The following is a 144,179-nucleotide window of genomic DNA, read 5'->3' on the forward strand; positions in this document are numbered from 1 at the left end:
TTGTGTTTATTCACAACATTTTTTAATAATACCTCTTAAAGAGTTTCTACACACTATGCATGTAATATTTACATCAAATAAGTGTACCCCACATAAACCCAACTTATAAAACCACTGACATTCCCCACATCATATTAATAATGACGCTCACACATTCCCAACCATTCATACCTTAATGCATGCACTCATACATATCCCACCATCCCATGTAAAATCATACAAAATAAGGAGAAAATTCACCACTAAAACAAATTTCAAAAAAACATTTCCTCACTAGAAAATAATCCTCAACCATACAAAGTAATGGGTTTAAATTCCAAATGCCAATAACTGAGTGTTCTTAGATACCACAGAGCATCAATTAACTCAACACCCGCTTTAAATTCCAAATACCAATTGCTAAATAGTTTCAAAACATCACAAAACACCAATTGGCTCAACTCCCGACGAGGACCCTCGTTTCACCCTCAACAGGCTCCTTCACGGGAGCATTTTCAAGGCAGATATCAGCAAATGTCTTCAAGAAATGCCATCATTTTCTTCTGTGTTACGACGTCTGTAACTCCGAAAGCCTTCCCACACTGCTTCCCACGCCGTTCAAGGTTTCTCTATACGACTTCAACAGATCTACGTAACATAAAATGCAAAAACCTGTCTACGACACAAACTATGAGAAAAACAATTGCTCAAAAGCTTATTTGATGTCAATATACATGCCTGCCTCCACCCATAAGGTTTCTAACATCACGAAATTCAAATTCACAAAATCCAATGTTGTACCAGCGGTCACAACAACGTAATCGGAGCACATACAGTTAGAAAACATCAACCTGGGCCAGCTCCAGACTGCAAGGGAAAGGGACTGGCTGGAGGCTGTGATGCTCATCCAGGATTACAGAAGGGAGCAGCAAGGAAAAGCGGAGGAGAAGTAGTGCAGTACAGCCTGGAATTTGGACGTTAAAAGGTACAACCTGTGCTGTACTGAGGCAGGACCTTTACTGGACCAGGAAGCTAAATTGTGCCAGAGGGAACTTGTTTTGGGGCTCGGAGGATCCTGAGGCTGCACCAGACAGATTTTTCCTTGAGCCGAGCAGGGCATTCTTGGGAGTAACTGTTTGATAACTGTGGAAATCAAAGAACGGACCAGAAGACTAGGTTGTGCAGAAGATTGACCAGACAGAGAGAGAAGAAACAAAGTAACCAGAGAGACTCTGTGTCGATGTACGAAGAAATTGTTACTTAGGGAGAGGAGTTGTAAGGAGATGAGTTAAGGATTTTCTGAAACTGTAATTCTGTTTACTCTCTGCATCTACCTGAGTCGTCATTATTACGTTTGATTCAGAAGATTCTTCAGTAAACTATTTATTTTTTGGAGCACAAAGCGGGTCTGGACAGTGGTTTGTGTGGAGTGTTCTCAGCCTGCAGGTTATCCTGCCCCCGCCCCCCAGCTCACGGCCCCGGAGATCTAACAACTTTTTTAAATCAGTAGTAACAAATCAACTGGAAGGGTGTCCAAACTTTTGCACGTGCCATATTTACTGTTTTGTAATGTTCAATCAGCAAATGTTTAGTAATTCTGCATTAAAAATTGATAGATCTTGGTTTTAACTTTGTACCATGTAGAGATTGTATCATCTTCTGTTCACTTAGGCTGCCTAAACCTTTGCATGTAACTCTATTGCAATTATGCAATACACAAATCGACAGTATCCTGCAGGGAGTGGATTTGTACTATTTTGGCTGTGCATCTTTCTTTTTTTTTTTTTTATTTCTTTATTCAAAAGACATAAAAAAAAGAGAATACAATAACCAAAGAAGAACAGATTACAAACAAAACAATGAACAATGCTGTAGAAATAAACACTCCAAATTCTCAGTCGCCTAGCTTGATGGGCTCTCTACCTGGGTAACATCAAGCTAGGTCGAGAGAACATTGTACAAATCTCATCTTTGGGTGAGTTTCCTCACTCCGAAGGACAACAAATCTTCACAAGAGAGCACTGTTCTGTTCATACGTCTCAATGCATGTAAAAGCGGCCCCTAACCCCTACCTAAACCTCACCATATATAGGTGGGCATCCTATAGTAGCATAAATAGCTGCTTACTATGATGCTACCCCAGAGGCACTCTCTCTCTCCCCCTCCCACTGCCCTCTCATCTCAGGCCCTTCTCCCACTCTCCTCCCACATCTCAGGCCCTTCCCCAGTCTAAAAATGTCCAAAACAGAATTTGCAAAAAATTGCATTATGGGCATAATGCATGATATCGCACAGCTTAACGCAATTGAAAAAGGTGTAGTTATTTTTGGTGTTAAAGCTGTGCAATATCATGCGTTATGGCTTCACAACGCAAGCCCACTTTTCCAGAAATCCCACCCCAACTCCTCCCCTTTTAAAAATTAGCATCGCACCATGTGTTATGATGTTTAACGCATACGAAAACACCATAATGTGAGTTGATAAATGACCAGGTAAATTTATAACAAATAGACTGCGTAGCTGCCCACTGCACTAAATAGTCCTGGGGGAATTCTGCACTACTGTGGAATGCAGAATTTGCACAGAATTCCCCCCTGCACAGAATTGCCAAATTCTGCACAAAAAATGGCAGCAGAGACCCCGGCATGCTGCGAACGGAGCACGTGCCGTTCACGGAGAAGATGAAGGCCCTAGCATGCCACGAATGGAGCATGCACTGTTCACATTGAAGATGAAGGCTCCGGCATGCCATGGGATGGAGACTGCTCACGGCAAAGATGAAGGCCCCGGTGACAGTGAGTGTAGAGAGGTGTGTGTGAGAGGGGAGGGAGGGGGTATGAGAGAGGGGAGGGGAGGAGAAGGTGAGGGAGAGAGAGCAAGGGGGTGAGCAGGAGGGTGTGAAAGACAGCAGGGGAGATGAGAGAGCAAGGGGGTGCGAGAGAGACCAGGGAGGGTAAGCGGGGGGGGGGGGGGGGGGAGGTGAGAGAGCGAGCAGGAGAGGTGCTTGAGTGTGAGTGCCAGAGAGAGGCAGCCTATATGAGGAGATTGTGAAGGAGTGTGTAAGTGTGTAAGAGATTTGGAGCTGGTGTGTATGAAAAAGGGATCGTGTGTATGTGAGGGTGCAAGCCTGTGTGGAGGGATTGTGTATGTGTGAGAGAAAGCCTGTGTGAGATAGAAACATAGGTAGCCTGTGTGAGGATGTATGTGTGAGAGAGAAAGGGAGCTTGTGTGGGTGTATATGCAAGAGAGAGGGACCCTGCATGAGGGGATGTGTGTGTGCGAGAGAGTGATGGAGCCTGTATGATTGTGTGTGTATGTGTACTAGAGAGAGGGAGCATGTGTGTGAGAGAGGGAGGGACAGAGGGAGCCTGTGTGAGGATGTATGTGTGAGAGAGAAAGGGAGCTTGTGTGGGTGTGTATGCAGGAGAGAGGGCCCTGCATGAGGGGATGTGTGTGTGTGTGTGAGAGAGTGAGGGAGCCTGTATGAGGGTGTGTGTATGTGTACTAGAGAGAGGGAGCATGTGTGTGAGCGAGGGAGGGACAGCGGGAGCCTGTGTGAGGGGCAGTACTGAGAACGGGGTCAAACTCTGGTGCTAGCAATAGAGTGGAAGGGGTTGAGCCTAGAGGTGGAGGGGAGAGATACCGACAGGTGGAGGAGTTGGGGCCTGAGAGGGCAAAGTGGCGAGGGGAGTAGGGAGAGCGAGTGGAAGGGACACTCTCTTACAGTGAATTTCTAGGGAAATTCTGCTCAAAATATTTAAAATTCTGCATCTTTAAGTAATAACTTTTTTCTGTATTAATTTAAAATGTAATTACTTAAAGGCTGCCAAGTAAATTGTATTTTGAACATTATAATTTGCAGAATTTTAAGTTTTTGTGCACAGAATTTAACATTTTTTGTGCAGAATTCCCCCAGGAGGATCTAAAAGACAGAATAAGTGCTTTCTGGCCTCCTGTAACTTCACCTTGTCTGAAGCATGCAGAGACCACGGGTGCTGTTTCTTCACCTTAGAAATATTTCGAGTCAGTTTCATCCTTTTCCTCTTCTTTCCCCCCACATAAGCAATGATCTGCCATGGCAGGACATCTTTACCAGCCTTCCAAAAAAAATCACATTACTTATCCCAGAATCAATATCTTCCCTATAATATTGCGACCAGGACAGTGACAGCTGCGCCTTAAATTCAGCAACACGAAAGAGAATGGGATTCATCTGCCAAGGACGGGGTGCACCACTTTCTCCACATCTGAAAGGTAAGGAAACAGAGGGGATCCGAGGGGATCCGAGGGGAACATTATCCTGGTTGTGCATCTTGACAGCAGTCGCCGAAAGTACTCCCACCAAGCAGCCTGATTCTCAAGAGGCTTAAAAAACCTAAACTCTACTTTGAACTCTGCGAGGTGGCCATCTGAAGATACGAGTACTGACGTCCAGGCCACCGGTAGGCTTTCAGATGCTAATGATTTTTGGAGACGAGCAGCCCGAACCTGACTCAAATCATTAACAGACACTGCAACCCTGCTGCCGCATTTCTGCAGTTTGGGACCTATAATCTGCCCGAAATTTGAATGTAAGAGGTGGAATCCCTCGCAGCTTAGACGGAACATTGCTAGTCACCCTAGCGCAGTGTTCCCCAACTCTGTCCTGGGGACCCACCAGCTAGTCGGGTCTTCAGGATATCCATAAGGAATATGCATGAGAGAAAATTTGCATGCACCATAACATGCAAAATTTTCTCTCATGCATATTCCTTGTGGATATCCTGAAAACCCGACTGACTGGTGGGCTCCCGGGACAGGGTTGGGGAACACTGCCCTAGTGGAGCACTGCGTTTTTATTTTAACGTTCTAAACCATAGTACACTCTGGAACCCTACAGGCTAGTGGTTGGAAATAAAGAAAAGAGTGCATGGGGGTAACTTGCTGGTGTGGCAGTTGCTACCCTTAACAAATAAGCCTTCCTACTGTTAATGCAACTCCATCATTGCTCTCTGCTTTCACGTTAAGGGTTAAGGGAAACTGAATTCAAGCAGCATCCGAGGGCCCTGACTTTTAGGGTCTGGGAAACTGATAAGCATGGGGGTAACCTGCACAGTGCAGCAGATACTGGATAAGCTTGCTGGGCAGATTGGGTGGATCATTCGGTCCTTTTCTGCCGTCATTTCTGTGTTTCTATGTACATACATGAGTTCTCTTCGGGATTTACTCACCATTCCAAACCCATGCTCAGAGCAAGCTGGAATTCAGGTTGTAAGTCCCTGTCCCAGCAAAGGTCTCCAATCTGACAGGCCAGTGCAGAAAAGGGCAAACCCTTCCTGCAAAGGAACTTCAATGCGCATTTTCTGTGGCCAAAACTTGCTGCCAATGCAGCAAGGAAACAGGAGTACTGTTTAGTACCCTTGCATGGAAATCCCATGTAAATGAGGACATTAAGCATTTCCCACCGATGCAGAGAGACATAGGTAACATGTGTGAGGAAACTTAACCCCTGGTTAGAACTAGAGTTGAGTTTACAGCGCTACAAAAAAAAATTTAAAAATTTTACATTTTTTAAAACTCTGGGTAAGTGCCAGCAGCCACTGCCACTTACCAGAATAATAACTGGCTTATCCAGGTACGTGGTGACGGCGGCCGGCACTTACCCGGATAAATACTGATTTATCCCTCTATCTGGCAGAGAGAAGCAGCGGCCCCATAGCTGCGTGTCAGTACTTATCCGGCTATCTGACATAGGGGGTCATTTTCTAAAGCTAGCGCACGCGTGCGATAGCTAGCTCGGGGCGGAGTCGGCCCCGGAAGAGGAGGAGTCGGGGCGGCACCAGGGGCTGACGCCGCGAAGACTGCGCCGGCAGTGAAAGGTACGCACCTTTGTCGCTGCGAGTTTTGCGCCGAATAACTACACCTTTTATGGTGTAGTTATTTGGCGCGACGCCGGCAGCGAACGCACGGCGGAGGTGCGATCGCTGCCGGCTATCGCAGGACCCCCCCCCCCCTCCACCCCCCGTTACCGCCGAATTCACTATGCCTTGCGGCATTAGTGAATGCAGCCCATAGTTTGCTGCTACTTAGACGAATAAAGTACTTATCTGGAGACCCGCAGCAGATAGCCATAAAGCTACTAATTTGTGCATCCACCTAGTGGCTGCTTCCTGCTGCCAGATAGAAGGATAAATCAGAATTTATCCAGGTAGGTAGAGGTGGTGGCTGCTGCCGCTTAGCCGGATAGCCGGTCAGGGATGCTTCCACCCCTTCCCTGGACAACATGTGCGTTAAACCTGTGCCAAAAGCACATTTTACAGTCTTTATGCATTTTTTTAACACCTGATGAATTAGCATGTCATTAGCTTACTGCATCAGGAGTTTAAAAAAAATCTTGGCATTAAAAATGTGCATTGAAAACCAGCGCATATTTTATTAGCGCCAAGATTTTTGCATCGGCCTGTAAGTTGGTACCCAGGGCAAAAGAGAGCAATGGGATTTGCGCTCTGCTTGCCCAGTTTTTAGGCTGCTGCGCTGACCACTAGGGCACTCCACTTTGCTTCACCTCCTATCCTCTAATGATACACTTACTGTACATCTTGCTTAAGTGGTCTTTGACATATTGCATTCTGTTCCAATTCTTGTACTGTCAAGAATACATTTTCCCAAAAGTGTTTTCCAATGAAATATGGTTTTGTGTATATAAGCACAGGCCAGATGGAAACTCAGAACATTATAATTAGATCTGTGCATTTTAGTGAGATGCCTGCTTTGGCCTCCGGCTACAGTTAGCAGAAAAAGATAACTCTTTTCCTCCCCTACTCACGTTCATTTCCTGAGTGTTATTGAATTTAGATATTGTTAGTGATATGAATAGGATTTGTGTGTTTGTAGCATCTTGGGCCCACTGTTTGGCTGGATGCAAGATCTTAACCTTTAGCCTCTATAGGCTTGCCATACTGGGTCAGACCAAAGGTCCATCAAGCCCAGTATCCTGTTTCTAACAGGGGCCAATCCAGGTCACAAGTACCTGGCAGGACCCCAAGGGGTAGATAGAGTTCAAGATGCTTATCCCGAGGATAAGTAGTGGATTTCTGCAACTCCATCTTGATAATGGTTAGTGGGCTTTTCCTGCAGGAACTTGTCCAAACCTTTTTTAAACGCAGCTACACTAATATTTCTGCTTTTCAGACACTTCAAAATGAATTACATTCAGATAATTCCCTATCTCCAGAGGGCTTACAATCTTAGGTTTTTGTACCTGAGGCAATGGAGGGTAAAATATCACAAGGAGCAGCAGTGAGGTCTTGGCGTCTCATTTATTCATTCATATATTTTTGCTGCGGTTAAATTGCAGCTCCCAAAGTTTTTTGAAACACGGCTCGTGTTGAGCACTAAGCACTAAATATTGTTGACATCGCGGAGATGCACTCCTCCTACAAAAGCTGAAGATAAGTCACATGCGTTTTTAATTGCATTTATGGGATATGGCTGGCAAAGAAATAGACTCTCCTATATGAGTGGGGCCATGATCATGATGTATATGTTCACTAAACAAGTTCAAAGCTCATGAGCATGCTATGAGATAATCCCTTACTCATATATATAATTTTTTCCCTTCTTTATTTGCCTCTAGTAGGCGTCGGGTATATATTTCACTCCTGGTGTTTGTTGTTTCCACATCTTATTATTCTCTACCAGGGATAGCAATGGCTTCCTCTAGTCTCCTTGGCTAATAATGTTTTATCGACTCTTCCTCCAGGAACAAGCCCAAACCTCTTTTAAACCCGGCTGTGCTAATCATCTTGACCACGTCCTCTGGCAACAGATGCCAAAGGTTGATGGTTCGTTGAATGAAAAAGTACTTCCTAGGGCTTGTTTTAAATCTACTGGTTGCTAGTTTCATGGAGTGTCCCCTTGCTTTAGTACTGTGCTCCACTGAAGGTGAAAATGGAAGGCCCCCATGTGCCGTGTACGGTGCGCCCGGGCCTTCATCTTCGCCGCGAACAGAGCACATCCCGCGGCACATGGGGGCCTTCCCTTTTCGCTGCGGATGGCATGCTGGGCCTTCATCTTCACCGCGAACAGAGCGCATCCCATGTGCCGCGGGACGAGCTCCATTTGCGGCATGCCGGTGAGAGAGAATGTGTGTCAGGGAGGGGAGGGTGAGAGAGAGCAGGAGGTGTGAGAGAGAGCTTGGGGGGGGGATACCGATGAGAGAGAATGTGTGTGTGAGAGAGGGGAGGGGGTGTAGGGGAGGGGAGGGTGAGAGACAACTTGGTTGGTAAGAGGGGGAGTGGGGGGGATGCTTGAGTGTGGGTTTCAGAGAAAGAGCTTTTATGAGGGGAGGGGTGTGGGGGAGGGTGAGAGAGAGCAGGAGGGTATGAGAGAGAGCATGGGAGGTAAGCGAGGGGGCTGGGGGATGCTTGAGTGTGGGTTTCAGAGAGAGGGAGCCTATATGAGGAGATTGTGAAGGAGTGTGTATGTGTGTGAGAGATTGGGAGCTCGTGTATATGAAAAAGGGGTCGTGTGTATGTGAGGGTGCAAGCCTGTGTAAAGGGATTGCGTATGTGTGAGACAGAGCCTGTGTGAAGGGCTGCGTGAGAGAGAGACATAGGTAACCTGTGTGAGGATGTATGTGTGAGAGAAAGGGAGCTTGTGTGGGTGTGTATGCAAGAGAGAGGGCCCTGTATGTGTGTGCGAGAGAGTGAGGGAACCTGTATTAGGCTGTGTGTATGTGTACTAGAGAGAGGGAGCCTGTGTGTGAAAGATAGAGGGACAGAGGGAGCCTATGTGAGGGGCAGTACTGAGAACGGGGTCAAACTCTGGGACTGGCAATAGAGTGGAAGGGGAGAGATACCGGCAGGTGGAGGAGTTGGGGCCTGAGAGGGCAAAGTGGCCAGGGAAGTAGAGAGAGTGAGTGGAAGGGACACTCTTACAGTGAATTTCTAGGGAAATTCTGCTCAAAATATTTAAAATTCTGCAACTTTAAGTAAAAACTTTTTTCTGTATTAATTTAAAATGTAATTACTTAAAGACTGTCATGTAAATTGTGTTATTTTGACCAATATAAAGTTTGCAGAATTTTGCAGAATTTTCAGTTTTTGTGCACAGAATTCCCCCAGGAGTACCTGCCCGAATATAGCAGGAGGCCGGTGGTAGTAGGAGAGGCCAACTGATCTTCCTGTTGGGGGGAGGAAGCGGAACCGGAAAATGTGCGTAGGCTTGTGTGGATGATAATGGATGTGTGGGAATGAGAATGAGAGCTTGAATATGTGTATGAGTGGGTGAGAATAGAAGCCTGAGTTTGTGTGTGGGTGAGAATGGGAGCTTGAATGTGTGTATATATGGGTGAGAATGGGAGCCTGGGTTTGTGTGTGGGTGAGAATGGAAGCTTGAATATGTGGGTAAGAATAGATGCTTAAATGTGTGTATGTGTGGGTGAAAATGGGAGCCTGGGTATGTGGGGGGGTGAGATGGGAGCTTGAATGTGTGTGTATATATGGGTGAGAATAGAAGCCTGGGTTTGTTTGTGTGCGAGAATGGAAGCTTTAATATGTGGGTGAGAATGGGTGCTTGAATGTGTGTATGTATGGGTGAGAATGGGACCTTAAATGTGTGTATGTGTGGGTGAGAATGGAAGCTTGAATATGTGGGTGAGAATGGGAGCTTGATTGTGTGTATGTGTGGCTGAGAATAGAAGCCTGGGTTTGTTTGTGGGTGTGAATGGGTGCTTGAATGTGTGTATGTGTGGGTGAGAATAGGAGCATTGGTTTGTGGGTGAAAATGGGAGCATGGGTTTGTGGGTGAGAATGGGAGTCTGGGTTTGTGTGTGTGGGTGAAAATGGGAGCCTGGGTATGTGTGGGGGTGAGTTGGGAGCTTGAATGTGTGTATGTGTGGGTGAGAATAGAAGCCTGTGTTTGTTTGTGGGTGAGAATGGAAGCTTGAATATGTGGGTGAGAATGTATATATGTGTGGGTGAGGATGGGAGCATGGGTTTGTGGGTGAGAATGGGAGTCTGGGTTTGTGGGTGAGAATGGGAGTCTGGGTTTGTGTGTGTGGGTGAGAATGGGTACCTGGATGTGTCTGTGTGTGCATAAGAATGTAAGCCTGGGGAAGGGTGAGAAAGTGAGAGCTTGTATGTGTGTCTACAGAGAATGTGAGCTTGTGTGTGGGGGGGAGAGCATATGAGCGTGAGAGCTTGAGTGTGTGAGGGTGTCTGTGAGAGAAAGCATGTGTGTGTGTGTGTGTGTGTGTGTGTGGAAGGGAAGAAGACAGTAGTAGAAGAAAAACACTGAAAAGGAATTAGGAAATGAGCAACAAGGGAAAAATTAGGAAAAAGAAACCAGGACCAACTGATTAGAAAAATACAAAGATCAGACAACAAAGGTAAAAAAAATATATATATATATTGAGATGTTAGCAATTTAAATATTTCTATTCTTAGGTCTATTCTCTCCTCACAATGTATTACTATACTCAATATACAACGCAAATGAGGACTATCAAGACTTTTCTGAACTAAAAAAAAAGTGTTTTCAAAACTCAGGGAATTAGTATCAGAATATTAGTGCTCAATCATCTAGGCTCTTGCCCTTACAGGGCTACAACCATATTCGTGGCAACAACAGCACTTGAGGTTTCAAGTGCTGTTGTTACCATGAATATGTAAGGGCAAGAGCCTAGATGATTGAGCACTAATATTCTGATACTAATTCCCTGAGTTTTGAAAAAACTTTTTTTTTAGTTCAGAAAATTCTTGATAGTCCTCATTTGCGTTGTATATTGAGTATAGCAATTTAAATATGTCATCTTTAGGAATGTGCATTTCTTATATTTTTTTATTTTGCTCTTTCTTAAGTATTCCACTGTTCAGAAACTTTAGTTTCTCAGGCTATTTTGGTTTTATGTTTCTAGTAATTTGTAGTCTCTTATTTCTATATTAGATAAAGCTCGGTCTCTGTTTTGCCTCTGTGTGTGTGTGACTGAAGTGCAGTATTTCTGCTAGCATATAGTTTCTCTGTAGTAGTAGTCCAGCTTGTTCCATTATTCCAGTAGGTGATGTATTAATGTTCTAGGGCCTGGTGTAGTATTTGCATTGCTGCTTTTTCATAAGGTTGCTGTTATTTGAGTCCTGAGAGTCAGTGCTGTGACTGTATGGCAAGGTAGATGCCTCTTTGCAGGAGTTTGTGTTACTTCACAAAATAGCAGTGGAGGGATATTTTTTGCTGAAGTGACACCAGAATCTGAATTTTTTTTTTCCTGTTAGTTGTAATGTGAATTGCCCTAGCTCTGCGCTGCACCTGTTCTGATGATTAATTATATTTTATTGTATTTATGTTGATTTCTGGTTTTCTGCAAAGATGGTTCATGAAAGAATACATTAATTTTTGTTTTATTACATGATTGGATCTGATTGTTTTCTATACTTGTGCATTTATAAACTGCAATAAATATAAAATAAATTCTGATTAATAAGGAATTTTTCATGCTGGTAAGTGCTTGAAATAATTGAGGTAAATTATTTTAAAGTTTCATACATGATGCATAATGGCTGTTGCAAATTACTTAGAAAGCCATTCCAGGGTGCAGTATATGACATTATTTATCAATAAGAAAACAACTAGTAGACCTGCATGCCTACAGCCCATCCATATTAACCTTGTGCCCACCCAAAAAATCAATTCTGGCTACGCTACTGTCTACAGATAGCCTGGATCTCACCAGACTGATGGAGGAATCATCCGATGAAGAGACAGATGGAGTTATACTCCTAGTAACGTTTGTGTTAACCGAAGACAGAGACAGAGCACAACATAAGAGTATAAGCTGGCTACACTCACTGAGGAACGAGTGTAGCCGGCTGTCCTGATTTAAAATTGGCTCCCTTTACTCCAGTCTTAGGACTCCTCCTTGGAATCCCAAGCTCAACTTCTTTTTTTTTTTTCCACTAAACTGCTTACTTCCTCTAACAGGGACAGCTTCAGATGCTGCAGTGTGCTCTCTGCGGGGCCGATGCAAAAAGCTGGGCATTAAAACTGTAGGCTGAAACTCAACACACGGTTTCCTAACGCACAAGCTCTTTTTTTTTTTTTAAACTCTCGATGCTGTAAGCTAATGGTATGCCAGTCCATCGGGAGTTTGAAAATGCACAGAAACCTGCACACAGAAAGATACGTTTATGTGCAGAAAACCTGGTTTAGATGCACAAATCAGTTTAGCTTGTGTGAAGCTTCACGCAAGCTAGGTAGAGAGTGCATTGTACAAATCAACGCGTCTTGTACCTTTCATCGATTCAAACAGCAGAAAATCTTCAGTTGATGTCAACTTTGCTGTTTGTACCTCCTACTTTGTAGGTAAAACCACCCCCCAAACTGAGAGAAGGCTCTCATATAAGTAAACTATACCACTGTAAGAGGGGCAACTAGTAACTTGGAGTGAGGTTTTGTTAGTGGGCTAGGTTCTGGGGGGGGGGAGGGGGGCAGTTTCACATGCACAGACAGCAGCACGGACAGCACAATAGACATCAGTGAGGATTTGATGTGATTTGGAGTGATGACAGGTACACAAAGATGAGATTTGTACACTGTACTCTCATCCTAGCTTGTTAGCAGCTAAGTAGAGAGTGCATCAAGCTAGGTCGAGAGTACAGTGTACTCAGCTCATCTTTTTATAACTTTCAACAATCGAAATCACATAAAATCTTTACTGATGGTAACTGTGCTATTTGTACCTGTGACTGTGCATGTAAAACTGCCCCCCAAAACCTGCCCACCACTAAAATCTTACCTCGAGTTCAGAATGCCCCATCTGACAGTGGTATAAAAAGTTGACTAATATGTGTGCTTCCCTAGAGGCTCTCTCTCTTCCTCCCATCTTCTCTCTCTCTCTCTCTCTCCCCCTCTCCCTCTCCCTGCCTGAAACGGGATTTGCAATAAATCCCATAACACACAGCTATCACAGGCATAACAGTGGGAAAAACAGTGTAGTTATTTCCAGTGTTAAATCCCATAATAGCATGAATTATGTTATCACTTTACTACACCCAAACTCCCCCCACTTGACTAAATTTTTCAAATTTGCATACACATCTCGCGATGCATTATTTATTGCATGTATTACGACGTTATCACTGGCGTTAGGGCCCTAATGTGATTTGATAAATGACCCCCTTTGTAAGCTGAACATACTCCTTCTCTCTAGAGTTTCTGTACTGCCTTTTGGCAGAAACCAGTCATGAGGCACTGAAGGGGATTGAAGAGGTAGTGCAACGTTACCTCTGTTGGAAAAGCAACAGGGTCTTCCAGAAGGAAGGAAATCTAATCTAATGCACATTCCTGATGAAGCTCCTGGAGATCAGACTGGTTAAATGTGCCTCCAGGACTGGGGTGGGAGACACTGACGTAATGCATGTGTTATTAAACCTTTCCATAACCGGGAAATGATCCGACACTGGGTAAAGTTTCTTGTAACTTGTTCAGACTTCTGATTTTTTTTTCCCCAGAGACCTTCAGGTTCTTGAATTATTTCCTTCAGATTTTCATTGGGCTTTCCCATTAGGAAATTCTGCTCATCCTGCTTTCCAAATCCAGAGGACTGTTAGTTAATTGGTCAATTTATTGACTCAATGAATCATATTTTATATAATAAATCAATGTGATTTACAATAAAATAATACAGAGAAAATAATAAAACACATACAATAAAAATTAAAACATAACATTCAACCAATTAAAAAGAGGAAATTACATCAGATTTAAAAAAAACTGCCTCTCTCTGGTAGGGTAAGCAGAAACTAGAATCAAAATGAGCCTTAGCCATAATGGGATGATAATGATGAGGACTCAAACAAACTCAAGGACCGAGAAAGAGAGAGAGATTTCCTGGCTTTCAAGAAACAGCTGTATTATCGTTTCTGAGAGGACGCACAAAAGGAAATAAATACATCTTTTCCAATGTGACTGCAGAGTTGCCATCCAATAGATCCATGCTCCATATAGCCCAGGCCACCAGTTTCATCGCTGAGCAAACAATAAAGCCCTACCAATTTATATCTTAATGCACACGAGGTGGGATTAGAACATAAGAGGAATGTTCTTCCTTGTACATTGTCTCAAGTGCATGCCAGAATAATCACAGCTGCTGCACTGGCAAGTCTGTCTCTGCCCTTCTATTGTTTTTTTGCTCCTGACGTTACAAGTACTGGAAGGCCTGTCTTAAAAAAAAAGTATGTAGTATTGTTCATTTTATCTGAATTTATTTTGGAGGTTAAAAACTCAGTTAACAACTGCGCATAAAGTGACCAGGTCTGGCTGCATGTTATAAAGTTCACTGGAGTCAGGACAAAGTTTTATGATAGCCACGCCGGTAGATTTAGAAAGTGTCAGTTGTATTGGCATGAAGTCAGATCAAGGGCACTGTACGGAAGGGATCTATGCAGTTAGGCATCTAGGCTTGTGGGTTTGGCCCCCACTGAGTGGGTATATTTAGCTGCTTTTAAAATAGGTGTTTCTGGGGAGGCACATATAACACTGGGGAACAATTTTGAACATAATTCCTGTTGACTTCGATTTTTCAGCTGTTTTAGACTTAAATAGGCATGCTGATTTCAAAACTGCAGTTAGTTTTCTTCTATCACGTCAAGTTTTTTCTCTACAGCCTATCTTAGGCCTGGATTTATCAAAATGCACTAAATATCACATGCGATAGGAAAAGGGGCGTGTTTTATGGTAATAGGCTGTTTATCGCAACCTGACCTCAAACCTGGTGATCCATTCTATATGAGCCACTTGTTGACAGAAAGAACATTATATTCCCATCTCTGCCCATAAAACTGGGTCTCTTGAAGCAATTTGCTAAAGCTTTGCCAACTGATGGAGACTGTTTCAAGTATCTCATTTTGGCATTTCCTAGCCTGTCGTTTGAAAAGATAAAGGCCGGTGTGTTTGACGGTCCACAGATTCGGCAGCTCATTAAAGATGAACATTTCATCGCGACAATGTCAGAACTCCAAAAGAATGCTTGCTTGTCATTCAAAAACCTTGTCAAGGACTTTCTTGGAAATATACGAGAACAGAATTACACCACCGAAATTGTCCAGAAACTCTTGGAGAGCTTCAAAATGCTTCGTTGCAACATGAGCATCAAGGTGCATTTTCTGCATAGCCATCATGCTGACTTCCCGAAAAACCTTGGTGCAGTCAGTGATGAGCAAGGTGAACAATTCCACCAAGATTTGAAGGTCATGGAGGTGCACGGTATCAGGGTAGATGGGATGTACATATGATGGCTGACTATTGTTGGAGCATTAGGCGAGATTGTCCACAGATTGAACACTGCCGGAAAAGCTATAAGGGTAAATGTTTACCTTAATATGTATGTTTGTAGCAGAACTTTACTACTTGTACACAATTTGACTTACAGTAACAATATATAGCTTTTATATGAATAAAATAACTCTAAATAAACAGTATATTCAGCTAATTTTGTCTTTTATTTCCTTTGTATGTACATTTTGTATGATTTTTGGGACAAAGGGAGGGTATCCTGTACCTTAAAAAGTTGACGTGATAGAGAAAGACCGGGGTCATTTTTGGACTCAGATGTCAAAAGTTAGTCAAAAACAAGTGACAGATTTAACTCAACGAAAATTGTGTTCCCCAGTGTAATTGAACTTTCAAGGAAGCAATCATCACACTCTCACATTGGTGCAAACGCTGCAGGCAGGTTATACCGAATCTGCGATTTGCACCAGTAATCAAAGCAAAACCAAGCATGTAGTTTTGCTTTGATTGTTGCATCAGGAAAAAGCATCCGCCAGAGATCTGATTTTTCTAGGCAAAGCAACATATGTAGTTTTGGAAATCTAAAACTACACATGTTGTATCCTCCCCAACCCAACTGTGCCCTCACCCCTCATCACCCCCGAGTGGGCCTCTGGGATACATGTATGTTATTGAACAAGATGCAAACCTACATATAATGATTAAAAAGACCAGCTTCCTTGGCTAAAACGCTGTTTTCCCTGCTGAAAGGGCTTTGACTCTTGACTTCAGTTCCTAGTTTCTCCCCCATTATCCCAGTCACACAAATAGCAAGAGACAAATGAATTTCCAAAGACAAACCTCCCAATTAGCTTCTCTTTGAAAATTTGCCAAAAGTGAATTGGTACAAAATTGCCCACGTACTGAAATGCAGGACTTGTGGGCCAGTTGTGGGGCGGTAAAAGGTGGGTACCCTTGGCTGAGCTTCAATTGCCCCTATGGTCGTAGCCCAGCCTCCAGGGCACTCTATGTAAGGATGAAAGAGGCCATTCAAAAGCTAGAGCACTCCGCCTTTGACCGAGCCTTAATGGACGAAGACCTCTCCGGAAAGATAGTCAGGGTATTTTACAGGGCTCTAGAAACCCAGGGGATAAGCTCTCGTGCCGTAAGCTTGCAGACAAATGGAACTGATTTGGGCATAGACCTAGACGAGATGGCGTGGAAAGCAATTCGGAGACGATATCCATCCGCAGTCACAGAGTAGAGCCGATGTACAAACTGCTCCACAGGGCACACGGGTACCCGGTGTTCCTCACCACTTTTTCTCCATCTGCATCGCGCCTATGATGGGGGGGGGGGAGGGGCTGTGGACCAATGGGCACTTATGTACATGTGTGGCGGTCCCATATATACCTGGGGGTATTCTGGAAAGAGGTGCGGGCAGAAATTTCTTAAGTTCCTGGCTGCAAAGATCTAGCTCACAACAGCTGGTATATTTCTTGGGGGAATTGGGCGAAGAAAACACTGAAAAGGAGCAGCCAACGCTTTGCGTTCAGATGGTACGCGCAGCCTGCTTTACTATTGCAACTTTGGGGGAAAGCGATCCCTTTCCTTACCTATGGGCGATAACAGCGCAAAGAAATCGCGTTAACTGAAAAGCTCACTTATTCACTACCACAGCATAAATCTTCATTTTGTGATAGAACGTGGGGCCTTGCTGGGCTTCCAAGCCATCCTAGGGATCTCTCTGCTTTTAGGTATCCCTGTTGGCACCGTACTTAGGGGTATTATTCACAACAGTAATATTAGGTGTATTTCAAGTACTTGTTATCGTGTTTGCACTTGGAAAAAAAATAAAAAAATAAATTACCCAAGTACTTTGTCGCCAAGTTGGGAAGTGAAAAATGCCCCATTGTATATAATAAGGACGTGCAGTCATTCGAAATGGAAAATTTAAACAGAATTTCTCATTTTGTTTCATTTCGTTTTTAAAATGAAATGAAAGAAAAATAAACATAAGGTCATTCATTGTTTTGTAAAAAAAAAAAAAAAAAAGGTTTTCACTGCCACCAACAGAAATCAATATCCCTCGGGTTGGGAGGCCTCCTCCAGTCCCCAGTTGCTCCTTTTCCCACTGTTACGCTTAGAAATGGCGCTGGCAGGCCGAGGCTGGCGCCATTACTACTTTATTCCATACGAAACGATGCCGCCTAGGCCCAGACCAGGCCATCACCATTTAGTAGGGAAGGAATTAAGAACGGCGCCAGCCTGTGTCTGCCGGCATCGTTTCTGAATCTACCACCGGCAGCTCAGGAGCAACTGAGGGAAAAAATACAAATAAGGTCAGAGGGTTTGAGAAGCTGGAGGGGAGGCCTCGGAAGGGGGGTTTTCCCCCTTCTCGTTTTTGTGATGCCAATATGGAGTACGGCACCGCTCTGAAATGGCACCGGTGGGGGGCAAGAGAGACTGAGGGTTTGCTCCTGTCCCCGTTTTCACTGAGCAAGCAAGGATGGGAGAAGCCAGGCAGCCCAGGGGGTGCAGGGTATATAAATTAGAGATGTGAATCGGAACCGGAATCTGATCGGTTCCGGTTCCGATCCAAATCTTAAAATTTTTATCGCCTGGCCCGATTGGATTTTTGATTATCGGCTGCGCCCGATCCGATAATCAAAAAACCCTCCCCCACCCTCCCGAACCCCCAAAAAAGGTTTTAAAATTACCTGGTGGTCCAGTGGGGGGGCAGGGAGCGATCTCCTGCTCTTGGGCCATCGGCTGCGTTAATAAAAATGGCGCTGATGGCCCTTTGCCCTTACCATGTGACAGGATATCCGTGCCATTGGCCGGCCCCTGTCACATGGTAGGAGCACTGGATGGCCCGCGCCATCTTTAAAGATGGCGCGGGCCATCCCTAATATAAATTGCTGCTTTGAGTCGAATTGTCCTTTAGTGCTCAGTTCAAATTGGATCTGTGCTCTATACAGACTGGTGTGGACAGGTGCCTGGCATTCGGATTATTCAGCATTGCAGGAAGATCAACATTGCTTCATTTTCAACAGGTAAGACATATTTGCTTTGTCCTTGTTTGTTTTTCCTAAGTGAAAAACCTGCACATTGTGTTTATTTTATATTACCTATGTTTCTTGCATTTATAAATTGTTCACATTTCAATTGCCTTCTCTTCCACAATATGGACTGATGGCTGTGGGTGAACGAACGCCCAAGCCCTGGATGCTGACGAAGGGAGTCGGAGTTGGGCGCCCGTTCTGGGCCTGTCCTCGGATACCCAAGCCCTGGATGCCACCGAAAGGACTTGGGCGCCCACAATGAGCATCGCCAGGGGCCCGTACATGGAAGCACAGATTATGGACGTCCTTCCATAAAATGTTGTTTTTCCCATTTGTTCATGCTATGAATGTGGCCTGTGCCTTTGGACTTCCATTAACTGCATGTTTTCCTATGGGTTCATTCAGGGGCGGATTCCCGATGACGACCGGCCCTGGGATTCGCCACCCAGGCCGGCCCAGGAGATACCACGTGGTCTGCTGAGCGCAGCTCTGTCACGGCCGTGCTCGGCAGACCACGTGACTAGCGCGACCGGCCCACCGGGGGATGCCCGATCCCCCAATAGTCCAATCCGCCCCTGGGTTCATTATTTCCATGTGGCCTGTGCCTTTGGACTTCCATTAACTCATTTTTGTCTGTCTGTCAGAACTATCCATGTGGCCTATTCCTTTGGCCTTCCATTAATTGCATGTTTTCCTATCTGTCCATGCTATGCCTGTGTCAGGTTAGTCTGAATCATTGGTTGGAAGTTATATTAACATCGATTAGTGGATAGTAAATATTCCTACATGTTATCTTGAACTGCAATGTTGTTTTGCAAATACCTTTCTTATAGGTACGCTATGTTTTTATTTGCATTCACGGTTCCGACGAGCAGAGACTGTCATTGTCATGGCCAATGTTGGAGACAATGGAAATAGCGCTGGGAAAGAACTGAAGAAGAGGGCAGCAGAAAAGCGAAAGTTGGCTCAGCTGGAGAGAGAGGCTGGAGGGCAGGAAGAGCAGGCAGGCCCCAGCGGTAGCCAAGCACCACCAAAGCGAGCACGTGATGTGTGCTTCTCGGATGCAGAGAAGGAACTACAAAGTGCTCTTCAGATCTAAGGCTTCCTTGGCCACAAAGAAAAGAATTTGGTAAAGGATCGCAATCAATGTCAGCTCCCTGGTGGTCAAGACAAGAGATGTGAAACAAATCCAGCACCGCTGGCATGACACACACAGGGAGATTAAAGAGAGGGCCGCCAAAATCGAGGTGTCATGCCACCGGACTGGGGGTGGTCCAGCATGCACTCTTGCTTTGACCCCCATAGAGGAGCTCACCATGTGCACTCTACGCCCTGAAGTTGTGTATGAGGTACAAACACCATACGGGGTGACACAGGCCAGAGAGAAGGTATGGATTTTGAAAAGGCTACCATGTTTGCATTTGATGTTTCTCTTTTGGGCGCTTGGGTGGTTAACAGTTGATAATTAAATAATGACTTGCAATTTGGTTTCTCTATCCTTTTCTGTAGATCAAGTAGTCAACAACGTACACTTACAAGTAAGAGCTGACATGGAAGGACAGACAGACTCCTCCCACTCCAAAATTCAGTTTTCCGATGCCAACTCAAGAATTGCCCTACCCAGAAACCCTGTTTGTAGAGGAGAGGCAGCTAGAGTACCCATTAACACTGACACTGGAGGAGGTAATACCAGAAACTCATGTATTGGATACAACAGACCTATCTTACCTATCTTACTGGCCTATCTTCTTTCCAGCTTGTTGCAAGCTTCCAAGTTCTCTCCCCCTGTTGATTGTAACTTTGACTTATTCCTACTTATTGTTATCTTTCGTTTACGTGAATTTGTTACTCTAGTTTTTTCCCTTTTTTTCCCTTTGTTAAATTGTAAACCGATCCGATATGGTAATTTACTATGAAGGTCGGTATAAAAAACTGTTAAATAAATAAATAAACAAACAAACAAACAAACAGCAGCCCCAGAGGAAGTGGAAGAGGAGATGGATGGCATGCCATTCATCTTTGCCTTTGATGGGCTGGGCACAGACTTGGTGGTCGACCTGCTGTCATGCCAGCAGTGGTACAACGAGTCTGTTGCCCAGGGTTGGAGTTCCGTACACTCGGTACGACTAGAAATGCATCGGGAGAACGCAGAAGCAGTGTCTACTATGGCCGGCTTGAAAGGCCAACTTGTCAGTGCTATCCGGGATGTAGCCAGTGCCTTGAGGTCAGAGAACCATGCATGAGTTTCATCAATTTGCCTAATAAAATTTTTGGTTGTGTATAAGGAATGATTTATGTCTCTTATTTATGGGCTCTGGTTTAGACCAAGGCCAAGACGTCAGTCATGTGTAGACTAAGAGCGAGGTTGTGGCAATGCATCACATCCTGCCCTGGGCCTCCGCAAGGTCAAGTCTTTGGCTTGGATCTAGGCCTCGCAAGTGGATACCCACTGGACTGGGTAAGTGGGGACCAAGGGGGAACCATGGCCATGGCATGTTTCAGGGTGGGAGGGATGGGTGATGGCTAAAGGAGGCCTTCTGAAGCTCCAGTTGATTTTTTTGGTTCCTTTTTGGTCTTTATTTTTAAGTTATTTGATTTTTCACACTATTGAAAATGAGCAAAACATTCCACAAACTAACATTCTTGGGAAAAAAATGCACTGCAGAAAATGAATCAAAAAAAGAAAATCACCCTTTTAAGCCCTGTATACATAACAGTCACATCCCTCTATCAGCAGGCTTTCTTATAAAGCTGACCTTTACTTCTTTTAGCTTATGTTTTCTTGCCGTAACATCTTTTTTATATATCAAGTAATGTCTTTACATTTGTCAGTTTTATCCTTATTATGAAATGATTGTACGTCACCTCTACCCTCTCAGGTCTGTGATGCACTGGTTCAGCAAGCTTTTTCGTTTCGTGGCCCTCCTGGAACAGGGGCCACTTCATTGGGGTACGCACCCCACTTCACTATCATCACTTTCACCTCCCTTTTCTTTCCTCTCCATCCACCCCTTGGCATCATTACCTTTTCCCTTCTGTCTTCACCCGGCACCAAAATCAGGCTTCTCCCATGTTATCATTATCTCCTTCCCTTCCCTATCCTCGCCTGCCCCGGCATCATCTCCTTCCCTCTCCTTCCCTCTCCCTTGTATTATTGCCCCGCACATAGAAGTACCTCGAGCAATGAGAGGGGCAGCGATGTCCATCAGAGTCCAGGTTTCAACACGACAAATACCAACTAATTAACCAATAATAAAAATATTTACAGTCAAACAAAAATATTTTTGTTGATAAAGAACAAAATAAACTCCGATTTTAATTTTAAAAAATTGAAAATTGTAATAAAACAATATTTACATGGAAGGAGGGGTTGGGATGGAGGGTGGGACAGGGGTTGTGTCCCTGGGGGACGAGCATCACCGCTGGAGGGATGGAGGCCAGACATAGCTGAGAGCAGCTCAGTCACCTGCCCCTGGCCATGCACCATTTCTGCCGAGTTGGCTGCCATATGCCCCACTAGCCCTTTCACCGAGTCCATACTGTGGCTCAGTCGCACCAGCAGAGCAGGCGGAGCATCCAAGTGGGCCCCAGTGGAAGCAAGCATTCCTTCAGTGAAGGGCACTTCTTCATCGTCAATGACGACGACCTCCTCGGCCTCCAGGGACACAGGGGGTGGGGGGGGGGGGGAAATGGGTGAGGGATTGGGGGCAAGGGGGGATCAGGCAATGCTGCTGGTGGCAGAGATGGTGGTGGCAGCGGTGATATTTCACCGCCCACCCCCTGTGGTTCCCTTGTGGGTGGAGGTGGTCATGTCGGTGGTGGGGGTGCTTGACCGTCCCTGTGTTCCCCCTCCTCCTCTTCATCAGAACTGGATGTGTCTGAAATGAGAAATCCCAAAGCATTAATAACGTTCCCTGGGGGGGGCAGGGATAGCAGAGTGAGGGCTCAAGGGAGATAGCTTTCCAGGTTTGGCAATTGTACACAACAGATAGACACAAACCAAATTTGTTGTAAAAAACGATCATCGCCGCGCTGTAGTGCTGCTCCCTCCCTCACCCACCCACACTTTACAATTTTTAATCAGAAACCAGCGACGAACAGTCTGCTCATTTCCTGCATTCTGGTCTTCATGACCATCTGCTTTGGGTCATCATTCCTGCCACGGTAAAGATTTTTTGACCACAGCTACACTCACCATCCTGCTGTCCATGCCAGGCGCGGAGGGCCTGGAGCCATTCCCTCTCTTCTCCCTCAGCTTCCAGGCCCTCGTCTTCAATGCCTGCACCTGGCGGGTACAATAAAAAGAAAAAACAAGTTCCTAAGCAAACAAATGATGCTTGGTGTGCAGCTCCCACCACCCTGTCCCTTGACATTAAAATGTCCTGCACGTTTTCAAATCCAGGCAAATTTGCATAATTTACCTGTTTGTATCTGGAGTGAAAAGAATTGTACAAAGACCTAACTATTGTCTAACAATGATCCCCTCAACTTACCTCCCACAGAAAGGAGGCCTGGGCATTAAATGTCGCCCTGAGCTCTGGCCAAGCACCATCGATCTGGTCTTGGTTCTGCCAGCATCCAGGGCAAAAAAAATGAGTTGACGCTCATCCTGAATGATTCAATTTGCAAGTAGATAGATGTCTGCAACACTGAAATTGGGCATCCACCCATGTGGCATGTTGCCGACGAATGAGTCCCCGCACAAAATGGACATCTGGACGTGGCTGCGCAGGACGGACATGCAAGATCATACGCACAAAGGAACACCCAACTCTCAGCTATTTGGACATCCATATGATGTGCTTCAGGGACTAAATAGATACCCAATATTTGTGCGTCTGTCACAAGAGTCTTGACTGGATGCGGGGCCTGGGCATCCATTGTGTGCCTCAGAAGGACCCTTAACGGACGCACAGCTCTGGGATGTCTTTGAAAGGCACTAGACTTGGGCATCTGTTAGTGGAGGCATCACAAGGACCCTAAATGAATGCACAGCTCTGGGACATCTTTGAAAGGCGCCGCAGTTGGGTGTCCATTAGTGGGGCGTCACAAGGGCCCTTAATAGATGCACAATTCCGGGACATCTTTGAAAGGCGATGGACTTGGGCATCTGTTGGATGTGTCACAAGGCCCTTTAACAGACATACAATACCGGGATGTTTATCAAAGGCATCCTACCCAAGGCACACCTGCAATGGGAGTTGAGAGGGCGAGGGGCAAGGGGGTGCAGGCCAGCTATGGAAGTTGGTGAGAGGGCGAGGGGATGCATGCCTGTGATGGGAGTTGAAGGGGCGCATGCCAGCGAGGATGTTAAGGACATAGGGATCATAGAAACATTAATGCACAGGACAGACTCTGGTAAAGAACTAAAAATATTTTATCAATAAAACAGGAAAATAAGGCAAGAAAACAAAAAAAAATGTTGGGGTGCCTGGTCCATCCCTCCATCGATGGGCAATTGAAACTCCTGAAATAAAATAGAAAACAATTAGATGTTTACACAATAGCGGTTTGTTTATTCCAGACAACATCAATATCTGCCAGAAAAAAATAGGAGTTTTTGGTATCATTATTAATAACTTACCTGAGAAATAATCAGCAATGACTCTTCAGCAAACCTCGGAGTCCCGGACTGGGGTATCCAACTCTACGGCTGGTTGTAGTCGTGGATCTGATGGCAAGATCCACTGCTACAACCAAAAAGTAGGATAAAGTGTAAGCATTGGCAAGTTAAATGTAAGACATTGATAAGGCAGGCTAAGAGAGAATTTGAAAAGAAGTTGGCCATAGAGGCAAAAACTCACAATAAAAACTTTAAAAAATATATCTGAAATAGAAAGCCTGCAAGGGAGTTGGTTGGACCGTTGGATGACCTGGGAGTTAAAGGGGCACTTAGAGAAGATAAGGCCATTGTGGAAAGATTAAACGAATAAATTATTTATTTGTTTTGGTGTTTACTGAAAAGGATGTTGAAGAGATACCTGTTCCGAAGAAGATTTTCATGGGTGATGATACAGATCAACTGAACCAAATCACGGTGAACCTGGAAGATGTGATAAATCACCTGGACCAGATGGTATATACCCCAGAGTTCTGAAAAATCTAAACAATGAAATTTCAGCCCTATTTTAATTAATTTGTAACCTATCATTAAAATCATCTGATGTACCTGAAGATTGGAAGTTGGCCAGTGTAACCCCTATATTTAAAAAGGGATCCAGGGTGATCCGAGAAACTATAGACTGGTGAGCCTGACTTCAGTGCTCAGAAAAATCATGGAAAATGTTATAAAGAATAAAATCACAAAACATTTAGATAGACATGGTTTGATGGGACACAGCCAGCATGGATTTACCCAAGGGAAGTCTTGCCTCACAAATCTCCTACATTCTTTTTGAAGGGGTGAAGAAAGATGGTCAAAGGTGAACCAGTAGATGTGGTATTTTTGGATTTTCTGAAGGTGTTCAACAAAGTCCCACATGAGAGGCTTCTAAGAAAACTAAAAAGTCATGGGATAGGAGGTGATATCCTTTTATAAATTGCAAGCTGGTTAAAAGGCAGGAAACAGAAAGTAAGATTAAATGGTCAGTTTTCACAGTAGAAAAAGGTAAACAGTGGAGTGCCTCAGGGATCTGTACTTGGACCGGTGCTTTTTAATATATTTATAAATGATCTGGAATGGGGTACGATGACGAGGTGATCAGATTTGCGGATGACACAAAATTATGCAGAGTAGTTAAATCTCAAGCGGATTGTGATAAATTGCAGGAGGACCTTGCAAGGCTGGAATTTTGGGCTTCCAAATGGCAGATGAAATTTAACGTGAACAAGTCCAAAGTGATGCATATAGGGAAAAATAACTCTTGCTATAGTTATACAATGTAAGGTTCAATGTTAGGAATTATTAGGAAGGGAATGGCAAATATAAAGGAGAATGTCATAATGCCTCTGTATTGCTCCATGGTGAGACCACACCTTCAATATTGTGTACAATTCTGGTCACTGCATCTCAAAAAGGATATAGCTGCACTGGAGAAAGTGCAGAGAAGGGCAACCAAAATGATAAGGGGCATTGAATGGCTGCCCTATGAGGAAAGGCTAAAGAAGTTAGGGCTGTTGAGTTTGGAGAAGAGATGACTAAGGGGGTCTACAAAAGCATAAAAAGACTTGAACAAGTTAATGTAAATGTGCTACATGCTAACTTCATGGCATGCTCAGGGAGCATGCCATGAAGTTAGCATGTAGCACATTTAAAACAAATCGAAGAAAATTCTTTCTCACTCAGCGCATAGTTAAGCTCTGGAATTCATTGCCAGAGGATGCGGTTACAGCAGTTAGTGTAACTGGATTTAAAAAAGGTTTGGATAAGTTCCTAGAGGAAAAATCCATAAACTATTCCGGTAATTAATAAGCCCTAGTAGCTTGTGATTTATCTAATATTTGGGTACTTGCCAGATACTTGTGACTTGGATTGGTCACTGTTGGAAACAGGATACTGGGCTTGATGGAGCCTTGGTCTGACCCAGTATGGCATATCTTATGTTCTTATCTAAGTCATCGGCTACCTCCTCTTCCAACCGAATTGCAATGCAATGTTATGTAGCATGCAGCAGGCCATAACAATGCATGTGACCTTTTTGGCACTGTACTTCAGGGCACCACCAGACCAGTCCAAGCATCTAAACTGGCTATTCAGCATGCCGAATATCCACTCGAAGACAGACCTCGTCCTGGTATGTGCCTCATTGTATCGTCTTTTGGCTGCAATCCATGGGGCCAGGAGTGGAGTAAGCAACTATGGCTTACAGCCATATCCTTTGTCACCTATAAAAGGAGCAGGGCCGGTGGAAGCACTAGCCGAGCTAGGCTTGGGCCTAAGGCGCCGACCATAAGGGGGTGCAAGCAAAGAGGAATGTGTCGACCATTAGGGGGCGCAAGCAAAGAGGAATCTGGATTTGAATCTTCACTCCTCTCTGTCACCATTGCTAGCAAGAGGCAGGAGTTGGGGCTGCGACCGAGGGGTGTGTGTGTGTGTGCAAACAGGGGTGTCTGTGTGACCGGGGTGTGGGGGGGTGTGGGGGGTAGCACAAGGCAGAAGGTGCCTAGAGTGCCTAATTCCCTTGCACCGGCCCTGAAAAGAGGAAACAATATTGCATAAAAAACAATGACACAGCACCAGCAAACTCATACACTACTCCAATTGCCTAATACATATACATATCCGGCTGATTTAAAACCCTTCTACCATACCAATACAGTATGACCGAAAAACTTTCAGAAATCAACAGTGTGCAACAACATACATTACGTTGGTGAGACAATGATCTTGTACTGGGTCCCACATCCTTCCAACCCAGCAGGCTGTCTATAACCCCACCCTATAGCCACATTTCTGGCCCACAGCAACTGTTACTTTCCGAGAAGCCAGACATCACCATATTTCCGTCGAGGAAATCAGTTCCAAGCGATGAACGGGCAAGAACGAAGGAATCATGGCAGCGCCCAGGAATGCATGATACCACGTGCAGTATTCGAAGATGTGCATCTCACACACAACCTGCACATTCATGGAACAGAAGTGCTTGTGGAATGCACTCTCCTGCTCCGACTTCAGGGTCAGTGCGATATGGGTGCAGTCTGTTGCGCCCAACACATTGGGCATCCTGGCGATTTTGCAGAACCCTCGCCGGATCTTCTGGATTTGCGCTGGGCCCTGTGGATAGCAGATATACTGCCTCATGCATCGCCCCTCAAGACTAGTCCCAAGTCGAGAAGGAGGACTGAAAGATCCCTCTGAGTCCAATCATATTTTGGAAACTTCCTGATGCAAAAAAAAAAAAAATGCAAAGCGCACAGAAGTTTCACCAACTCAGGGCGCGGCACGGTTGCAAGAGGCAAAGAGGTCGATGTCATTTCGCAGGCCTTCATAAAGGGCTAAAACTGCCTGAGAGCTGAGATGGTATCTTCGTAGCACTTCAGTCTTAGGCAATCCAAGGAAATTTATGTGAGGCCGAATGATACAGTGCCTGCAGGGTCTCCAGATGGTTCTGGGCTGTACATAAGGAACATAAGGACAGAATAACACAAGACATGGCACACGGCCATCTTAAAACAGTGGCCTCTCCAAATCACAAGCACCTGGCAAATATACTAGCACTGAATAGATCACAAGCTAATATTTCATTTTGATTAATAGCAGTTTTATGGACTTCTCCTCTAGGAACGTATGCGAACCTTTGATGAACCCTGTTACACTAAACACTTATGCTCTGGGAATGAATTCCAGAGGTCAGTTATGCACTGAGTGAAAAAAATATATTTCTACCAATTTGTTTTGCTAACCTGTGCCTGTGCAGCCAGATGCTCACCAGGGCGCTCTCTTGTCTTCCGTCGCCATTGTTTCCACGAACAATCGCCCTCCGTTGTCTGGCAGTCCTTAATCCGGCTTGCACGCGCAAGAGAGAAGTCAGCAAGACAAAGAAGCGCAGGGAGTCCGCGGTTTAAATGGCAGCGAAGCCTTCACGAACCGTCGGCTACCGCTAGCTCTTGTGCAGTAACGCCGAGGACAGGGCGGCTGCAAAACTTCAAACCTAAAACACTCCTTATGGACGCCCAAGTTTTGGACGCATGTTACTGCATGGGGGAGTAATAGCTAATGAAGTCATTTAAATGGAATTTACATACAATTGGCGCTATTTGGGGCGCGCTGGTTTGCACACGCGTTATTGGACGCACTAATACCTTTATTGCATGGGGCCCGGCTGACGCTATTTTCCAGAACGATGTTGACCTGACATTGCCCCAATCATGAGATGGGGCAAATTCCGGGGACCAGAGCTGGGCAAAGTCCGTGGCCACACAATTTTCACGTGTAAATGTTTTCTTCTTTTGGGGTCCGCGCTGTCTCGGTAGGTGGTGGGGAAGTAGATGGGGACCTTAATAGACCCCGGGCGAGGGGGGGGGGGGAGTTGTGAGGTTTTTTGGGGAGGGGTGATTTTAGGGCCTCGAGCCCTTTAATACAAAGCCGGCCCCAGTCGAGGTGGGGGCTGCCATTGCATGTGAAGGCTCCATTCCTCCCACCATAAAAAAATCATGCAGTACAAATGCTGCAATATTTTGTCGGTGGTGCAAAGGCTGCCAAGACTATGTTGCACCTCCTGAGATAAAAACATCACGGTTTGTAAATGACCCTGTAAGTTTCTGCCTGAGGCAATGGAGGGTGCAGTGACTTACCGGAGGCCACGAGGAGCAGGATCTGAGTCTCCTCTCTAATCAATGGTTACTCCTGCATTAAATTTAATTGACATTTTTATTTTGCATTTTTTTTTAGTAATCCCAAAAACAGACCACAATGAGGAAAATCACAAATCATATCAAATGGTACAACCCATAACAATATATATCAGCAGTTGTATGGTAATTACGCAAGTTTAGCTGAAGATTTTGTGAAACTTTCTGCTATGGAATAAAAAAATAATGCAGAAAGCAAAACCCAGAAGCAGACAGACAGTGAGAAAGTGATTCATTCCCGGAGGGGATGTCAGGCTGGCATTAGCATCCAGCCCAAGAAGGAGACCAGCCAGTGGTGGTGACTCCTTCCCTGCAGTGAGCCAACTCTTTCGCTTAATAGCCCTGGCAAAGAGAAGTAAAGTCTCCAAGCAAGCTCTCAAGGCAAAGCCCTGGGGAATATTTTCAACTCTGCTGAAAGAAAAGAAAGATCTCGTGCAAGCTAGTGCCAGCTTTCTGCCATCCAACCCTTTTCCCTTCAGATCAACGAGGGGCAATCATGCGCTTTGTGTAATTATGCATTTTGCAATATATATCTATGAATGTGTGTGTGTGTGTGTGTGTGTGCGTGTGTGTTGTCTGCCCCATCTGATAATGAGACTCATGCAAGGAAGGCGGATTTCACGTTGAAGATTGTTGCCAGCCCTCTTTCTTGGAAGGGAAAGCACAAAAAAAAAAAAAAAGGTTTGGGGGGGGGGGGAGGGGAGTCTGATGACATCAAGAGCCGAGTGAGCTGCTTTTCCTGACAGCTCAGCCCAAACCCTGCAGCCAGACACTGACACCTCCTTCGCTGGATCGCCAGACTGGAGGCCGGGAACCCCCATGTACAAGGTAGGGGGGGGGGGTCTGCTTTTTCTGTTCAGTCTGGGTGACAAAATCTAAGCTTCACCTAGAAACGTGGTCCTCATTCTGCAACCTGCGCCCGGAGCTACACCGGGAAATGTGACTTTAGTTTCTTGCACTTTCCTTGTCAAAACTTTTTGCATGCTGTACTGGTCTACTTTGTCTTCCTCACTAGGAAAGCCCTTAGCCTCATGGTAAGCAATGCCAGGTTAGAGTTAAAAGGATCGGACAGAACGAAATCTTAGTTTTAAACAGCTGTGGGGATAGAATCTGGATTTTGTTTTTAAATCCCACCTTCGGTTGGGAGCACAGGACGGCAGAGAGTTACATAATTTCAGTTTGTGTAGACACAGCTCGGGTTATGCAAGGGCATGGAGACAGATGCACTGGGAAGACGTTTCAGCCTTCCAGCAGGCATCGCAGTCCTGCATTTTCCCCACTTAAAATTTAGAATCAGCCTCAAAACTCGACCTCTGAACAACCCATTACTGCCCTATTATGCCGTGCCCGGATCCAGGGTCACCAATAAGACCCCAGCCTTTTAGCCAACTTCGGTTTAAATGCAACAAAGCTCCTGGACTTTTCAAAGCACTTTTTTTTGTAGATTTTTAGCTTAAATCTAGCAATGAGTAAAAACGCAGTTAATTTTCTCTACCCTGACCTAGTGAGATTTACTTCTAGGTAAGACTTTGTTAGAGTGTTTAATATCATCTCTGACCTTTTCCTGATCTGGATCGCCTTAATTAATTGATTTGTGTTTGTAACAGTCTACATTACTTTTTTTTCCTGCAAGGTTTCTGTGTGGTGTGTAAGGTGATGTCTGTCTTAGTTGGTTGCTTTTTGTGCTGTACTGTCATGCTTTATTTTTCTGTAGTACAGAGCATGCTCAAATAAAATATTTAGAAATTTCAAGAATAAAAAGTTTAAAAACCAGTGAGTATTGCTTCAAGCTGTGACTTGGACTTACTCCAGCCGCAGAGCCTCAGGGAGATCCCTTTCTGGTGTCCCTGGAGCAGAGGGTGGCTCTAGAGCCGGTGGTGCCCCGTGCCAGCTGGAGGAGCAGCTCCTTCCACGGCAGGGAGAAGCCCCCTCCCCCACCCTCCTGGAGCGCTGTGAGTGGCGGTGCCCACTGAAAGCTGCTAGGGCGCCCCCGCAGCAGGGGCGCTCTGCTCTCCATGGCCGTGGGGGTCCCCCTCCCCCCTCCCCTCTATACTCTGTAAGAAGTGATGTCCCCCCTCCCCTTTTAAAGCCCCTGCGGCCAAGAGTAAAGGCTCTCCCCAGAGTGCTCTGGTGTCCCCTCTCCCCCTTTTAAAGCCACCACAGTTACCTTTGAAGGGGAGGCGCCCTGGGGTCCTTGCTGAGAGCTCTCGTTTCACTGGGCTTCCGTCACGTACCAGAGTGCCAGCAGCACGTCCTTTTATCCTAACCCTTTATTTAAGATCAATCAAAAATCAGTGGTGATTTTGTGCCGGGGGTCATGCCAGGTCACCGACCCGGTGACCTTTTGTCTCCGACCTGGAACTTGCTTCCTTTCCCCCCAGTGCAGCTGGAGTGGAAGGTGGAGGCAGCTGCTGGCCCCCACCTTGTACTTTTTTTTTAAGCAAATTACCACTGATCAAAATAAATATCACTTGGTGTAGGCTTTATATCGTTTGATTTCTGAACGTGGAAGCTGAGGTCTGACTGTCATACCTGTAACAAATCAGCAAATCCAGAATTCTGACTGTGTAGAATATTAAAAGAAGAGAGGGTTTTTTTGTTTTTTTTAATGTATATCTTCTTCCATACTTACAAAAAATAGTGCACTTATGTGATAGGGATGTGCATTCATTGAAAACAAATGCACATCTCGTAATGGAAAGGTAGATTTTCAGTTCATTCTGAATGGAACAAACCAAAAATTGAGTTATCCCAAAGTATCCAAACATTTTTGGTTTGTTTGATAAAATAACAGGGCCCCTCCTGCCCCATAGCTAAAATGGGGCCCTCACTGACTCCCATTTATCCCTTCCACAGGGTCTTTAGTGTAGAAATGGGTAGAAGCGACCCCCTGTTGCTCCTGTCCCAGTGCTTCTGCTGCACAGCGGTGCTTGCCGGCCCCGAGACCAGCAGCATTTTGTTTTCTAGCCGTATGCTTTATGGCCTTGAAACATTAAGTGCTGGTCACAGGGCCGGCCAGCACCATTCTACGGTGGAACCTAATGGGCAGGAGTGACCGGGGACTGCTCTTATCACTTTCTATATTGAAGGCCCTAAGGCAGGGGAGAGTAAGAGCCTGGGGAGGCCACTGCTCTGTTTTATGGGTGGGGTTTTGGGGTTTTTTTTTTACAAGTTTAATGTTTATTTTGGTTCTGCAAACAAGACAACAAATTAGCTTCATCACAGGCTAAAATATTGCAGCATGCTCTATTTGCAAAATTTAGTGAAGAAAATAAAATAAAATTTAGAGAAGTGTGTTGTAAATATGTTGTACGTGCCAGTCACTAAATTTTGTAAAATGTGTGCATTATAAAAATATAACAAGAGCTAAAACTAAAACAAATGAAAGTAACAAGATACATAGGGCAATAAACTGATATAAACATCATCAAACAAAAAAAATAAAATAAAATTCCCCAAAGAATTGTGAAGAATTATCTTCTACCCCACTCTGGATACATTAGTGCCTGAACTAAACCTGTCTTTTCATAAACGTCTGGGTTATTTGAGCATCTCTTGCAGTTAGCATAGCACTGTCTTGGGCTAAAGTCTAGACTAGAGCTTTGAATGGTTGGAAAGAAATGCACCAACTGTCCCTAGGCTTGTACTCATCGAGCCAAGGGACTTGGAGGCACCAGAGTTCAATAGAGGCAAGCACCTACTTGAAGCTAGCAAATAATTAGCTATCCTTTCATAATAGATCACGTTGTTAAGAAACAGTCAAGTTGCATTGAACTATGCTTGATTTATAGTTGGGAGCAAGGTACTTTACTTATTCTGTAGTACTGAGAATGAATGTTTGCGTGTCATTTGCTACCAGTGCCTCACTTGAAATCCCGCTCAACGAAGCTACGTCAAGATGCATCCACTGTGTTTAATGCCTGTGGTATCCAGAGAAAGAGAAGAGCAGAAAAGTTGCTTCTTTATTATATCATCTATTCTTTGCACTCATTATGTAGTCATTACACCGTTATATTTTTAAGGAGGTTTCGCAACAGGAGACGTGGCGGACATTGGGAACCGCCAGCTGTGGAGAGACTTCGAGACAGTGAGAACAGTCTAGGGGGCATTGCTTCTAACCCACTGTCAATGCTTCGGGGTGCAATCTCTGCAGCTTCGTGTTGCCAAAATGTGCCCAGTGAGTGGAGAGTTATTTTGAAGCTCCCCTGTGGCTTTTCTTTCTTGGCACAAATCCTTGAGCTTTTCCTGCTAATGTTCAAGGAATGGGAGACGTTACTGAGTGGGTGCATGAACATATACATCAAAAGCAAATCAAAATCCAAGGGGTCCTACCATGTTCTTATTTATAAATAGAAACATGATGGCAGAAAAAGACCGTACGGCCATCCAGTCTGCCCATCCGTCCAATTAATTTAGCATTATAATGCTCATCACTTCCTTAGAGATCCCTGTATTTAACCCATGCTTTCTTGAATTCAGATACTGATTATTCCTGAGTTTTTCTCCTTTCACCCTCATCTAATGACCCCTTGTCCTAGAGCCTCCTGTTCTGTGGAAGGAGGCCAGACTCCTGTGCATGGAAATCTGTGAGATTTTTAAATGTCTCTATCATATATCCATTATCTCCACCTTTCCTCTAGGGTGGACATGTTTAGATCTTTAAGTCTCTCCCCATATACTTTAGAACAAAGACCACCGACCATTTTAGTAGCCACCCTCTGGACCGACTCCATCCTGTTTATATCCTATTGAAGGTGCGGTCTCCAGAATCATATATAGTATTCCAAGTGAGGTCTTTCCATGGACCTATATATCACCTCCGCTTTTCTGCTCACCATTCCTCTCCCTCTGCAGCCAAGCATCTTTCTAGCTTTTGCCATCACTTTATCCACCTGTCTGGCCACCTTAAGATGATCAGTTACAATCACCCCCAGATCCCACTCTTCCTTTGTGCTTAGAAAAATGTCACCTCCAATACTCTACCTTTCCCTTGGGTTTTTGCACCCTAAATGCATTACTCTGCATTTTTTAGCATTAAATCTTAGCTGCCAGTTTCTAGACCATTCCTCAAGCTTCACTAGATCTCTCCTCATATTTTCCACATCTTCCTCGCTGTCCACCCTATTGTAGATTTTGGTATCATTGGTAAAAAGACAAATCTTTCTGACAATCCTTCCACTATGTTACTCAAGAAAATGTTGAAAAGAACTGGTCCCAGGACTGATCCCTGAGGCGCACCACTAATAACAACCCCCTCCTCAGAGAAAACTCCATTTACCACTGCCCTTTGTCGCCTCCCACTCTGCCGGTTTCTAACCCAGTCAGTCGCTCTAGGATCCGCACCAAGGGTGCACAATTTATTTATAAGCTTTCTGTGCAGAACCGTGTCAAAATCCTTGCTGAAATCCAAGTACACTACGTCTAGCGCTCTCCCTTGATCCAACTCTCTGGTCGCCCAATCAAAGAAATTGATTAGATTAATTTGACAAGCTTTACCTCTAATAAAACCCTGCTGCCTTGGATCATGCAATCCATTGGATTCCAGAAACTGCACTATCCTGGGTTTTAGCAGCAATTCCTTTAATTTGCTCACCACAAAAGTTCTATAGTCCCTGGCCTCCTCCTTAATTCCACTTTTATGAATAGAAACTACATCTGCCCCCTCTAGGCCTCCAGAGCTAAAATCCCAACTCTAAAGAAGCATTGAAAAGGTCAGCCAGAGGAGCTGCCATGACTGCTCTGTTCCCTCAATACCTTTGGATATGTCCCATCCAACCCCACAGCCTTATCTACTTTCAGTTTACGTAGCTCCTCATGAACATACTGTTCTGAAAATAGATTGAGGTTCACCTCACTGCCAATCTTATTTGTGTTTCTTTTATGTGGTCCTGCTCCAGGCCCTTCCACAGTGATCACCAAACAGAAATATTTGTTTAGCAATTTTGCTTTTTCCTCATCAGCCTCTACATATTACATTTGGAAGTTGTGGAATAGAAATATTTTTAAATTAAATTAAAAAAAATATTCCTCCCCTTCACCTCTGAGTCTCTCTGTGCCACTTGTGCACTTCCTTCTATCACTAACATATCTAAAAATAAAAAAAGGTCTTGTTCCCCCTCTTTACTGTGTTTGATGATTTTTCTTCCATTAGAATTTTTGCATTCTGACTACTTTCCCACCTTCTCTTAGCTTTTCCAGATACTCTCGCCTGTCTTCCAGTTTCTATGATCTCTTGTAGTTTCTGAATGCTAACCTTTTCTCCCTTACCTTTTCAGCTGCCTCTTTAGAAAACCACAGCGGCCTCTTTTTTCCTTTATTTACTTTCCTAATAAAAAGGTTACTTGCCCTGTTAATGTCTCCTTTTAGTTTGCTCACTCCTTTTCTACTTTCCCTAGAATTTCCCATTCACCTAACGATTCCTTGAGGTTCTCCCCCATTTTAACAAAAATTCATTTTCCTGAAGTCTAGGATCCTTGCCTCTGAATGTCCCTTCATCTCTTCTGCTCTAATACTGAACCACCCCATCCGGTGATCACTGGATCCCAGAAGTTCATCAACTACAACATCAGAAATACTGTGTCCATTGGTAAGCACCAGAACAAGTATCGCCCCCTCCCATTTGGGTTTCTTTACCAGTTGACAGGACAAATCTCCTTGCAGAGAATCCAGAAGACACTGATTCTGGGATGTCCCAATCAACATCCGGTAGATTGAAATCCCCTCACAACAGCACCTCCCCTTTCATAGCAGTTTTGTAAATATCCTCCATTAAATCTCTATCCATCTCCTCTGTCTGTGATGAACGTCTGTATATTGCACCAATATAAATGGATATTACATTCCCTCTTTCCAAATTAACCCACAGTAAACCCTGCAATTCTGTTGCTTTAATTTCTGTTCCTTCCTATCCAGTCCTTCCTGAATAGACTGTAGCCCAATATAACTATATCCTAGTCATGGTTTTCTGTGTACCTTGTCTCCGTGATAGCCACTGCATCTAAATCAGCTTCTTCCCTGACTGCCTCTAGATCCAGGACTTTATTTCCTATACTACCAGCTTTAAATCTTAAGTGTATCAATGCACTATCGCCTCAGTCTGTGCTAATTCCACATTTAACATTAATGCAGACTAGTGCACAATTGCATTAACGCTAACGCATTAACGCACGTTAACACTGCGTTAGCCTTCAGTCTGTTGGTTCCGTTATCTTGCATACGATTTGTAGAATGGACTTTTCTTCTCCAAAGGTTTACTAAAAAGCAGTTTTACTTTTAGCTAAAAGCTACAGAGCATAACTGGCACTTTCTTATGTTAAATTCAAGAACAGAAGTAATATATTAAATTGCAAACGTGAACGCTTTTGCGTTAAAATTCAAAAACAGGCCATTCTGCTGAAATCTCTCTAGACTTGCTGTAAATGGGACAGGATCCTAACCACACGTTTGGTGTGATCGCTAATCCTGATTACACCTGCAGTCAGGCCGAACAGTATAACATATAATTAATCAATAGTGATTACAATTCATTAAAACACTAAAGCAGGAAAAACAGTCAATAAATAAGACCAAAGTAGAAAGAAGGGCACAGCATTACCAAAATAAGCCTCCGAATAACAGCTCCCAGCGTAATTACGTGAAAAAAATTAGCACCTTTTGAAATGGTGCACGTGTTAAGTAACCTGTGTTGCCAGCTGTCTAATTGATCTTTTAGTGCTACAAGAATTTCATTCACTCCGGCAGGAGTCGTGCTGCACTGGAACAAGGAATCGGGACCACGGCAAATATCACTACAGCCCAGCACAAATGCACTCCATCTCACCGAAACAGAAACCCATCAACATAGCAAAGCAAACGCCATCTGTCTGAACCAAGGTGGAATGTGCTTAATAAGGGGATGCATCTGTTACTGGGGGCTGTGCACCGGTTGTTGGTTTCCAGTGGCACCAGTTTCACCTCTAATCTAGTCCGAGGCAGAGGTTTACTCTGAAACTAACAGCTTCAGCCTTCATTCACTACAGTCACCCTCCAGTCACACTCCAGGCATCTCCGTCCAGCTCATCTTTTGTTTCACAGCAGGCCCCTTCTTCCACTTGATGTAAAAACGAGAGCTGCGGGCTACCAGTTTGTGCCCTGTGACTCCCATCCACTCAGCCTGCTGGATTTAAAAAAAATCCTCTCTTTTTTTTTACAGTTTTCCCTTTGTGCACACACAGTAAAAATTGAACCTGCATGGAAAGGAGCACCCAGCGGTGTGAAGGAGTCATCCTAAATGTTGGTTCTGCAGTGATGACTTTTATCACTAGGAGAAGGAAGCCGTGCTAGCACAGTTCCCACCCACACATCCATATACAAGACCTTCAGAGCTCGGCCACATTGAATGTCTGCTCCTGCAACGTTTCTATCCTAGAAAGCGCAAAACGTATTTTTTTATTTGTATAAATTTTGTTTTCATAGGGGGCAATTTTCCAAGGGATTTCCACAGTGTTTACCTGCAGAAAAAAAAAACCCCTTATGCTGGGAGGGTGAGGTTAAGGCAGCGCAGAAAAGTACATGCAGGGATTTCACTGTGAAATCCTGGTGCCTGCTTTAGCTGCATCCTTTGCACCTGCCCATGGCTCCGGCATGCTGCAGGAGTTTTAAAGGAACCACCACGGGGAGCATGAAGATTGCATTAAGACATACAAGAAAGCATCTGTGGCTCAGTTACTGGGTCTTCAATGAAAGCTATAAAAGGGTCAGCTCAGTAGCAGTGTTGCACGCTGCACTACAGAAGGCTGGCGTTTTCTTCCTAGGCCCAGTTTCTGCTCCCTGGGCTGGCCAGGGCAGGGGATACTATAATAATAGCACTCACAGCCTCCTGGGGGACAGAGGGGGGGGGGGGGGTGTGAGTGTGAGCATGTGTGTGTGTGTGTGTGTGTGTGTGTAACATTATCCATCATTAAACAGTGACACCTACTGGCCAGACTCAGGGTGCATGTGTACGAGGCTCCTGCGAGAGCCATGGCCTGTGCCTCCAGGCTGAGGTCTTTCACTGAATAGCTGAGCTAGGCTAGATTTAAAAAAATAAGGAAAACCCCTGGATAGTTGCAAATGAAGGCCCATGGAGCCATGGCTCAATAGAGGCCTTTTCCAATTTAGACCATATGAACAGGAAGAAATTTCCAGGCCAAAAATATGTTAAAAAAAAACCAAACAGGCTAAAATCTCTCTTTATTGTTTAGCATGGTGCATGGATTTGATGTCCATCAGGAAATTGTTCCAAATATTTGGCCATTATAGCTCAAGAAGTTTGCAGTACTAAGGCGAGATAACGAAGGAAGTGGAATTTCACCCAGTACGCTGGTTTCACTGTCTACTGTCTGCAGCAGAGCGATAGCAAAAGATGTGTTTCACGGGGCGGCTGAAGGCAATCTGCTGCCTGAGGCGAGGGATGAGATGGCGCCCGCCCGCCCCAAAGGCACAGCCCATGGGGGGGGTAGAAAGGGTCCCCTTGTAGTCTGGCCCTTCCGGTGATTGGAAATGCTACAGAAGGGGGAAGGAATGGGTCAGATTTCCCAAAGAGATGGCAGACAGTGCATCACTGAGGATATTTCTTGGAAGCTGGCGACCCTGCTACACTCCCAGGAACCCTACAACCTGCCTCCCACATTTCTACAGCATTTGCCTCCTAGAGAAGTGGGAAATGGGTGAATAGTGGGGGGGGTCGGTGTGTGGCCCACTCTCTCCAGATCAGTGCAAGGGTGTCAGGCGAACTGGGCATACTTTACACACGAGCCCTCACCACACACAATTAAAACTGTGCATTCATAATAACAGATTGTACATGAAAAAAGATATTCATAGTCTTCCAAGGTAAAATTATCACAGCGACTTGTCTATTATTTTTACATGCACTGCATTGGTGCCAACTAGAAAACTGCAAAAAAGACATTTGCTATTAGGCCTATTGTAAAATACATTTGATGTGGGCTTGGCCCTCAGAAAGCCAACAGTGGTAATATAGTAAACCTATTATGATGTATTTCATATTTACATTGTAATCTGCTTAGTACAATATGTTTGCTATATGGGGCCTAGAAATATTTTAAATAAATAAACTTCCTATACTAAAACAGCATTTTGTCCAAGCCTTCCCTCAAACATAACATCGCAACAGAGCTTTCATCTAGCTCAATAGACTAAATGTCCAACCCAGTAATTGCATATCCATTCATGTTTATTCTCCAGTTTTTTCTGTTCTTTATTTCCTGGCTATTCTAGCCTCCAAGTTCATTCCCCCTGTTATTTGTACCTGTGCTTCGGACTTCTTGTTATATGGTTTTTTGTTAAGTTAACCCCCAAGTTCGATGTAAACCGGTCTGATATGAAGCTTGTCATGAAGTTCGGTATAGAAAAATGTTAAATAAAATAAAATAAATAAATAAATAAATAAATAAATGCCAGCACTCAAGCAGTAACAACTCTACCTTTGAAAAGACAACACTACAAATATGACACCAGGTTCTAAAACACCAATACACTTCCTATTAGGAACACAAAATAAGTCAGGCTGCTATATCCCTACACAGAAACTATATGCCAGCAGAATATGTCCCTTCGATCCCACATGTAGAACACAGACGGATCGACACCAAATATAGAATAAAATATAAACAGAAATGTACAGACAAAAACTGAACTGGAAACTGCATGAAGCCAGACCTGTATGCAGTGCAACAATGGAAAAATAGAAACACCATAATTCCTCATAAAACATTAATAAAATCAAGAAATATAACACTAATCATAATAGTAAAACTATAGTAATAGAAAGAATAAATATTTCAAAATGGCTGATGAACAGGATATCAACATTTTTTAATGTTCTTAAAAAACAATAAAATATTTCAAAACAACAGAGACATCAATAATATTCATCAGATAAATCTAATAAGAATAAAAAAAAATTCCCCACTCTCCATACCTGATATCTTTTGATTTCCAGTCACCCTAAAATTGTTATGGATTGGAGGAGGGGGACCGCACAAATATACACACACCCTCTCACATACATAGGCTTTCAATCCCTCCTCTCACATACACAGGCTCTCACGCACACCATGGCCACACATGCACACAAGCTGTCTCACACACCACATCACACACATTCACACATGCTCGCAGGCTGTCAGGCTCACCACCATGTACACATGCATACAGGCTCTCTCTCACACACCCACATAAACAGTCTCTCTTACACACATGCTCACAGGCTGCTTTGTTCACACACACACATGCACACACTCTCTCATACACACATACACAAGTACACAGGGTCTCATTCTCCAGCACACACAAGCACACAGGCTCACTCTCTCGCACACACACTCTCAGGGCATCCCTGTCTCTTCAGGCCACATCAGGATGGGCCCCACCTGGTGGGGCCCATCCTGATGTGGCCTGAAGAGACAGGGATGCCCTGAGAGTGTGTGTGCGAGAGAGTGAGCCTGTGTGCTTGTGTGTGCTGGAGAATGAGACCCTGTGTACTTGTGTATGTGTGTATGAGAGAGTGTGTGCATGTGTGTGTGTGAACAAAGCAGCCTGTGAGCATGTGTGTAAGAGAGACTGTTTATGTGGGTGTGTGAGAGAGAGCCTGTATGCATGGATGGCCGTACGGTCTTTTTCTGCCGTCATGTTTCTATTTATAAATAAGAACATGGTAGGACCCCTTGGATTTTGATTTGCTTTTGATGTATATGTTCATGCACCCACTCAGTAACTTCTCCCATTCCTTGAACATTAGCAGGAAAAGCTCAAGGATTTGTGCCAAGAAAGAAAAGCCACAGGGGAGCTTCAAAATAACTCTCCACTCACTGGGCACATTTTGGCAACATGAAGCTGCAGAGATTGTACCCCGAAGCATTGACAATGGGTTAGAAGCACTAATCATAATAGGGTCACGAAGCATTGACAATGAAGCTGCAGAGATTGTACCCCGAAGCATTGACAATGGGTTAGAAGCACTAATCATCATAGGGTCACGACAAGATAGTTCATGCTGGTGGTGCCCAGGGTGGCCACCAGCACATTCTATCCAAAGGCTATCACTGCTCACTCTCCATTTTCTCGCACAGTTATTGTCACCTCTCTCCCCAGACCAGTCTTTGTCTTGCAACTGTCATCCCTCCCCCAGACCACTCTCTTTCATCAATTCACCCCTCCCCTAGACCTGTCTCTCTCATCACTATCGACTCTCCCCCAGACCAGCATCTCTCTTGTCACTGTCACCCCCCGAGCAATCTCTGTCTCTCTCATGAGTCACTGTCACCCCCAGAGCAGTCTCTGTCTCTCTCCAGTCACTGTCACCCCCCTTCCCCTAAAGCAGTCTCGCTCTCAGCAGTCACTATGACCTCCCCCCACAACTGGTGTCTTTCATTTACTGTCTTACCCCACCCACCCCAAGACCTGTGACTCTCTCTCTCTCTCTCTCTTTCCAGGAGGGGGAGGAGCCGCTGCATATTCAGTAGGTTCCAGCAGGAGTCTCACTGCAGGCAGTGCTGCCACTGGAATGGGGCCTGGAGCCTGCCTACTCAATGTCTTCTAGGTCTTCTGCTCTGCTCCTCACCCCAGCAGCCGCCCTGCCCTGTCCCATAGTGTGTGCAAGCTGCCAGCCTGCTGCTCCTGCCGCCTTAAAATCGTCTCTGCTGCAGGCTGCAGCTGTCCTGTTCTACCTTGCGGCCCTCTCACGTCCATCACGGACTCTCAGCAGGCTCAGCTTTTCCCCATGGCACGAGTCCCCTCCCGTGGGCCACTGAGACGAGTGGCCAAGCAGGCAGCAGCCAAGGGGACACAGGTACAGGAATCGAGGCTCAGTACTGCTTGCTGGCATTGCTGCCGTTTTTTTTTTCCTTTTTACATACTTTATTTTGGAGGCAGGCGTCAAGACAAGCGGGAATGAAACGCCGCAAAAAGCAGCTGAGCTGTGCATAAGCACTGCCGACGAGTAGGACCTTGCTCAAGCAAGCACCAAAGCACAAGAGAGGCAGCAGAAAATGCTGAGCCTGCACCACGAGACGTGGGACGCTGCACCTTTCTTCTTTCGTTTATAGATCACTCGATGTGTGCCAGTTTGTGAACACAGAGGGCAGCTGAGTGTGAGGCAGTCGACAGCCGCAGGGGCAAGCAGCAATGTTCCCTCTAAGGATTGGGTTGCTGTGTGCAAAATGTTTGGTCTCATTGCCCTGTGAGCACTACTTGTATGATGCAAAAAGCCTATCAATTTTATGCTCACAGCAACCCAGTCCTTAGAGAGAATATTGGAACAGCAAGCACACGAACCTTCTTACATACATGCACTCGCATATTCACTCTCATGCCTCTTATTCACTCCCCAGACTTTTAAGCGCACTGGCTCAATTCTCCTCCTCTTCCACACACACACTCATCTCAGTAACTGCAATCCCTTCACTGCCAAACACTTTGAGAAGTAACACAAACCCCTGCAAAAAAAAAAGACACCTAGATCCTTGCCATATGATACCATACCAGCACTATCTCAGGACTCAGCCTTATCTATGACACGGCAGCAATGCAAAGATAACACCATGCCCTAGAACACTAATACACCACCTACTGCTCCAAAGCCCCACAGAAAACCTACAGCTATATTGCACCTCAGCCACACATGCAGAACACAGATAGAACCTTACCCAATACAGAATAAGGGGACTACAAATTAGAAACAGAGCAGGCAGACAAAAATAACATGGGAAGCCCGAGAGACCAACCTGAACAGTGGAACACTGAAGAAAGAACAAAATTCAAACATGCAATGCACATTCCCAAAGATAACATAGCACTAAAAATTCAAAATAAAGATTTTTTTTTTTTTTTTTTTACCTTTCTTGTTTGATTTTATTTCTCTAATCGGTTGGTCCCAGGCTTTTTTTTTTTTCCACGTTCCCTTTCTGGGTCTTTTCCCAATTCCTTTACAGGATCTCTTTTTTTTCTCTCTGTTTCTTCTCTCTCCACCTGTCTTCTTCCCTTCCTCCTTCAAACACACACTCAGGCGCTCATTCTCACATGCTGTGTCTCTCTCTCAAATGCTCTCTCACACATACAGACTCCCACTCTCACATGCTGTGGCTTACACACGGCTCTCAATTTCACATGCCATCTCGCTCTCATACATACACACCGGTTCTCTCACATGCTGTCTCATTCTCTCACACACAGGCTCTCACTCTCACATGCTGTCTCACACAAACACACATGCACTCACTCTCACTGGCTCCCTCATACACACACACACACACACACACACACACACACACATCCTGGCAAGCTCCCATTCATTCTCTCACACATACACCCAGACAAGCACCCATTCATTCTCACACACACAAACATAGATTGAGAGACCTGCAGGCAGGGGCTCATTTTCACACAGACCCCCAGGCAGGCACCCATTCATCTCTCTCTCTCTCACACACACACACACACACACACACACACACAATGATTCATTCTGACACTCACCCAGGCAAGCTCCCATTCATATACATACACATACTTAAGGAAGGCCCTGTCTTTCTTTTGCCAGGAGCCTCTCTCCCTCTGCTGCCACTGTCACTGCGCTGCATATCTGTTGGTGAGGAGCCAATCGCTTCTACTGGCACTGAAGCCTGCTGTGCTGCCTCCTCTGTGCAGGCCCCGCAATATTAAACATTTGCAGGGCTAGCACTTCCTTCATGCTGATCTCATGCATCACGAGATCAGCATAGAGAAAGTGCTACTCTAGCAAGTTTTTAATAGTGCGGGGCACCCGAAGCTTTGGGGATCTCGTCTGTGCTTCGGGCCGAGGTGGGTTGAGCTCCACCATGGCCCTGCTGGTCTTACTGCACGGGGGTAGAAAGGTTGTGCGTGCCTACACGCAGCTTGGAGAGAACATTGGCAGGCAGTGTGAGGCGGACGCCACAGCGGCGTTCTGAGAGAGGCATTTTTTGCCGCCTCAAAATTCTGCCACCTGAAGCGGCCGCCTCCCCCTGCCTCATTATAGAACCGCCCCTGGTATTTAACTTGTGAGGCGAATGGACGTGGACCCTAAAGACGTGACCAATGTGGTCTTGAGAACTAATGTTCTTCAGTAATTTTTGGAAATTCTTATGTTGGCCAATAAAAGAATCACAGCCAGCAAACGTTTCAGGACTACCGAATACTCTGCTTAGAGTGACCGTATGGCTCCATGTCGAAAGGGAGAGACTGATTTTACTCCTGTTGCATGCATGGAAATGTAGTTCTGATTGAAAATCAGGCTGGTGTCTCCATGCATGCAACGGGAGTAAAACCAGGGCTAAGTCAGCCTGGCCTTGACATGGAGCTATATGGTCACCTATTACCATTACTTCTCTGGCTAAGCTGACAAGGTCATCCCTTGTGATCTCTACCTTTACTCTCAAGAGCCCCCTTATAACCTAAAGACTCAGTGCAAAGTCTGGGGGTTCATCTCCTTTATGAATCTACGCCAGATTTGCCAACTCCACAACTACTTGGATAAGCACAGCCTTGCTCTCATGATGCGTGCATTAATCACCAAACAGACGGACTCTTGTGATTTCCCATTTAAAGGCATCTCACAATATAATCTTAAAAGCCTCCAACTATTACAAAATATGGCTGCTAGAATTTTGGTAGGGGCCAAAGCAATGGACTGCATAAAGCCAATTTGACACCAGCTGTACTGGCTCCCCCTTGAAAGCAGGATAAAATTCAAAACTCTTTGCTTTGTCTTCAAGTGCATGAACGAACGTGCCCATGAGTATCTCTCCCAGCGACTTTTCTCCTGCACTCTCACAAGAGAACTCTGATCTTCCCAAATGGCCCTCTTCCCTTCCCTCCCCTGGCTTCTGCCAGATTGACTTGTTCAAGACTTTGTGCATTCGGCTGCTATGCCTCAAAAACTTGGAAGAAGGCACCACTACCCCTGTGCCTCGAGATGACGTTTCAGGCTTGGTTGGTCATCCCAGCCTTCCTCTAGTCTTTGGCAGAAACCTTCCCTGACTAGTCTGGAGCCTTTAATCAAAGACCACCGCTCCCCTTTCTTACTCCTGGTTCATACTTCGTCTTTACTAGGTGCCTGCCTCATTATAAAAGCATTTCTACCCTTGTCCCTGTCTTTATTCTTGCTCCCCACAAACCAAATAGATTCTTGACTGTCTACTATATGTGTACTGCCACTATCTAGACAACTACTCACAAGCTACCTCAGTTCCTTAACTCTTTGTACTACTGCAGCCTAGAATGCCACTCACTATCTACTTCACCCCTCAACCTCATCTGTAAATATAGATGCACCCTACCTTCGTGGTCATTGTTCTTTCTTCCAATTGTAAATAGTGAGTTTCTGTAACATTTAATACTGTTAACTGTAAATTTGGCTTAATTTTGATTGTAATCCTCCTTGAGACTATTTTAGGAAATGCAGCATATCAAATGTTTATAAATAAAGAAATACTACTACTTATTTCTGTAGCACTGCCAGAAGTACACAGCACCCTAACTCTGCAACCCCGAGCAGCCTCCAAGAGGAAAGGCTAACGTGCTCAGTGCGAAACTGCCCTCGGGTTTCATGAGTGCTCATTTCACAAGCTCATTGAAGCTCTGGTATTTGTTATTTTTAAATTCCCACATCTGCATGACTTTTGTTTATTGGGTTGCTCATTGCCTGACATTATGTAGTTTAGTCTTTCCTGATTGTTTTTGTCTGTGTGTAATGTTTATCCTGCCTCACAGCTGCCAAGATGCTTTGCTGACCCTGACTCACAGTGGTCATGAAATGCTGCTTCCTCTGATTTGTATGTGTTACTGAAGTAGGGCTCCTTTCCCTTAGAAACTGATCCCGTTCACCCCCTGCAGAGAGGCTGGAAGGGTTTCAGTCCAGTAGGGGACCTCCTAGGATCCCAGAGAGGTATCGAGAGATTTCTTCTGGAGAGCTGTAGGAGTTACCAAGGATACGGAGTGAGGGATCGGGAAGGTGTTCAGGGATCCCCTCGTCTTTCCGGCAGAACCCTCAAATGGGCACTGTAAGTGGCAGGTGTCTGAGCCTTGGCATCCTTGCACAAGGGGGACAAGCCAAGAGTGGTGGCCTGGTGGCTAGACAGTAGCCCATTTCAGGGTCTATCCCCGTGGGCTGGGCACAGACGCAGTCTTCTCTACCCCTAAACAAAAGGATATCTCCGGTGTCCTTGAAGGCTCAATGTAAAACATAATAGATCAGTACCTTAGCTCTGAGGGCTTCAGAGAGAGGAGACATCGATGCAGCCAGAACAGAAACAGTGACTACTGATAAACTGCATCTTTTATGAAAATCTGTTCTACCTCAACAAGAAATGCAAGTCCCTGGGAACGCTGGCCCGGGATGTGACCTGCCTTTGTACAGCGACTCTCACGCTGTGCTCCCCGTAGCCAGGACAGGGGATGGCTGGACAGAATATGCTTTAAACCCTTGTTCCTGGGTTTTTCTGATTTCACTCGGTTTCCATAAAAGCTAAACTTGCTTTTGACTTTGGCTGCTGGAAGAACCAATTGTGAATCAACACTTGTGAGACCTGTGCAGAGCTGAATCCATCTTTGTGTTTCTTAGGGGCCCCTTTTTACAGGGGGCCACCCCACTTATTAGGAATGTGCACAGAAAAAAAATGGTTTCACATTTGTTTGTTTAGTTTTTTCATTCATGTTTTGCTTGTTTATTTTGTGAGAAGGAATAACACAAAAGAAATGGCCTTCCTCCCCCTGGAAACCTTCCAGCAGCACTGCCATTTCCAGACTGAACACCCCGGGACTTCCCCTCCTTGGAGCCCTCTTACCCCTTCCATCCATCTCAGAGTCGCAGTGGGTCAGGAGCGATCCCCAGTTGCTCCTCTCTCGCTGGATCCCATTTTCAAAATGGCGCCGGCAGTACTGAAAGGATGGCCAGTGCCCTTTTTTGTATGGCTGCATGCTGGAAGCAGAGCCCATTCTCAGCACTGACCAAGACAGGATTTGCAAGGGCCACAGTGTATGTGGTCAAGTTCTGGCACGTTTCACCTACATTGAAAATAGCTTTCAGAAGAACTGAAAGACAGGTGTAATGCTGCTGGACCTCACAGCTGACTGCGATGCAGTACCGGACACTGGCCTGCTTCTGATGCTTCAAAGCTGGGCAGTTACAGTTGTTGGACCACTTCTGAGCAACAGACGGTTAAGAGTCCACCTTGGGCAAGGGAAAAACGCATGGAGGAGACAGAACAATCAACTTCCACGGGGCTCAGAACTGGCCCCAACTTTGTTGGACTTTTATACACGACTCATCAACACCTACATTTCACAAGCTCATTTATGCTGATGACATTTGAGGGGGGCCACTTCAGCTTCATCTTTTTGCTCCAGACATTGAATGAAGATGAGAAAAGGCTGACAGGCTACTGCACCCCATGGCGGTCCTATGCCAAGCCCTGCCAACACTATATCCAGTGCATTCCACCTTCACAATGTCAAAAGCAAAACAGAACTTAACATCTACATGGGTCACCAGAGCCTAAAGCATGGTCCCTGCCCAAAATACTTGGAAGTGTCTTTAGACAGAGCCCTGATCTTCTGGGAACACTTAAAGGAGCAGCAGCAAAGGTCAAATCCTGAAACAACCTGCTAGCCAGGCTTGAGGACCAATGTAGGAAGCTGTAACTACAGCTCTTCAGATTTGAGCTGTTACTCTATTGTGCTCAGCAGCAAAGTACCGCCCACCTGGCTGGCAAATGTCATCACAGATATATCTTATTCACTCCCATGGAACCATCTGTGCAACTCAATGGAATGCTTCTTGGCAGAAGGAAAGCAATTTTTCTCTTGCTGGTAGTGGTGCCAAACCCAAAATGGAGTTGCTGACCCACATGCCAAAGCACATGCCCCTTCCTACTGGCAAAGATTGTGCTGACTTTTTTTGTGTGTAGTTAATATGGTGCAGGACTGGTTGTGTTAGGGCCCAGAGGCCCATTTTTGTCTTGATGATTAGAGAGGTGTAGTGGGTGTGTGTTAGGACCCAAAGACCCTTTTGTGCTTTAGGTTGGGGATATTAGGGCTCAGAAGGCCAATTATGTATTGGGATGTGAGAGCATGGTGGGTATGGGCTGAAAGGCCCTTCTGTGTCTTTTGGGGAGGAAGAGGTTCCTGTGATAACCAGCCCTTTTGCTTTGGGCTGGTAAGTCCAGGGAAATGTGAGCTGCCCAACACTGCTGGGGTACCTTGGCCATGCTGCCTTTGACACGGCCATGTTAACCCCTTTCCGGTCCACCCGAATATATTCGTCAGTGAGCCTATTTTATTGTGTTTTCTCATCCTGAAAGGGGTTAAAGTTCCTTACAGTGCAGCTCATGACTACATTAGGAAGTCTGCACTGAGTGCACCAGTTGAACAATGAGAGAGAACCAGATTAATAAAGCAGAGGGAAAGATGAACCAAACAAGGGAGAAGGAAAATACAACAATTATGTTATCTGGAATACCAATGAAAAAAAGCAAAGCACTAGTTAGTGCCTTCAAATATAACAGTACAAATGTGGCACCCCTATGTATTGGCCACTAGATGTCACTCGCTCACTGTAGAGATCTTTACTATCATGAGTCTTCCATCCCTCATTAGCCCCTCCCACCTGGAGAGCTGTGGTTGGATGCCTCAACCCTATTTCGCCCAGCCATTTTAGAGCTCAGTGAGATCAGAATTAATAAGCCTTGTAACACTGAGGATGTTTAAGTTTTACACTCAGGTGAGGTCTCCCAGCTTCACCCTGGAGTTTCAGTTGGAATTGTTACCCCGTTGTGCACTCCCTGCCAAAGGGCCCTTCTCCTACTAATTTACAGAGAGATAGATTTTGGGGTGAAAGGGTTCTCATCCAGAGGACCGAAGACCTTTGAGTCCACTCTAAACCCTAGTTGGGCAAGCACCAATGATGGATCCTGCTGCAAGAGACAGTGATGGCTGAAGATGTATCCAGCTTTACAATTAGAAGTATTTTTTGTACATTTGCTGTGTGAGGAAATTTTTTCTGATCCGCCCCTCCCCACAGGAATGCAGTGTTGGCATAGCCTGACCCCTTCTGACTTTTCCCCAAGAGAAGTCCTCAGTAACTACAAGTAAGGATGCAAGAGGAAGACCGGGAGACCCCAATCAGATCTCTACACTCATGGGACCAGGACGGGCTGGGTGTCCAGGAAGGAGATGGGGTCAGGTAGGACTGTTTTGCTGTGAAGTTGGGGACCCCTACAATGGGATTCTCAGTTAGTCGTTGGGTGAGCTTTGCATAAGTAAAATCATGGGAGCTCTATCCAGATGCCTGAAGTAAAAGGACACCTACCTACAGAGAAATACCCACATATACCTACAGTCAGATGGAACTTCAACATTGTGGACTAATGGACTTTAATTGAATTATTATCAATCATTAGACTTTATTTTAATACCCAGAAACTGGTCCTGTCTGATTTGTCCCAGCATCTCACCCCACGGGAGGCACCTACTATCTGCACACACTGAAAGCAAGACACCAAGGTCCGGGCCATAAAACGAATCCCCCCAGGATGAAGAGTTAAAATTGGGAGTAAACTGCTGTCTGGAGTATCCCCGAAGAAAATAAATATGTTTGTGTGCCTTCGGAGCTTAAACCCCAAGTAAGGGTTACTCAAATATCATAGTGAAAAATATCTGTCCTGCCTAAAATTACAAACTATTTTTTTTTTGCAGAACAGTCCGAGTCATCAGCAGGAGATGTGTGATAGAAATATCAGAATGTGTCAGATGCAGAAACGGGCTTGTCTTGTCTGGAATGTTTGCCGTACACTGGAGCAGGGATAAGTTGCTTCTGGTTGTGTCCTTTTTTTTTTTTTTTTTGATTCCAGTCTCATGAATTATCTGAAGTTAGGGATTTTCCACTTCTTGTTGTGCAACCGCAGTATAAACCTGAGTCAACTGTGAGGCTGAGGGTCAAGTGCTAGGGGTCAGGAGAAGGGAAGATACAACAGAGACATTCAAATACCTCAGTGATATCAGTAATACTCAAGAGGCAAGCATTCTGATGTGGAAATGACCTTCTGGACGAAGGAGTTATGAAATGGCCGGGGAGTGATGCAGTTGGGTGTTATGAGAGGAGGAGCTTCTTTGCCGAATGTGTGCTGGATACATGGAACAAGCTTGTGCACACTTGCTAGTAAAAGGGGAGAGGATGAGGCAAAATTAGTACCAGAATTCAAGAAGACATGGAAGAAGCACAAAGGATCCTAAATATCGGTAAAGCTTCAGATCAGGTAGGGTATTGAGGAAGGTAGGAAAAATGGGTAGACTAGACGATCCAGCTGCTGTTCCAGTCTGTTTGTAGACCTCCCCACTGTTTGAGGAAGCCTCTCCTCTCATCAGCATCCCCTCTGCGAGAGCCAGAGGGAAGGGAGCAGACCAGCAGCGGCCTGGTGTCACCTTGGAACGGGGAGGAAGGCCAGGACATCAGAAAGACAGAGAAGAAAGAAGCTAAATTAGCAAGGAGTGGAATAATTGGAAAGGAGATTGGAGATATAAGGTGAGAGGTACCGAGGATAAGGTTAATAGAAAGAAGAGACAGTGAACAAGGGGATGGGGGTTCCCATTCTATGTGTAGGGCACAAAATCTTTTATAAATAGGTCGTGTGTAGTTTGGTCCGTCCTGTACTTACTTTATATCTTTCCTTTTTGTCCACACATTAAAAAAAAACAAACACGATGAGCTGTTTTTGAGGTAAGCAGTGAGGAATGCCAGGGACACACGGTGCACACGTGTGGCTGTCTCTTTAATCTTTTGCTCGCGCTCCTCATATTTATCTCCGAGCTGCTGTGCGTTAATTTTTCCAGATGTGCTGCATGCGGCCTGCCCAGCTATATCCAGACCAGATGTCCTTTCTCTAGAGCCACGCTACATATTTGGCACAAATGCAATATGGCTTGTGAATGGCTCCCTTGCTAGTTTTTAATATCCTTTGGGGGAAAAAAGTCAAAAAAGCAAACAGAATGTTGGGAATTATTAGAAAGGGAATGGTGAATAAAACGGAAAATGTCATAATGCCTCTGTATCGCTTCATGGTGAGACCGCACCTTGAATACTGTGTACAATTCTGGTTGCCGCATCTCAAAAAAGATATAATTGCGATGGAGAAGGTACAGAGAATGGCGACCAAAATGTTAAGGGGAATGGAACAGCTCCCCTATGAGGAAAGACTAAAGAGGCTAGGACTTTTCAGCTTGGAGAAGAGATGACTGAGGGGGGATATGATAGAGGTGTTTAAAATCATGAGAGGTCTAGAAAGAGTAGATGTGAATCGGTTATTTACTCTTTCGGATAATAGACTAGGGGGCACTCCATGAAGTTAGCATGTGGCACATTTAAAACTAATCGGAGAAAGTTCTTTTTCATTCAACGCACAATTAAACTCTGGAATTTGTTGCCAGAGGATGTGGTTAGTGCAGTTAGTATAGCTGTGTTTAAAAAAGGATTGGATAAGTTCTTGGAGGAGAAGTCCATTACCTGCTATTAATTAAGTTGACTTAGAAAATAGCCACTGCTATTACTGGCATCAGTAGCATGGGTTAGACTTAGTTTTTAGGTACTTGCCAGGTTCTTGTGTCCTGGATTGGCCACTGTTGGAAACAGGATGCTGGGCTTGATGGACCCTTGGTCTGACCCAGTATGGCATGTTCTTATGTTCTTAAAGCAGCTGAAATAATAACTCACCATGCAGGAAGAAAAGTTGAATTGATCTGGAACCCTCTGGGAAGGATTCCATAGATAAAAGGAAACAGGGATTTTAAAATGAGCATGCATGTGCCCGTACACACACATATCAGCGCGCGAGTGAGGCTATGCTAGTAGTTTTAATCGTGCGCACTTAGCGCTTATGTTTTAAAATACGCCAACCGCACATAAATGTGCGCCTAATTTTAAGAAGTTAGTTGAGCACAGCCAGCGTGCGCATTTCTTCCATAGGACTTTGTTGGCTTTTATGCGTGCATGTCAGCAAATTTTAAAACCTGCTTGCTCGAGGCACAATCCCAGATTTCCAATTAGTCCACCAGTATGTCCAGTTAATAACGAGGTCTTTCAGACCCCTCTGGTTCTTCATCCTGCACGCTGCCCGGTCGACCCGGACCCCTCACCCTGTCCTATAAGCTCTAAAACTTGAAATCTGCAGACTTGCTGCTCATCAGGAGCAGCAGTAAAGTTACAGAGCTATGTGGTGTGCAGGTTTCGTTTTTGAAATTCAGAGTAAGTCTTAGCCCCGCCCCAGAATGCCCATTCCCCGCCCCTTTTCCGCCCCCATACTCCTCACGTGCGCACGGGTATATCCGCACGTATTTTACGGCATTTTAAAATCCGCGTTCCTCGCACGTGGCCCAATATATGCACGCACTTGGGAATTTTTACGCAAGCAACGCTTTTAAAGTCGACCCGAAAGTGCGCTGTAACGTAGTTGATGAAGTATTTGTACAGGGTCTGCTCCTCCTCCTTTGCTCCGTACTGCATTCACTCACACACACTGAGACGCCCTTGCAATGCTTTCAGAGGGCGATTTGAAAAAGTAATTTACTCCTGTAAATGGCTACTTACTTGGCTAAAGGGGCTTTTGAAAACTGCTCGCCCTGTATGTGGGTGAAAACACACACCCTTTTAGCCACATTTTTGTGGTGGCGTTCCCGGGTCAGGGGAAGACAATAACGCGCATAATTTTGCATTTCCAAAACCACACAATTTTCACAGAAAAAAAATACCTGCGGAAAACGTAAGTGCGATGCACGTGGGTACCTTTTCCTGGTCAGTTCTCAAAGGAAAAAAGTCTGCTTGCATTTTCTCTTGGAAAACTGGTTCAAAATCGGCAGGGAATTAGCAGCCTCTGGCTTTCCACGTGGGGGCAGGAGCTGTGAGTGCAGGTTTAGCCCCACTTTAAGGATCCGTGCTGGAGCTGAGGTCCAGGGGCGCTGTGTATATCTTGGAGGTATGCCAGGAGGAAGGAGAGCAGTTTGGCACTCTTCGTTGTAAAGTTGCCCTGCTCGTCCCACAACCTTTCAATAAAAGTCCTTCATCTGCTTAATCTCACTAAATTCGCCAGAAGCTTACCTGCTTCATTACTGTCTCTGAAGAACCTATGAGCCTCGTAGTGTATAGTCCTTTGCGCTTTTTGATGTAAAGTAGCATTTAAGACTTGAAGTGCAGCCCTGAAAGCCTCTCTAAATTGTTCAGTATTATTTTGTGCTGAATTTTGCTTTGCCACCTGTAACTTTGCTTCTCATTCAATTATAGTTCTGTGGAAGGCCTTAGAATGAGAAATAACAAACAAGGCAATCTCACCTCTCATAACCGCCTTACTGGTTTCCCAATATAAAGCTGCATTATCTTTACGAGTGGCATTATACATTTCAAATCCCTCCCACTTGGACTGTAAATATGTTTTAAATTCTTTATCTTCTGACAAATAACTAGCCCCTTTACTGCCTCCTAACATTTGGAAGTCGGTTCAGATCATTGTGTGATTGGAGATTTCTGTGGGTCCAATTTCCACCCTCAAAACGTTTGGAAAAAAGAAACCTGAAACTAAGACATAGTCTATGCAAGACATGGAGAAATGAGCCCAAGAAGCATGCGTGTATCCTCGGGGAGTGGGATTTAACGTTCACCAGACATCCAAGAGATTCAGTTCCTCACATAGAAAAGATAGACCCTTTCCCCTAGGTGCTGAAGTAGACTGGGAGCCACTAGATCTATCCAAAAGAGGATCATGAGCACAATTAAAATCTCCCAATAGAATTAAAGGTCCTCTCATGAGCGATATTAAACTGGCAGACACTCCTATGAAAAAATTATGATTATAATTATTGGAGCCATAAAGATTACAGATAGTAACTTCTTGGCCTTGACTTTTACCAACTAAGATTAAATATCGCCCACCAGGATCAGTAACCTGGTGACTTAAGTGGAAAGTGAGGTTTCTATGAATTAGCACTGCTACTCCTGCTTTTCTCACAACAGCTGGTGCAAAAAAACATTGACTCACCCAACTCCTTTTAAGTTTTTTACTTTCTGCATCAGTTAACGTGTTTCTTGAATTGCCACAATAAGCCCTTTGTGTCTTTGGAGGGCAGCCAAAACTTTTTTCTGTTTGATAGGGGAACCTAACCCATCAACATTACAGGATACACATCAGATATCACCCCTCACCAACAAGTGTCATGATGTCACCTGTAGCTTTCCAAAAGGGTACAACCCAGACCCTCCCAGCCTGGACCCTCAGTCCACAAGACGTTTGATCCCCCATTGATCCCGCTAAAATTCTAAACAATTCTAAAACTCACAAGCCCTTCAGTTCCATACCTGCTACAATAGTACCGGCTCCCATCAGGCATAATGCAAGTACCATTCCCTTTTCCACCCCCCACCCCACTGAATGCTGCTTTTTTCCCATAACAACCTAATTCCTACACCCCTCCATAGGGTATCCAGATCTGTGAATTTGTGCGATCAGGCACCACCCCACTATTTATCTATCAAACTCAACCAAGGACCAGTAACAATAAAAGAGAAATACCATTAGTACTATTAGTGAATAACACCATTCTTTCCCCAGAATAAAGTCTGTATTTATTTATTTATTTCAAATTTTTATATACCGGCATTCGAGACAGCAGTCACATCATGCTGGTTCACATAAAACAGGGGTGCATAGTAAACATAACTATAACAAAGGTGCTGAAAAGGCAGTTACATATAACAGGGTGATAAGATTGTGTTCCAGCACAATCCTTTGGTTCCAGCACTTAAGTAATCAACTGAAAGTAGAAGGTGCAAGCTCGTCTCCACATTACAGAGAACGGAATTTAGTAAACATCCTGTAAATGAGAGTTTAAGCTTGTGTTAAGTCTCAGAAACAAATCAACATAGTTTCGCAATAAAGGTCTAAATCGTAGCTGCATCGCAGAAACCGTTAAATAGTCTGGGACCTCAGTACATTCGATCACGCCTCGATTAAATATTTGGGCGGTCACCTGTCCCACACAAAATGAGGAATGTCCATCAGATTGATATGTACGACGAAAGAAAGTGGAAATAGCTCCAAATTAACACCAACGAAATGCTTGCATTCCATAGCGACACTCTTAAACGAACTGCCGCCATTTTCAACTTGTTTCCCACGGCTGTCCAAGTTCCAGGCGGTAATTTAAGGGAGGGGAATTTCTTTGATTTTTTCCAGAGAGTCCAAAATATAGATTTCCCCCTCCTTTCAGACCTTCAATTTCGCTGGAAACAGCATTGCAAATTTTATATTCTTATTGATCAGGTCACCACATATCATCGAGAAGGCCCTCCTCTGCACCAAAACCTGGGCCGAAAAATCTTGAAAAATTTAAGATATTCTGATCTTTATATTTAAGATCCCTGAATTTCTTCTATGCTGTATACATTTGAGCTTTCTGTGCCGAATTCAGAAACCTTGCGACTACTATTCTCGGACGGGACCTCTCCAGTGATTTAGGCCCGAATCTCTGTGCTCTTTCAATAATCAGAGCTCCCTCTAAATCCGATATTGTCATCTCTTTTGTTAATCAGGCCTCTAGTAAAGACAGCAATTCCTCCTCTAGTATACTTTCAGGGATGCCAAGAAATTGTAAGTTATTCCTTCGGGAACAATTTTCAAGATCTAGTTTAGTTTCACTCGCCGCCAGTGCTTTTTCCAGCATGAATACCTTTCTCGTGAGGGCAAGTGTGCCATCCTCAACTGAAGTAATCCTCCTTTCAACCACTTCCACACGCTGTCTGAATTCACCCATGGTGTCTTTCTGCTCCGATGACATTGAACTGATGACTTCAAGCTTAGGGGTAGATTTTAAATACTTGCGCGATCGCGTACTTTTGTTCGCGCACCAGGCGCGAACAAAAGTACACTGGATTTTATAAGATATGCACGTAGCCGCGCGTATCTTATAAAATCCGGGGTTGGCGCGCGCAAGGAGGTGCACATTTGTGCAACCTGCGCGCGTTGAGCCCAGCGCGCGCTGCCTGTTCCCTCCGAGGCCGCTTCGATTTCGGAGCGGCCTCGGAGGGAACTTTCCTTTGCCCTCCCCCCACCTTCCCCTACCTAACCCCCCCCCTACCTTTGTCGGCAAAGTTACGCCTGCTTTCAGCAGGCGTAACTTTGCGCACGTCGCCGGCAGCCCTGCTCCGGTCCCGGGGGCTGGTCCGGAGGCCTCGACCACGCCCCCGGGCCGGCGCCACGCCCCCGAAACGCCACGTCATTTCGGGAACACCCCCGGACACACCCCCTCCTGCCTCTTTTCGAAAGCCCCGGGACTTAGGCGCATCCCGGGGCTTTACGCGTGCCGGCGACCTATGCAAAATAGGCGCGCCGGCGCGCGCGGGCCTTTTAAAATCCGCCCCTTAGTTTCTAGTGCAGCAACCACCGCTTGTGTCAGTTTGCAAACCATTTGATCATCCAGCTTGGCCGCGCCAAAGGAAATTTTCCTGTCGGCCATCTTGATCTCGCCACTTTACCTTTTTTTCTTTCTCTTTGAGCTGCAGCTTGACGGACAACTCCCCTGCTCAGCTTAGCTGCCCCCGGTAGGCCGCCTTTGTTTAAATTAAAGACGGCACGCAAGAATCGGCAGAATTCAGAATCTAAATGTAATATTTACTCAAAAACTGAGGGATGGCACCCAGAGCTCTGGTAATCCTGACCTACCAGGCTCACCGCATCACGTGATCCCATTCTCCAGTTCAGTTTTCATTTGAATGCTTATCCGTACACTTTATGATCTCTTTGTTCGTTATTTGATGAGGATCTGTCAGTGTTCTGCATGTGTGAACAAGGTGAGGTTCTGCTAGCATGTAGTTTTGTGAAGGTCTATGGTAGCTTGGCTTGTTCTATTTTACTAATAGCAGGCGTATTGGTGTTTTAGGGGCTGGTGTAATATTTACATTGTTGCCTTTTCATAGGTAGGATCCCTACTGTTTGAGTGCTGGCATGTAGTCCTGTTTTGTCCTGGGAGGTTTACTATATTGTAATTCAGTTTACTCATGGCGTTCTGAGGGCCAAGCCTATACCTAACATGCGTTACTATAGGCCTAATACCATATGGGTTTCAAATGCCTTTTTTTCTTTTACATTTTTTTGCAGGGTTTTCTGCATGCAAATATAATATAAATGTTGTTGTATGTGATTTTTTTTTACCTCAGAATGTCTTTTTTCATGTAAAATCTGGTATTATGAATGCCTAAATTTTATTTGTGTGTGGGGAAGGCATAACCGGGAGGGGCCTGAGACATTGTGGGTGGACTGGGAGCCCATGATTCTGAACAGAGCCCTGGTGCATGCAGTGACTGGAGTAAACAAGTTGGGAGATGATATAAAATAAGGGGAAGAAAGATCCTTAGCAAGTGTGTGAATGAAGGCTCATGGTGCCAGGTTCTGTGTATTGGTAATAACTGAGCTGGAAGCCCAAAGGAGCAGGAGGAAAGTGCTGGGTGAAAATAAAACTCAAAGCTCCCCATATTTAGCAGAGGCTCCCCGCTTGTGGTCTCCTATGTTGGGTTCAGGGTGAGGGCGCACTGTTTTACTTGGCCATAGCTGCCAAATGGCCTGGCTACGGCTCTGCCTGAAAATAAAAATTATAAATTTTCTGCTTGGAATCTCTGCACTCGTTAATGAATGTTTGGATTGATTTATAAAGGTTTATGTCCCTTTTTTTTTTTTTTTGTATCTGTGGGGAAAAAGGAAATGTTTACTAAAGAAGAAGAGACACAGCACCGGCCTGCTCAGTAAGAGTTTGCATGCACTACCAAGTTGTTATGCCTCATTCTTGGTCCGCAGGATAAGCTTAGTCTCTCCGTAAACTCTGCATTTCTTGACTCTTCTGCTCCAACTACCAATCTGATTGCAGAAATGGTGGACTGGAAACTATGTCCTAGTTGTGATGGATGCTATTGTAATGTGGGCATGTGTCAACCGGTCCAGGTTACCGAACAACCACATTGTGACACCAGGTAACTACGATCCTTGTAAAAATTCTGTCACCGTAGAGGTGAGAGCTCCGTGCCAGTGTGCAAGGCCCTCAGCTCTCAGCCTACCCAACCTTAGCAATTTTGACACGGGAATTCACTTTTGATGTATGTATTCTTGTGAATTACATTCCTGATGCAACCAAAGCAAATCATCTTTTATTGAAGGCCAAGGAATTCCGAAAATACGTGTACTGCACATCAGCATACAAGGGAAAGAAATGTAAAAGCTTTGAGCCTAAAGGATACATAATAATACTTTTTTAAATGTTATGTTCTGCCTTTCATGACACTTCAAAGTGCATTGCATTCAGGTACTGCGGGTATAAATGTAGGTGTTTCTTAACTTTTTTAGTTATTATTATTATTATTTGATGAACCACTAATCAAAGCAGTTTACAAAAATTGAACAAAAATAAAATCTGCATCAACAATATATTCACAAAATAGAAAAATAAATCTGATAAGGACAGGGACTCAATAGTGGCCAGGCAGAGGAGCAAGATGTTTCTGCAAGCTTAACGTAAAGGACAGACAGCAGAGGGAATATATAGAGATAGCGCACTCATAGCAAACCTGAGAACTCTGAGTTGTGGTCCCCCTGAGATTTCTATTGATTAGCAGGTGGCGGGGTGGGAAGGAATGGAATAATATGTACCATCTTTCTCTCTTCCACTCCCCCCCCCCCCCCCGCCCCGCCCAGCTTTGTCTCTTCCACTCTCTTCCCCCCTCCTCCCCAGCTTTGTCTCTTCCACTCTCTCCCCCCACCAGCTTTGTCTCTTCCACTCTCTCCCCACCCCCACCCAGCTTTGTCTCTTCCATCCCCCACAGTTTCTCTCTTCCTCCTCCCAACCCCCCTCCTGAGATGACCCGGCATACTTCTCCTTCCTCTCTCCCTGACCCCAGCACTCTCTTTGCTCCCACCCCCTATAAGTCACAGCTCCATGACTTGTGCATCCTCACTCCGCCCTTAGCTGAGTGATTCCCAAGTCCTGGAATCGCAGCTGCAGACTGAGTTTTGTGTGGGTTGCAGCCTCTCTCCAGTTTCTCCCCACATGCTGCTCGCAGTGTCTGCTCCAGGCTCACCCCCACTTCTCCGGTTCTCTGCAGGTTTACTGAGGAAGGGGAGTGGCTGAGCTGTATTCAAAGAGGCCCTGAGCTCTCTGACTTGTTCTCTTTCCCAGCAGGGGAGTATTGGTGCTCTAGGGCTTGGTGCAGTATTTGCAGTACTGCCTTTCCCTACATAGGATTCTTGTTGTTTGAGTCCTGTGCTATTATAGTGTGGAAGATTTACTTTGTAAATTCTAAGTGCTTTTTTTTTTGGTAGGGTTTTGTTTTACTGCTGGGGAGTTTATGTTGCTTTTACAGAGGTGATGCCAGAATTTACCTTTTCTTTTTTTTCTAGAGTGAATTGCAAGGGAAAAGCTCCTACTTCTGCACCCATTGTTGCAAGAGGCAGATGCGGTGGGTGTTTATAGAACTCAAAGTGCAGGATGTGTATTGGGATTCTGTGCTATGGTGTGTAGACCCCCAGACTTCATTGGGGTTGTCTGGTTTTCTATAGGTAGGGGTGGGAGCGTGATGGCACCATCAGTGCCTAAGGGTGGTAAAAATACTAAATTTGTCACTGGGGGGGGAGGGGGGGAGGTGGCAGGAGAAGGCAGGGATCCTGCTGACTGGAGCATGGAAGGAGAGGTCCCTGGTGGTGGTTCACGTGAAGCAGTGCTTTTCCGGGGTGGGGGGAGGCACAATTTCATAGCTTAAAGCCGGCCCCGGGTACACTGCAAGTAAGTAATTTGAGGGTAAATAGAAGATGAGGATGCGCAAACACAATCTTTAAATTAAACATGAACCTAATTTTTAATACCTTGTAAAATATATTTTTGCGAGATGATTGAGTTGCTTTCTGTGGAATACTCCTGTGGGATCATTTATCAGAACAATAAGATAAGTATGAGAAAAATAAGAGTGAAAGCTTGCTGGGCAGACTGGATGGGCCGTTTGGTCTTCTTCTTCTGCCTTCATTTCTATGTTTCTATGTCAACAAACACAAGAGAATTAAAGGCTGTGGGGTAATACAGTGAACTGGTTTTAGTACAGTGGATCCTGCTTGGAGGAAGTGGAAATAAACTTAAGTAACCTCTCCAGGTCCTTTCCAGATCTGTCTTTCTATGATCCTGTGGATCACACAACTAGTTTGGACCTGACTTATTTTACTTCTTCTAAATCAAGGGAGATCTAGATCTTGACTCAAGGGAGGACTTGGACTTCCAGGGCATTTTTGGTGGAATTAAACTGTTGACAAATGCTCGGGAACCTCTATTCAAAAAACAGCCTGTTCTGGTAAGAGTTTGCAACAGACGTAAATTAACTTTGTAGCAAACGTCTGCAACAGTATTAGTCGCAGAGAAACTGATAGGGAAGGCAATTGCACCTCTGATTGTAGTGTAGCCCTTTTTTTTGGGCGGAAACTGGCCCGTGAAGCTCTTTTCGCACGCCAGTTTTCACCGAATTGAGAATAACGAGCAGCTCCTGCACAATCCGGCTTTGCAGCTGCTCATTCATTTTGAATGTAAATACAATTGTGTGCCCAGCGGTCTACGCTTCAGACGTTATCACTGGGTAGCCAGCAATTTGCAATGAAATGTGAAAAAAAATCTCAGAATTTCAGGGTTTCCCGGCACGTTTGCACGTGAAGCCCTGCTTGCAGTTTGTTTCGCATTTTAACACGTCAGCATGATAGTGGGTTCCCAGCGCCATTTGGCGGTATAATAAAATGCTCCGATTTGTTGTATGTTTCAAAATGAAGCAAAAAAAGGAAACTCAATGAAATTCATTGGCTTTTCCTTTTCTAATGCACCCCCCCCCCACACACACACACACACCCCTCAGCACCAACGCAATATAAATGTATCTCCCCTGAGCCCACCCCATCCCCCCGCCCTCTCTGTACCCTACCCGTGGGGGGATTTTGATTAATATTCCATTGTTTGCTCTGAATTAGGCTGAACAATAAAGCTCTGCAGCCAGAATTCACTGTAGTTAAAAAAAGAGTTGCTCTTTTTGTTATCAGCACGGAGTACATACTGGAAGACTGGCCAGCAACGTCAGGTGGCAGCCTTACGTGCACAGTAATAATTCATGCGTTTATTCTCCCTTCTGCTGTCTGCCAAACAAGGACAGGTACAGAGATTAAACCAAACCAATCAGATATCACTGACTACACGGTATCATAACATATCCCATTGTTTCCTGAAAATGCAGCAATGCATCAAAAGCCTGATCAGTTCAAAATAGGGAGCTGCGGTACTTTTATTCATGGGGCTAATGATTATTAATTAGTCATGGGTGTTATGCAGTCTAACGGGTCTTTTAGACGTAAACAAGTATTAAGCGTATCTGGTTATATTCGTATTAATATGTAGTTGCTTGCTTTTAGCCTACTTTGTCACCTATCCAGCCTTAAGTAGTTTCTGCCTTGTATAGATTAGATATATGAGGAAGTTTCTTTATCTAACTGCATATTCATGGCCTTGCCAGCCTTAATGCATCAGTTTAGGTTGGACTCTACAAGAGAATCCCTCCAGATTCAACAAAGTAAAAAAATGGGGCAGGGATGATCCCCAGTAATTTCTATCTCGCCAAGTTCTATTTTCAAAATGGCGTCATCAAGCAAAATGAAAACGAATTTAAAAAAGCAAATGAAAACATTTTCTTGTGCACTTTCCTAGTGCTGTTTACTAGCTCCAAATATTACTGTTCAATTTGATGGAAACTTAAGATGCACAGCCAACTTGCATTTCTTTTACACACATGAAAAGGTGAAAAGAAGACACATTTTTTACTCCTATATAAACATCACTAACACAGTCCTTCATTTGTTGGAATTTCATTGTGGCCAGCTACTATAGAATAAAGAAAAGTGGTAACAGCCAACCCATCCAAAATAAGTCTGATAAAGGAAAACCAGCAAAGCAATTGGTTAGAGATCAGTATTTAGCCTGCAGGAGTAACTCAGGTCATAGCCCTCACACTTTAAAATGACCACTAAACCTAAAGAAAATGCAGCTGAAAACTACTGCGTTTTACCCACCCAAATTATCCTCTTTTGAAACAGTCAGCACTTTGTCTATGGATTGACTTCCTTCTCCTTTCCCCCCAGCCTAAACTCAATACCTGCTACTGCACTCCCTCTCTGCTGATTTCTGGACTCGGTGCTTAACTGACTTAATCCTGCTAATTCTATGTTTACATATATAAAATAAGGACTATGTTAGCCCCGCCCTTTCCCAGTCTCTATCTAACGGCTCCCCCCATTAGCTATAATTGTAATTGCTCTCACCTGTACTGTAACTAGACCCCAGCCATGAATGTATAATGTTACCCCGCCTGCAGGTGGCACCTCTGAGCTAACCTTTCCTCTGGCTGATATCAGGGCCGGTGCAAGGGGATTTGGCGCCCTAGGCGAGCCTTCTTCCTTGCGCCCCCCCCCCCCCGGTCTCGGCCCCGACTCCTACCTCATTCTCAATCACGCCCGCTGACTGGGGTTTTCTGGGTCGCGAGCAGATTGGGCACTGCTTGCGGCCCGCCAAATCTCCACTCCTCTTTGCCACCACTTGCGGCCCCATATGGCTCGCACCCAGTGGCGCACCAAGGGTCTCCAGTGCCCTGGGGCCAATGCATTTGTGTGCCACAGAAAATCAGTGGCATCTCTAGACAGAAGAATTTGTTTTGGGTGGGGGGGGGGGGAGCCAAAATGACATTTCTTCATCACACCCACCTCTATAGCATGGATCCTGCTTTAAAATTGGTTATAAAAAAAAGTGTTGTTAAAAAAAGTCCAAAGGGTCCTCTGCATTATTTTAAAAAGCTGGCCAGTTTCACACTTCTAGTAAAACTACTATAAAATTATTTGATAGCCTCATTCAACTAATTCTATATGATTATGAGAATGAAGTCTGGAATATATAGGAAGGGACAGAATGTCAATACAAATCCTGCACCTCCAGTTCTGTATCTCTGTGCATCCACTGAAATTCCCCCAAACAATGGAGCTTGGATGTTTCCCTTACAGCTCATCATACTAAAAGATATTTTCAAATTCTGGTGTCACCTCACAGTAACAGCAGCACAAACACCTTCCACTGCCAGACACATTGTGAACTAACATAAAGCACCGCAAAAGAGACACCCAAAATCTATACTGCAATCCCATCATAACATAACAGTAATAACACCAAGGATTCAAACAATAATAACCCTACCTGTGAAAAAGCAAGGGTAAATATTACACTGGGTCCTAGAATACCAATACACCACCTACTGAGGAAACAAAACAAACCCGATTGCTATAGATCCCTATACAGACACTACATGCTAGCAGAATCTCTCATCGTGGTCACACACACAGAGCAGAGACAGACCCTCACCAAATACAGAATACAAAATAAAGGAGCACAAATTAGACAAAAACTGGAATGGAAACCCCAAGAAGCCAGACTCTGTGTATTAATAATGGAAAAACAGAACCACCATTCCTCATAAAACAAATAAAATCAAGAAACAAAGCATCAGTTATAATAGTAAAACCATACTAATAAAATATTTTAAAACTACTGATAAATAGAATTTCTATTAATTAAAATCATATACATTTTTTACAATTTCCCAAACACCAATAAAATATTTCAAAACAGTACATATATCAAATAACACACAATAATTAAAATTAATAAGGATTTTAAAAAGCCCCTGCTGTCCATACATGGGAGCTCTTGATTTCCAGTCACCCTGATATTGTCGAGGATTAGGAGGTTATCCTCTCTCTCTCACACATACTCACATGTCCATTCTCTCTCACACATACACTGTCACATACATACACATTCATGCTCTTATACCCAACCATAACCTCTCGCTCTCACAGACACTGACACACTCAGGCTCTAAGGCACTCTCTCCCCCTCCACACACACCCCCACACAAACTCTTACTCCCCTGGATTTTCTCATACACACTCATGCTCTCACTCTCACTGGCTCCCTCACATACACACAAACACACACTCCCAGGCAAGCTCCCACTCGTTCTCACACACACACACACACACACACACAGGCAAGCTCCTAGTCATTCTCACACTGAACCCCAGGCAGGCTCCCATTCATTTTCACACCACTCCCTCCCCATCCCCCAGGCATGCACACATTCATTCTCACACACACAGACCCCCAGGCAGGCACCAATTTATTCTCACACACACCCATACACCACAAACAGGCAGGCACCTATTCTCACACATACAAACCCCAGGAAGACACCCATACATTCTCATTCACAGACACACCCTCAGGCAGGCACCCATGCATTCACACACATACACCCCCAGGCAGACTCCCATTCATACACATGCACACACTAAAGGCAGAGACCCCCTCTCTTTCTTTTGCCAGCAACCTCAGAGCCTCTCTCATTCTTCTGCTGCCACTGTCACTGCCGCTGTATGGCTATTGCGGAGGTGCTGATTGCTGCTATTGGCACTGAAGCCCATTCTGCTGCCTCCTCTGTGCAGGCCCCATGGGCTTCCAGTTCCTCTATGCTGATCTCGTACATTGTGAGATCCGCATAGAGAAAGTGCTACTCTTGCACATTCCCAAAGATTACATGTTCCAATCAGTAAAAAGTAATTTATTTCTTTTTACATTTGCTGTCTGATCTTAGTTTTCTAATCGGTTGGTCACAGGCTTTTTTTTTTCCACCTTCCCTTTCTTATTTTTTTGCCAATTCCTTTTATAACATATTTATTTTCTCTCCATCTGTCTGCTTCCCTCAAACACACAGTCAGGTTCTCATTCTCACATGCTTTCTCTCTCTCACATACACAGGCACTCATTCTCACATGCTGTCCCTCATACAATCATTTATACACAGTCTCTCTCTTGCACATGCTGTCTAACTCTCACTCCCACATGCTGTCTTGCTCAAGCACAGGTTCTCACTGTCACATGCTCTCTCTCATACAATCATTCCTACACACAGGCTCTCACTGTCACATGCTGACTCACACACACAGGCTCTCTCTCACTTCCACATGCTGTCCTGCTCAAGCACAGGCTCTCACTGTCACATGCTCTCTCTCATACAATCATTCCTACACACGGGCTCTCACTGTCACATGCTGACTCACACACACACACACACAGGCTCTCTCTCACTCCCACATGCTGTCTTGCTCAAGCACAGGCTCTCACTACCACATGCTGTCTCTCACACACACAAAGGCTCTCCCATGCTGTCTCTGCAAACATTCAGGTCTTCACTCACACACACAGTCTCTCAACTCATCTCATACACACTGTACAAACCCTCAGTCTCTCTCTCTCACCTCTGGGCCTCCTCTTCACGGGCCACTGCAGGATGGGCTCTGCAGCGGCCCCGGTCTTCTCGAGCCGCGCTGATCCTCTTCTGAACGTGGCAGATGCTCCTCCTCCTTCCGGCACGCGGCTGATGCTCCTCCTCTTTCCTGCCCGCGCGGCTCCGGCAACATTTTTCTTCCGGGGCCGCGCGGGCAGGAAGGAGGAGAAGTTCCTGCATTGGCTGATGCTCCTCCTCCTCCTTCCTGCCCGCGCGGCTCCGGCAGGAAGGAGGAGAAGTTCCTGCATTGGCTGATGCTCCTCCTCCTTCCTGCCCGCGCGGCTCCGGCAACATTTTTTCTTCCGGGGCCGCGCGGGCAGGAAGGAGGAGAAGTTCCTGCATTGGCTGATGTTCCTCCTCCTTGCTTCTCCTCCTTCCTGCCCGCGCGGCTCCGGCAACATTTTTCTTCCGGGGCCGCGCGGGCAGGAAGGAGGAGTAGCACCAGCATGTTTAGACGCGACTGTACCACGGCCCTGCGATCTTCTTGCTGTGTGTATCTGCCATTGGGATGACGTCCACCGGCGGCCATTGGCCGTCAGCGGCTCGGCGCCCCCTAATGCTCAGCGCCCTAGGCGATCGCCTAGTTCGCCTAGTGCTTCCACCGGCCCTGGCTGATATGGAACTAGAAACTTAGCCACCACCTTGAGCTTACTGATCACAAACTACAAACTACAGACTGTACAACAGCAACCGGTCCCTGAAAGATTGCACTCAAACATGAATCTACAGTAATGCACTTTGGACTCTGTTGCTAGAAAAGCGTGCAACAAAGAAACGATGATGATGAGGAGGAGGAGGATAATGCGTATCGCCAGCTAACAAGTGTTTGAAGAGGCAGGTTTTCAAGATTACTTTTGTTGAGAGGATAGAATGTCAAAAGGAGGAGGAAGAGAGAGAAGGCAGATGATTTACCGAAGCATGCTAACCTTGTACGCAATGCCAGAGGAGGAAATCACTAGGAGATACAGGCTTTATCTTGTCTGAGATGCAAGATGAATTTGAGCTATTACTTAACATACCTCATGTGTTCCCAGAACCTGTTAAATTCCTGGGTCTGCACTTCATTCCAGGCTTAAGGGCTGTCCTTGGGGTGGGGGTGGGGGACTGCCTTGGGCCCCACACATGGCTGTGGTGGTTCCTTCCCTTAGATATCATTTCCTGTTCCTAGCTTGAGGAGGCCTGGAGTTACAAAAGAATCTTCAAACTGCTTCAGACCAAAGCCATCAAGCTTAGTATCCTGTTTCCAACAGAAGCCAATTCAGGTCACAAGTACCTGCAGGATCCCAAACAGTAGAGAGATCCTATGTAGCTTATCCCAGGGAAAAGCTGTGGCTTTTCCCAAATCTACCTGGTTAATAACAGTTTACGAGCTTTTCCTCCTGGAACTTGTCCAAACCTTTTTTAAACTCAGCTACACTAATTGCCTTTACCACATCCTCGGGCAATGAATTCCAAATCTTAATTGTGCATTGAATGAAAAAATATTTTCTCCAATTTATTTTAAATGTGCCTCTTAGTAACTTCATGTGTCCTCTAGCCTTTTTATTTTTTAAAAGAGTGAACAACTGATTTGCATTTACTTGTTCCAGTCCACTTATGATTTTATAGACCTCTATCATATCCCCCCTCAGCCGTCTCTTCTCCAAGCTGAACAGCCCTAACCTCTTTAGCCTTTCCTCATAGGGGAGCTGTTCCATTCCCCTTTATCATTTTGCTTGCTCTTCTTTTTTACCTTTTCCAGTTCCACTAAATCGTTTTAGAGATGTGGCGACCAGCATTTCACTCTAAGTGCAGTCATGGAGTGACAGAAAGGTATTATTATGATATTCTCCATTCCTTTCCTAGTAATTCCTAACATTCTGTTTGCTTTTTTTGACTGCACCACACACTGATCCAAGGCTTTCAGCAAATTGATCTCTTTCCTAGGAGGTGACTCCTAATATGGAGCCTAACATCATGTAACTACAGTCTGCATTACTTTCCCCTATGTGCATCAGTTTGCATTTCTTTGCATTAAATTTCCACTGCCGTTTGGATGCCCAGACTTGCAAGGTCCTCCTGCAGTTTCTCAGAATCTGCTTAACAACTTGGAATGATTTTGTGTCATCCGTGACTCATTGTTCTCTTTTCCAGATCATTTATAAATATGTTAAAAAGCCCAGGTCTCAGTACAGATAACTGGGGCACTCCACTATTAATCTTCTTCCACTGAGAAAATTGACCATTTGGTCCTACTGTCTGTTTCCTGTCTTTTAACCAGTTTGTAATCCACGAAAGGACATCGCCTCCTATCCCATGACTTTTTTATTTCTTAAGTAGTCTCTCATGAGGAACTTTGTCAAACACCTTCTGAAAATCCACCTACACTATACTCACCGGCTAATCATTATGCACTTATTTATGAACCGCTTCAAAAAAATATAGCAGATTGGTGAGGCTAGACTTGCCTTGGGTAAATCCATACTGGCTGTGTCCCATTAAACCATATCTTTCTATATGTCCTGTAGTTTTCTTTAGAACAATGTCTATGATGTTTCCTGGCACTGACATCAGGCTCAAAGATCTATAGTATTCTGGATCATCCTTGGAAGCTTTCTAAAGATTGGCATTATATTGGCTGCCCTCCAGTCTTCAGGTATGTCTCAGAGCACGAGCTGCCTATGGCTGGCTGGAGGACAGCATACAGTCTGCACTCCAGTTTTGTCTCTTGCACGACTTTATTCTTCACACAACAAACAGAACTCAAACTGCTTACCTTGCAGCACATCAGCAAAACACTTTCAGTAGGTCAGTTATGTTATAAGGGAGCTGCCTTCTCCTTCTCCCCAGTGCCTGTATCGCTGTCCTCTGAACCCTGTACCCAGAATGCCCTGCGTTCAGGTGGGCTGGACCCAGACTGCTGGGACCGGTCTATTAAGGTGTTCTGAGGGTTTCTATAGAGCACTATGTCACAAGGTACAATAGATGATTTCAAAGACATACAAATTACTAGTAATAGGGCTGCAATTTCATTTTTTACTTCTTTCAGAACTGTGGGATGTAAACCATTGGGTCCAAGTGATTTGCTACTGTTTAGTTTGTCAGTTTGCCTTATTGCATCTTCCAGGCTCACCATAATTTGTTTGAGTTCCTCTGAATCATTACCATTAAATATCATTTCCAGCATGGATACCCTCCTAACAGTCTCCTCAGTAAACATCAAAGCAAAGAACTGATTTAACATTTCCACTATGGCTTTGTCTTCCCCTTTTATCCTTTGATCATCTAATGATCTTTCACAGGCTTCCTGCTTCAGATGTATTTGAAAATATTTTTATTAAGAATGTACATTCCTTTGTAATGAATGCCAGAAATGGAATGAATGAGGCCATTTTCAGTCCTATGAAAATACCGCAACATTTTCAGGTATTTTCACATTAGTAACATTTTTTTTTAATGAGTCTCAGGTGCCCTGACTGGGTCTTCCTGGGCAAAAGACTGCCCAAGCCTGATGCCACGACCTAGCATTGAGCCAGGCCACTGCTCAGGCTTAGGCCCAATCCGGACCTGGTGCTGAGGCCTAGGCGGGGCCCCTCCCCCTCTATAAAACTGCTGGAGCCAAGGAACTCCCACTCCTGCCCCCACTTACCCTCTTTTCACATTTATTTATATACTGACATATCACATCAGTTTACATTCAGGTACTGTAGGTATTTCCCTATCCCCAGAGGGCTTACAATCTAAGTTTGTACCTGAGGCAATGGAGGGTAAAGTGACTTGCCCAAGGTCACAAGGAATGACAGCAGGACTCAAAGCCTCGTCTCCTGGTTCATAGCCCATTGCTCTAACCACTAGGCTACTCCTCCACTCCAACACTTATTAACAGACCTGAAGCGATGTCACTTTGGCACCTTCCACCAGTGTGGCTGGTGCTGGGATTTAAAAGGTGAATTTTAAAAGTCCGACAGACGCTGAGATTAGGGGGAGCACAAATACGTTAGGCTCGCGCACACCGAGCGGATTTTAAAAGCCGTCTGGATATGCGCATAAATTGCCGCTGCCCGCACATCTCGTAGCGTCTCAAAAAGGGGTGGGGTGTGGTCAGGGAATGGGCAGTACATTTGAGTTTTGGGACTTTAACGAGAAATCTGCGCGTTAAATACTTACGCGAACCGGCACATGCTAAGGCCCACTGCTGCCTAACTTTACTTCTGCCATGGATGGCATGTAATTAAAAAAATAATAATAATAACGAGCCTTTTCGGAGGGGTTGAAAGGGTCTGGGGTAACTTGGGGTGTACAGGCTATCAAACCGGGAGGGGGGGTGGGGGGTGTTTTAGGATCTATCTGTTAACTAGATGAACTGGGGGTAAAACTGGCAAATGTGTTGGTGTGCGTCTCTTTTAAAATTCCCCCGCTTAAGCAGTAGAAGTGGGATGATCGCGTACAGACGCACACCCACTTAAAATTCAGCACACGGGTGCGCCACATGCGCGCACATGTTATGAAATAACCATGTCCCTGGGTTCAGGCCGACGAACACATGCACATGTGCTCCTGCACCCCGGTTTAAAAGTTACTGGTCCTATATGAGGGACTGAGAATACTCGTACAACGTTTCGTTTACCGTTATATCGGACACTGCACATGGCAATGTTTTTTGAATGTATAATCGTTTCTTTTATGCATTGTACATCTTACAAACTGCTATGGAACATCTCAGTCCACCTTTTCAAGATATCATGGCCAGGTTTTATATTGCACAATAAAAAAACTCTGTTTTGTTTATTTTTCACATTTTAAAGAATTTACAGGTAGCAGTTCAAGAATGCCTTGAATTTAAAAAAATGAAGTACATATGAAACAAGTATGAATCTGAGGGCATTATATCCTATTTAGTCCATTCTTAGGGTTCAGTTACAAAGGTAATTTTTCTGGCCTGAGTCAAATTCTGTGACCTTATTTTAAAGGGGGATATTTTTTACATTGCTTTTCTATTTGCTGGCTATTGTTTCTGCTTAGGTTTCTAGACAGGAATTTTAGAAGGGTAAGGGCTGCTTTGCTGTTTGCTATTTTCTTCTGCCTTTAGGTCCCTCCCCCACCCCAACTCCCATCCTCCCCTACCTTCCTTTCTAGTGTTACCTTTTGCCTGGGGATGAGGTGGGGGGGTTACTGTTTTCCCTAGGGCCATAAAAGTATTTCCTAGTTGGTGCTATTCTCTCCACCCTTCCCCTTCTCTCTGCACCTCCCAGGCAGTGAGTTCTTTCTGTGGGGGGAAGGAAATTCTTTCTGGCTCAGGTGAGAGTGTTTCTCCTGGTGTGTGCGAGTCTCGTAGCTGCAGTATTCTCCTCAAGGACAAACAGGCGGGGCTTAGACTGGGTGTTCGAATAAAGTTTACTGATTATTTCCAAAACATCAATCACTGTCCCACAAACTTTCCACAAGTGAAACTGTTTACATTGTTTCGCTGCTGGGGTGCTGGTGTCCATCTCTGTAGCTCCTGGGAGGGAACTTGCCACTGTCTCCTGATCTATGCAAACAGTCCAGTAACTTGGGGAATCCTAGGAGGGAGACCCACGCCACAAAAAGATCCTTACCTGATTCCAAAGTTCTGTCTTTTGTGTTGTGAACCCTCTGCCCGCGGGCCTTCCCCGCGAGCAGGCTTCACTCACCTCAAGGACGCTGCTACCCGACGCCCCGTCGGGCCTGCCACGCGGCCGGAGCCGCGGACTGTGTTCTTCCTTGCGGCCCGGAGGCTGCCTTGACACGCCCTCTTCTCCACGGCCGGACCCGCAGTCTCTCAGCATCCTCCCATGCGGCACCGAGCCGCCGCTGACATCATCTTGCCTTCGCGGCGTGAGGGCCGCATCCCCGGGCTCGAGTGGCAGCTGGAGCCGCTCCCGGGGCCTCCTGCAGCGGCCGGAGCCACCGCCGTTGTCGGGGCCTGCTCCTCAGGCCCAGCCCTGAGCCTCTCATGCTGCGCGTCGGTGCAGGCCGCTGTCCGCGGTCCTGCACAGCTTCCTGCTTGCTTCTTAGGCGCCAGCACGCGTCTCTCTGCTGGATTTAAAGAGCCAGTCACAGAAAGTGTGGCTGACCCCACCTATGGACTGATTTCCTGCCTAGCCCTATTTAAGGGCTGTCTTCACAGTACGTCTTTGCCTTGCATCGGAATGACATCCCTCTGGAGGCTCCTGCCTGCCAGAGCCTTGTAAGGTCTCCTGTTCTTCGTGGAGCTCCTCGTCTCGTCTCGTTTGCCTTGTACCACATCTTCGTGTCTTGATGTCTTGCCTGAGGTCCCTGTCCATGTCCTGATGTTCCATCATGATCTTCCATGTCCTGATGTCCCATCATGATCTTTCACGTCCTGATGTGCCTGCCTGTCCGGATGTTCTTCCCTGCATCTTCGTCTGGTGCTGCTGAGCCTTCTGATCCTGTAGGGCTGTGGTTCTCGGATGATGTCGTGCCCGAGAATGGACTGGCCTGCAGGAGGGATTTGTCCCTGTGCTCCTGAGCTTCTGTTCCCACCAGCCATAGGTGGAGCTTCGGATGACATCGGCTCCGTCATCAGAGTTCCTCCTCACCTGGATCTTCCCTGCACTTGTCCCACTCTCCTCGTGGTCTGTGACCAGCCTCCTAGGGCTGTGTAGGGTGCTCAGTGGGACAGGGTGGTCCACGACTCAGTCCCGCGGGTGGGCTGAGTAAGGCGCCCTGAGAGACAGTGCAAATGCCCTTCCTCCCAGCTGTTATCAAGTTCCTAGTCTCGTCTCTGATGCTGTTGCTTCAACCCAAGTGTCTTCGTCTGTGATGCCGTTGCATCTACCCAAGTCTCGTCTGTGATGCCGTTGCATCAACCCGTCTCGTTTCTGATGCCGTTGTATCAACCCAAGTCTCGTCCGTGATGCCGTCGCATCAATCATAGTCCTGTCTACGTGTCAAGGCCTCCGTCTGCCCTCACCTCAGGCCAGGCCTGCTGCTCCATGCTGTTCCACGCAGCAGGTCAAAAAGGGCTCGGAATGGTCGGAGGACCATTCAACTTCCAACATCCTCTGTTGTTGGCCATGGGAGCTTGCAGGCCTGGTGGAGGGTCAGACTGTCAGCCATGCTGGAACACGCCGTCAACCCTCGGGTCGGTCCTGGATGCGTCTGGGGTCAGGCTGAGGCCCAAGGGCACACTAAACACCTCGAGCGGGGCTCACCATAGTGCCCCGCTCACAACATTTTGCCCACAGCCTGTGTTCTGATCTCTTTGGGATGGAGATCCGGTTGGGAGTCTCCAGACCTTGATGTCTCAATTCCTTCTCTCCTTTCTCTCTCTGTGTGACTTCTCTGGGAGAGAAGCCTGATGTTCCAGTCTTGACCAAAGCTCTCTGTCTTCTTCCTCCAAGTTGTGAAGAGGGGTGGAAAAAGAGAAATAATCCAAATGTCTCTAAATCCAAAAATATCTCTCTCTGGGGAGCGCTGTCACTGGTCTTACATCCTCTAGGGAGTAGAGGTCTCCAGCCCCTGCTTTCAGGATATGGGAGGGGTTTGCCCCTTTCCAAAGGGGACAAGGTGTTCCCCAGACCAAGAAAACAAATTCAAAAGCTGACCAAAATCTATAAAAATGTCTCTCTCTTCAAAAAAGAGGCAGACCCTATCACACAGGGTGATGAGGAATCTCCTCTGAACACAAGAAAAATACCAAGTTAAGGTTAGTGGGCCCAAGTCAGCAGGAGAAAAGGAAAAACTGCTCCTTACTCTTCATGAACCAATTCAAAATGACCACACTCTCTCTACCTTTAGCTCCACATTATGACCTTGGGATAGCCAATCACAGTCAGCTCAGTGGAGAGACTGGAAAGAGAATGGAAAATTCCACTGCAGTTACTAGTCCTGATGGTAAGAGACCTAAGGCCATCTAGTGGCAAACCAAAGGGTCAGCCACTCTATGTATATAGATTAACTCACTAATTAGGGGTTGTACTGCATAGAATAAATTAACATTGATTGGCAGTGAAACATAAGAAAGTGATTTAGCTAAGTTTAGTCATTAGTAATAACAGAACACAAGTAAAGTTCAGGATAGTTCAAATAATAATATCATTGTAAATTCTTCAGGTATTTACTTTTAGTTGGTCTGATCTTTAGTAGAAAAGGCCATAGGATTCTTTAGAGTATTCACCAGATAGAAACAAAACACATTTTATAAACTCAAAGGGGCTTTGGAATAATAATTGTGTATAATACTATTTATTTTCGCATACTACACCACCTATGTCCGCTACTTAAAACAGAAGATTTTCCTACCGTCTTACAACCCCTCATATTCATTGGACTAGAATACTGTAATGTCCTATACACTAGACTCCCCTGGATCACCCTGAGACCTCTACAGATGATTCAGATTAATGCCGCAGCCCAAGGTTCTTATGGCTGCAAAAATACAAGATCACATTACATCAATATTGCAGGCATTACACTGGCTTCCTATCCAAATATGCATTCTCTATAAACTACAGCCACAATTCACAACCTAGTCCATAGTATCAATAGTCCACGGATTGGTGCCACTCTAAAAGGGTACAGTCCTTATTGTCAAACCAAAATATCAACAACATTTGGCCGAGACGAGTGAAAGGGCATTTTCGACTGCAGGCTCCCTACCATGTGAATTGTGCACTATCTCACATCACCAGATGTTTTATAAAGCCTTTAAGACATTCCTCTGCCAGAAAGCATTTGAGCCCTCATTTTCTTCAGCTATTTCCCAGCTTTTCTCTCCGCATTATTCGCGTCATCACAATTAGAAGAGCAGAGTGATTGTTGTGATTTTAACGGGTGGTGTTTTATGTGCCTTTATTATGCGTGTAGTATTTGCTCCCTGCCCAGGCCCTGGGTTTCTCAATAGGCACCCATTACGTCTGCGTCTAGGTCGGGAAAACGTTTAGGGGCAGCAGGCTGGGTAAGATTCGCCGCCTTCCAGCTCTAGTGAATCTCATTCAGCAGAGAACAGCCCTCTGCCACCCTGTAACAGACCGTTACAGAAGATGGGGGAGGGGGGAGTGGTTTAAACACACCAAAAGTGCCCAGGGGGCCTCAAAATCCTAAATCCTTCCCTGTCCCCGCCCTGAACTGCTGGCAGGTGCAGGCTATAAATCAAAATTAACTAACTAAATAAATGAAATCTATTAGTGAATGTGAGGGAGTGCATAGGAATCCCCCTCAGAATACCTTAAGGGGCCGGCCCAAGCTGTCTGGCCTGGTCCTTCTTCAGAACCAGACACCACAAGAGTCAGGGCCCAGAAGGGTTAGAGAGGCCCCAGGGAGCAGGCAGGAAGCCAGCACCCAGACGGACAACTTATGTCTGATACTTTTGAAGCTGCATTTAAGGACTGCTGAGGTAAGCAGCCTCTGTACTGGTTTTGTGTGTGTGTGTGTGTGTGTGTGAAACCGCCGGAGTCTGCCGGCTTCCCCATTCCTCCTGGCTGTTTCCCAAGCCAATGCTGCTTCCAGCTACCACAGTAACCTTAAATAAATAAGTACAAAATCAACCCCGACCAAAATGATAAGAAATAGATCTGTTAAAAAATCATAGGTACACAGATTAAGATTATTGTTTAAAATGAATTACTAGTCATCAGTTGGAGAAAGTACTGCTTTTTTTTACCAGGAAGCAAGTGATGTAGGTCAAAGTTTTGACATCTGCAAATGCTTTCCTGGCGGAGCTCAGGGGAAGAATATTTAAGTCTCCCGAGAGGGAACTAAGCCTCAGCCATGGTCACTGTACTCCCAGCAGTTGTCCCCAGTCTAATATCTCTCACAAGGGCTGCCATGGTCTTAAGAAAGGGACTACTTACGGCAAAAGTAAACAATCAGTTGATCAATCCAATCCTTCAGGCACACCGGCGGCTTCTTTGTATCCCACACCTGTCCTGGCACAGGAGGCAGCTCTTGGTTTTCAGGGTTTAAGGAAACACAGGCTCCAGCCGGGGAGCCAGTGCTAAGCCAACACTGAGAGTGGAGGCACCTAAAGAGTCCACATTGGATTCCTGGAGAAAAAAAAGCTAAAGAGATGCAAAGAGGCTCCGAGAGGGTTAAGCCTTTGTGTTCCCATTTCTCTTCACTGTGTCAACAATAGACTAGAGAAGGAACTAAGACCAGACTTCATGAGCAACTCAGAGCAGTTCAGTGCCATCCTGGATCCTCAATCATAATAGCAAAGCTGTAAAAAGCTTCTGAAAGCTACCGCCCAGCCCACTGAGGTTGGCCACCGTCTGCCGCAGGCCGCTTCTCCCACCACCTTCTTGGCTGTCTCTAAGAAGAATCTCTTTCTGCACTTATAATGAAAATAAGAGGTATGATGAACTAGACAGTGTTTAAGTATGCATTCTTCCTATAATGTATGACCTCATCATGAATGTTAAAAGTGCCTAATGTTAGACGTATACAGTACATAAGTTAAGACACTTTCTCTCTCTCTCTCTCTCAATGTGTATATATGTAAATTGAAAATATATTTCCTAAGACAATTTTAGTCTGTCCGTTATTACCACACTGTACAATTTCAATACAATTTCGATCTGTATCCTCTTCTTTCCAGTATTATTTATTAAACATTTTGTATTCCGCAAATCCATATTGTTCAGTGCGGATCCCATCAAAGATAAAATAGTATAAAATACAACTTAAAGCAATTAATAACAAATAGAATTCAAGAATCACTCTACCCATGTAGCAAATTCCATGATAAAGAAGTGCCTACTTTGCTAATTACTGTAATGCTCCTTTTACTGTTTTGTTTTGATTTTATGATCCCTGTTGCAGTGTTTGCTTCTTTTGAAGAAGTTCCCTTATTACAGAGGCATCATTTTAATACATTCATAATATGTAAATTTACCATGGCAGAGCAGTGTGAACGGCCCCAGCACTGAACTCTGGTCTCCCCACGCCGCTGGGGGCTTCGCCTCCCCCTGGAATTGCCCAGTTTCTTCTACACTTTTTCATGAAATGGAGTGGTTACCCTGTCAATCCACTTTCATACTCGGGAAATGAAAGTCGAGAAACAGGCTGTAGGTGATACCTTTTTTATTAGACCAACTCGATATTGACGTGTCTGGTTTTTGAGAGCTCTGCTCCCGACCCTTCATCAGTCAAAGCATTGACCTAATAAAGGGATCACAACCCTCAGACGCCAGTCATAAGCGGATTGTTAGTCCAGTTAAAAAGGTGTCATCTACTACGTCTTCGACCTCTTCATTAGTGGAAAAATATTCTTCTGGTTTATTTAAAATCTGTATTCAAAACACCCAGGGTTTGATATATTTAGAATTTATTGCTTGATTTAACAGGCTTTGACAACGGCTGTAACAGTTTTTGTGTCCCCAGTGGGAGTCATTAACCTCCATATTGTACAGATTCTTAATCTCAGCCAAAGGCCTGAGGTGGCACCATCCTCAGCTCATGACTTAGACTTAACATTTGATTTTAGCCAAAAAAAAGAGAAGAGCATTTAATCCTCGATCAGGCCAATGCAATAACTTGCGCCGAGCCTAGCACACAGGTTAACAAGCGCTTGGTTGAGCGTTTTGGATGCGCTAGGCTAACACTCGATACAATAAGGGATTAGCACATCCAAACCAGCACGTAGCTAATAGCGTTCATCACATGCCCAACGTGTACATTTTAACATGGAAAATGTAATGCCAGCTGCATTTGCCTATTGCATCGAGCACCCAGGATGTTCAAAAAACATGTGTCAAGTTTGGACGCATGTTTTTGCGTGTACTTTATTGCATTGGCCTGAATAGAGCATGAGAGGAACGCCCCCCCCCCCCCCCTCGGTCAGTGGATGCAAAATGTGGTACAGCAGCGAGCTTTGCATTTCAAGAGGTGACTGTGTTGCTCTAAATCTAAGCAGTTCCACAGAGGGGGAAACGCTGAGGTCGCTTCCTGTGTTTTCTCAGGTAGGAGCCTTGCTGCTGTTTGACTGAACAGGGAAGATTTATCACTTCTAAACAGTCTGGAGCATTGTTTTTTTTTTTTTGTCTGAAAAATCAATTAAGGCAGAAAGTTAAAGAGGATAAATGAAACAAGATTTTGCTAATTGAAGAAACTGATGTAGATTAGAAGAGTTCCCAGGAGGAATGCTGATCTGAAGTACTGAGACGCTGATGGAGAGCAGAGAAGGGAACACGGCACGCATCTGTAAGTTAAAGGTCTATTAGGCTATTCCTGCAGCAGAATTTCAACCTATACTGTAATACATTGGAAAGGAAAACCAGATTAAACCAAATATATGTCTTGTTTTCAACTGTAAGTTGCTTAAGGTCACTCAGAGTTGGAGATAGAAAGGAGTCTTGGATTCATGACCCAGGACAAATCCTCTAATAAATTCCACTGCTATGAAACAAATTCTTTTGCTCTAAAATGAAGTCTTGTTAAGTGATAAAAAAAATTCACAGAATTTTTAAGATCTAAGACCTGTCTAGTTGATGTGGAATTGGCAAGATTTAATGTCATATTTCAAGCTATCACCAGTTGGAAAGTTCATGGTTATCAGGGAAGAGAACTTATGATCTGGGCCAATATACAGCCGGTGTCATCCACCCTTTGATATGCCAGTCTCACTGAATATTAAGCTGAAAAACATGATTAAGAAAATTCAATTTATGACCATGATTCAGATTAGAGAGAGCCTATGATTAAGCAGTATTCCCAGTAACAACTGTGTAAATAAATGCAGCCTTGATGATCCCTGGAAATATTGTTTATTGATGTGATGTTAGCACTGGAAGAGTGCAGAAAATCTCTGAAAAGCAGTAATCCCCATGGAATGCTCGAGCTATCTACTGAATTCAAGGCTGCCCCTAGGGTAGGACGAATTGAGGCGAACACCCCGGGCACCGCACGTCGATCCTCTTCCTACCACTGGGGCAGTCCTCTCTGCTGACTCTCCTACCTCCCACCGTAAGAAGGAGCCTCCTCTGCCATCTTCATAGACACTGGTCAACACCTACACTGCTTGACAGACTTCATTTTTCTCCAAAACATCACCATCCAAACAAGCTAAAAAGAGTTTCTTAGATGATGATTTATAATTTCTGACCTTGGGGCTGGTCTGATGGCTCAGCGGGGCAGGTGGGAGACTCAGATTCAACTACAACCCAGGTCTTCCACTCCCCAGGCCGGCCGGGGCTGAAGATGTTGCCGAGACAGCGTTCAGAGAGCCTGGGGAGGGATCCCAGTCAAAAGACGATTGCTTTGATAATTTGAAAAATAATTAGAATTAAAGATGGGCCATGATGAAATTTGTCCTACGGGCCAGGAAGCTGCCAACTCATGATTCGTGTGCATTTTTGCAAATGAAGGACTTTGGTCCGGATCATATTTCACGGGGCGATTCAGATTAATAGGGCTTTCATTCAACATGGGACAAACACCTGCAGGGAAAAGAAATGAGAACCAAAGTGAAGTCCCTATCCTAATTCTAATTCAGCCTGCATCACCGGGTGTGTTAAACAGTTCTCACCTCACCTGCTGATTCTGAATTCAGAAGAGCAGTTTTTCTGAGAATGCCGGCAATTGCTCATCTTCCAGTGAAAAAAAAAACCAAAAAAATCACATTATAGGCTCCACTGTTTCAGGCAAAGGTGATCTCTTCAGCACGACTCCCAAACAGCAGGAAGCACTGAGAAGAGTGGAGAGAAGCTTCCGGACTTCAAAGTGGCCAAATGGCAGGGCCTTCTTTTTGACACTGGAATAAATTTTACAAAGCCCAAGCTGAAAGGAGAGCTGACATCTAACAAGCTCTTCAGTTGAATGAGTTACACAGGGGACATATCCCAGGCTTGACCATTTGTAGGATAATCGCTCTTTATTCTCATCAGTTTTTATTGTCCTCATCTTTGGTCCGCCATCATCCCAGGTAGACGAGCATACAAGTTCCCATTTTAAATTGATCACCCATCCCTCCTCACCACCTCCAGGGTCCTACCACCAAGCTTTATAATAACCAAAATGGCCACCAAAATTTGTGAAGCTGCTCTCGAAATATCTGGCTGTCTAGCTCCCATCGCCTTGCTACATGGTCCTGGCCACCACCAACCTGCCCGCGTCGAGACGCACAGTTTCCGTAACATGGCATGCTTGTCGATAAATCCATTGCACGGTACTACGGAAGTGAGCCAACATCTGAAGAAAAGCGTATAAGCAGTCTTGTTATGGGATGTAAATGGAGTTTTGAGTCTGGCCTACTTTTCCTACACAAAGTGGAGATGGTTTTGCAATTGTCTCTTGCATTGACGATACAATTGAATTGTATGAAGAGCGATTGATAGGCTGAAGGCAGCAGGTAGAGTTTGACTCCATGTAGAGGGGATGTTGTCTTGACCTGTCAGCCAGGGGAGGTTGTTCCCATGTAGGCCAACATTTGAAAAACCCTAAAAGGAAGATTTTATGACAGAAAGAGGGGAATATTTAAATGTCTCATTCAAATACCATTAGAGCAAGGACGATTTTTAAGAAGATGGTGAGAAAATCATAACAATTTGTCCAAAATATAGTAACATAGTAAATGACATCAATAAAGATCAAAATGGCTCACACAGTGTCTGCTAGGGGTTTGCTTTCACTTGAAAATGCATCTTGTGAAATTTCCTGTTTTCTTCCATTTTGAACTGAAAACGAAATGAAAGAAAAATAAAATTGTTTGTTTTTTTATTTTGCTTCATTTAAAAAAAAAAAAAAGGCTGCGGTAGCCAGCCCTGGGGTTCCCCCTCCCCCTACCCCTCTCCACTACAAAAATATTGATTCAAACAAAAGAACAAAGTTCCACCGGGCCATTTTCCCATCCCTTTACCCACTCAGGAACTGCCACCCCTCCCCCCCAGCTTATCCACAATCTTAATCATTTTCATAGGGCAGTGTTCCTATCCTCCTCACCCTCCCCACCAGCAGAGGTCCTCATGGTGCTACCCTCTCTACTATGCTAGCCATCTCCTTGATGCTCCCATAATGCACCAGGGCCAGCCCTATTTAACCCTACCTTTCTCACACCTTGGTGCCTCTCCTTTGCACTGACCCACCTTTCCTTCTGCCTTGTCCTGTGGCCCACCATGGTCTTCTGTCTTGTTGTGCTGACTCCTAGACACCCTTGCTTTGTCCTGTAGTTTCCTTGGACTTCTTGCCCAGCCCTATGGACTTCAGGCCTACTAGCCTTGCTCAGAGGCCTGCTTAGGCCTCCTTGTTTGTTTTTTTCCATGGTCTGGTCTTATATGTGCCTTGCTTTGCATTAGTTTCCTGTTAGCCCATGTTTGTAGCTTCCTCGCCCTATTCTTGTGGTCCTGTCCAGTCCTTGTCTTGTCCTGCCCATTTTTCTCTGTGGGTCTCCAGTTCCAGTTCCTGTCTCTAGCTCCTGCCTGTGCCTCTGGTTTCAACTGGTGCCACCAGTTCCAGCTTTGTCTCTGGTGCCTGTTGCCTGTGCCTGTGCCTTGTCTCCAGTGCCTGCCCTGCTTCTGGACTCAGCTTGACTCCAGTTGCAGCCTTAAGTCCTGCCAGCCACCAGAACCTACAGGCTTAACCCAAGGGGGAGGTGGCTGGTCAGGCAGAAGACCCTGTCCGGCATTGCCCTGGACTCTGGCCCTGCTTCTGCTGGGGGAATCCCCGCATCCAGCGGATTCACCTGGTGCTTGGAGAACCAGAGGGGCAGGATTGTCTGCCCCTGAAGATGATTATGATTGTAAGTAAACTAGAGAAGATCCCAAGTGGGTTGGAGTAATGGGGGAAAGGCTGCCGGAACTTTCTTTTAGTTTTTAGGATTGTGATTATTACAGTGGGGGAGGGGAGCCCCGGAGCTGGCTGCTGAACAAAATAAAATGAAACCCCTTGCACACCTCTAATGTCTACCCAGTTGAGTTTCTTCTAATTTGGGCATACAAATTCCATATGCAACTCAACACCACTTTAAGTGCACTTCTTTAACAAGGAGAGTTGGCAACCTTTGGCTCTTATTGGATAGGCCAGGATGGCTAGATCCCAGCGAGCTTTAATCATCAGTTTCCACTGTTAGCAGTTAGAGCCTGTGTGTGCACCCTGAGCTTTCCATCCCACAGGTCCTCAATAAATAGGACATGGTGGTGAAGGCCTCACACAAGAAGAGCATAGAAAGCAGGAAAAAGAGAGATTGCAGTAGGAACATATCAGAGCGCATGAGAATATGTCAGGAAGACATTGTCCCCCTCTTCTGTTACATTCTTGGTACCTCTTGTAATGATCATTCCTGAAACATATTGCCATCTTCTTTTGTGCTTGGATATATTTGATATGCAATTGGACAGGTGGGCTGCCTGGATGGGCCATGTGGTCTTTTTCTGCCGTCATGTTTCTATGTGGAAACGCTGCATACACCCCATAGCTATGATGGATGTCTGTTTCTGGAGTAATACAGATTAGTTTGGCTCTGGAGTTGAAATGCATGGGAAAACCATGAGTGATTTTTTTTTTGTTGTTGTTGTTGTTTGGGTGTTTTTTGTCCCATAGCGTGAGTTTGGTTTTGTCAAGCAAAGCTAGCTCGGGTTCTTTGTCCTATATCACAGGCTGTGCCTTTCCATTTTGAGAGATTTCTCCCCTCTCCTCTCTATGTTTCACCCTTTGGAACTTACCTGCTCTCTACAGGGGACAATTGGCAGTAGCCTGTGTACAATTGGCAGTAGCCTGTGCTATTGCAAAGCCAGCGGGTACTTTTTTTTTGTAACCGCGGACCTTGTAGCCAAATGTCCCAGGGAAAAAGCACGGGTAGTTTCCATTTGAAAACTGTGGTAAGCTCCCATTTGCTTTGCACCCTGTATTATCTGTGCTTTTGGCAGGACGAGGGTAAAGCGCAACACGTTTGAGATTTCAAATGTACATGTATTGTTTACTGTCTAAGTATACACTTCCCTCCGGAACGCCTGATCTTAATCTGGTTAAAAGTGTGCACATGAAAGCCTGTGCGTGCTCTTAGTCCTGCCGAGAGAGAGACTATTCTCATCTGGGACACTCTAATCAGATAGCTACTTGAAAAGTACTCTCTCTGTTATGTTTGCCCTTTGCTCGGATGAGCTCAGCTTCACTTGCACTAGCATTAATTCTTACTCACATCAGATTAATCCTATTAAAGTTTAGTAATCTTTGTCCTAGAGCCGGATCACTAGGAGGGGAGAATCCTTATTGTTTGAGCTGAATGCATCATGGATGTGAAATTTTTAGCTGTGCAAAATGTTGAGCACAGAGGGGCCGATGCAATATCGGGTGCTGAGCTCAGCTCGCCATTAAACGCATGATTGGACGTGTGTTTTGGATGTGCTAGACATATGCCCAATGCAATATCAGGATTAGCGCGTCCAAAACGCGCATCCATATTGCGCATAGCTAATAGCGCTCATCACATGCAAATGCCATGTTAATGAGGCTGTTAGCTAGTACCTCCCTGATGTAAAAAAAAAAAAAAGTGCACCCGACGCACACATTTTAACCCTCAAAAATTAACGCCAGTGTTTTGAGGTACCCCAAGCCATGCTCAGAAAAGCAATAAATACAGCTTTCCTGTGGTTCCTCCTACTTAATATTGTTGTGATACTAAGCAAGAGGAACCACAGAAAGCTGCAACATGAAAAACAAAATCTTGATGGCGGTCAGGTTAGGAAAAGGGAAGCTCAGTTTACGAGCATCCGTTTTCCTAACCCGGGTTGAGTGTCCATTTTCCTTAGCTGCGCACAGCTACTTCTCCTGGGCACTCGATGCCATGGACGCGCTAGGGATGTGCAATTTATCCATTGCGTGTCCCTTTTAGCGCTGCAGCTCATTGGAGCACTACATCAAGCGCCCAAGAGAGGGGATGTGCGTGTGTTAAAAAAAAACATGTGTCCAACCTGGATGCACATTTTTTTTTTTGCACGCATTATATTGCATTGGCCCCAGAGTGACTTGCCATGCGGAGAGCTGAATTTCCCCGAAGATCCTGTTTGCAGCATGAGAAAGAATGCCAGAAAATGAATATCTCCAGCTATTCATCCTTTAATGCAGCTCAGGAATTCTGCAAATTTGAGGCCAGTGTAGGGTTCCATTTTAAAGCGATGAAAATCAAATAAATACAGTAGTTGCCTTAAAGAGGACATTTTGCTGTCTGCTAATAGTGTAATCATGTTTCCTAACTTCAAGCAAAATTCTAAGAGTTAACATACATGTATAGACGACAATATTATTATTGGACGCCAATGCAGAAAGGTGCGTTCAGGCCAGCGCACAGATTTGCCTGCGTTTCAACACTCGTTTTGGGAGCGTAAACCTTACTGCTGATGCAGCAAGGAGTTTTACGCTCACAAAATGTGTGCTCTAAAATGAGAGCAGTGCTCAGCACCCTTGTATGGAAATCCCGTGCAAATGGGGGCATTAAGCAGTACTCCCCGATGCAGAGACGTGCGCTGGCCAAACGTGGGATTTCTCTGTGCTGGAAACTTAACTCCTGGGTCAGAAATGGAGTCAAGTTTCCAGTGCTACTTAAAACCCTCTAAAATGGACAAAAAAAAAAAAAAAGGGTGTACTTTTCAGGTAATGGGACTGTCAGGGACGCCCTGCATTGTTCTGTTAGGGACATCACCCCCACCCCCATTCCTGAGTTAAAATGTGTGTTTGGCACATGCTCAACACAGATTTTACACTCAACATGCGATTTTAAACTCCCAATGCATTTGCATAGCATTAGCTTTAAAACATTTTTCTCTGGGCGTTAAAAATGTGCATTGAAATCAAGCGCATGATTTGTTAATGCCCAGATTACTGCATTGGCCTGAGAGTGCGCTGGATGGGTTTTCAGGCTTCCCTCTTTATGGGTTTTTCTGTACCCGGGGAGCCTGCTCCTAGCAACACCTTGGTTTCAATCCAGGCCTGTCTCCTGTGCACTAAGAAAGATAGAAATCCTGGCCTTTCTTTACACATATTAAGTTTCTCTGTAACGTTGGGTAGTTCTAGTCTCTACCTTGATATAGGTTTATCATATTTCCAGTGAGAAAGAAGGCATAACGTTAGCACAAGCTACTGGATTTAAGGATTTATCAAATCATTTTTAAAAGACAAGCATAACTGTGAGTGTCTGCAGGAGCAGTGAACTGTTTGATAACGCCAAATGTAAGGCTTCTTCCAAAACCTCAGTGACGTTAAAAGGTTTGGAGGCTCATGTGGAAAGTCCCTGGTTCGATCCCCGAATCTGGAGTTCCACTCCCTGGGTCGGGCTGCGGATGAGGATCCTGTGGAGGGCAGCATTCACAGTTCACCGGTGGAAAGAGGGTTGTGAATCGCCGCTTATGGGTGATATTGAGTGTTCGAATTTGGGATCCATGATGCCGGAGTTCTGGTTCTCTGGCCTAGGACCATCGCTGCAACACAGTGACCAGACCAAGTGTACTGGGGCAGAGGGGTAAGGATGTAAAATAGGAGAAAAGTCCTTAGGTAATTTACAAATGAAGGCTCCTGGCACCAGATCCCAGGAGCCATGATCAAAGGAGCAGGAGGAATCTGTTGGGTGAAAAACGTGTGTGAGACATAAACATTATAGTGAAACAGTGCTAGGTTTTTCCAGAGCAAAATCATAACTTCAGGTTTTCAGGTTTTTCTAGAGCAAGCTCTGGACCTTTAGGTTTCTCATTTAGGTAGGATTTTCATGGGGGTTTATAACTTTTATCCTGGCTTTTGGAAATAAGGTATTTCTTTCAAAAATTAGCTTTTTCTTTTTAACTATGGATACTTCTTACAAATGGCTTTTTGTCAGGATCTAGAACATTATAAGTAAATTTGGGATCAAATTTCCTCAGAAATATTAGGAGGTATAGATGAATACGGTATTTCAATGGAAAACTACCAAGCCTAACACAATTTCAGCTTTTTAATTCTGACTTTTTATTTTCAGTTGTCAGGGTGATAGTAATGCTTATATCTGGGAAGCTCCTACATAACCAGCCCCACCAACTGTAATGTATTTATGTTACAATTGGTTTTGGAGCCCTTTTTTATTTAATGGGTTCATTGCATATTTTGGGATCATCATCCCTTCTCTTGAGATCTTTTTATAATGAAACCAGATATAGAAAGGGGAAAAGTTGTGGGTTTTACTAGTGGAGCTGTCAAACTGAATCCTCTTTTCAATAGGAGGGGGGGAAATGTTTGGTTTTGTTTTGCTTCATTTTTTCGTTTCGGGTGTTCTTTTATAATTCGTGTTATGGTTCATTTAATATCTAATTCGTTTCATTTCATTTACGCAAATGAAAAACACATAGGGAGGGGAACTTTTCAAACAATCAGCATAAGGAAGCTGGCAAAAAAACGCTCATAAGTTACGCCAGTTTTCCAAGTGGACTTAATCGTATAAGCACACTTGGAAAACGATCCCACCGGAACCACCAAGCACGCACGCACGCACAAATTCATCCTGAAAGGTTACGCACATCCTGACACATTTTATAAAGCATGCAGGCAAATCCAAACCCGGCCCCAGCTTTGCCCCCAGAAACGCCTCCGCTCAGGTCAGGTAAACATAAACATAGGCATCGCTCTTGCGGGTAACCTTACCCGCATATCGAGCAGGAAATGTTATAAAAGGACGTTTCAGCATGTAAGACACTGTTTTATACACAGCGGTCCCTTTTGAAAATCACCTCAGAAATGTAAAAAAAGAAAGAGAGAAAAATTTGCCCCTTCACCTCTCCCCTGGTGCCAAAACAGTGAAAGTAACACATTACACACCCTGGGCCTTCCCGATTAGCATCCCAGGCCCCAATGTCTCTTATCCCTTTACTGGGATCTGCGAAGTAGAAAGGGGGCAGGAACAATCCCCAAGTCACTCCTGCCCCCTCGAGTCCTGGCTTGAAAATGGCGCCGGCATTATGTTGTACGGACTCGGAGCCGGCTGGTGCTATTTCCAAACCAGGTCTTGGTGGGGCAGGAGCGACCTGGGGATTGGCTTCTGCCCATTTCTACTTCGCAGAAGACCCCAGGAAGAGGTTCACAGACCTCTTGAATGGGTCTCATGGGGGGAGGGAAGAACTGAGAGCAGAGTTAATTTTCCTATATTGGCCACCCTCAGTTTTGTTTTGTTTTTGTTTTTTTTTAATTGACTTTCCCAAAGAAAAGTCAATGAGAAAAAAATAATTTTATAGGGTTTTTCCCATTTCATTTTTAAACAAAATGAAACGCCGGGTGCTTAGTTGCGTTTTTCATTTTGTTAAAAAAGGAATGCACATCCTCATGTTTGAAAAGTGCATAACGCTGATTGCTGAGCTCTTTGTCCAGGCCTGTGACTTAAATCTTGTGGAAATGTTTACTCTAGTTAGACAGCACCACAAATACCTACTTTCTAACTGACCTACTGCTTAACCTATGCATCAGGAAATTGTGCACAGCAGTAGTGCAAACATGGCACAATTGCTTTCTCTAAGGGGTGACTCCCTTTCATAAGGGAAAACATCCTGCAAAATTATGTCAATTGCTCAAGGTAAAAAAAACCACATACAATTCTTTAGGGAATTTGACCAATTCCTTCACCATGACTCAAAGACTGCCAGGAGCAGGCCACAGGAACTTTAAACCAAGATCTAAAAATATAAAATGCATGTTTTATGATTAAGTAATACTAATGATCTTGAAGCAGCAAGACACAGGGCCAGCCGAGTGGCTCAGTGACAAGTGCTGGGTTCAATATTCTGGGGAGGGCTGGGGAGGGCGCAGAGGCCGAGGGCTACGTTCACACTTCCTGTTATCGCACCTCGGTGATATCTAAGCGTCCAGTCTTAGAACATAAGAGGTGCCTTGCTGGGTCAGAGCAAGGAGCCATCGAGCCCAGCACCCTGCCAGGTTGGATCACTGGGAGGCAGCCGGCAGATCCCAGTCCTTGTTGCCAGCTCTTCCTGGCTGATAATGCTTAATGGACCTTTCCTCCAGGAACTTGTCTAAACCCCCTTTTAAATCATATTACGTTAGACCACGTCCTTCGGCAACAAATTCCACAGCTTGATTACACGTTCAGCGAAAAATTATTCCTCCAATTTGTTTTAAATCCGCTACCTGTTGGTTTCATGGAGTGTCTCCTAGTCTTAAGTTAATAACTGTTTAAGAGGGTGAATAACCGTTCCCTATGTAACCCCGCCTTCTGGTAATCCCTTAGCACTGATAGGGCCATAAAGTAATTTATGTTCTTGTGGAGGGTCAAGGCTAGGTTGCACTCTTTCACACAGACTCACTCCCCAGGGCCAGGTTCTTTTACTGATGGGGGGAGGGCAACTCCTCCAGGGCCCCAGGTGACAGCGGAGATAACTGCTCTTTTTCCTGGGAGAGGTCTGCCTTTTTTTGTCCCTTCTTATGGATGTGAGTGCCACATAAACAACGCAGGAGGCTCTGGGCGAGTGTCCAAAAATAGCTTTACTGAAGGCATCTGCCGACAGGTAACTGGCACAGTTCATACCAGTTCTTTTCCCACAGACGGCTGCTACATTTCTCACCCTCTGTACCTGTGCAAGGGTCTCTCTTTCTTTTCCCAGGGCGAGGGACACCCTCACCATCCAGGGCTAGGATAAGTGAGGATCCCGAGTGGGCAGGGGTGTCCTGACCTGGGTGGAAAAAGCCCCCTCTAAACTGGATAGGAAGTCGGAATAACAAAATCTCTGCACAAAAAAACCCCACAGATTTCTCTCTCCTGGGGATGAAGGCTCCAACTGGGAGTCCTCAGATGTAACTTGTTAGTGATCTTACTCACGGTTAGCCGATGTCTCGCGCTCTCTCTCTCTTAATCTCTTTTAACTTTTCTTGGATCCCACGATGGAAGGGATCCACTTGGAAAGTGCAGCTCTTGATACCCTGGAAGGACAGGAAGAAAAGGCAAGAAAAACTCTTCCTCCCAGTGTCCTTTGCTCCAAAACCGATTCAAAACACCAGAAGATGTTGCAAGGGGTCACCACCATTTCTCCGCTTCCTGAAAAGGTCACGGTGGGGCAAGTCTTCCTTACTCAGGGACCCCCAAGAAGAGAGTTCCCCGAGACCTCTCCCTGAACCCAAAACCCTGGGGTTTCACGGTCTTCTTACAAGGAAAATGTCCAAAAATCCCCAAAGCAACCCCAAAACCGACCAAGTGGCCAGGGAGTGGACCACAAGGCGGCTTCACGACCTATCCCAAGAGCTACAGGCAGACGGTACCTGAGCCCAAGGACAAGCCTCAAAATCCAACTCGGGCTAAGCTCCAGTACTTCCCCCCCTGACTCACAAACCAAACTGCACTGCCCCCAGAGCTCTCAGGAAATACCTGCTTCTATTCTTTCCCAGGGGGATGGCCATCCCAGCTCCCTCAAAGGCTACACTCTCACTTACTATACTACTGAAAGACGTTCATCCAGGGCTTAATGGTACTGTGCCTGGGGGAGAGGTTGGGGGCCATTACACCTGTTTTCTTGTTCTACCCCACTCATGACTTTATAATCCTCTATCATATCCCCTCTTGTCATCAGTTCTTCAATCAGACGAGCCTAACCTGTTTAACCTTCCTGCAGAAGAGTCCATGTTAGCTGCCTTCTGGAGAGAGAGCTGTAGTCCATGGCCCCTGGCTGAGGACCGTCGATGCTCCTGGCTGGGCCAAGTTGGGAGACATATTAAAGGGGAAAACAAATACTCAGGTAGTTACGAATGAAGGTTTGTAGCCGTATAGCCCAGTAGACGCCGGTTCCAATTGAATTGGAAGCCAGAAGCAGCAGAAGGAAACTAGCGGGTCAAAAAAGTCCAGCAGGCAAGGCGGCTTTGAAGGGTTACCGCCAAGTAGTGCTGTGGGTGGGGAGGGCACTGTTTCTGGGTTTGCACAGGGCGCCACCGGTGCTAAAAAGTTGGCCCCCACCATGCAGGACAAATCTTACTCATGCCAGTATGTGTGAGTATTTTATTTCCAGTCCTGTTCTGGACACTATCACACTCGCTACGTCAATAATTTGTTGCCGCACTGCGCTGATGGTCCTTTCCTGATTTCTGTATGTAGAATTTAGCAGCGAAGGTTTCCATCGGCCTGTTCCTTGTAGAGCACGCTCTGCCCTCCATGCTATTATCAGGGTCAGTAAGTAAATCATAGCCATCCAAGACCTCACAGGAGGCAAATGAGGGGCAGGAACAGTGCGCTGATGTCCTGCAGTCCTCTGCTGTTTCACTGATGACATTGTTTGTGCTGCAATCTGCCCTTCATTAGGACAAAGTGCCTGTATGTCACGTGAAGCTTAACCCTGATATTCCATTACCAGGTGAACAATTGCTCAGCAATGCACCTTCACGTAATACTTCCGAGTAATACGAAAGTTATCGCTGTAGATATTGTCATAGTGAGAAAAACAGGACCAGCAAATAATCAACCAAAAGGATCAGCAGAGATAGATCTAGAAAGCCATAGACCCCAAGCATCCCCCCTCCTGCCATGATGATGTACTGTTCTAAAACGTGTAATATGGCTATCGTGCTCTGATAACCTACTGACATATTCAGGATGTGTTGATTGGTTGCTATTGCACGGGGTATACAGTACCTCTAAAAGTGTTCAAATTATGCAAATTTCTGATACCCAAAATTCAAGAAAAGTAATGCTCTTCTGTTTATGTAGATGTTTATTCCTCCTGTACAAGTTATGCAAGGTTTCCTTGGCGTTTGCTTCAGTTTGAGAACTGAGATGAGTGATCACTGGCAAAGCACCCTGGCCCTTGGTTAGAACCAAATTGATAACACAAGCGAGGTTACTCTTGGTCTTTTGTAACTGCCAACTTTGCCTGCGCTTGCCAGCAAAATGTTCTCCAAGTCCCTTTATCTAAATAACTAATGAATAGGGTCCTGAAGGTAGCCTGAGAATATTGTGCAAGACATAGAAACTATCCATGTAAATAAAATCTAATGAGCATGGATCAGGAATTTTAATCTCTTAATATCTTATGCCTTGTACAGAAGAGTGAAGAGTCTGTTCAGCTTTATCTGCCGCAAAACCACTTAGGTCTTGCCCTTCAGGATGCAGCTTAATGATTGCCGGAATGACTGCACTATACTTAGGACAAATGGCTTAGCCTTTCTCTTTGTTTAATGTTCTAACTAAAGGAGCCCATCAAAACATTTCACTGAGTATTTAGTGGTTAACACAAGTAGTCCGTATTTATCAACTCACTACTTGTGACTGGGTCATCTAAATATAGAAACACAATTAGTCTAAATGATGTTCTACTTTCTGGATTTTACCCAGTCCACCTGCTCTCCTTAGCGCTGGCTCGCTCAGGGAAGGCAGCTGAGAAAGACCGTATGGCTAGCTGGCTGCTCACAGGCTACCGGATGTAAATGACTGGAGCGAGTAGAGCGCTTAGGATGACCTCTGTAACGTCTTTGCCCATCTCTGGCAGAATACAATTTGTGAAACCTGTTCTCTTAGACTGATCAGGATCTTTCATCCTGCTGAAGCACGCGTTGGCGAGTCGAATAAGATCATCAGCTCATACGACATCTCTTTTTGTTGCCCAGCTTCAGAGACTGCCGAGTTGTTTGTGAGTTGGTGCACGGATTCGGGCCGTGGAGGGACAGGACTCGCCTGTAGGACCAGGTAGGTGCTCATTCTCCCACCAAAATCAGCCCCACGCAAGATGATGTGTTCCAAACAAAGGATAACGTTTACTGAATGCAATCTATAGTTTAGCAGGCACAAAAAATAGAAACCGTTCAGCATATAAGACTGGAAAGGGGATCCCTTCTAGTTATTCTTCAAGGTATCTTCTCCTTTTGAAACCTCTGGAAACCAGGAAAATCCTCTCCTCCCGCACAGAGAATGATAATACTCTATCTGATGGGTGTCCCAGCTCCTCGCAAAACCTTCCCTTCTTCCTTCAACCTTGGAATCCGGCACTCCTCTCGGATCTGGACCCAGCGGGGGACCCAGAGAACCTCCTTCCAGCTTAGACGAGGAGCTCCGTGAAAGGCACAACTCCTAGTCGCCTCACTTTAGCTCCCTTTGATGTCAGACTCCTCATATTCCCAGCCGCTCACTGCCTTTTTGGTTGGGGTGGCCATGCAAATGGACCCCCAACTCTGCCCCTTACATTCACAATTAATGTCATCCTCTGGTACACACATCCTTCACGCAAACCATATAAAGTATAATTGCAACAACCTTCCTCTGCTTCTCCGTCCTGCCCCACCTCCTCCTCTCACTCGGGTCCCCTTCCTCTTTTCTGCTGCTCCCACTCCACTCGCTCTCTTTCTCCTTCCTGTCTCCATCATTACTCACCTCTCACAAGAAAAACCAATGTGGTGGGGGACGGGGGGGGGGGGGGGAGGGAGAAAGGAGGGACTAAGGGGAGATGGCAGGGAGGGAGAGCAAGAGGGAGTGGAGATACAGAGAGAAGAGGAGCTGAAGGGAGAGGAGGGGATGGGGAGAGAGATGGGGTGCTGGGAAGGGAGAGGAGAGGGCTGGGAATGGAGGAAAGCTTGTTATCCCCAACATAATACCCCCCCCCAAAAAAAAAAAGTGACCAGGCTTCTTTTCTGTCCCCTCAACCCCCTCCCTCTTTCTTTCTGCCTCAGTTCTCTCCTCTACTTCCTGTCCTCTCCTCTCCCCAATTTAGCCCCCCACCTCTCTCCCCATCCCCCTTCAGCCCCTTTTCTTCCTCTGTTCCCACCCCCTTTTCTCTCTCCACCACCCTGTCCTTTTTTCCCTGCCCCACTCTCCCTTCAGCATCCCTCCTCCACCTCTCTCACCCCGTCTCTTCTTCTCCCTGCTCCCACCCTTCCCCCCTCCTCTTTCGCTCCCTCTCCCTCCTACCTGCACCTCTTCCTGTCCTCCAGCCCCCCTGCCGTGCTCCCATCTCTGCCACTTCTCCCCATTCTCTGTCTACCATCTGCTTACCTACTGGTGATGTGACTCCCCCCTGTCCCCGGAGTGTACGGCTGGGGGCAGCAGAGGCAGCAGTACAGCAGCAAGGAAGGTGGGTCCCTTGGCAGCACAGAAGGGAGGTCCAACAGTGGCGGTAGAAGCAAGGGAGAAGAGATCCAGCAGTCACGTCGGCAAGAGAAGGCAGGTCCACGGAGCCAAGGGAAGGGAAGGGAGAGCGGGTCTGGCGGTGGCGGGACGGGAAGGCAGATTTGGCAGTAAAGAGAGCGTAGAATGTTCTCTATTAAGCCTTAAGACGTAACTTCTGCCCTGAGCAAACTGCACAGAAGGGGGAGCTCTCAAACGAGTTTTCTTCCCATTAGGTAGCAGGGGGGGGGGGGGGCGAGAGAAGGGACTAGCACTTTTTGGCTTGCTGACCCAAATTTTGGTGGGGCCATGGCCCCTGCAGCCCACCCTGTTCCAACATAATATGCACTGAGTAACCTAAATAAACCTCATCGCCGACTCACACTTTAGAGGTCACGCCTCCGCGACCTCTTCTTCCTTGGATGATCCCATTGCTGGAATTTTCCTCATTTTGAAGTTTAGTGAGGCCTAGTTAGCCTGCCCTACACCAAATAGCCAGATGAAGTCTTCATACAGATGTAGTCTAATGTTTTCTCAGCCCCGACTGTAAACTTCACAGATTAATTAAAATGAGTGTCAAGAATTCGTAGCAAATAGTAACAATTAAGCGTATAACATGTACATGGAATCCCAACGTATTACCCAATATCTGAACTAACTCCTACTTTTCTGGCTACTAACTGATTTCTCAGAAAGAAGCCTAAAATTAGTAAATTACTGGTTGTGCCAGCCGGTCAATGCATGCTCGCGCAAACATTAATTTGCAGTTATTAGATTTTAATCTTTCCTTTTAGTGTTTTATTCTCAAATTTTAATGGTTCTGTCTAGACTTATTTACCACAGTCCTCAGTCAAAGCAATCATTAAAGGAAGGAAGGAACACGCTCAATCACATTTACCAAAACCTTGCATAGAAATTGGATTTTAAGTAGAAGCCCAAAAGTTCAGGAGCTCCTTCCTTGGTTTTCTTCAGGAGGAAATGAAAGCTGCACCAATTTACATCCATCTATCCATGTGCCAAATCCCCGACTTCAGTCCCTCTGTTCATCTCCAGTAAGCCTCATATTATGTATTTGTATTTATTCTCCCCATTTCAAACAAATGCTCATCCCTAGCATCAAGTAAAAATATAAACATGAAATAAATGGGTAAAATGCAAGAAATGATACCATTTTCTTTTCATTTGTGAACTTCCAAAACGAATGGAGGGTGCCCACAAATAAAACAAAAATTGTTGGTTTCATGTGTTTATTTCCCATTGAAAAGTGCTGCAGTGAGACCAATAAGGACAGCAACCAAGAAATTCCTGAGTGAGGTAGTAACCAGGACAGAGCTGAGGCAGGAGAAGAGGGCAAGTAGATAAGGCGGAGGATCAACCAAGGTGAAGCTGCCCTGTTCCTGATGATACATCTGGGGGCCTTGCTACCATTCAGCCTGGCCGCCATACCCCAGACTCTACACGTCAGGGGGTCTGTGAAGGAGTATACACAAGAAAACCCCAGAATACCTTAAGGGACCGGATCCAGAGATCTGGACTGGTCTACCTTAAACCTCAGACAACAGGGAACTGTGGTCCAGGCAGAGGCCTCTGGGAAAATGTATATATACAAGCCTGAGTAGCTCAAATGGTAAAGCGAGAGACTTTACATCTCTGACTCATGGGTTCAAACCCCATGTAGGGAGAGAGAGAGATATTTATTTTTTCAGACAACATCCAACAAGGCACAGATCTGTGCAGTCTGGGTAAACAAGCATCGGGGTAACTCGCTTGATGCGGTGGTTACTACCCTTAACCATTAAGCCTTATGCTCACCTTTGATGCAACTCCCACATTACTCTCTGCATCAATGGCAGGGGGTGGCAGGAAATTTGAATCAAACAGGTACCAACAAGGGCCCTGAACTTGGTGGTTGGTGAAACAGATAAGTTTGGGAAAATAAGTGTGGGAGCTTGCTGGGCAGTCTGGATGGGCCGATTGGTCTTTTTCTGCCGTCATTTCTATGTTTCTATGTATATCTCGCCATGCCCAGGAGGGAACAAGAGGCCCCAGGGAGACAGGAAGTACCTTAGGAAGGACCTAGACTGAGAGACTGTAAGTTGTGGTACTGCTGCTTTGTTTATAAGCTGCAAAGATAGGCAGGAGTTGTTTTTCTGTTGTGAATATCCGGCCAGAGCCTAACCTGCACCTATTCTTTGGCCATTCTGACTGCACCCAGTGCCATAGGGTCTTGAAGCCACTCTGCCTTGCTGCTGTACCCATTCTCCCACTCCTTGGTGGTCTTGCTGCCTCTCTCCATGCTTCTTGGAGGAGAAGCACATTACCTGCTATTAAGTTCACTTAGGGGCGGATTTTAAAAGGGCCGCGCAGGGACGCGCGTAAGTGCGTAAGTGCGTAAGTAAGGGGCTTTCGAAAAGGGGCGGGAGGGGGCGTGTCCAGGGGCGTCCCCGAAACGACGTGGCGTTTCGGGGGCGGGCCCCAGCATTTCGGGGGCGGGCCCGGGGGCGTGGCGCCGGCCTGGGGGCATGGTCGAGGCCTCCGGACCAGCCCCCGGGACCGGAGGACGGAGCGGGGCTGCCGGCGACAGGCGTAACTTTGCCGACAAAGGTAAGGGGGGGGGGTTTAGATAGGGCCGGGGGGGGTGGGTTAGGTAGGGGAAGGGAGGGGAAGGTGGGGGGAGGGCGAAGAAAAGTTCCCTCCGAGGCCACTCCGAAATCGGAGCGGCCTCGGTGGAAACAGGCAGCTCGCGCTGGGCTCGGCGCGCGCAGGTTGCACAAATGTGCACCCCCTTGCGCGTGCCGACCCCGGATTTTATAAGATACGCGCGTATCTTATAAAATCCAGTGTACTTTTGTTCGCGCCTGGTGCGCGAACAAAAGTACGCGCTCGCGTATTTTTTAAAAATCTGCCCCTTAGAGAATAGCCACTGCCATTAGCAATGGTTACATGGAATAGACTTAGTTTTTGGGTACTTGCCAGGTTCTTGTGGCCTGGATTGGCCACTGTTGGAAACAGGATGCTGGGCTTGATGGACTCTTGGTCTGACCCAGTATGGCATTTTCTTATGTTCTTATGTTGTCCTAGACCTTGGGGGTCTTGCCTTGTTTCATACCAGACGCTACATCTTGGGGTGTTCTTGCCACTGTGGGTGGCTGCTTTGTACCTCTCATGGTCTTTGGGGTCTTCATGCCTCGATTTGTACTTCTTTGTCCCTCTGTCAGTGCCTGGGGCTTCTTTCTCCACCTTTGCTGCTTTGTTCCTCCTTCATGGTGCCACATTGCCCCGTTTGTGCTGCTTTGGGGGGTTCATGCCACTGTTATTGGTGCCCCCTTTTGAGGCCTTAGGGTGTTCTTGACGCTCTTGCTGCTACTTTGCCTCTCTGACAGTGCCTTAGAGAGCTCCTGTCACTTCTGGTACCCTTTTACCCCTTTAGGTGCTTTCATATTGGGCTAACACTGATACCTCCCGGGTAATCGGGGCCGATGTCCATCTATAATCATTAACCGCCAATCTCCTTCCAAATATTTAGTATTGTTTGAAAACAAAAAGTTTAAGCAATGTAAAATCAGTGTATACTACATCAAAACTGAAACAGTTCCATGAGGGGCGGATTTTAAAAGGCGCGCGAATAGCCTACTTTTGTTTGCGCTCCAGGCGCAAACAAAAGTACGCTGGATTTTAGTAGATACGCGCGGAGCCGCGCGTATCTACTAAAAAAACCTGGATCGGCGCGCGCAAGGCTATCATTTTGTATAGCCGGCGCGCGCCGAGCCGCGCAGCCTACCCCCGTTCCCTCCGAGGCCGCTCTGAAATCGGAGCGGCCTCGGAGGGAATCCTCTAACACCCTCCCCTCACCTTCCTCTCCCTTCCCCTACCTAACCCACCTGCCCGGCCCTGTCTACACCCCCCCCTTACCTTTGTTGGGGGATTTACGCCTCCCAGAGGGAGGCGTAAATCCCCGCGCGCCAGCGGGCCTCCTGCGCGCCGGGCCGCGACCTGGGGGCGGGTACGGAGGGCGCGGCCACGCCCCCGGACCGCCCCGGGCCGTAGCCACGCCCCCGTACCTGCCCCCAAAATGCTGCCGACACGCCCCCGAAACGCCGCGACAACCGGGCCCGCCCCCGACACGCCCCCCTCGGAGAACCCCGGGACTTACGCGAGTCCCGGGGCTCTGTGCGCGCCGGGAGGCCTATGTAAAATAGGCTTCCCGGCGCGCAGGGCCCTACTCGCGTAAATCCGCCCGGTTTTGGGCGGATTTACGCGAGCAGGGCTCTGAAAATCCGCCCCTCTATATATAGTGTCCTTGTATATCCAAACCTCTCCAGTGATACAATCAACAATCAATTGCTACGATAGTATGTTACATTTATGCGCGTAACTCCTTTGAAAGTTACCTCAAATCAGGTGAATTTTCAAAAGCGATTTACATGGGTAAATGTAACTATTGTAGCAACTTTCAAAAGCCATTTACACATGTAAAGTGCACCAATGCAAGCAAATCCTATGGACAATTCAATGGCATGTATTGTAGCAATTTTCAAAAGCCCACTTACTCGAGTAAAGGGCATTTACTCAAGTAAAATCCAGCTTTATGCATGTAAAAACTTTTTAAAATCAGGACCTATGGAAGTAATTTTCAAAGGAGTTACACGTGTAAATACAACATACTATCGTAGCAATTTTCAAAAGCCATGTGCTCAAGTAAAGTGCACTCACGCGAGTAAATCCTAGGGACAATTCAATGGCATATGTTGTAGCAATTTTCAAAAGCCCACTTACACGGGTAAAGTGCATTTACACGTACGTGCGCAGTGTTCTCTGAAACTCCATCCTATTTTCCTTCTCTAGCGCGTGTGATGTTTTTCTGAGTGCGCGCACACAGCTCACAGGGAACATTGCTTAGTGCAGCTGGAGAAAAAAAAAAACGGGACTGAACTAGCCTCTTTTTGATGACCTGGGGCCAGCTGCTAAGGGTACTGTGCTCACCATATCGTGGCAATAATGCTCTGGGGTGTGTTTGTACTTTATCTAATCTGTTATTATGTTTTAATTACCCCCAGTGTATACTTTTCACATCTTATGCAAACTGAATGAAGCCTTGGCAAGGAGGAATATAAACATTGTAAGGCTTTGTCTTCTTTAAAGTGGGAAAAATTGTGGTTTGCTTCCAAGTTTTGATTCCAAATGGGCTTTTCTGGCCTAAGAATCTTCTGACAGCCAGTCGGTGACCTTGGCACAGTATTCTGGCCAAGTGGCAGGATATTGCAGTAAGGATTGCACACGGCTATCATCGCAGTATGAGTGGGAGGCGAACATTGCTCAAACGTTCTTGTAGCTGGTGATGCGTGGGTCTCAAGAAGCTGAAAGCAGTCAGCCGCAGATTGGGCAGAGTATGTGCAGTGAGACAGCAAGGGCTTCAGCCCATGTGGAAAATAACCAAATTCAGCGTAGTGCAATTTTATTTTGCAAAGTATCTTTATATGTAAAGTGAGCCATTTCCCGAGGCAGTCCTGCAGACACACTTAACCAGAGCAAATTTATCTCGTGCATATTCATTATGGATATCTTGAAAACTCGCCTGGTTGTGGGGTCCCTAGGATAGGTTTGGAAAGCCCTGGGTTACAGCAGCAAGGTACGAACCAGAGAAACCACTTCCCCTCCATTAACATTCCTTGTGACCTTGAACGAGTAGATGTATCTTCTGTTGCCTCAGGTGTCCACTTAATTTGTAAGCTCTTTGGGGAAGGAACTTATTGTACCTGAATTCTAAAAATGCTGTAAGCTGCTTAGAGCATTATTTGGAAAGGCAGTCTAAAAATCAAAATTAATTACTAGCAATACTTTTCCAATGCAGTGGAATTCACTTCCAGTCCTCGAGGGCCACAAATAGGTCAGGTTTTCAGGGTATGCCTAATGAACATGCATAAGATAGAACTGCATACAACTGAGGCCGTGTACATGAAAATTCTCTCATGCAAATTAATTTGGGATATGCTGAAAACCTAACCTGCTTTTGGTCCTCGAGGACTGGACATGAATATCATTACCCTACTGGGAAACTATTTATTTTATTTATTTATTGTTTTTTTTTATATACCGACCTTCATGTGTACATATCAAATCAGTTTACAATAAAAACAAATGTCAATTAAAACATTTGCAATTCCAAAATTTTGAAAGAAAGAAAAAAAGATTATACATATCAAAATATTAAAATTATAAAATTAGCTAACATTAATAATTAAGATAACACATTATTTATTTATTCGCTTTTTTTATACCGACATTTGTGCGTACATCATGCCGGTTTACAGTACAACTGAAAGGGGGAGAATACAAAAAACCAGGGGGGAGAGGTGGACAGCGAGGAAGATATAAGGAGCAAGCGCAGCGAGGGAGAAACAGGACAGAGAGAAAGATATAGGAACAGTACCTTATGGTGGGCAAGGCACAGAGGTGGAGGAACAACCGCAAAGTATTAAAAATTACATTGGAAAATTATACATTCAAAAAAGGCACTAAATCAAACATTGTAAATTATACGTTCAAAAAAGGAAAAAAAGTATATACGATCTATATGCAAAAACTGTGTACAATTTATCTCTATCACTAAATAAAAGTTATATACAGTATTGCTGTCGATAAGGTAAATGGTCTAGGAAAAGGAGGAGGGGAGGAATATAAATTGCAGAAGGAGGGGGTGACAAGACAGATTACAAGTAAGGGGGAAAGGGGAGGCGAAGTGTAAGATAAAAAGATAGGGCTCTTTCTCTAGTGGAGTAAAGGGAAAAAAGGGACGAGGTGGGATCTGAGTCAGGGTAGGCCAGTTTGAAGAGCCATGTCTCCACCCCTTTTTTAAATTTCCGGGTGCAAGGTTCTAGTCGGAGCACAAGTGGCCCTAGCGTTCCAGAGGGCGGGGCCTGCGATGCACAGGGCTCTTTCTCTGGTGGAGGTGTGGTGAGCTATTTTAAGGGTGGGGGTGTGGGGGGCTCCTGTGAGAGCGGAACAGGAAATAAAAGTAATAGGCTAAAAGAGTAGAGAGATGGGCATAAATTAAAGAAATGCTTGATGTTGGGTTCCATCCTAAGGTCTTGTGGTTTGGGACTTCCATAAACGCGGCCCGGCTATTGAACGTGCTCTGTCAGGGACTGCATTCAGATGTGCGGCGCTTACCGATGGAATTGGAAGCAGTCCAGTATTCGTTGATCGTGTGGAAATGTAAAGATGCTGTGAACCATTCGATTTTTTTTCGTTATAGAGTGATTTATGAATTAATGAGAGAACCTTGTATTGATTTCTAGAGTCAATGGGTAACCAGTGCAGCTCCTTCAGGGCGGGGGTGATATGGTCAGCTTTTTTGTATTCGCCAAGAGTCTAGCGGCAGAGTTTTGCAGTAGTTGGAGAGGTCTGGTAACATAGGCAGGTAGGCCCAGAAAAAGGGTGTTGCAGTAATCCAGCTTGGCAAATACCAGGGCTTGTAAAACAGTTCTAAAATCATTCTGATATAAAAAAAGGTTTTAATCTCTTTAAAATGTTCAATTTAAAATATCCGTCTTTAATTATACTGTTCACCCATTTTTTAAAATTCACTTCGCAGTCCAGGATGATCCCTAGATCTCTGACATTTAATGAAATAGGATAGTTTTTTGCAAATTCCACAATCTCTGTTTCCTTTTGTGGGCTTAATTTAGGACATATATAAAGAATCTCTGGTTTTTTTGGCGTTGAGTGAAAGACTCATCTGTTTCAAGACTTTGTTGATTGCAGATAAATAAACATTGTCAGCATAAATAACTAGAATAAGCTGGAGAACACAGAAAGTACCCATTAGCAGATACCTCATGTTGATCACACATAACACAAAAAAATGATTACCAAATACAGATTAAATGACCACAAATTACAAATAGAAATTTAGAGACAAAAACTGAACTCTGGTCCCCTCCAGCCTCATTCTCATCTTTCCTGTGCCCTGCACAATAGGAAGGAAGTAGGAAACAACAGGAGGGAAGGGGTTGGATTAGAGAGCAGAGTGGCTCTTGCTTGCTCTGCTCTGTCTGCTCCCCCTCCCCTACAGTTCCCTGCACATTAAATGGGAGGGGAGGGGCTGTTCTCTGCTGCCTGAGATTGGGGCATTGGCAAATAGAGTCCTTAGGGCTCATGCGCAGCAAAGCCCGTGGTGCCAGCCCCAAAATTGTTGCACTCTAGGCCAGTGCTTCTCAATTATTTTTTATGGCCACTGTACCCTTTTAAGCATTTAAAACATCCCATGTACCCTCTAGTTTGCAAACATCCAGAACATTTAACAAATACTATACTTTAGTTCTTTTTTTCTCTGCCTTGCTTGCTTGCTCGCTTGCTTGTAGGGGTGTTTTCCCTTTACTCCTTTCTCTGCTTTCATTCTAACTTTGTTTCCTGGCCCTCCTTCCCATTTTTCTTTTTCCTTCTGTGCTTATCTCCTTTCTTCATCCATCTCTCTCCCCTGTCTCGCAGATCTTTAATCTCATTTCGCTCCATCTTTCTTCTTCAGTTATTTTTCTCAGCTTTACCTTTCTGCCCCATCTCTTCAGTCGCCACTCTTCCACGTCCCTGTCTTTTTTCCCCTATTGATGCCTCTGAGCCCTCCATCTCTTCTTTATTGACTGTCAGCTCTCCCTCTCACCATCTCTTTGTCCTTGACCCTGTGCTCACACTTCCAAGCCCTCCGTACCCCTGTCTCTGGCTCTCACCCACCCACACCTCCAAACTCTCAATCTTCCTTTCCCTGATTCTTTGCCCTACCCCTCCCAGTCCTCCATTTCCCTTTCTCCCTAATTCTCCCTCCCCCCCATCCATATCTCCCAACCTTCTATTCACTCTATTAGTCTTTCACCTCTCTCGATTCATCTCCCCCCAGCAGCCAGCTTTCCATATCCATTCTCTTGATCTCTCTTCCCACCACTCCCCACTGGCTCTCTCCATCTCTCAACTGCCATCTCCACTTTTTGCTCTTTCCAAATCCCTCTCTTGGCCTCTTTTCCATGGCAATTGAACAACATCAACCACTATAAATACAGGAGTCCTGGGACCCAGGAGTAATGGGGGAAAAAACCCTTAAAATCAAGCAATCAAGATAGAGAAACGTAAGAGGGCAGACTAGATAGGCACGTGGTCTTTTTCTGCTGTCATGTTTCTATTTAAGTATAATACGATCAAATTCTAAAGTGGCCAACTCATGTCTGGCTGCAGATAATTGTCTATAAACCGACTGGGACTGATGAAGCATCTGTGCCCATGATAAAGCGGTAATTTTCCTCAGTAGGTCAAGCCTTTGCTTCTCCCTAATTTTCTTTCGAAAGGACACTTGAGAGATTATTAGGCCTCTCATAAAAAGCTTTTGAACCCTCCCAAAGAGTCTCCTGAGGAGAGAGATGGAGAAGTATTCAAATGAAAATACTCTTGGAGTTTAGAAGCCAAGGTATTACAGAAATCCTCGTCTTATATCAAGCTATCGTTTAGATGCCAGAATCTCCGCCCAGTATCCAAATCCTGTATCTGTACCTCAAACCAAATAGGGGCATGGTCGGCCAGATAATGTCAACAATTCCCACCTCCCTAATCCTATTTTGCAGTAATTTATCTATGAAAAAATAATCAGTACGGGAATATGTCCCATGAGGGGACGAATAAAAGGAATATACTCTGGAAGCAGGATAGCATTGCCGCCAGATATCCACAATGCCCCATTGAGCCATGAGATAATCCAGCTCCTTCCACACACTGTGCCCTCGAAAATAGTCAGCTTTGGAAATATCCAGTTTGGGATTTCGAATGAAATTAAAGTCTCCACCCATAATAATCACTCCTTCCGCATGCACTGTCAAAATGTCCGCCAGCAAGCAAATGAAGGAACATTGGTCAGAGAAGGGTGCATAAACTGAAAGGATAGAGAAAATCTCTCCGCCCACCTTTATTTTAACAAGAAGAAATCTTCCCTGAGGGTCAGCTAACTGGAAAATAAATTCAAAGATGAGAGTGCAAGCAATCGGTATCCCCTTGCCCGCATATTTTGCCCTCTTGGAGCTAGCAGCAAGATATCTGTGTGGAAAATCCTTAAAGGATAACAAATATTCATGGCGTTTCTTCACATGAGCCTCCTGGAAAAAGTGCTTTGGTGAATTTATAGTGAGACAACTCCCATGACAGAAGGAATATCGAGTAAGAAAAGGGAAGTGATTATTCCCTTGTACAGGTCCTTGGTGAGGCCTCACCTGGAGTACTGTGTTCAGTTCTGGAGACCGTATCTACAAAAAGACAAAGACAAGATGGAAGCGGTACAGAGAAGGGCGACCAGGAAGGTGGAGGATCTTCATCGCATGACGTACGAGGAGAGATTGAAGAATCTAAATATGTACACCCTGGAGGAAAGGAGGAGCAGAGGTGATATGATACAGACTTTCAGATACTTGAAAGGTTTTAATGATCCAAAGGCAACGACAAACCTTTACCATAAGAAAAAAATCAGCAGAACCAGGGGTCACGATTTGAAGCTCCAGGGAGGAAGATTCAGAACCAATGTCAGGAAGTATTTCTTCACGGAGAGGGTGGTGGATGCCTGGAATGCCCTTCCGGAGGAAGTGGTGAAGACCAGAACTGTGAAGGACTTCAAAGGGGCATGGGATAAACACTGTGGATCCATAAAGTCAAGAGGCCGCCAATGAAGAGTGGGTGACTCGCCAGAATGATGGCTACTGCCTGGAGACAATACCCTTAGTCAATAAACATACACATGGTTACTGTGACTCCAACATCACTCTAAGATTCAACAGCATGAGGAAATGTGGAAAAAAGGATTTGCACTCACAATGACGGGAGTAGCTGGCTTGTTACGGCGGTTACTACCCCAAACCAAATATCCAGATTACTACCTCCACCTTCCTCTATTCCTGATGCCTTTCAACTAGCTTGATCACTCCATTCTTATACTTCACTTTCAATGCATATCCAGCATAGTTCTCTGCTTCAACAGCAGGGGAAAAGAAAAACTGTTACTTCACACATCCAGCAGAGCTCTCTGCTTAAACGGCAGGGGAGAAGAAAAAAGGGTTCGCACTCACAAAGCGGGGAGTAGCTGGCTTGTTACGGCGGTTACTACCCCAAACCAAATGTACCTGATACTTCACTCTCGACGCATATCCAGCATGGCTCTCTACTTCAACGGCATCGGAGAAAGACTGATACATCACGAATTTCCAGCATAGCTCTCTGCTTCAACGGCAGGGGAAAAGAAAAACTGATACTTCACGCATATCCAGCATAACTTCAACGGCAGGGGAGAAGAAAAAAGGATTCACACTCACAAAGCGGGGAGTAGCTGGCTTGTCACGGCGGTTACTACCCCAAACCAAATGTGCCTGATACTTCACTTTCGATGCATATCCAGCATAGCTCTCTGCTTCAACAGCAGGGGAGAAGATAAACAACCAATAAGGGCTGTATAACATAATCTGGGTAAAAACAAATAAGCATGGGTGTAGCTTGCTTATTGCGGCGGTTACTACTCCTACTACCTCTAACTAATCAAGCTAGATATTTCACTTGGATGCAGCTCCTCCACCGCTCTCTACATTAATGGCGGGGGTGGAAGGGAATTAGAACCAAGAGCTAAGAGAAACAGATAAGTATGGGAGAAGAAATGAGGGAAGCTTGCTGGGCAGACTGGATGGGCCATTTGGTCTTCTTCTGCCGTCATTTCTATGTTTCTATGTTTCTATGTTTCTATGTGTTAAGTCCCTTAACATCAACATACCTTTTCGACTACATTTACCTTCTAGACCGATGAGAGCAGTATATAGAGACACTCTACATGTCCCTCTCAGCAAACGAACCATGTCCACAGCAGGTCCTGCACAATGGAACTCTCTACCTCCAGAACTCCGGTTAGAACAGTGCCCGATCACTTTCAAAAAAAGACTAAAAACTTGGCTATTCGAACAAGCATTTCATTTATGCCAATGAGATACCTCCTTTCTAGCCAACAGGCCAAATATCAGACTATCTATCCATTCAGTTCTATTCACTCCAACCTTACAGTTAGACTAGTCTTAGCTCAAAAAAACAGTTCTCATTCATTGTTCTCTATTTAGGTTTTTTTTCTCGTTATCCCCCATTTATTTGTCTCTAGTTTCTACACCCTGTTTCAATGTAATTGCATTCTTATATGCTTGTTACCGTTACAATGTAAACCGAGATGATATGTAATTTCTACATGAAACCCGGTATATAAAAATGTTAAATAAATAAATAAATAAATTAAGGGATAAAACTCACATGGACTTTATCCCAGAAAGATAAGGCAAAAAGTTATACAAAAAATTACGAGTCTCAACCCACTAAAAAGCTGAATATGAAACATTGTACTCCCAAAGCCAAGTTCAAGACATACTAATGCAGGTAAACCCTCAGCCTTTAATTGAGATTTTACTGTTTATGATAACATTATTTAATTTTAACATGTTCTTAGAATTGTCTTCTTTATCTTTGTAATTATTTTTATCCAGTTTTTTAGGATTTAAATGGCTTGTTCTTGCTTATTTTAGTTAGGTATGTTGCGATCCCCCCTGCTGCTGCGCTACAGGAGGTCTCTTACCTTCCTCCAGAGGCCGCTCTGAAGCCAGGGCCTCGCCTACGTTCCATCCGGGACTTGCTCCAGGGCCTGAGAGGCCTAGCGGTGCCTGTGGCTTGCATGCCTCTGTTCTATTGTGGGAGGGAGGGAGGCGGAGACGGCCAAAGGCCGCTCCGCCCCCTGAAAGGAAAAGGAGAAAAGGACAACAAAAGAAGGGAAGGACAAAAACACAGAACTCCAGCGCCCCCTTGCGAGGGCGCTGGAGAGTACAAGAATGGGACAAAGGGAGGAAAGGAAGGAGGGGCGACAAAAACTAGAGGCCACTAGGACACACGTGGCCGAAAAAGCAAGCTGGAAGCAGGAAGCAGCAGTAGCTGGAACCAGCAGGCAGCAGCAGCAGCAGGGCACAGGAGTAGCAGCAGGGCTGGAGGCCCAGGAGACTCAAAGCCACAGGGCTGGAGGCCCAAGAGAGACAGCACCACAGGGCTGGAGGCCCAAGAGAGACAGCACCACAGGGCTGGAGGTCCTAGAGAGACAGCACCACAGGGCTGGAGGCCCAAGAGAGATAGCACTACAGGACTGGAGGCCCAGTAGACACAGCTCCAGGGCCTGGGAGGCCTAGCAGACACAGCTCCAGGGCCTGTGTTCCATCCGGGACTTGCTCCAGGGCCTGAGAGGCCTAGCGGTGCCTGTGGCTTGCATGCCTCTGTGTTTGGACTTCCTGCTTCCAGCCACGCCCGTTTCTCTAGGGGCTGGCCCGCAGCTCTCTTCCCCAGTTATAGGACCAGCGGTGGGCGGTCCTGGCAAGCTCCTCCCAGGGAGTTGCCTTCTACCTCCAGTATTTAAGGACTTTCTGTTCACTTGCAAAAGGCTTCGGATCGGGCTCTACAGTTGTCTATAACCTTGCCGATCCAGGTCCCCCGGTTTCGCCTATGCCTTGATGGGTTCCTGTCCTGTGTCTCTGCCTAGATGTATGCTCCTGTTCCTGCCAGCCGTAGGGCTTCGGATGTCAGTATCCCAGCATCGGAGTTCCTGTTCGCCTGGCTCTTCCCCGCACCCTCCTTCTCAGCGTGGTCCGCGACCAGCCTTCCTGGGCTGTGTAGGGCGCGTCTGGGACAGGGTGGTCCGCGACTCAGTCCCACGGGTGGGCTGAGTAGGGCGCCCTGACGGACAGTGCCATGTTTCCGTCCAGCCTTGTCTACAGTGTCTTTCTTCAGCCCTTGCCCGGATGTCTTCGTGTCTCTGCCTTGACCTTCGTCCTCGTCTGGTTCCTGAGCCTTCTGTCCTGTTGGGCCCTGGAGTGGCCAACAGGAGGGATTCGTCCCACGGGCTCTTGAGCTTCTGCCAGCCGAAGGGGCTTCGGATGTGAGTATCCCAGCATCGGAGTTCCTGCTCGCCTGGACCTTTCCTTCTTGCTTCAGCCCTTGCCCTGATGTCTTCAGTGTCTTGCTTCAGCCTGTCTTGGATGTCTGCTTCAGCCCCCGTCTGACGTCTTCTGTATAAGGACTCTGTCTGCCCTCGCCTCTGTCCGGCCTGCTGCCCATTGCTGTTCCCTGCGGCGGGTCCGAAAGGGCCGGGAACAGTCGGAGGACCGTTCATTAGTCAACTTCCCTGTGTTGGCTACCATGGGCATGCAGGTCCGGCTGAGGGTCGGACTCCCTGCTTCTGTTCCTGCCTGCCTGGCTCACCATGCCTGCTCAGCTCACCTCCCACGGTGTGGCTTTGGGCTCCTCCCAGAGTCCTGCCGTGGCCCAAGGGCTCACCACCAGCTTAGGACGACCGTGCCCGCGCGCGCTCGTAACAAGGTAATTATTGAAGTATTCTATTAGGCACTTTATGGTATATTCTTAGACACTAATGTTTAATTAATTACTTTTATTGATCTGTAGTAGCATTTTTATTATGTTAACAGTTTTGCTTATCATTTTTTCTTTTCTTTTATTCTTGCTTGTAAACGTTATGACGGCACGTTCCAAACAACGGTATATACAAGTTTATAAATAAAATAACCCATTGACCCCAGTTCAATTCCCTGTCCACCAGACCCATACCTTGGACCACTCCTACTGCAGGGGTAAGCCTCCCAAACTGAAATGCACTCTCAACGTGATGCTCCTGCAAGCCCAAACATTGCAACAGTATAACCCTATGGGAACCCAGAACTGGATAACCAATTCACACTTAGTCAACCGCCCCTCAGCTCTTAACTGCCACATAATAACAGCGAAAATGCAAAAAGCCTATTGAAGGAGAAAATAGACATATAATCAGGAAATATACTCTTGAATGCATAAAGTTCAGCCTTGGTCCGATAGGGTGGAGCTGGCGCTGCAACCGATGGTGGCCATCTCCAACCTGATGCCGTCTTCGAAAGGAATCCACTTTTGCCACATTGTCAGCAGACTTCAGCACAAAGAAAGGAATTGGGAGATTGGCTTGCTGGAAGGCGTCTTCGGCATCAGTCAGTGATTTGATCTTGTAGGAGGTGCCCTTCACTGTGAAAGAAAGACCGAAAGGGAAGGTCCTTCTATAGCGGATGTTCTCTGCACCCAGCATGGCGGTAGCCGCTTTCAGTTCGAATCTCTTGCACAAGGTGGTGGGTGCCAGATCTTTAAAGATATATAGTTTTTGCCCTTCCCATGGCCATTTGTTGCATTTTCTTGCAGCCGCATATAATTGTTCCTTCACGGCATTGCTATGAAGGCAGAAAACGATGTCTCTGGCCCTGTTAGCCAGTTTAGGGCCTAACACCAATGGGCCCTTTCTATCTTTATAGTCGGCTGTCGTTCCAGGTCTGCATCCGAGTCAGTAGAGGGGGAAGAAAGTATTCGCTGACGGATCGATGTTGCGACTGAGAAACATTCATATTCTTTTTTTTTTTTAATATAATTTTTTATTTATGCAATTTTCAAATGTATTATATACATCTTATTTCAAGTATAAGAGATCCATTATAGCATTTCAAAAAGGAAAAATAACATCTTAAATCTGATTACAAACAGAATACGGATCTCTTTACATAAAAGGAAATAATGGAACCAAGATGTATTCCTAGGAATTAGGAGCTCAATGCAATACTTCAGCTTAAATGATATAAGTGTACACCGTTACAGGAGACGTTCCCCCCTACTTATAATACTTGCGCTTCAACTCCTTCCATCTAAGAAGCCCCTTAGTTGTTCAGTTTCAAAAAAAAAAAATGTATCCTGTTGATACTTTATAAGACATTTACAGGCGTATCTTAACTGCATAGTTGCACCTTTATTTTCCACCTCTGCTCTCATTAATAGAAATTTTCTCCTGCACTCCTGAGTGGCGCGGACAATGTCTGGATAAATCCAAACACTCTGTCCGTGATCTTGTGAAGATCTATTTCTGAAGAAATACTTCATTACAAGATTTCTATCTTTTGCAAAGGTAAATGTGGCTAATAGTGTGCCTCTTGGCTTAATTTCTGTTTGCATTGACATCTCAACTAAATCAGTTACATTAAGTGATTGCTGTTCTTGATTTTCCTCAGACGCTCATTGGTAAATTCTTCCTTGAAACAAAGAAGGCTCTTGATAGTACAGGTGTTAATTCCTTAGGAATCTTCAAACGAAAATTCAAATATTCTTTGAGCATTTCGCCCGGTGCCATTCCTTTCATCAATGGAAAATTTACTATTTGTAAATTTAAATAAAGGAGGTTATTCTCTGTTCTCAATCTTTCTTTCAGTGTAATTTTTTCCTCCATTTTCAGTATTTTCTCATGATGTATATTGGTTATTTTTTCAGTATTCAATCCTCTCTTGTTCAAGTCTAAAAAAAGCTTGAGTTAAAGTGGTAATAGCTGATTCAATGGATGCCATGGCTTTCCACAGCGTGTCCATAGTTACAACTGGTGGTTTATGCAATGAAAACACATTTTTGGAATGCATAGTTACCAGATTTTGAAGCGCTGAGTTTTCTTCGATATCCCTTGCCAGTTCAGCCATAGGGGGTTCTGTGGAGGTGCTCTCTCTCTCCCTTACATCTCCACCTCCGTTCGTCTGCCTTCCGCTATCTCCTTCGGGCTCACTCCTCTCCTGCTGCCGAGCAGTACCCGTTTCTTCCTCCCCTGCTCCCGTCCGACCTCGCGGTGGCGATGCCCCTGGGCTAAGTGAAATCTCGTCGGCCATTGCGAGCGTTCCAAGCTCCTGGAACTCTTTCCTCGCGGCCCTCACTTCTGGTGTTTTCAGGGTAGATTCGTAGAAGCTCTCTATCTTCGTTTGGAAACTTTCTTCCTTAAAGGTAATATTTTCCTTCAGTCGCGCCTTTCGTTTTGTGTGCGGCATGTCAGTAAATCAACAATATTTCAAAGGTAATCTTGGAAAGAAATGACCAGGCAATAAGAGAGCTCCTCACTTGCGTCTCATGGAGCGGCCATCTTGGCTGCATCAAAAACAATCATATTCTGATGACTCTGGAACGCCGCTTATTCTCAAGTTGCACTGCCTCAAGCGGTTTTTTAAGTCCTCAGTTTTCTCTACGAGCGATGCTTGCTCAATTTGCAGGTTGGCCTGTAAATCTGCCATCCTCTTAAGGGACTCTTCCTGGCTCGCCATGCGTACATGTAAGTCGACAGCACGGGTCCCCAAGGCCGCTAAATCTTCACGCACCTCAGATATCAACGCTAGTAGCTCTAATTTGTGCTGTTTCAGGTCGGAACAGCGTTCCAGTGCTTGCTTACTGAAGGAAAATTATTTTAAGTCTGATGTTTTTCGTTTAGTGGCCATTATTAGATCGTAATTGGTAAGGCCAGCTGAATGTAATTGATTAAAAAGAGAGGATGGCAGAAGTTCACTCAGGATGCAGACAGGGTAAAGCAGGAACTATGAGACTAGGCAGCCATTCCTGTTGGTGACATCAGAAAATTAGCCAGCTAGAGTTTAGTTGGATAAATTAGGGGCATTCCAGGGACGTAAACGGGAGGAGTTGAGTTAGCCCGAAAAGTTATCCAGCTAACTCTGGTCAGCCCTTAGACCTGTCCTAAAGTTTGCCAGAATAAAGTTTTCCAGCTGACTTTAAGATAGCCAGATATATTCAGCACTGAATATATGGGCTAAGTTAGCCGGATAAGTTTATCCAACAAACTAGCTAATCCACTCAGTGGCTAAATATAGGCCTTTAGATATTTTGGTAACATCCAGCTGATATCCAGTATTTAAGAAGCACTAGAAATCACTTCATGTGCTACTGCTAGAAGATATTAATATTTCCACAGAAAAGATAAAACCAAGTACAAGATCATCATGTGATTTCTTTGGTTTCTCTGCATAATTCATTTTATATGAAGAACAAGTGGACCTCGATTTATTCTGGCTTTTACAATAAAGTGATTTTGCTTTTAGATCAGCAAGGTTTGTCAGTCCATTAATTCCAGCAAAGAAACATTGAGTTTTGTTGTGTTTTGCTTTTTTTTTTTTAAACCACCTAGGGTCGGTGCACGGCAGACTGCGGAAGAACCCAGACCATTTACTCGTCTCAACAGGACAAGCCCGAAGTAGAAGGACACATCTACACATAGTTTAAGGGAGACGTTTTCAACAGGACATCCAAATGGTAAGGTATACATGCACTGTTCAGCTTACACACTTGGCTGACTTTCAGACGCAAGGTAGCCATGTACCTGTTGTGTGACTAGAAGTACGTGGGCACACTTGGACAGTGTTGGACAACTGTGAGCATTCAGTCTTGAAATTGAAATGCATATATTTAATTTCCAACTATATCTTTGGAAGACCCTCCGGAGCGCCTATTTTCTAGGAGGCCAAAATACAAGTCTGCTTTCTGACAGCTAAAAATTCATGTATCCAGATATAGTGGATTTAGGAGGTTTAACATTATTTTTTTCCCCTGCCCAAAAGATACCCAAGTCTTGAAAATTGACAACAAAATGTGTAAATGTTTCTCTTCCTCCAAACCAACCTGAGCAAAACTGTTTTTTAAAAGTTAGATTTGAACTGAGATGAAGCCAACTGATTGTGCAAGTAACTTGGAGGCACAGTTTCAAAAGTCTAAATCTCCATTTGAGCTGAGCAGCTGGAATTGTACCCATGTCTAATTGATTTTGTTATTAATCACGCATTTTTGACTGCTTGGCCTTATATAGGGTCCGAGCTAAGAGCTGGGTGGACTTTTGGCTGAGATTGAGAACCTGTACAATATGGGGGCAGGATGTGAACACCCTGCCACCCAAACCCCATGGGCACAAAACTATTAGGACCAAGGCCAGTGCATCCATTAGGTGAGCTAGGCTGTAACTTAGAGTGCCAACCATTAGAGAGTGGCAAAACCATTAGCGCACGCTCCTGGCCAGCAGCCAAAGACGCAGAGGAGAGCAATCAGAGTGGGGCCGCAAGCAGAACCCATCCCATTCCTGGCTGAAGATTAACCTGAAGGTGGCTGCGAGAGGTGAAGATTAGGAGAGAGGCCAGGTGGAGCTGTAAGTGGATCTCTTCGTGCTCGCTTGGCACGGCTGCAAACAGAGTCTATCCCGCTCGCGACTGAATAGGAGAGGCCCAGTGGGCCACAAGTGGAGCCCATCCCACTCATGGTCAAAGACACAGAGGAGAAAGGTTGGAGAGAGTCGCAGGCAGAGCCCATCCTGTCTGCAGTTGAAGACAAAGGAGAGAGGCCTAGGAGAGCCATGGGTGGAGTCTGTCCTGCCTGCAATGAAAAAATATGGAGAGGCCCAGAATGAGACACAAGAGTACCTGTGAGCCTAAGTGAGAGAGCAAGGGAGCCTGTGTGAAGGGATATGTGTGTGCATGAGAGAGAGAGCCTATGAGAAAGGGATTGCGTATGTGAGAGAGAGAAAGAGACATACCTTTTGAGGGAGTTTGTATATGTGCAGGGGCGGATTGGCCTATCGGGGGATCGGACATCCCGCGGTGGGTCGGTTGCTCTAGTTACGTGGTCTGCCAAGCACGGCTGTGACAGAGCCGCGCTCGGCAAACCACGTGGCATCTCCTGGGCCGGCCAGGGTGGCAAATCCCTGGGCCGGTCATCATCAGGAATCCGCCCCTGTATATGTGTGTGTGTGTGACAGAGAAGTGTGTGTAAGGCTAGGTGTGAGACAGAGAGGAAGCATGTGTGAGGGGGGTATGTGAGAGAGAGAAGGGGATCCTTCTTTGCGTATGAGTGTATGTGTATGTGTAAGAGATCAAGTGTGTGAGGGTGGATATGTGCTTGAGAGAGAGAGAGCCTTTTTGATTGTGTGAGAGAGAGACAGAGACTGTGTGAAGGGGTGTGTGTGTGTGCGTGCATGTATGATTGTGTATGAGAGAGAGATATTGTGTGAGACTGTGCATGTGTTTGTATGTGAGAGAGTGCGAGCCTGTGTGAGGGTGTGCATGTATGTATGTGTGTGAAGGAGCATGTGTGATGGTGGGTGTGTGTATGTGTATGTGTGAGAGAGAGAATGAGCCTATGTGAATGTGTGTGTGAGAGAGGGGCAGAGGGACCCTGTGTTAGGTGGTGTATTAGATAGAGGGAGCCTGTGTTAGGTGGTGTATGTGTGTGTGAGAGAGACAGGGAGCCTGTGGGAGTGTGCATTTGTGTGAAAGAGGGAGTTTCTGTGACTGAAAGAGAGAGAAGAATCTAGCACAAGAGTATGTGTGTGAGTGAAAGAGATTGTATGTGTGTGAAGGTGCATATTTGAGTAAGAGAGAAAGGGAGTATGCATGTACTGAGACAAGGAACCTGTGTGTGTGAGAGAGCGCGGGACCTGGGAGAGTGAATGAGGGTATGTGTGTGTGTGAGAGAGAGGGAGAGAAGGTCTGAGAATGAGAGACTGTGGGTATTTCTGTGTGCGTAAGTGTGTGCATGGGTGAGAGAGCACGTGTTTATGTATGGTAACACGTGCATGTGTGGAGAGCCTGTGCATATGAGTGTGAGAGAGAGCGTGAATATGTATGTCTATGTGAGTCAGAGTTAAAATTTTGTTCACAACAACCTACCCTCCCCACCCCATCAGCTAATCCACAACAATCTCAGGGCTTCTGTAAATCAAATGTTCCCAGGAAAGGGGAGTGGTTGATTTTTTTAATCCTTGTTAGTTTTAATCATTGGGTGTCATTTGATGTGTCTGCTGTTTGTCAATATTTTTTTAGAGTTTGAAAGTTTTTTTTTTATTTTTATGAGTTTTTAATTATTGGATGTCATTCTTATTGTCAGCTATTTGAAATATTCTTTTGAATATTACGGTTTTACTATTATTGATGTTTTATATGTCTTGATTTTATTCTTTGATATTTTATGAATAATGACAATGTTTCTGTTTCCTCATTGTTGCGCTGTGTACAGAGTCTAATGTGGTTTCCAGTTCAGTTTTTGTCCACATATTTTTAATTTTTACTTTATGGTCTCTTTATTCAGTATTTGGTAAGGGTCTCTCTGTATCCTGCATGTGTGATCAAACTTGAGGTATTCTGCTAGCATGTAGGGTTCTATAGCAGATAGGATTGTTCTGGTTTCCTAATAGGAGATGAATTGATAATTAGAGCCTGGTGTAAAATATACAGTGTTTCCTTTTCATAGATAGGGCTGTTACTATTTAAGTGCTAGCAGTTAGTGCTGTTTTGGTATAGGAGGTTTACTATATTATAATTAAGTTAACTCATGCCTTTGAATGCCAAGCTCACACTCAATACATGCTACAATAGGCCTAATTATGTAAAAAATAACCACTAGAAAAAATGCATCAAAATGAATTAAATGGAGACCATCATACCTGAAGGAAAATCGCCAACATACTTAGCTCTTCCTTATAATCATCAGTCTCCACATTTACATTTATTTTGTTGTATGTATTTTTTTCTGCTGGCACCCTGTAGTCTCTCAGTCGTGCTACCTATCTCTATCCTATGAACCATCTTCCAGCAACCCTCCTTCCTATCTGAATACCCTCCAATAAATATGTCAATCTCAAATCAAAAGCAGACTTCCCTATAAACAATATCCTCTCTCTCCACTATCTTGATCAAGCCATCAGGGGAAAGCCCAGTTTTAAGTTTCTTTCTAAATGCCAGGTAGTTTAAATCTGCTCTAGTTTCCTTTGATAATTTTATTCTACTGTACAGTTGTGATTACAGAAATAGACCGCTTCCTGCTTCAGTACGTTGAAATAATTATACTGGAGACATTTCCAATAGATGATCTTGGGAGGACCAGAAATTCCAGCTGGGACAATACTAAATCATTCTGCCCTATAAATATCTAGGACCCATTTCTCCAAAAGAGCGGAAAATCAGTCAGGATTTTAAATCTAAACCTTGCCTCTATCAATAACCAATGCAGCATTCAGAGTAAAAGGGCTGCTCTAGTTTTTTCAAGTTTTATCCAAAATAACCCTTGCCACTACATTTTGTGTCCTTTGCAACTTGTATAAATAAATTTGTTTAGCTGGTAACCCTATGTGTAGGGCGCTGCAGTAATCCAGCATTGTCAATACAAGGGAAATGACTAAGTTTTTAAAAGTGAGGGCATGGTTGTTTCACTGACCAAAGCTTCGTGAAAGCTTGTCCTGCTACTGGTTGAATTTCAGACTAAAAGATTCTTACATCCAAATCTCTGACTTGCTCTGAGGGGAAACATAAGATCCATTAGTAGGAAGAAGCATCCACTGCAGCCAGAAAACCTGTCTTAGAGCTGTTAAGTTTCAATTTATTATCGACTAACCAGTCAGCTACCTCCTGCAAACACCCATTTAACATTCCTTTTTTTTTTTTTTTTTTTTACATCATATGCCAGATATGTCATGATCCCATATCTTCTAGTGACTGGGCCTAGAAGTACAAATCTGAACTTTGTGGCATACCACACGAGAGCTATCTGGGTAAAGATATTACTCCTTTCACTAAGCTGACCCTCACCCCCATCCCAGTGGTCAAGCATTCTCTCCATGACTGATAACAGCATGGACTCCGTGCTACGCTCAGCATAGATTCCAGTCTGGTTAAGACCTCTGATTCCTTTTAAACAGAAATCGAGCTGCAACAATATTCAGGGCCTACCTAAACTGTGGGATGAATTTCAAATAGTTGCAGAGTAGTGGACAGGACAGACAAAATTGTGCGAAAGCGCCCACAGGAAACAGCTAGCCGGTAAGGTCCTACTTAAATCATGATCATGTGGAAACTGTACATCCTGCAGTTAAGTTAAAGCCCTATTTATATTAGGTTTGTTTTCTCCCGAAATTGAGTACTCCCAGCTGTGTTTCTGACTTATAACTTGAAATGGTTGTGAACATTTTTGGGAACAGAAGAGTATTTTGTGTATGATAAATACCCAGACATATTCCCAATGCATGCTGATGAGTGAGCAGGTGTTATAACAAATGCCTTCATTGCCAAATGTTAATTTAATCTTTTTATATCTACAGCACCTGAACGTAATCCGTTTTGAAGTGCCTGAAAGTCGGAATACAAATCAGCTAAATATTAATAATAATTTACTACCAATTCTGGCTGAACAGAAATTACCACATGATCAATAGTCCACGTTTAGTCCTGGGGGCTTTTGCTTTTCTCTTATGGTGTACGCGCCACCCACCTAGTGAAAGATTTTATGCACAAATGTATTTACCTTGCACTGATTACGAGCCATACATAATAGTGTTGTTTCATTTGTCTTCCAGCAGTAAAATGGTCAGTGCCACCATCCCAGCAGAAGAAGTGATAATAACATACAGAACCCTGATGACCTGGAATAATTCCTTGGCAATCCACGCAGCGGCAGAGAATTCCAGCAATTCATCATTCTGCCCACTGTTTGATGGATGGAATTTGTTATATAAATGGCAGCCGGTATTCCTCTGGTTCATCTTCGCTCTGGGAGCACTAGAAAATGCTTTTGTCCTCAGTGTGTTCTGTCTTCATAAGAGTCGGTGCACCGTGGCTGAAATCTACTTTGCAAACATGGCCGCCGCCGACCTGCTGCTAGTTTCTGGCTTACCTTTCTGGGCCATTAACATTTCACAGCAGTTTTCCTGGCCCTTTGGCCAGTTCATGTGCAAGGCTGTCAGCGTTCTCATTTATATGAACCTCTACGCCAGTATTTATTTTTTGATGATGGTTAGCATTGACCGCTATCTGGCCCTGGTAAAAACCATGTCCATCGGCCGTTTGCGGAGTCCTTTATATGCCAAATTCATTTGTTCACTTATCTGGATTTTTGCCTTGCTGGTTAGCATGCCTACATTATTACACCGAACTGTAAGCTTCCTCCCAGAACTGAACAAGGACATCTGCCGTATTGTGTATCCATCGGAACAATGGCGTGTCGCATCTAATTTTTTCTTGAACATCTTGGGCTTTTTGACACCCCTAGTTGTCATTACATTTTGCACATTTCAAATCATAAAAGCCTTGAGGAACAACGCCATGCAAAAACTCAAGGAAATCCAGACAGAAAAGAAAGCTTCCACCCTAGTTCTTGTAGTCCTCTTGGTGTTCATCTTCTGCTGGCTCCCTTTCCAGCTGGTGTCCTTCTTTGACACACTCTATATTTACCAGATCATATCTGGCTGCACCACAGAAAAGGTCCTACTTATTGCTGACCAGATCTCGAGTTACTGTGCCTACAGCAATAGCTGCCTTAACCCAGTGCTCTACGTCATTGTGGGGAATCATTTCCGAAAGAAAGCAAAAGAGCTGTACAAGCAACTGCTCACGAGAAAACGTAAGAGACGGAACACGAATGCTTCACTGCCCATGGACAGTTCTATGGATACTGTGAGAACTTCCATTTCCATGGGTTTCCCAGCCAATAAACTGGTTTCATGATTGCCTTACAAGTTTAGGAACCATTGCACTATATAAATGTAGACAACACCATATGAAGACTTCATTTCATCTGCCACAGCTGTTCACCGATACTATGCAAACAAATTCAGTAATGCTTTTGCTATAGTTACACACATATTCTACAAAAACCAGATATTTCTTCAAATATAATCCCCAGACCCTAATATTTATGGAATATATTGCTTCTTTGCCCATCCTATAAAAATGTAAAGAACTTTGGGGACTTTTTTTTTTTTATAAAGTTTGCCATAATTTGTTATAATAGAAAGCTCTAAACATACTGACCCCTAATCCTCAGTTCTGCAGTATTTCTTAGCCTCACAAACGGCTAAATAACTGCAGATATTCAGATGGAAGCAATGTTTTATGATGTGAAATAAATTGTGTGTGTGTATATATATCTATGTATATATTTTTTCCACGTTCTTGGGAGATATGTGGCTCTTTCCTATAAAGATTCCCTAATTATTGGACACGTCAGAATTTTGGAGGAACAATATTCACGGACAAGTCTAACTGCCACTATTTGCTTTCTTTGCTTATCGGGAAAAGCGATTCCTGATAAGCTGAAGTATTTGTATGCCTTGCCATAATATTTTGACATCATGGCAGATAATATTTTCACAGACACCAGCATGGCAGAAATCCCCTTCCCACCCTGGAGGTCTTTTCTCACCATCTACTTGTGAGAACTTAATGATCAAGTCGGTCTTTACGGTCGCCATTGGCTTTTGACCACAGAGCTGAAGCTTTAAAGTGCAGGCTCACGTGCACAGCTACTAATGAAAGCTGGTGATGAATGCAGTCTTTGGGGGTCAGCGTTACCCACCTCGCCACCCCACCGGAGTCCTGCCACACGGACAGCTTCTCAGTAAGAGACTTTAGAAGCAATATGCAAATCTTTGGAGAGCTTTTGTAAATGGATTTTAGCGTATGCTGATGTGCTTGATTTGTTTCCTTAGTAGAAAGTGTGTCTTTAGAAACCTCATTCTCCAATCTAACAGCTACAATGGTACTGCAGGGGATTGCTGTGTTGGCAGCCTTTGGGCTTCCTTGGTTTGCAGATTTAAAACTCTGTAAGGCAATTTGTAAGCAACAGAAAAATGAAAGCTGTGCAGCCTGAGGAAACCAAATGGCATAACACAGTAAGCAGTATGAAGAGAGAAGGAATTATTGACTTCTCACTTACTAGTTTTTACTTCAGCTGTATGTACTAAGTTGTACTTAATGACATTCAGAGATCAATATTCAAAGGAATTTAGCTGGCTGAGTAAGAAATTGGCTGGCTAGATCAAAACCTTTAAAAATTGACTGAGATATCGGGCTAAAGTTAGCTACCTACTTTTACTAGGCAGCTAAATTAGCCACTCAGATCCTGGTTGGGCCCAGGGATGGAGTTAGAGCTGGAGGAGAATGTTAGGTGGCTAGCATTTATTTTTTAGTGCTAGCCACCTAGCTTGGCCGGCCAAATTTGTTGCTGTAATAGGAGACCTAAATATGGCTGCTCACTGCTTAGTTAACATTCCTCAGACTGAAATCAAGAGGGGGGAAAACACCCTGGCACATCCTCCAGCCCTCTCCCTCTTGCACTTCATTCTCATTAAGAAAACTACAAAAAAAAAAAACCCCCACTCGATTCCCCAGCCCCCTCCTTCCCGTACATTCCCATTAAAAAAACAAACAAACCATGGGTGTCATGATCCCCCTCCGCCCGTCTCACCAGTCCTACTCATCCCTAGTGCTGCCTCTGCTGAACAGGCAGGAGGACTTCCCTCTTTCCTTCTGCTGGCTTGGCCTCTTTTACTGCTCAAGCAAGAACTATCAGAGCAGCAAGAGCCGCGGAACCAGGAGGAGGAGAAAGTGATTCCTCTCGCCAGCTCCACTGGGGGACCCTTAGGGGGGTGAGACTGGATGTTGAGAGGGGTGTGGGTGGAAGGGGGAAAATAACGGGGATCAGTGAGGGGAATTGCAGTGCCTATGGTTTTATTTTTTTTTTTTAATGAGACTAATGTGCAGAAGGGAAGTGTGCTGGAGGATCAGATCAGATTTTGTTTTTTGTTGGTTATAATGAGAACACTGGATCGGATCCAGGTTGAGATTTTTTTTTTTAAATGAGAAATGAGTTACAGGATGGAGAGGGTCAGAGGATTGTATTAGGTGGGTGATTAAAAAAAAAAAAAAAAAAAGACTATTGGGTGATGGGAGGGCGGATCCTCGGCTTTAAAAACAAAAAAATGTAAAGATGACTTAGCTGGTTAGTGTCTGATTTTCAGCATTAACTGGCTAAGTTTAGCCAGTGACCGCAGCTGAAATCTAGCTGGTTAGGTTTAATCAAATATTTGTCTAAAGATAACCAGCTAAAATTAGCCACAGCTATCTTACCCACCCAGCAGGTTTTTAAATATTGGCCTCAAGATGTGCTGAAGGCTTGAAGAGGTATAAATCAGGCATGAAACGTTACCTACAGTGGAAGAGTCCAATCATTCAAAATGCCACATCTGTTTTTGTTTTTTTTACTTACAGCATCACACTGGCAAAGTAACCCATCTCCATCCTTCAATATTCTTTGCATTCTTCCAATAACAAGTTTTGAACATTTGTTCTGTGTTTTTTTTATTAACTACTTCTTCTGTCCAGCTGTTCCTCAGACTCACCATTCAATGTGAAAAGAGGTGCTTTCAAAATATCCTTCCTAATATTAGCCTGACTAAGCTCTAGTCCGCACCCTTAGGAACTAATGAACTGACTTTACCAGGTCTGTGTGCTTCACTCTACCAAGCCACTGGAGGAACCCGAATGCCATTCTAACGTGTTGTACTGGAGAAAACGAGTTTTCTAATGCCATTAAAGCAACTCTGACTCCCAGTGTCAAATTTACTGAAGGGTATGAAATGTAGGTATAAATTAGATCTGAAAAGATGAAACGGAGGAAAGCTAAGATGGCCAATGCAGAGGAAAGTATACAGTATGTGCCTGAGTTTCTACCTGGGTCTAATTCCTCCAGAGCCCTGAGGTTTTCCTTACGAACCGAAATGGTCAAAAGAGTTGTGAGTATAATCCATCTAAGTTGTCTGCTATTCCTCTTGGTGCCATGGAAGCGTATTCAGGCTGGGCTAGCTCTGAATGTCTCCTTGGCAGAGGCGTCTTGTTCACCACCAGAGCTTGAAACATCAAAAGTCCTGGGGATGCAGCAGCCTCCCTCCATGCTGAGTGGAGTCAAAAAATCCCCGTGAGCTGCTCACCTTGAAGCTGCCAGAGTACGCACCTCAAACATCAGATGCAGGAGGGAAGGCGCAGCTGGAGTTAACGAATCTTAGACGTGAACAGGGATCTTTATTTTCAGTTTTTATTTTATTTTTCCTGGGAATTAAAAATAAATCTGAGGAAGGATGACTTTTCCACTGATTTTCCTCCCGTTTATTATAATGGTCATTTTTCCACTGATTTTTTTTTTTTTTTTTTTTGCTATAACATTGAAATTCCCAGGAAAAATTAAAATAAAAACTGAAAATGAGGGTCCCTAGAAGTAAAGCAGAGCTGAGCTGCTGTTTAGAAGAGGACCTCCTTTGGGTTAGTGCTACGGAGGCAGCAAGAGGATTGCACAAGCAGGGAACAGGGGAAACAGCCATGCTGGCCATGCCCTATTCTCTACAGCAGGACCATCTCAGGTGCTAGTGAGGCCTAAGACTATGACTCTAGACTCTGTAAGCTTGACTTTTGCATCTGAAGGACTTTATGTCTGGGAGATCTGAGGCAATGGGGAGTGCAATTTTCAAAGATTTGTCTGCAGGTAAGCAGCTGTTTACCCTCAGAAAAAGGGGCAAAGAAAAATGCCTTCCCTGAATAAACAAAGGAGCAGGGTTTGGGGATAGAGGAGGAAGAGGACAGAGCTGGTTGACTAGGCATGGAAATGTTATTTTAAAATCCCCACAGGTGGTTTCAGCTGTGGAGATGGCTGAGGGGGGATATGATAGAGGTCTTTAAGATCATGAGAGGTCTTGAACAAGTAGATGTGAATCGGTTATTTACACTTTCGGATAATAGAAGGACTAGGGGGCATTCCATGAAGTTAGCAAGTAGCACATTTAAGACTAATCAAAGAAAATTCTTTTTCACTCAACGCACAATAAAGCCTCTGGCTTTGTTGCCAGAGGATGTGGTTAGTGCAGTTAGTGTAGCTGGGTTCAAAATAGGTTTGGATAAGTTCTTGGAGGAGAAGTCCATTAATGGCTATTAATCAAGTTTACTTAGGGAATAGCCACTGCTATTAACTGCATCAGTAGCATGCTATCTTCTTGGTGTTTAGGTAATTGCCAGGTTCTTGTGGCCTGGTTTGGCCTCTGTTGGAAACAGGATGCTGGGCTTGATGGACCCTTGGTCTGACCCAGCATGGCAATTTCTTATGTTCTTATGACTTTGTTCCTGCTGAAAAGCAGGTGCAAAGTTGATGGGTACTAAAAGTACCTCTGGCACTGCTGCTTCTTTTATATTCAAAGGGAAACCCTATTTGGGGGTTTTCCCTTTGAAAATGAGCTTGCAGTCCTGCAGGTACAATGAATTCTTACTTTCATGCTGGACTTATCAGAAGCTTTCGATACCGTTGATCATACTATTATTTCCTGTTTACAGAAAACTGGGGATAAGTGACTTGGTCTTGAGATGGTTTTCCTCCTTTTTGAGAGAAAGGATGTTATTGGTTGCGAGTAACTGGTAAGAAGTCCAGATTGTTTAAGATCTCACATGGCGTGCCTCAAGGTTTGGCCCTTTTGGCCTTACTCTTTAACATATATCTGAGACCAATTTGCCATGAGTTTACTGAATTGGATGTTGGTTATCGAATCTATGCCAATGATATCCAATTTTATGTTTCTATTAGAGGTTAATATATAGATGCGTTGCAAAAGGTCTCCTTTTTCTTATTGTATTTATAATCCTAGCGAACTAAGAATAGGTTAGTGATAAATATGGCAAAAACTGAGATCCCAGATTCCCATCTGATAACATGCCTCAGTTTCTAACTATCGATAATTCAAGGATATCGATCTCCCAGGAAGTTTGTAACCTGGGTGTCATTCTTGTTACTAAACTGTCATTTTGGTCTTTTTATTATAAGCTACAAATGCTTCGCCGCCTGCATCCATTTTTCAATGAAAGTGATCTGAAGACAGCGATACATTCCATGGTAATGTCGACAGTCAACTATTGCAACGTATTATATATTGGTTTGCCTCTTTACATGGCACGTGCACGCCAATGTATTCAAAACTCTGCAGTACGAATTGTGGCAGAAATTCCAATTTCCTAGCATATAAAACCTTAGGGCCAGATTTTGTAATCTACACGCGGGCGTAGATTTGTGCATGCAACCCAGCGCACACAAATCTACGCCCGATTTTATAACATGCGCGTGCAGTCGCACGCATGTTTTAAAATCCAGCATCGGTGTGCGCAAGGAGGTGCACAATTGTGCACTTTGCGCGTGCCAAGCCACACTGCCTTCCTCCGTTCTCTCACCCCTAACCTAACCTTCCCACCACTTTCCCTAACCTTTCTCCCCCTAGCCCTGCTCTAACCCCCCCGACTCTTGTCTTACCTTTTACGTCTGCCTCTGGCCAGGCGCAAGTTGCGCACGCCAGCAGCCTGCCGGCATGCGATCCTCCAACACCGCGGCAATGGCCGCTATGACAGAGGCCTCTGGCCCTGCCCCCGGACTGCCCCGCCCATTCCCCGCCCCAGGACCACCCCTTTTGTAAAGCCCCGGGGCTTTACGTGTGTCGCCGGGCCTTTTTTTAAATAGGCCCGGTGCGACGATGGAGTATAAGTGAGTCTTTAATGTATTGATATAGTGACTTCAGGTCGTACGATGATGGAGTATAAGTGAGTCTTTAATGTATTGATATAGTGTTTTCATGTGTTTTAATTGTGGCTGTTTTAACTGTAAACCATCTAGAAATGATGATAGGCAGTTAACCAATTTTTTAAATAAATAAATCAATTCGGCCAGCTCCCTGTGGGATTTAGATAATAGATATTGCCATTAAAGAAGCTCAGATTAGTTTCATTGCACGATGCCCTAATGGAGGATCATGCTGCTAAATTTTCATCTGTTGAAACTCAGTTATCTGAAATTAAAGCAGTGAATTCATCAGTTAAATTAAGAGGAATTTGGTCCTTCTCTCTGGCATTGAGACTTTGTAGGATAGCAATAGATGTTTATCATAACGCCCTTTAAATTTTCCTAAGCCTACTGTTGTCTCACCATTGGAAATGTTTAAGTGATATTTTGTAGAGATGGTGGAATTTTCTGCAGATTTGTTACCCCAACCTTCTAGGTGTCTTATTTGCCCTGGAAGAAAAGCAAGAGAGTGGAATACCATGGATATTACACAGATGGCATAGACCTCTCCTGGAGCTGCTGCCAAGGAGGTGTTCTTGTGCGAGCCTGGCCAGGACCGGTTAATGATCAAGTTCCTCAGCCAGCATCATCAGTCTTTTCTTGGCAACAGCATTCAAATCTAGCCTGATTTGGCTAGGGCAACTTAGCATCGAGATAAGGAATTGTTATCATGGTACCTCAAAAGGCCTTATCTATGTGTGTCCAACAATGTTTATATCGACATCCACATCTATATTAATTTTTTTAATGACCCCAAACATAATACCTGGCCCTTATACCAGTTACTTTTGAAATGTTTCTCCTCTTGCAGTTTGAGCCACAAAAATATCAGTACTTATGTGCTCCTCTGTATAATGTGTCCTGGCTTGTTCATTGTGTTTTTTTTGTCTTTTCTTTGTTTCGTACTTGGCTTCCTTTCAAGCTTGCAGACTAGACGGCATTGGCCTCACTTAATTTTCTATGACTTGGGGATTACTGCAGTGTTCTTTTATTTCTGCGAGCCTTTGCATTTTTATATACTTCTTTCGGTTGTATATACATGAACATTTCAAGTAAAAACAAAGAAAAGATGAGTCTGGAAGGCGTGCTATTATCTTGCTTGTCAGATCTCACCTGTCCAATTTATTCCTTGCTAACTATAAAATGCAAATGAAATTCAAGGTTCAGTATCAGTAAAACCCTAAATACTGTGATAATACTAAGTTAAGGATGTATAGGTACATAATATGTATGGTTCATTTTTTTTAATGTAGTTATAGGGACAGTAACTTTCAAACCGGCATATGGACGCACTTTGGCACATGTATACCAGTGTGTGCCCAGATACGCGGCCATTTTATAATGTGTGCACACACATGCAGGCACATTATAAAAGAGACTGGCCGCATGCATATGTGTGCACAGTTTTAAATGTGCGCCCACCTAGATGTATAGATCAGGGTATTTTAAAACCGGCGCTCGTCCACTCCATGACCAGTTTTATTAGTTTGTCCACCAGTTCACCCAGTGTTGAACTAGGTCCTCAAAATCCCCCCGTTTAATAGCTTGTACTCCCACCAGTTACCCCAGACCCTTTAAACCCCTCCAAAATTGCTTTTGACAGTTACATCTCCTCCATAGCAGAAGTCAAGTTATACAGTAGAGGACCTGGAAGCGTAAGAATTTGCGCGCTCATCTCTAGGCTGTACCCCGAAGTGCCCATGCCCCACTCAGACCATGCCCCTTTTTTATTCTGAGTGAAGGTGTGTGTAGTGGAGGTACACAAGCATATAGGTGGCTTTTAAAATATGGTGGGCATGGGTAAACCCTGATTTTGGTGTGCACATACACTGGGCTTTTAAAATTCACCTTTAAAATGTATATATTTGCAACAATGAAGAATAAAATTTGAAATAAGTTGCAAAATGTGTTATTTCTGCAAGTTACTGTTATAGGTTCTTTCGGGTCCTGCTAGTGTTTGTATTTGCACTGCAGTCTGGATCACGCAAGACAGACTAAAAAAATAACAACACTGACTATGTCCTAGGTGAAATAAGGAAGCTATATTATCTGTATAATATATGTACAGAACAGCTGCTTATGAGAACACCTGCAACAAATAACAAAACAACCAAACAAATATACAATACTGGAGACACTGTCTCTCTGTTTCTGTTCAGGTCTGGTCAGTCAGCAGCCTCTCTTCCATCCCACCTTGCATCTGTATACTATATCCTCACCTTGCACATGTGCAGAACAATTCTCTTTGGGTAGCCCTTTTTGATATATTGCCAAGCTAGTGATAAGAAAAAGTTACTGCATATGCTAAGATGGTAGACTTCTTTGTCTTTTGCACTGCTTTTAATAGCCATATTGTCTTTACTAGTTTTAAACCTAACAAAGTGCCTTGGACAGTTTCCAGATGTTTCAGTGCTTTTCCTGGCCTTGAAATTATGCAGGAAGAAATTGTGTGAAGGAGAAGGTGGTGGGGGAATCTGTAAAGGCAGTAAGATGTACTGACCTTGTAAAGCAAAACTATATGCAAGCATTATAAACAAATGACAGTATTTTTCTCTCAGAAGAAGACAAAATAAATACACACTAATATGGTCACGAAAAGAAAAAAGTTTTTCTACATAAATGATATTGAGGTTTTGACTCAGTGTGGCTAATATCTCCAGCAATTCAGTGAGTCACTGTCTGGCAGTTCCTTTCACTGAATTTATTTATATATTCAGATACCATCACTTAGCTGTATATCGTTTCCTCACTTTCTTCTCATTCCTGTTCTCTTCTTCTCTCTTCCTACCCCTCATACCTGCGCTGCTGACACTCCCTGGCCGCTGAACCCACCACCTCCTTAGGCGCGCGTGTGTGCCGCACAAACCTCTTAAAGGCCCCGCAGTGGGAATCTGCTCTGCGGGTATCTCCTGATGACATTATGCGGCTGGGCATTAAACCCAGCTGTGAATTCTCCTCTTTGCCTCAGAAATGGGTCTCCAACATTGCAAGCAATACGTGCTGCCTCAGTGTTCCTGTCTTGTCTTTCCAGCCTGCCTTGCCTCGTCTCGTCTAGCCTGCCCTGCTTTGCCTCATCTCATCCAGCCTTCCTGCCTCATCAGTCCTTGCTTTGCCCCTGCCTTCACCTCAGACTGACTCATTAGATTGAGCATTGCTTGGACCTTGACCATTCTTGCTCACCACCAGCCATTGACCCTTGCCTGGACACTGACCACTCTTGCTTGCTGCCTGCCCCGACCTATCCTGGCCCCTGACCCTCTGTCTCCTTGCAGTGTGGGACTCTAATCTAAATCATGCCAGCCCCCAGCACCTAAAGGCTCAACCTGTAGGGAAAGAGGCTGGTAGAAGTGAAGCTCCAGATCCAGTCCTGCCCTAGGGCACACTTGCCAGCTGTTGGTGTAGGCCTAGAAGGTTCACTCCATAGGCTGTGCCAACCACACCACAGCACCACCTTCCTTACATCCCCCTAGTTTGTATCAGAGTATGTTTTCAACTGATGTTCCATTCTTTTTATTACTAATTTTGGTCTGTCATATGACTTACTTTACAGGAAGATTAAAGAGGCACAAACTGGCAATTAACCTACTCTACAAAAATGAAGTGGACCAATGCGCAGAAAACACACAGATGGAGAATACCAGACAAAAATTAATGGGTGCTGCATTGAGATTCAAGTGGTTGCATACAAACAGAAAATATTAAATTACTAGAAACAGGGAAAATATCTCATCAAAGCATACAGAGTCGCTTGGCTAAATTACTTTTTGGACGCCCGAGTGAGCCCGTTTGATGATAATTTTCAATGATTTCCACTTTTGACGATTATGGTGAAATCGCAACCAGATTTTGACTTGATAGCTTGCCTCATGACACTCGCTATCTTTTCTCTTTATTAGGGATCTGTCACCTTATGATTGAATTAATCTATGTAAATTCACATAGCTATCATCATTGGTTCTAGCGATTGTATTTGTTATGTCCCTCCCGATGCCGCATAATGAAGCATTCTCTGTCGGGGGGGCTGAGCTTCAGAAAATGTTAAGCCACCACTTTCCAAAGGTTGTGTTTTGGACCCTCGTTGATTAAAAAGACTCTGTATGATTTGATGAGATGATTTCCCTGTTTCTAGTTACTTAATATTTTCTGTTTATATGCAACCACCTTGAATCTCAATGCAGCACGCAATTTTTGTCTGGGATTAACCTACTCTGCCAGACTATCCTGTTAGAATTACCCACCCTTCTGTACTTTATAAAGGGGAAAGAGAGACTTCATAAAAACAGAAAAATAAAAGGAAATCGGAGATAACATTTGCAAAGTGATGTAAAGGTCAAGGATGATAATCAACAATTGCACATTTTATTGGTTTTTAATGCAATATTACAAATGCCCATCCTAGGCTCATTATTCCTTAGGAATAGGTCAGTTGCAGGGTGTAAAAATAATGCATCAATCTTTGCTACAAAGTTGGCTACATGCCAGTATTGAAGGGCATCACCCACACTGAGGGAAATACATGTCTATTTTTTTTTAAATGTTAGGTGCTAACTTCCAAATCTATCTACAATACAGCATTTACACGGATAAGTGGATGCATGGAGATTAATGCTAGGATTTTATGAACTGTGCGGCTCCACTGGTCGACCTTTTCAATGCTTCTTCAGAACCGGGAGTAGTTCCCGAGGAATGGAGATGGGTGAATGTGGTTCCTATTCATAAAAGTAGAAGGAAGAGGCTGGAGACTGCAGTCCAGTTAGTCTGAACGCAGGGGTAAGTAAATTAATAGAATTGCTGCTGAACACAGAGGACAGTGCAGTTCCTGATTGCCAATGGATTACAAGATCCGAGGCAGCATGGGATTTTATTTGGACCAGAGGTACATCTTATCAGAGAAATCTGATCAATTTCATTGACTGGGTGTCTAGAGAGTTGGATTGGGAGAGAGCACTAAAGGTACTGTACTTGGATTTCATTAAAGCCTTTGATATGGTTCCACATTAGTGTCTTATAAATAAATTGAGCACTTCTGGTATGGGCCCAGAATGACTGACTGGGTTAGAAACTGGTTAAGTGGGAGGTAACAAAGTATAGTGGTAAATAGAGCTCACTCCAAGGAGAGGGACTTTACTAGCAGTATGCCTCAGGGATTGGTCCTTGGATTGGTTCATTTTAACATTTTTGCTGATGATAGCAAAATCTGCAACAGAGAAGACAACCAGGAATGTGAGGAAAATATGAAAGATCTAGCGAAGCTCAAGTGTTCTGTCCCCAGCAGTGGGTACATGTTTGTATCTGTATATACTGTAGTTTAACTGTGTTTAGTGCAGTCCTTCCCTTCTGAGGATTCTTAATACTGAAACACTTTTTGAAACCCATGATAAAAGTCTGTAAGCCTTGCCTTTAAGAGGAGCCTTTGCCCTTAAGAGAAGCTCCCCCCTCCCTCCATTTTCTCTCACTATCGGAAGAGCTCGAATGTCCCTCAATCTAACTTGAGTCTTCCTAGGTGCCTTATAGACTCAAGGAACTGTCCTTCATGTTCCCCCTGTGTCACATGGTTCTTAGGCTCGCTGCCATTGGACCTTTCCCCCCTGCCCCCAGCTTGTGGAGGCGTTTCCCTTAGCAGCTCTCCGCGAGAACCAGTCTCGCCCATACGGGCTTTAGAGCCAGCAGCACTCTGTAAAGCTCCTGAAACAATCAAGTTTTATTTTCTTTTTTACTGCCTTCTTCTGAAGACTAAATCAGCCTCATATCCCTCAAGCTCCCTATCTCCACCATAAACTAATTCCTGCAACTCAAGAGATCTTCTTCTCCCTCCCGCTACCCTGTCTCCAGTCTCCAGTTACTTTGCCTTGGGGCTCACGTTTGAGATGCAACAATTGTAAGTAGAATCTACCTGTACAATAAATAATTTCAAACTAACATCCTGCTGTCCTGTGAGAACACCTGTTACAGGTAAGCAACATTTGCTTTCTCCAATTTATTTAAAATATGCCACTTACTAACTTCCTGGTGTGCCCCTTAGTTTTTGTACTTTACGAAAGAGTAAATGACCGATTTACATTTACCCATTCTATTCCACTCATGATTTTATAGACCTCTATCATATTCCCCCCCCCCCCCCCTTAGCCGTCTCTCCTCCAAGCTGAACAACCCCTACCTCTTCAGTCTTTCCTCATAGGGGAGCTGTTCCATCCCCTTTATCATTTTGGTCACCCTTCTCTAGTTCAGCTATATCTTTTTTTGAGATGAGGTAACCAGAATACTAGCGTAGATCTGCTCATGGCCATATATATGCATGTATATGCAGCCACCCGCATTTGTTTGCAAGTTATCTTCCCTAACAGTGTAGATGGATTTAAAAAAGGTTTGGATAAGTTCCTGGAAGAAAAGCCCATAAATATTTATTAATCAGGTAGACTTGGAGAAAGCCACTGTTTATCCCAGGGTGTAAGCAGCTTGGAATGTCTACCCCTTGGGATCCTTGACAGGTACTTCTGACCTGGCTTGGCCACTGTTGGAAACAGGATACTGGGCTTGACGGACCCTTGGTCTGACCCAGTCTGGCAGGTTCTTACATTCCTATGTAATATATAAATATTCTAATGAGAAAAGTCCACAATATGGGAGAAAGCAAGAAGTAATGGGCAGGAAAAAATCCACAATAAAAAAAGAAAATAAGTCAAGAGTCTTCTCTAGAAAAACCCTGCAAGATGAAAAAGCTCACAACGCTAAAAGTTCTAGGGTTAAATTTGATTAAAAATTCTGTCAAATTATTGCTACTAATATGGCTTCCTTCCTGTAGTGGTTTTGTCTTGCAGGCTGGCTGACACAGACAAACTAAGAAAAATAATGCACCTTTCTTCAGCTTGTGTGAAACTGAAAAGCTGTATTTTGTGTATAATATATGCACAGAACAGGGACTTAGGGGAACACCTGAGACAAATAAACAAAACAGAATATATAGGGGTAGATTTTTAAACCTGCGCAAATGCGTCCATGTGCACGCGCTACCCGGCGCACACACATGGACATGTGATTTTATAACATGCGCGCAGGTGCGCGCATGTTATAAAATCGGGGGTCAACACGCGCAAAGGGGTGCACAATTGTGCGCATGCCGAGCCGTGCCAGACTGTGCTGCCTTCCCCCATTCCCTACCCCACCTTCCCTTCCCTACCTCCCCTGCTCTTTCTCCCTTACCATTTTCTTTTTTTTACTTTTGTCGACTGCCAGCGCGCGATCCCCAGCACAGCAGCAAATGGCCGCTGTGCTGGGAGCCTCTGACCCCGCCCCTGCACCGCCCCTTTAGTAAAACCCCGGGACTTAGTCACGTCCCGGGGCTTTACGCGCGTCACCAGGTCTTTATAAAATAGGCTCAGTGCATATAACCCCCCTACGAATGTAAATCCTCTGGTCCTACCAAGTGCCAGGGCTATATGCCTTTTGGACCACATATGTGTGGCAGTGGTCAAAAAAAGAAACAGAATGTTAGGAATTATTAGGAAAGAATGGAGAATAAAATGGAGAATGTCATAATACCTCTGTATTGCTCCATGGTGAGACCACAGCTAGAGTACCATGTGCAATTCTGGTCACCGCATCTCAAAAAAAGATATAGCTGAACTAGAGAAGGGCGACCAAAATGATAAAGGGAATGGAACAGCTCCCCTATGAGGAAAGGCTGAAGAGGTAGAGGCTGTTCAGCTTGGAGGAGAGACGGCTGAGGGGGAGGATATGATAGAGGTGTTTAAAATCATGAGTGGAATAGAATGGGTAAATGTAAATTGGTCATTTACTCTTTCGTAAAGTACAAAAACTAAGGGGCACACCAGTAAGTTAGTAAGTAGCATATTTTAAATAAATTGGAGAAAATTCTTTCATTCAACACACAATTAAGCTCTGGAATTCTTTGCCAGAGGATGCAGTGAAGGAATTTAGTGTAGCTGGGTTTTAAAAACTCCTGGAGGAGCTGTTAGGTTCCAGGTAGAACTTGGGGAAAGCCACTGCTTATCCTTGGGTGTTAGCAGCACAGGATCTGTCTACTGTTTGGGTACTTGCCAGGTACTTGCGACCTGGACTGGACACTGTTGGAGACAGGATGCTGGGCTTGGTGGACCCTTGGTCTGACCCAGTATGGCAGGTTCTTATTAAGTTCAGATTTACCAAGATAGTAAAAATGAAAATTTGATTTTTGAAAAGGAAACAGGAGGCAGCTGCTTCGAGATCACTGTCACTAAGCCAGACATAGCCGTAGACTAGCATGGACGGTAATGTTCAAAGCGGCACATGGGCGCGCGTTTGTCGGCCTGCACCCAGGGGCGCAGCCATTTTATAACATGCATGCCTGACCGCGTGCACACGGATGTGCGAAAATGCCACTTCTACTAAGTGGGGTAAATTTAAAAGCCACACACACTCCGATGCCATTGGCCGTTTGCCCAGTTAAGGGATAGGACTTCCAACCCCCTCCCCTCCCCCCCCCCAGATTAATAGCCTCCGTTCGCCCCCGTTAGCCGCGACCTTTAAAACGCCGCTGACCTGCCTAGATTTTATTGTTTTACACAGCATCCATAGCAGAAGCAAACCTACGAGGCAGGGGACCCCGGCGTGCGCCAGCGCGTGTAATTATTTACACGCAAGTTTCATGATTAAATCCTGGAATGCCCACACCCACCCTTTTTTAAAAAAAAAAACGTTTCCTTTGTGTGCACGGTGGCAGGTACGCGCATATCTGGCCGGCTTTTAAAATCCACTCAGTGCGTGCCGGTCCAACTTATTCCTGCATCCCCTAATTTGGGCATGCGCCGGGCTTTTAAAATTCGCCTTTTCCTTTGCAAGGCTTGGGTGCATTCACTTTCCTTCTCTCTCTCCCCTACCACCCCTTCCTCGTGACCTCTGGTTCACTGGGCGAGTTGCTCTTATCTGTGCCCTTCTGCTCCACCGCCAACAGCCAACACTGCGCGTTCCGTCCTGCTGCGCCCTATGGCTGGAGCAGACTTCCTGAGTCTGTGCATCACGCGCCCTCTCTACCTGCATCCAAACCCAGTTCAAACACGCACTTTTTTGAAACTGCTTTTAAATCCCGGGTATTTCACTACTATAAACGCACTTCCCAGCGACTCTTGCTTGTCATGTTTGTTTGCCTTAACTAGACTAAGGTGCATGGAGCAGGGATTGTCTCATGTGTGGGTCTGCACAGCGCTGTGTACATCTAGAAGTGATTTAAAAATGATGCGTAGTAATAGCAGTAATAGCAGGCAGATTCCATCAGCTAAATCTGGAAGCACTTGAAAATGTCACATGATGTCTAATTCTTGTAATATCCAAAAAGGCTGTGTGACTGGAAGTAAAATGGGTAAGTGTCTCCAAAATCCAGTCCTTGGCCACCCCAACAGATCTGGCTTTTAGGATCTCCAAAATGAATATTCATGAGACATATGTGCATGCACTTGCAGATAAAAGAGGATCAATTGCATAGTTTGGATATCCTGGCAACCAGATCTATTAGGGCAGTGCTTTTCAAACTCGGGGCTGCGACCCAGTACTGGGTTTTGGCTCTTTCCATCCCATCATTGAGTTAGGGACACTTGAGAAGTGGATTTGGGATCCTCTGAGCTAAGCGCACCCACGTAAATTGGTGGGATGCTTTAATCCCATGTGCCAGCCATGGTCCTGCTGGAGATCTTTTAGTGTGAGCTGAAAGGAGCATGGTACTATGCAGTACTGTAAGTTTACTGAAAATAAAAAAAACTACAACTTGAAAGGCAGCAAACCTAGTGCCCCCTAAACCAGAGGTGTGCAGCTTGGATCACTGATGGCTGGAAAGAAGCCTGATCTTCAAGTAACCTACAATGACAATTCATCAGGCCTGTTTACACACATTTGATCTGGGAATCAGGTTTATTTGCGGTGCACGGTTAATGGGACAATTGGACCCGTGCCTTATTTATAGTGGGAAAAAGAGGCATTTGGCTGTGTATTCACTAGGGGCGCCATTACCTGACAGTGGCCCGCAAGGCAGAGGTGAGTAGAGCTGAGCGTATTACAGGAGCACAGGAAATAAACACTGCTATTCTTGAATTAATCTTTGAAATGGAACCATCTTAAATGAGTTTTACACAGAAAGCAGTTACATTCCAAGGGAAGGTCGAAGGGAAATAATTGCATTGAAATCACTGGGAAAAATTACAAGTCAGCTTTTATCTGTTTTGGTTTTTTTTTTAAGATATGTAATTCCTTTCTGTCAAAGCTCAAACCTTTGCATAGCAATAATTACAACATAATAACAAATAAATACATTAAAACATTAATCTAAAATTAACCATAAAAAACAAAACCTAAAATTACATCGTAAATCTCACGAACCTAAAATTAATTCAAAATAAATGAAACAGCTAAAAAGTAAGCGACTTTCTAAAAAGCAACTTATCAGATCACAGATTTAGAACCCCCCCCCAAGTTTTTTTGAAATTAAGAAAAACACGGGAGTAAATTCTGGTGGTCTCGCTGTACGTTCATGTCCATCTCTCGAGTGATCCGGTCAGTGTATACAGTTTGTACAATTATTGCAAGGGATTGTCTTTCCCGCAGCTCTAGGCCTCCGAGATCCTGCACTGTTTTCGCCTGTGGCAGTGCAGGAAGTTTGTAAAATCACAGCAGGAAGCAGAACACACAAAGAGAGGTGAGAAACCAGATGGATGCTGATTGATTAACTGCCTTTTTGATTCTCTCTGGAATAGCAGCAGGTCCGCAGGGGCGATTCGCGGTTTTACAACAAGAGAGATGGGAACATTCTAGCGCTTTGCGGCTGTCCGTCTGTCTGTCCGTCTGCCAGCTCGTTTCTAGGGTCTGGCTTTAAAGAAGCAGCAGTTCCCCTTCCGTGAGAACAAAAATGCCTGGTGCCCGATGTTTCTGTGCGACCACCTGGTCCACAGGGCGGGGGCCCGGAGGATACTAGGAAATGGTTGTGGATGAAAGCTCGGGAAAGGGCTTCGACCATCATTCCCGCCAGCCCCGAGAAGCAGAGCCACCGCCGTGCAACGCGCGTGGGCCCTGGAGGGCTGCAGGCCGGGAAAAAAGCAAGCAGGGCCTGCTGCCACCGAGAGAGCAGGCTTCCGGCATTGCTATGGGCCAGGGCCAATGGGAAGCGTGCTCTGCCGTGCAACGTCCACCCGTTCACCTTCCGCTATCTTCTCCCTAGGACTAAACACCTCAGAAAATCCAGCCTGGAAAGACAGAGAATACTCCTCCTTCTTATCCTGACATCATCTCATTCTTGGATTCCCCAGTGTGCTTCCAACGCTTTACTTTATATTGCTTCATATATAAAACTAAAAACTTTAAGGCCTGAAAGCCTGAGATACTGCTCTCTTTTTACTTTGGGGGTTTTGTGTTTTTTTTCTCTTTCCCTTCCTTGGATGGCCAGTTTACCCAGTCTGAGCAGAGGCTTTACTGGGGACAGAGGAGGGACAGGGCTTGGAGTTAATGCCCATACTCCTGCATTTTCCAAAATTATGTGCGTAAATTTTCCTGGGAAAATTCTGAGCACACAGTAGCAGGTGTAAATGTACCCAGGCAGTTTTGCTGGGGTCAGTTTCAAGGGAAAAATATTTTGGATCCTTAGGGGGTAATTTTCAAAAGGAGTTAAAGCCATTTACTCAAGTAAAGTGCACTTATATGAGTAAATCCTATAGACAAGTCAATGGCATATATTGTAGCAATTTTCAAAAACCCACTTACTCAAGGAAAGTGAATTTACCCCAGTAAACCTGGTTTTTACTCGAGTAAATGCTTTTTAAAATCAGGCCCTTAATGCGTATGTACCTGCATTTTATCTGGAAAAGTTTACTATGGTTCTCACTCCACTTCTTTGTGATATCCTTTTCAGCTGAAAACCAATTAATCGATTTAGCTTTTCTTTGAGTACCTGATTGCTCTAGGAATTCCTTGACATGCACCCTTTTTTCCCTGCACGTTTCTAGTAGTTTTTGTAAAGATATTGAACTGCACCTAGCCACACCCTGCCCCGTACCGGTGCTCTCTCATGGATTCCGCCTCCTCAGGCCTTACCGTTTTAGTTCGTTTGAATCATCAAGCAACCCTTAGCCTTGCTCAGCAGCGTGGAGGTGCCGAGAGCCCATTCCACGTGGGACCACATTTCCTGAATCTCCAGTATTTTTTGAGGCATCAAGGCAACAGCTGAGCTGGTAGGAAGCAGATTTCAATCCATTTCCCAAGGGAGTGTAGGCAGAAGACCACTGTAACGGTAGCACGCCGGTGACTGTAACTGCTCCTAGATCCGGACAGCCCTAACCAGGCAAAGAGGAACTGTATGAAGTGATCGGTTTTGACACTTATTTGGGCTGTCAGCATGCCAGGTCTGCACATTACACAAAGAGTTCAGCATTCCTTCAGTTTAAGAGCCGATCCCTAGCCAAAACATAGTCACAAGCCACAGCTATTGTGCCAGCAACAACAAACCAGATATTGACATCCCAATGTCACGGATTAGTTTTCCAGTAGTGCGCTATAAATTAATACCGAGCATCTGTAAAACACTGGACATTAAGTGCCGGATGTACTAAGCAGAAGGGGTGTCACAAGCCCCCTTGTACCAAACCTAGTTTAACAATGCCTCGGGTATTTTCCACCATGCCAGAGCTTAAATTTTAAAGGTGCAGGGGGGGGGGGGGGGTCTAGGCTATCATGTCATACAATACTCAGGGCACTGTAAAATTGCTGGCCAGCCTGTGAGCCCCTGCACCTTAAAGTGGGTGGGGCTGGCTCTACGTCAGCAGTCTGACCTCAAAACAGTGGCATAGCACAAAAATACCTGAATGTAATCCACGCGGAAGTGCAAAAAAGCGTAATATAAAATAATTAAATATAATATAATAAAATTAATGAAGCTTTTAGAATTTATTTTTAAGAAATAAAACACACCAGCATAAATGATTCGTAAATGAGAGAGAGAAAGGATATCAAATCCCTATGCTATGGGCTTAGACGGTAACTTTCAAATGGTATGCGGGTGCTCTTTGCTGCAGCTATGCAGCCATTTTATAACTCGCGCTCATGCTATAATGTTATAAAATAGCCTGGCCAACGTGCATATGTGAACCCAGTTTTAAGTGAGCGTGCATCTATGTGCATAAAGCCTGCTTCTACTGTGTAAGTTGGGAGATTTAAAAAGGGGCGTGGCCCACAACACTGCCAGTTCATCCAGTTAACAACTAGGTTCTCCCCGCCCCGCCACATTTAATAACCTTCACTCCTCCCAGTTTCCCAGACCCTTAAGTGACCTCAGTGATGGCTAGTTTTTAATTTTTATGTAAACTCCACCAGCCGCATCTTTGGAGGGGACTCCTCCCCAACCGGCCAGCCCTAAATCTTTAACGTTTCCAGCTATGCCTCTGCTAAGCAGCAATGGTGTACTAAGGTGGGGGTGAGGCGATTGATAACAGGGGGAGGGGTGCCATTACCGCGGTTTCATGGTGGCACGAAGTTACGTGCTGGCAATGTTCTCACTCCCTGCCACCCAAAGTGAGGTCCTGCGACAGAAAAAGAGGCCATGCGGTACCACTGGTGTTTCCTCCAAGCCGGAGGCAGAAGAGGTCCAAAATGTGTGTGAGCAAGAATTTGCCCTTGAGAGTGAGTGCCTCTGTGTGTGTGTTTGTGTGTGTGTGTGTGTGAGGGTGCCTGAGTGTGTGAGAGGGTGTGTGTATGTGTGTGTGAGAGGGTGCCTGAGTGTATGAGAGGGTGTGTGTATGTGTATGTGTGTGTGTGTGTGTGTATGTGTGTGTGAGAGGGTGCCTGAGTGTATGAGAGGGTGTGTGTATGTGTGTGTGTCTGTTTATGTGTGTATGTGTGTGTGTGAGGGTGCCTGAGTGTGTGAGAGGGTGTGTGTATGTGTGTGTGAGAGGGTGCCTGAGTGTGTGAGAGGGTGTGTGTATGTGTGTGTGAGAGGGTGCCTGAGTGTATGAGAGGGTGTCTGTTTATGTGTGTGTGTGTGTATGAGTGGGTGTCTGTTTATGTGTGTGTGTGTGTGTGAGAGGGTGTCTGTTTATGTGTATGTGTGTCCTGCCGCACTCACCCTGACGCCACCAGCACTCTCCTTCATGGCATATGCTGATGCTCACGACTTTCCCGAGGCAGGATGCTGCCAGAACTGCCGCCTCCAGCTCCTACCTGGGCATGTGCGCACCCGTCGCTTCTTTATTTAAAGGGCCCGTGTCAGGAAAACCTGCAGTACCCAGAGATGACATCATCCTCTTCAGCCCTATAAAAGGGCCCAGTAGACATCCTTACCTTGCCTCAGTAACAGGTCCTCCTACTTAGTGTAATATGTCTTGCTTTTCTTCCTTTCAGTCTTGCCTTGTCTCTCCAGCCTGCCCTGCCTCATCCTTGTCTTCTCTTCGGATTGACTACTGGAATTGATCCCTTGTCTGGACATTGACTACCCTAGATTGCTGCCTGCTATTGACCTGTTGCCTGGACATCAACCTTGTTTGCTTGCTCCTGTCTCTGACCCTTGCCGGGCCCTGGACTCTCACCTAAGTCCTGTCAGCTCCCGGAACCCAAGAGCTCAACCTGCAGGGAAAGGGGCAGGTAAAGGTGAAGCCCCAGGCCAGTCTCCCTGCGGAGAACCTCCGCCAGCTGTCAATGAGGGTCTACGGGGCTTGTCCCATAGTCTGCGTCAACCTCACCGCAGCAGCAAGGGGCCACTTCGCTAACATCCACCCAGGGACTCTTGCTTTCTCTGTCTTGGCTGTTTTTCATTACTATACGTGCAAATGGATATCAGTTTAGATGAGGTTGCCTTTAAATGTGCTTTTCCCTTGGGGGTTGCTGCTGTTCCTCCTGGAACTTCATTCCCTTGCTTCTGCAGCCATAAAAACTGGGCTTATCTCCAAGTAATCTCTGCACGAGGGTTGCATTCCTTTCCTTACCTGCCAATTCTGTTTCCTGCCGGGAAGAGAATTTCCAGCAGTGTTAACTTGATAAAAGTGCTCTGAAAGCAGGGTACAGTAAAAATGTCATTACAAAACAAAAGACAAAATAAACATCCCCTGCCCCCAAACTCCACCCACTTCATCATAAAATCAGGCCCTCCTATCCCTGTAACAGAATCTAAAAACAGGCAGGATGCAGATTGCTGTCTACAATTTACAGAAGGAAGAACCCTCCCCCTAGAAATATTGCATCATTTAACAAAATGTACAAGTAAGACCCAACCAGCCAGGTCTTTACTTTCTTCCAAAAAGTCACATAACTCAGTTTGTTCCGTAAATCCAATGGAAGAGAATTCTACAAGCCTGGACCAAAGTATCTGAACCCCATCCATCCATCTAGATGACATTAGGTGCGCTGGAACTGCAAGCAGAGCTTGCTGCGAAGGTCTCGGGAGAACTGCACAATAAGCGCTGCGCAAGATATTCTGGCATCCCACAATATAGACGTTTCAAACGGAAGATATAATCTTGAATCCTAATCTAGCCTCCACTGGGAGCTGATGTAAGTTTCGCAGGATAGGAAAATATGGTCAGGGTTTGTTTTTTTTCCCCAGTCCAGTCGGTAGCCTAGCCAGAGCACTTTGCAATAACTGGCATTCTGTGACCGTCCATAATACAGGGAATTACAATCATCCAAGAAATCTGTAACCAATGAATCAAGGACTGTTGCCAGATCCTTTGAGTCGAAATAAGATCGAATCCAGCATATGCAGAATGACTTTTGAACCATGGAAGATATTTGTGCTGACATAGAGAAGTGCGAGTGAAGTTTGATCTCCAAACTTGTTGTTACCTTTCTCAGTTCCAAGTCAAAACCTGCAAAGGCAGGCTAGGTAATCAGAGGGTTATCTAGTCTACTGATCCATAGTAACTCAGATTTACTGGGATTTAATTTCAGTTTATGTTGGAAAAGACAACTTACAACTGCTTCTAAACAGGTGTTCAATTTAAGTAATCTGTACGTCCTGCTCAGCCATCCCCATAAATGCTATTAACTGGATATCATTTGCACAAATATAGCAGCTAAAACCAAAGTCCTGTATAATTCCTGTCAAAAAAATCTAGATAAATATTAAGCAGGACAGGGGAGAATACAGACCCCTGAGGCAGTTCACAGGGTTACATATAGGAATGTGAACCTCCACCCTTCCCATAAAAGTTTGTGTGTTTGACAGAAGGGAGGCAAACCAACCAAGGACTGACCCCTTTAATCTCCAGTTTCTTAAACATGATAACATTTTCTCAAATCACAGACTTAAACACCATACCCTGCTTTTACTCTTCAATGTATAGACTTTGCCATATAGTTTACATGCCAAGTGTCACCTTTTTAAAAATGTAATAGTGGTTTTTGGCCCACCTTTCCAAATGATGTTCAAGGCAGCCGACCCCATTATTAGTATTCAGGTGTCAGTATCGGTATTCAGCCGACCACATTATTAGCATTCAGGTATCAGTATCGGTATTCAGCCGACCGCATTATTAGCATTCAGGTGTCAGTATCGGTATTCAGCCGACCGCATTATTAGCATTCAGGTGTCAGTATCGGTATTCAGCCGACCGCATTATTAGCATTCAGGTGTCAGTATCGGTATTCAGCCGACCGCATTATTAGCATTCAGGTGTCAGTATCGGTATTCAGCCGACCGCATTATTAGCATTCAGGTGTCAGTATCGGTATTCAGCCGACCGCATTATTAGCATTCAGGTGTCAGTATCGGTATTCAGCCGACCGCATTATTAGCATTCAGGTGTCAGTATCGGTATTCAGCCGACCGCATTATTAGCATTCAGGTGTCAGTATCGGTATTCAGCCGACCGCATTATTAGCATTCAGGTGTCAGTATCGGTATTCAGCCGATCGCATTATTAGCATTCAGGTGTCAGTATCGGTATTCAGCCGACCGCATTATTAGCATTCAGGTGTCAGTATCGGTATTCAGCCGACCGCATTATTAGCATTCAGGTGTCAGTATCGGTATTCAGCCGACCCCATTATTAGTATTCAGGTGTCAGTATCGGTATTCAGCCGACCGCATTATTAGCATTCAGGTATTAGTATCGGTATTCAGCCGACCGCATTATTAGTATTCAGGTGTTAGTATCAGTATTCAGCCGACCCCATTATTAGTATTCAGGTGTTAGTATCGGTATTCAGCCGACCCCATTATTAGTATTCAGGTATCAGTATCTGTATTTCAGCCGACCCCATTATTAGTATTCAGGTATTAGTATCAGTATTCAGCCGACCCCATTATTAGTATTCAGGTATTAGTATCGGTATTCAGCCGACCGCATTATTAGCATTCAGGTGTTAGTATCTGTATTCAGCCGACCGCATTATTAGCATTCAGGTATTAGTATCGGTATTCAGCCGACCCCATTATTAGCATTCAGGTGTTAGTATCTGTATTCAGCCGACCGCATTATTAGCATTCAGGTGTTAGTATCTGTATTCAGCCGACCGCATTATTAGCATTCAGGTATTAATATCTGTATTCAGCCGACCGCATTATTAGTATTCAGGTATTAGTATCTGTATTTCAGCCGACCGCATTATTAGTATTCAGGTATTAATATCTGTATTCAGCCGACCCCATTATTAGCATTCAGGTATTAATATCTGTATTCAGCCGACCGCATTATTAGCATTCAGGTGTCAGTATCGGTATTCAGCCGACCGCATTATTAGCATTCAGGTGTTAGTATCTGTATTCAGCCGACCGCATTATTAGCATTCAGGTATTAATATCAGTATTCAGCCGACCGCATTATTAGTATTCAGGTATTAATATCGGTATTCAGCCGACCGCATTATTAGTATTCAGGTGTCAGTATCGGTATTCAGCCGACCGCATTATTAGCATTCAGGTGTCAGTATCTGTATTCAGCCGACCGCATTATTAGCATTCAGGTATTAATATCGGTATTCAGCCTACCACATTATTAGCATTCAGGTGTCAGTATCGGTATTCAGCCGACCGCATTATTAGCATTCAGGTGTTAGTATCTGTATTCAGCCGACCGCATTATTAGCATTCAGGTATTAATATCTGTATTCAGCCGACCGCATTATTAGTATTCAGGTATTAGTATCTGTATTTCAGCCGACCGCATTATTAGCATTCAGGTGTTAGTATCTGTATTCAGCCGACCGCATTATTAGCATTCAGGTGTTAGTATCTGTATTCAGCCGACCGCATTATTAGCATTCAGGTATTAGTATCAGTATTCAGCCGACCGCATTATTAGCATTCAGGTGTTAGTATCGGTATTCAGCCGACCGCATTATTAGCATTCAGGTGTTAGTATCTGTATTCAGCCGACCGCATTATTAGCATTCAGGTATTAATATCTGTATTCAGCCGACCGCATTATTAGTATTCAGGTATTAGTATCTGTATTTCAGCCGACCGCATTATTAGCATTCAGGTGTTAGTATCTGTATTCAGCCGACCGCATTATTAGCATTCAGGTGTTAGTATCTGTATTCAGCCGACCGCATTATTAGCATTCAGGTATTAGTATCAGTATTCAGCCGACCGCATTATTAGCATTCAGGTGTTAGTATCTGTATTCAGCCGACCGCATTATTAGCATTCAGGTATTAATATCTGTATTCAGCCGACCGCATTATTAGCATTCAGGTGTTAGTATCTGTATTCAGCCGACCGCATTATTAGCATTCAGGTATTAATATCTGTATTCAGCCGACCGCATTATTAGTATTCAGGTATTAGTATCTGTATTTCAGCCGACCGCATTATTAGTATTCAGGTATTAGTATCTGTATTCAGCCGACCCCATTATTAGCATTCAGGTGTTAGTATCTGTATTCAGCCGACCGCATTATTAGCATTCAGGTATTAGTATCAGTATTCAGCCGACCGCATTATTAGCATTCAGGTGTTAGTATCTGTATTCAGCCGACCCCATTATTAGTATTCAGGTATTAGTATCAGTATTCAGCCGACCGCATTATTAGCATTCAGGTATTAATATCTGTATTCAGCCGACCGCATTATTAGCATTCAGGTGTCAGTATCGGTATTCAGCCGACCCCATTATTAGTATTCAGGTGTTAGTATCGGTATTCAGCCGACCCCATTATTAGTATTCAGGTGTCAGTATCGGTATTCAGCCGACCCCATTATTAGTATTCAGGTGTCAGTATCGGTATTCAGCCGACCCCATTATTAGTATTCAGGTGTTAGTATAGGTATTCAGCCGACCCCATTATTAGTATTCAGGTGTCAGTATCGGTATTCAGCCGACCCCATTATTAGTATTCAGGTGTTAGTATAGGTATTCAGCCGACCCCATTATTAGTATTCAGGTGTCAGTATCGGTATTCAGCCGACCCCATTATTAGCATTCAGGTATTAGTATCTGTATTCAGCCGACCCCATTATTAGTATTCAGGTATCAGTATCGGTATTCAGCCGACCCCATTATTAGTATTCAGGTGTTAGTATAGGTATTCAGCCGACCCCATTATTAGTATTCAGGTGTCAGTATCGGTATTCAGCCGACCCCATTATTAGTATTCAGGTGTTAGTATCAGTATTCAGCCGACCCCATTATTAGTATTCAGGTATCAGTATCGGTATTCAGCCGACCCCATTATTAGTATTCAGGTATCAGTATCGGTATTCAGCCGACCCCATTATTAGTATTCAGGTGTTAGTATAGGTATTCAGCCGACCCCATTATTAGTATTCAGGTGTTAGTATAGGTATTCAGCCGACCCCATTATTAGTATTCAGGTGTCAGTATCGGTATTCAGCCGACCCCATTATTAGTATTCAGGTGTTAGTATAGGTATTCAGCCGACCCCATTATTAGTATTCAGGTGTCAGTATCGGTATTCAGCCGACCCCATTATTAGTATTCAGGTGTTAGTATCGGTATTCAGCCGACCCCATTATTAGTATTCAGGTATCAGTATCGGTATTCAGCCGACCCCATTATTAGTATTCAGGTGTCAGTATCGGTATTCAGCCGACCCCATTATTAGTATTCAGGTATCAGTATCGGTATTCAGCCGACCCCATTATTAGTATTCAGGTATCAGTATCGGTATTCAGCCGACCCCATTATTAGTATTCAGGTGTCAGTATCGGTATTCAGCCGACCCCATTATTAGCATTCAGGTATTAGTATCGGTATTCAGCCGACCCCATTATTAGTATTCAGGTATCAGTATCGGTATTCAGCCGACCCCATTATTAGTATTCAGGTGTCAGTATCGGTATTCAGCCGACCCCATTATTAGTATTCAGGTATCAGTATCGGTATTCAGCCGACCCCATTATTAGTATTCAGGTATCAGTATCGGTATTCAGCCGACCCCATTATTAGTATTCAGGTGTCAGTATCGGTATTCAGCCGACCCCATTATTAGCATTCAGGTATTAGTATCTGTATTCAGCCGACCCCATTATTAGTATTCAGGTGTCAGTATCGGTATTCAGCCGACCCCATTATTAGTATTCAGGTGTTAGTATAGGTATTCAGCCGACCCCATTATTAGTATTCAGGTGTCAGTATCGGTATTCAGCCGACCCCATTATTAGTATTCAGGTATCAGTATCGGTATTCAGCCGACCCCATTATTAGTATTCAGGTATCAGTATCGGTATTCAGCCGACCCCATTATTAGTATTCAGGTGTTAGTATAGGTATTCAGCCGACCCCATTATTAGTATTCAGGTGTCAGTATCGGTATTCAGCCGACCCCATTATTAGTATTCAGGTATCAGTATCGGTATTCAGCCGACCGCATTATTATTTATTTATTTATTTATTTATTTATTATTTTTATATACCGATGTTCCTGTAAAGAATACATATCGCACCGGTTTACAAGGAACTGAACAGTCGCCTCCAGGGCGGAAATACATTAAAACAGTCGCCTCATTATTAGCATTCAGTCCCTGCCTCAGAGAGTTTACAGTCTGAATGGCTACTTGCAACAATGGGAGACAGTGGCTTGCCCAAGGTCACCAGGTGTTATCAGTGAGGGAAGTGGGATTTCAGCCCTGCTTTCCCTGGTTCACAGCCCATTGCTGTAACCACTAGGCCACGCCTCCTCCAGGGCTACCCCTTTTCATTAGATTAAGAACATATTTGTTTCTTGCTTTCAATAATCATACTTCTGATTCACTAACCTGATGCCTATACATAGTAACTTAGTAAATAATAATAGGACAGGACCAACTGGACCATCCAGTCTGCCCTGTCGTCTTCCTTTCTGGCTCTCCTCCACTTTGGCTACACGAGCAGACACAGATCCATACTCAAACCAACACTAGCACCTCTCCTCTCTGTCTTTTATCCAACCTCTCAAGCATCCTTCTGTTTACTGCCCCCTTATCTGTCCTAAGCATGTTTAAACTCTGATATAGAGCTGGCCTCCACCACCTCTGCTGTTGGGCCATTTCAGGCCTTGTTTTCCTCTTTTCTGGTTCTCAGAAGACCCATACTTAATACAGTAGCGAGGCCCCGTCCCATGTCTTACCACCAAGCTTTCTAAAACTCCAGACAGCTAACCAAAACTAGGGAGGTTCTGGTAACTGACCTCCTTCTTGATGCTAGGGTGGGAACCATGGCCACAGAGAATGGATTACTTCAGAGTTTGAAACCTGAGGTAGCTGTATCGCTGATGGTAAGGTTGGTGCAGCCTTAGCTGCCCCTTGCAGATTACCCCAGCCTTCCTGGAAGGCTGATGCAGCTCTACCACCGAGGTTAAGGTGGCTGTAACTGTGGGCACTCTGTGCAGGTTACCCCAG

General features: G+C 44.8%; 1 protein-coding gene across 4 annotated transcripts; it reads left to right on the top strand.

Moving 5' to 3' along the window:
* Positions 1-29,295: 29,295 nt before the first annotated feature.
* Positions 29,296-118,399, top strand: LOC115089694 (B2 bradykinin receptor-like). 4 transcript variants are annotated; one of them, XM_029597889.1, is made up of 4 exons: positions 29,323-29,405; positions 90,565-90,643; positions 110,112-110,236; positions 115,314-118,399. In XM_029597889.1, the coding sequence occupies exon 4, from the start codon at positions 115,321-115,323 to the stop codon at positions 116,458-116,460; it is 1,140 nt and encodes a 379-aa protein (XP_029453749.1). In that variant the 5' UTR covers positions 29,323-29,405; positions 90,565-90,643; positions 110,112-110,236; positions 115,314-115,320; the 3' UTR covers positions 116,461-118,399. The 4 variants fall into 4 exon arrangements, with proteins under 4 accessions (XP_029453750.1, XP_029453749.1, XP_029453753.1 ...); XM_029597893.1 differs by having other exon boundaries at positions 115,317-118,399; XM_029597890.1 differs by lacking the exon at positions 90,565-90,643 and having other exon boundaries at positions 29,296-29,405.
* The last annotated feature ends 25,780 nt before the right edge of the window (positions 118,400-144,179 follow it).

The sequence above is a fragment of the Rhinatrema bivittatum genome, chromosome 4 (assembly GCF_901001135.1).
Source record: "Rhinatrema bivittatum chromosome 4, aRhiBiv1.1, whole genome shotgun sequence".
Classification (NCBI taxonomy): Eukaryota; Metazoa; Chordata; class Amphibia; order Gymnophiona; family Rhinatrematidae; genus Rhinatrema; species Rhinatrema bivittatum.

Coding starts and splice junctions, on each gene's coding strand:
- LOC115089694 (XM_029597890.1), top strand. CDS start 115,321: ATGGTCAGTGCCACCATCCCAGCAGAAGAAGTGATAATAACATACAGA.